A 126,219-nucleotide genomic window follows, 5' to 3' on the forward strand; every position below is an offset into this window, starting at 1 on the left:
CAGTATTTTCAACAGCAAGATGTTTGTTGTTGCTATTAAGGTTTTGTATGGTAATATCTTTGGCATTTATCTGTCCTATGCAATTATCAATCTTCAACGTGAAATCTTTCTCTCGTTGAAGTGAACCGTTCAAATTGAAGTTTACAACCTGTAATCGGCTCACCATCTCTCTGGAAATTCCCATAAGTACCTCTGCTGCATTTTCCGACTCTAAAAACCTACCCCATATAACCTCTGCACCCTCTTCCATGCACAGAGCTACTTGCTCGGTTAACCGGAGCTTCAACTTTAGATCATCTTCATTTTGTTTATGTAAAGTCAACTTCTTCTCGAGATCCAGCTCTCTTTCGAGTGATTTTTCCAACATTCTTAATATACGTCTTTGCTCAACTGTCTGTGCGTGTGGCTTCAATTCTCTTGCTGAAACATTATCAATATCTGATAAATCCAAACTCATCCTATGTCTCCCTGATAATACATGCACCAGAAAAAGATGTAATGTCTTTGATATGTTAGTAAAGAGAGGGAAAAACGTGTTCTTGAACCTAATGAGTTTCATAACTTACATTCATTTTGGTCGAAAGCTAACGAGGTCATCTGCAATTTGGCAAGCTGAATCTTCATTTCTAGAACACGTTCCTTCGATTGTCTCAATAACTCTTCAGTATCATGAAATTTATTCTCCATTATCACATGTAGCTCACTAAATTCTCTGCGCGTAGGTATCTTTTGCCTTGCTTCAATGACTAAGTCTTGAAGAGTGCCTAAGAAATTGTCCAGTTGTCTTATCTCAGAGTTTAAAATGATAGATAAGTGATCCAACAACAGTACTTTCTCAATTGATTCAGGAGAAATCTCATCATTCTCGAAAGATATTGCTTCAACTTCATTTTCGCAGGCCAAAACACGCATCAAAAGATTGTCAAGATTCGTCAACTTCTCATCAGAATACGCAAGGTCCAAATCTACTCTACTCAATTTTTCCATAGAACTCCTCATCTCTTCCATGTCCTTGGCTTCACTTGAGTGATTTTCAATCAACAAGGTTTCCATTACTTGTGGATCGACAATATCAGAAGTACGGACAGCCAATTCTTCAATTACCATTGATCAGTACTTCTGATAAGGCAGCTGCAAATAGGAAGGAAAGCATCACGAGCTGAAAATGCAGGTCCAAATTGATCAGACCAAATGAATTAAGTAGGCACTTAAAAGGCGTAAGAGAGCTTGAAGGGATATATAGCAAACACAAGGTGTTAATAAGCTTATATTCTCGATTTGCCATCTCTATATGTCTTGTACTTTAATACACGTGCCAAGGCAATTAGTCAGCTGTACATGGTTTTGTCTAAGTTAACAGAAACCACATTTCTTTTGTAATAGTATGCAATTATATACACAAGTCAATGTTTGATAGGAAGACAATAAACCCCAAAAGAGAAATGGAAACAGAACATGGTGAATGGTAATCGAGACATTAAAACCCCCGCAGAGATCATCCTCATGCTTAAACTGATGAGCAGATGCTTGAAAATTTTACACCACGATCCCCTTTTACAAACATACCATGTTCTGAACCCACAGATTTGTCTAGAGTAAAGGTATGTTGTTGTATTGTCCAACCCCATAGCATCTTTCATCCAACCAACGGAACTAATCACTCGATTATTTACAGATAATCAATCCGAAATAGCTAGATAACCATGAAGAAGATTCAAATCTCAAACTTAGGATTAGAGCAAAAAGGCACCTAATTAGCTAAAATGATAATAACGATTATTCAAAAAGTTCATCTACCTACAGTACATTAAAGTTGTATCCAAGTATTTATAGACATCAAATTGCTTATATTTGTTGAGAACTCGACCATACAACTTCTGTTCTATCTATCTACTAAACAAGAAATCACCCAAACTCTCAACACAAGCTATTTCAGTTAGTTGTACCCAGAGCGTAGGCAGGATTTTCACTGACATAATTCAAAATATGAAGTAGATACACTAAGAAACCAAGGGGATTCAACATATACTATCTACACATACAAATAATCTTGATCTTATATATACAAAGTAATCTTACGGTTAAGGGGGCCTAGCTCCGCCTATGGCTGCACTTAGTAACTTCATCTATATATGTCACACGAAACCTAATGTTTCAGAACATGGAGCTTCTAAGTACTTATAGCCTCATATAACATTGGCACCACAATTTAACTTCCTTCAAACTCAAAACACATAAATTGCTGTGTCCATCTCTTGTTTTAGTGAAAGTTGAAGGCTTTTCCACAAGAAATTAAGTACAAACACTAAACAAGAAACTTTCTTTTACAGCTCCCACCCTTTTTTTTTTTTGCTCCGACTCGAACTCACAACCTCAGGTTAGCAGTAGAGGAGTGTTTATCATCTGAGCAACCCTGCTTCTCTTTAAACAAGAAACCATTATACTAATCAAAACACTATAATTACACAAAAGTAAGTAAAATTCTCAAACACTTCTCCAAACTATGAAATAAGCCAAACATAACTTTCATAAACTATTGCAAATTCCCTTAAAGAACCAATAAAGCTTCAATCTTTACAAGAAACACTAAACAAGAAAACTTTTTTTTACAGCTCCCACCCTATTTTGCTCCTTGTGACTCGAACTCACAACCTCGGGGTTAGAAGTAGAGGAATGTTTATCATCCGAGCAACCTTACTTGTCCTTAAACAAGAAACCTTTATACCAACCAAAACACTATAATTACACAAAAGTAAGTAGAATTCTCAAACACTTCTCCAAATCATGAAATAAGCCAAACATAATCATCATCAACTATTGCAAATTGCCTTAAAGAACCAATAAAGCTTCAATTTTTCAAGAAAAACAGAACAACACTTAACTTCCTCCATACTCAAAACATGTGTCCATCTCTTGTTTTAGTGAAAGCTCAAAGCTTTTCCACAAGAAATTATGTACAAACACTAAACAAGAAACCTTTATATCAACCAAAACACTATAATTACACAATTCTCAAACACATAACTACAAATTGCCTTAAAGAACAAATAAAGCTTCAATCTTTACAAGAAGTAAATCAAACAAAACAAGATTTTTCACTACATACCTTAACATGAAGATAAAATGGTTCTTATTCTCATAATAACTTGAATAGAGTGGCAAAGAATATTTGTGATCTACAAAAGGGTCAACCTTTAAGATATTTTTTGGCTCATGGAGTTGGTGTCTAAAATGTTACTAACGTGGGTCCCACAACATTCAGACCAACCAATCACATAACCCCACGTCAGCAACAATACAAAAAGACAATATCAAATGACCTTCATTATAAAGAAACCATGAACACTAATGTTCATCTTCTGCAATTTGGGATTTCTTGATTTTGGAGAATTTTTTTTTTTTTATTTTTTTTTTTTAGGAAAGGGAAAGAAATAAAAGGAGAAATTTGAGTGGAAAATGAAATAATTGTTGGAGGAGCGCACGTTGGGTAAGTGGTGGTGGGGGTATAGGTGTTTGATACCAAAAACTTAATAATTGAGGATTAGACTATTGGGGTCCAAACAATAATAACGTATAAAATAATGCTAAAATTAAGGCTAAGATGGGTTTTTTTTGTCTCATCTCGGTGTTTGATATCTTCTTTGAGGTTTGACTCATTTAGATTCGCGATGAAAAGTAAAAAAATATTTTTCAATATTCAGAATACAGTTTCAAAATTTCTGATTAAGAAGAAAGAACATTTACTATTGTAATATTCACTAGAAACTTTGGTGGTGACTAAAATATTGTCAATTACTTCTAATTATTAGGACTCATTTGGTTTGCAATTAAGAGCATAATAATGGAATTATATAGTAACTATACTGTTTTCTTTATAGATATTTGATTCATTGCATTAAAACTTAAATAAATTTTTATTTCTATTTTAAAAAAATAAAATAAAATTGGAGTTGGACTAATTTAGAAAATTACTTTTTTTTTTAATCAAAATTTTGGGATTGTATTCATACTGAAAAGACAAGGTAATAGTTACACTCTCGTACACCTTCATGGGCGAAGCCCACCCCATCACTAGCCCAATACGAAAAAACAAACAAATAATATGAAGAGCATCAACAACAATTAACTCATGGCCCATTCTTCTCTTTATCCTGACCTATATATCCTTGTGATGTAGGGTTTTCTAATCGATCCCCTATCATTTTCTTTTCCCTTTTTTTTCCGCGCCGCTGTCTTACTCCTCACCCTTTGCTCTTTCTTCAATTTCTGCTTAGCTATGTTTCCTCCTTGGATTAATCTCTGCCTCTGTCTTTGTCTAAGCTAGCTCAAAGGGAGGAGGATTGCCCAAGCCTTATAAAGAGTCCACTTATCTCATTAACCACCGATGTGGGACTTTTGTCATTCTTTAACACCCCATCTCATGCCCAGTGCTTAGCATCTGATTCGTGGGCAATTTTTGATTTTGGGGGTCCCAACATCGGGTGAGACGGGCCCTGCTTTGATACCATGTTAAATTAGGTCTTAGGTCTAACTCACACCCCAAAAGATCTCAAGCTTTGGGTTATCAACATGATCAATTGTGTTAGCCACCTTGACCGCTGTTGATTTAGCTAACAAGAGTAAGAGATCAAAAAATTTAGTTCTCTATTCCTTCTTATTACTGACGATCTCCCATTTTTGTAGTTGTGTTCTCAGGTTCCATGGGTTTAAAGTGTTGCTACTTTTTGTCGGATCTTGGCTAATCGAGGAGAACCTTCTCATTTTGGTGTTTTTATCCTTGTTTTCTATTTGCCTCTTCTGCTTTCTGATTTGTGTTCTCATGTAGGTGGTTTGTGACAAGGTGCATAGGAAGCTCTACACCACCACCCTTCGTTAATGATGAAGTAGATTTCCTCCAGGTTCAATAGTTTCATCTTGCCACCAGATCCTCTCATTAGGTCGAGTCCTTTTTTGCTGGTTGTTATAGTATATGCTAATTTAGAAAATTACACTTCAAAGAATATAGAATTTTGCTATCAAAGAGTTAATATTGTCGAGTTGTTTTTAAGCAATCTTGTTTTCATCTATCAAGAGTAAGGATATTATAATCTCATTTTTCCTTTTAACTGTGTTGTCTGGTCATTTCTTCTCTGCAGTTGTGTTAATTCTCTGGTATAATGAATCTTGCTCGTTACTCTAGGTCTTGTCTAATGGAAGATATCTTAAACACTGGATTAGTGTTCACTTCTTAAATACATAGAAGTGGTGATCATTAACTTAGTGTTTAAGATATATTCTGTTAGACGAGACTCATACAGAGGGTAAGATCTACTATATCAGAAAACATAACTATGAAAAAGAAAGGACACACAACAGAATTAAAAGGAAAAAAAAAAGAAATAGAGATTATAGTATCTATACTCTTGATAGCTGATGACAAGACTGCCTAAAGAACAACTCAACAACATTGATTACCCTGAGCATGAGGAAGAGAAACTGCTAGTTCTTCCATGGCAGGAGCATTTTTAAGTGGAAGGAATGAATAGCTTAGTAGGAGAGGGTGAATTAGAAAATCGTAAACTATAGGAACGTGTAAATAGGGAGTAAGTTTCGAGTTTTGTTTGAAATAGGCTTCCTTTTTAATTTATTCATTTTGTGTTATTGGATTTGGGCAATAGGCCCAAATGAGTTTTGTATTTGATTTGCTAAATTATCAAATACAAAACTCATTTGGGTCTATTGTCCGAAACCAATAACACAAAATGAACAAATATAAAGGGGAGGCTCATTTTAGACAAAGTTGAAAGCTTACTCCTTATATGTACGTTCTTATAGTTTAGAGTTTCCTAATCCGTCACTCTCTCACTAAGCTCTTCATCTCTTTTATTTGACAAATACTCTCGTCGTGGAAGAACCATCAGTTTCGCTTCCTTTTGCTTTGGGTCTTCAATGTCTTGAGTTGTTCTTTAGGCGATCTTGTTCATCAGCTATCAAGAGTAAGGACACTCTAATCTCCTTTCTACGTTGTGATTTCCTTTTTACACATTTCTTAAAACATATTAATTAGAAGAAGATTATAATCATTTTAATTTTATTAGTATTTGAATAATTGTAACATCACTTCATCATTGAGGTGTTTGTAGTCTTCAAGAACAATAATAAATGAAAAATGAGGAATAAATAATTGAGCAAGAGGAAGCAAAGTTGTTGATTCTTCCACGGTGGGAACATTTTTCAAGAGAAAGGGATGAAGATCTTAGTGGGAGAGGCGTGGAATAGGAAACCCTAAACTATAGGAACCTGTATATAGGGAGTGAGCTTCGGGCTTTGTCTAAATGGGCCTTCCTTTTTAATTTGTTTATTTTGTGTTATTAGATTTGGGCCTACTGTCCAAATCCAATAACATAAAATGAACAAAATTATAAAGGGAGACTCATTTCAGACAAAGCCCAAAGCTTACTCCCTATATACACGTTTCTATTGTTTAGAGTTTCCTAATCCGCCCCTCTCCCACTAACCTCTTCATCCCTTTTTACCTGAAAAAATACTCCCGTCGTGGAAGAACCAACAGTTTCGCTTTCTCTGCTGTGAGTCTTCAATGTTGTTGAGTTGTTCTTTAGGCGATCTTGTTCATCAGCTATCAAGAGTAAGGATACTCTAATCTCCTTTTTCCATTGTGATTTTGTTTTACACATTTCTTAAAACATATTAATTAGAAGAAGATTATAATCATTTTAATTTTATTAGTATTTAAACAATTGTAACATCACTTTATTATTGAGGTGTTTATAGTCTTCAAGAACAATAACGTATGAAAAATGAGGAATAAATAATTGATTGTCTTAAACTGATAAATAATTTGAGACAACTGTATTTATAAATCACGACAAATAATTTGAAATAAAAGAGTAATACACAATGAAAATGTGTAATTATACCTTATGGTTATAAATATTAACACTATAAATACATAACATATATCTTCATGTGAATGGTTATTTTACAGTTCAAAATAAATTGTCCCAAATAGGTATTACCTTAGGAATTCAAGACTATCATTGACAATTATTTTCAAATATATTCTTAATATTAAAAAAGATTTTCTTTGAAATAGTTTAATAGTCACTCTTATTTTCTAATGGGCCTTGACATGGAATTGGTTAATGGCCCATAAATTGGATACAAGAAACAAATGGGCTGCTTATTCTATTCGAGCAACTTTCACATATAACAAATATAAAAAATATATTTGTATGTTATAACTATAGTTTGTATAATTGCGCTTCATAGCAAATTTTATGTTTGCTATGGAGCTTTTGATATGTATAATTCGCTAGATACATCCAATTTTATACAAATTGTTCAGTTTTGTATAAATTCATTTATACATTGTAATTTGTATAATAAGATTTGTATTTGTATAATCATAAGTGTATAGGACGGAAATATATGTATTTGTATTTGTATTTGTATTTGTATATACACTTTTCTCTCGCTTTATACAAACACAAACGTATTTTATATATTTTATACCGAAATGCATAAAATTGCTAATTGTATACCGAAAAGGGCTAATTGTATACCGAACCAAATTACAAAAAAATGGGATGTTTGCTATATTTTACAAATAAAATGAACTATGTCTATATGATTTAATTTGAATTAATAGTTTGCTATTTCATACAATTTTCCCTATTCTTAATTAGTGTTTGATACATGCATGGATTTGTTTATCGGGCTACGATGTATTTGAATTAAAAAACGCATATATCATGTGAATATGTGATATACCTAAGTTAATTATAAAGTTCTTCGTGACTTTCTTCTTCCGTTTCAACATGAGACTCTTTTAAGGTACACGTAGCTCTTTTTTAGAAATTTCTCGCCTAAAAATATATCAATCTTTTTCTTTGGGTGCAAGGCTCCCACATTTTTTGGGGTAAAAAAAAATTAAACTCAGAAAGTTTTGAGAAAAAAAAAGTTAAAAGATTTTTTGTTTTTTTTTATAAAAAAAACATATTTTTCATTGATTAAAAGGAGGACCCTTTTTTGAAATTAGGTTTGGCCAAAAGGGAGCTAAAAAGAGTTAGGATACAATCATATAACAATATCAATCATGATTTGTTTCATAATTTTTGCATGGAATTCATCATTAGCAACAACTAAAAAGAAAAAAAGGTGTAGGATATGGTACTTAGTCATTTCCCTCAAGATTTTTTCTAATTTATATTCCGCGTTAGATATTTATTTTGAGATTCTGATTAATTCATATTCACGTATTAAGTAAAAATCATTGATTTGAGAAGTACTTACTATTAGGATTGTTTTTATTATTCTTAATACTCAAACTCAAGATATTCTTAATTAAGACTTACTATTAGGATTGCTTTTATTATTCTTAATACTCGAACTCAAGATATTCTTAATTAAGAATGGAAGATCTTATCTAACACATCACAATCCTAAATGATCTTTCCCTTCAAGAATTATTATTGCATCTCTAGTCAGTATCAGAAAGGAGAGCGTTAACGTAATTGATAAAGTTGTTATTATGTGATCAGAAGGTTACGAGATTGAGAAATGGAAACAACCTCTTGTAGTAGACCTTTATGATTCACCTTCTTCTCAAATCTTACGTATAATGAAAGTTTAGTGCACTACGCTGCCCTATTTTAATCGGTATCACAATCTCATGGTTTTCTTTTTCTGAGGGACACCTAATTTTTTGTCAGACCAGCTAATTACAAGATCTTATTCAACTTTCCCTTACAGATTTCATACTAATTACCTATGTCTCTAATTTTTATTTTTATTTTCTCTAATTTTTAATTTAATAATAAGTTAAAAATTGATTTGCAAAGAACAATTTGTAAGGAAAAACATTGACCAATAGCTGTATAAAAGTAGGTTTGACCATTAAAAAGTGTACAATATATAATATTGTGTTCATACACAATTATATATTACTAGTACGATTGATTCATTTTTTTACAATAAGCTCAATTTTCTATACCTTTTCTTTATCTTTGCATGATTATTGGCATAATTCAAACACTCTAGACGTGCAACCTTTAATTGATTAAAGTTAAGACAAGCTTCACTTTACTAACATTGCTACAAAATTCAAAATTTCGAGTCAGCAAGTTCATAATGATATTGATATGTATGTGTCTTCTTATTATATAGGTACATATTATCGATTTAGCGTATTGAATTTTGATGAGTACGAAGACCAGACCCAAAAAGTTCGTAGTGCGACCCAAAATTAGGTAGAAGAAAATGTGAAACTTTTGTTGGTAGGGTGTGAAAGTTGAAGGTTGATATCGTAAAAAAAAAAAGTTATGTTTGTATTAGGACACAAACTTGATCGAACCTCATTAAATCCTGTATTAAAGAATTTTCAAGCTCACATTTAGGATATGTTGAATCCCTAACCCCCAATCCCATGTTTGTTTTGGAGGGATTTGTTCTTTAATTTTTCCTTTATAGTAAATTATGTTTATTATAAGATTTTTGTTTGCTTCATTATGTTAGTTTTTTCCCTAAAGAAGAGCCATACCAACCTTTACTCTTATACCATACTAACCATAGTTTAATTTTTAATATTTGTAAAATTGTTTACATTTTTTCTTACTTGTACGGCAACAACTAATTGATGTTGCATAGCATTACGTGTCGGTACATCATTGGTTGCATACCCATCTTCTAGGTTTTATAAAAATATGAGAAAAATTATTAAGGAATCTTAATATATATATATATATATATATATTGTAATGAGTTTTCATCTAACTTCCTTATTTGGACTATTCCTTGATGGGATATTATTCTTGGATTGTTGCATGTGTATATGTTATATAAGATTTATTTTTAAAATATAAAAAAATAATTTATTTAATGTGTATATAATATATTTTATTTTTTTTAGTTTTCTATCCGGTGTCTGGAGTTTATATTGGAGCCAGTGGCGAATCTACAGCCAAAAAATAGGGCACCCGCACCCATGGTCTCTTCGTAAAATTAGATATTTTATATGTATATATTTTAAGATTTTGTATAATATTACATTCTTGCACCCGTACTACAAGAAGTCTAAATGGTCCACATGGTTAAATGTTGAGCTTTTGACCTTGAGGATTAAAGATCAATTCTCACTTCAATACATTTTACTTGGTGCACTCATGTTCGAAAAATCCTAGCTCCGTCTCTGATTGGAGCCTCGACTAAATCTGAATCACATATCGCACGGCTCATTCGGGGTGGTGCTCCCAACAAAATTTTCTCTTTATCAAGGTTGAAGGCTCAGATTCAAAACCTTTTATTAAGAATGAAACAGTCTCACCACTATATCACAATCTGTATTGACGTGTATATATAATATATATATATATATATATATATATATATATATATATTTATACTTGGCTATCCACTTGATAACACCTAGTAAAACTAACCTAATCAATACAAATCATTTTCACCTCTTACACTGTCCCTTTTATTGTTTTATAATTTAATGTTGCTCTCTTAGATTATTCATAGACTAGTACTATAGCAATTTTATAAAGCAAAGTGTGAAAGAGATTCATTCTATTATTCTAATACTAATATTTTTGGTCTTTGTGATTTCAAGTCCCAAGGCCAACTATTAATAATGACATAAGAGAAAGAAATAGAGACAGTCCATCAACAGTACTGCATCCTATTTTTATTTTTATTTTATTTAAAAGGTTATTATCATTAGAATAGTGACAATTAGTATATTGTAAAAAAAAATATATAATTCAATTTTATGTATTGACCATGTAAATGTAACAACATACATGGTCTAGGCCACCACTCTTGGCAATAGCTTACCAACATAAAAATAATTAAATTTTATGTATTTATTCGATGAGGAAAAATTGACACATAACAATCACCCTCGCTTAAAAACCAACAACATATATAATTAGTCACATATTTTTATTTGATACAATTGATATTCATGTTATTCAATTAAAATTCGTCACTTGAATATATATAACTCTTTTTTATTAATAATCGATACCTAATTGATATAACTCTTCCACCTAATACAATAACTTGTTACATTTCGTACATACACAAATTATAACTACATTTTATAATTATGTTCTAAATTATAATTATTTATGAAGTTTAATTTTCTCATTTATTAATAGGGTGGAGAATTTTAAACATGAATCAACTTTCGTGAAGTAATGAGATTGAAGATCTAATCCATTAATTAGATGACCTTTACTGGAAGAAAAGCTTAAAAACAAAGTTATGATTAATTATTTCGAAATAAGTTTTATATGATAAGTTATTTCATTATGTATATAAGATAATTTTATCTCATTATCACTAAAAATATAAATATCAAAATAAAATAATAACAAAACTACCTGATTCTTTCAATCAAACACAAAATGAAATAATCTTACGTTTTATTTCTTAAATTATTATACTTTATATCTCACCTCACGACAGATTTCACTTGGAGTCAAAAACAACATAGAGAATCAAGTGGTAAAGTGAAAGATCTGCCAAGTTTGACCATTTGCTGCTATATAACTACAATTCCATTGCCTCTTGCCAGCTATATTCAATCAATCAATGTCTTTTTTATTTTTATTTTCTTCCAATTTTCAAATCTTTGCTCGAGTCTGATCAACATGTTAAATTTTAAAAAAATTTAAAAAATAAATTGATTTAGATTTTGTAAAAAAAAACCCTATTATTGTAAATTTTACGAAGAACACTCATCATGCGTGTGAAGAGGTTATTCGTATCATGTGAAGAATTATATTGAAGAATAATCAGTTACTTTTATTGTTGACTAGTGAATTATGATAAAAATAATGTATTTAAAAGATTGTAATCACGAATATTTATTTATAAGAAGAATATGGAAATTTACGATTTATCAATGTGATGCCTTAGAATGTTTCATATTTTAATATCTTATTTATGAATTGTAATTGATTCATTTAATAAGATTATATAAAAAAAAAAGAAAATTTTGATAGTTTTTACGACCAGTGAAGTTTGTTTATGAAGTTTGCTTCTAAATTCTAACATGATAAATTAATTTGCAAGTTGGAGTCTTGAATTCTAATTATAACCTTGAAAAATTAAAATAATCAAGAGGTGGCGTAGTAAAATGGGAAAATAAATATTTAAAAAATATAACTTTTAAGGTAAAAGTTAACGTAACGAATGTATTGTACTTTGTCTCATGGAATATTGAAACAAAATTAAAGTGCATCATATCTCAAGATTATCAACTCATAATTATTATTTTTTAAAACACCTCACTAGTACGTATATAGTACTTAATTCGTATTTATTTCCCTTTTTAAAAAAATAAGAATGGGGCGTATAATCAAAAAAATTATTCGTACTCAATATTTATATCACTTTGATATGAAGTATGTGTAGACATTGAAATTTTATGAGAGTCTACGAGACGTGTTTAATTACAATGGAGACTCTACAAGACGTTTTCAGATCCAATTAGGGTTTATAAAGGTTATTCAACCCTAATCCCTAGTTCATGCATATATAAATGATATTATATTTTTTTGAAAAGGTATCTCAAAATTTCCATCACAGAGAAGAATCAAGAGAGGAAAAAAAATTGTTCCACCCTACTTATATTAATATAATATTCTTGTTTCTTCAGATTTTATTTATGATTAATTTATTTTTCATATACTTAAAATTTGTTGCAAACAACATGTCTTAACCTACACCCTTATTGCTAAATTATAATTAATTAATTAATTATATACATTTTGATAGTGTACTTACAAAGAAGGGTTTTTTCTTCTTGGATTTTTTAATCTTATATTTGATCATTAAATTGTGATTTCGATTAATTCAGATATGCATGGCTAATTAAGTCACTTAAAAAGAGGAAACACTCCTAATTATTTTGTTGCAATTTACATTTACGTTAGCTTGAAGCATTGATAAGGTAGGGAAATTATCAAAATTAAAAAGATGAAATACCTAGTGTAGGTACAACTCTAGAAATAATTCAAGTGGCCATAAAAGTGTGTGAAAACAAGCTAGTATAAACATAGGTGTTTTGACCAAATTAAACAAATTTAATTAAGTAATATTATATTATAAGCTCTTCCTCCTAGCCCCTAGGTATAGAAAAGGGGAGGACAATTTTATCATATAAGTAATTAATTACTGTCAAGAGTTGGCAATGTCAGTTGCTGGTTTATTAAGTCCCAATTAAAATTCTTTAATAAATTATCTATTTTAAATTTATTATCTTGACTAATTCAAATTTGAGCCGAGCAAGTTTTCTAAATCTTATTCCTACTTCGAAAGTAGAGGATGTGTTTCTAATAGATTTTTGACTTCAGAAAAAATAGTTCAAAGCAATATGAAAAAAGAAATAACAGAATTGATCGAAGAGACTATTATATTTTATTATGAAAAACATGACAAATCATTTTGAATAGTAATTACAAGTATATGATAATTGAAGTACATGAGATGATGAATAGTAACAAAAATTGAAGGACAAAACGCTATAAAAGTAAACAACTGCTAATATAAAAAGCAAGACAAAACTTTGTTACCGACCTACTAACCCTTTATCATAATTTGTGTTCTTCACAACCTTCGATCATTAACATATCCTCGATAACCTTTTAAAGCTCTAACTCAAAACTTTTAATTATTCGTTTAGTTATCTCGCAATAAAATTGAATGTATTTTAACTATATTTAGTCATACTCGATGTTCAAAGATTCAAGATCACCACAATTATTTTTCTAAAACAGCTACATATAATATTTAGCAGTTATATGTAGGTAACATGTAACATGTATCTTTTTTCTCCTATTGTATGAACTCATCATTCTCTATGCTAAATCACACTTCAATTTGCTCATTTAAAAAATAATAATTTATGATTCTAAAAAGTACAATGAATATTCTTTTTCGTGTTCTTCTTGAATGATAACTTATAATCCAAACATTTGACATGTTACTTTTTATAAATCAGCTTCAAATCTATGATCCCACATATAAAAAAACAATTCTTAGAAAAGATCATCACCATAAATATTACTATTGCCAAAACAATAAATTTGATGTTACTTTTAAAATATATATATAATATTTATAAATTACATTAAAAGTATTAACTATCCTATAAATTAAATAATAAATTAATGTACTAGTAATATCATAGACATAAAGTAAGGTACACATCACAAGGCAAATAAATAATGCTAGGGTAGTCTATAAAGTACACAAGATAGCTAAAACAAACAAACAAAATAAACAAGTACTACAAAAAAGAAGAAAAAAACAAACAAAAGGAAAAGTTCCACTTTTTTCTTCATTATTCTCTTTATATTTTTGGAGAAATTTCACTTTCAGCTATAAAATTTTAATTATATTTTAAATAAAATGCATGTTTAAACATATTTTACAAATTTTAAAAACAACAAACTTCAACCATTTAGATTTTTAAGGTTTTAATTTTTGATTCGAAATCTATGATCAAATAAAAGCTAAGTAAAAAATATTTACCACCCTCTAAAACTTCAATAATATTTTATTTTCATTATTATTTCTCCATCTTTTACTCCATAAAATATGTTTCTTCGAATACATAAAAATTAAGATAATTTAACAGCTTTTTTAATTTTTTTTTTTTTAATAATACAAGCGTGACTATAAATGCAGGGGACCTTTTGTTACTAAGCTTTCTTCTTGATTCCCTCAAATTAACTAATTTCTTCCTCAACTTCTTTTTCGACCCTTTTGACTCTACTTTTACAATTTACTTCGACTACGTTTATCAGTTGGATCCAAAATAATTTTGTACTTAGTTATAAGTGTGGCTATAAATATATGAGTTAAAATATTGTGTTATGAGTTTAAGGATTTAGTTAATAGTGTCGTGAGTATAAGGGTTCAATTGATGAACAAAGCGAAATTCAAGGGCTTCTCAGATCATTCCACTCGTATTATATCTTTTAGCTTTGAACGTGCACAAAAATATACTTGAATTTGTTTAAAGTTAAACAAATAAATACATGCATTCTACATAGTGTCTTGCATGTATTATGCCACGTAGAACACGTATGACTTTATACAAGTTTAATTATATACTTAATACTTGTGCATGTTTAAAATTAAAAACCAAGTTAAATAGCATGTTTATGCATTATGCCAATATAAAAACTTCAGTGATCTGATGCACTAAACTCTCTATGTAAGCTAGACTCATGGAAAAATTAGATCACAAGAGTTTATTATTGGCTACATTTTTTATGTTTTTGCAGAAAACAGCTTGACAGAATAATAACTTTATCAGTTACGTCAAAGTTGTCGTGGTAACTCTTTTAGAAAAAGTAAAGAAAAGAAAAGCAGTAGCCAAAAAGTTAAAGAATTGATTTTTATCCCTTCTCTTCAGTAAAAAAAGAAAAGAAAATCTGTTCAAGAATGGTGTAATAGAGTACCAAAAGTAGTAGTACACAATCTGAAATAAGGTATCTTTTTCCTCCTCACCCCACTTTTAGTCTGTTCTTTTTTTTCTCTATTTCAGAGCTGTCTGAGCAGTTTGAGAAATTTTGAGGGGTGGTCTGTTCTTTACTGTGACTTAGGGTTTTTACTTTAAATGAGCTATTTATGGTTGCTGCAAGTTAATGACTTGTTCAATTTACTGCTTTTTTGAGCTCTTTGTTGAAATGGGGTTGTGTTTTCTTGGACATTAAGGGGGTGGGGTGGGGACTTTTTTTGTGAATTTGAAAGCAGTGCTTGCCGTTTCTTGTTCTGTATGGACTTTTTGTATTTGGGGCTTTTCTAGTTCTGAGTGAATCTTCTGGTAGACATACTTTGTTCACCTGAAAAATCTTGTTTTGTTGGATAATTTGTTCACATATTTGGTTGTATGATCTTTGTTGAGGATAGTTATATGCATAAAGATGAAAACTTTAAGTTCCCAGTATGTTGAATTTCAATGTTTTAGGTTGTTTGCTTGATACTCAAGTGGTAAAAGAGAAGTTTGGTTAAGTTTTTCTGTACTTAGAAAAATATGGATATAGAAATCAAGAATGACAGTGAACCAGAAAAGGGGAATGATCAAGAAGTGTCAATGAACTATCAGTCACCAAATATTTCTTCAGAATGGCAATTAAATGGGAGTAATTTGACTAATTCATCTATGGGAATGGTGGATTCATTTTGTCCTAGTACTTGGGATCAGCCTACCACCAATTCATCAAATTTAGGCTTTTGTGATGCTAGTGTTCAAATGGATTTAGGACCTTTTAGAGCTGGTGTTGATAGAACACTTGGTCCTAATTGGACTCCATCAAATGCTATGTTGAAAGGGGGTATGTTTCTACCTCCTGTTCCGATGATGCTTCCGCAGAGCTTAGCTCAGTTTCCGGCTGATTCGGGGTTTATTGAAAGAGCTGCAAGGTTTTCTTGCTTTAGTGGAGGGAACTTTGGTGATATGATGAACCCTTTTAGCATCCCCGAGTCATCGATGAATCCTTATTATAAGGGATTGACACCAATGCAGGGTCCTCAAGAGGTTTTGGCAAGTAATGGGTTGAAATCACCTCAGAAGCTGCAGCATTTGAGTAATGTGGCTGAAAGTTCTAAGGATGTTTCTTTAACCGTTGCTCGTAGGGACACAGAGAGAAGTCCCCTCAAGAATGAGAAAAAGAGTGAAAATTTTGCTAAGTCTCAGGATGAAGCAAAAGAAGTTGCTGGAGTCTCTAGTAGTGAGTCTGATGAAGCAGGATGTAGCGGCCGCCAAGAAGAAATGGAGGGTGCCGGTGAGGAGTCTTGTGGAAAGAATATTGGCTCAAAGAAAAGGAAAAGAGGTGGTCAGGTAGGCCATCATTAGTAGATTTCGTTTGATCGTTCACACAGATAACTATCTGTTCTTTTTGTTACTATTTGTTGTTTCTTGTACTTCCGTTATATCTTTTTCTGAATTGCTTTGGATTGTTTTTCTTGAGGCGAGCATCTATCGGGAAACAACCTCTCTACCTCTGAGGTAGGGGTAAGGTCTGCGTACACTTTAACCTCCCTAGACTCCACTGGCTATTGTTCGTTCACAAGATAGTTCCTTGTTGAATGTTCTTGTAATTTAGCAGGATACTGAACCTGATCAAATGAAGGGAGCACAGCAGCCACCACCCGAAATTCAGAAAGGGGAACAAAACTTGAATTCGATTGCCAGCAAGCCTGGTGGAAAGAATGGTAAACAGGGGTCTCAATTTTCAGATCCAACCAAAGAAGAATATATACATGTTCGTGCTCGAAGAGGCCAGGCAACAAATAGCCATAGTCTTGCAGAAAGAGTAAGACTTCTATTAGAAGCTTCCAAGTTATTAAATCTCATATTTTATTGGTTTTGGTACTAATTTGAATGGTTTTGATTACAGATAAGGAGGGAGAAAATCAGTGAACGGATGAAGTATCTTCAGGATCTTGTGCCTGGTTGTAACAAGGTTGGTATTATTGGAATCAACTAGTATGGTGTAGCAGGCGCTATGTTGCTCGGACTCTTCATAAAATGTTGATGGGTGTGTGTCGAATCCTCCGGAAGTAGTGCATTTTTTGGAGGATCCGACATGGATGCGGCAACATTTTTGGAGAGTCCGAGCAACCTACTCAGCCTATATTAGTGATTTCAGTAGGCATATGCTATATTATAGCATACATTAGAAATTTTAGTTGGCACTTTTCTGTTTTTAGTTACTTGAGAAAGAGGTGATGATTGCAGGTCACCGGCAAAGCTGTGATGCTGGATGAAATCATTAACTATGTACAGTCTTTGCAAAGGCAGGTTGAGGTATGGAATTAATAACTTATTTTCTTTCTCACGTTTCTTCGATCGTACTCTTCACATTAATAATGGTGCCTTCTTTCCTTTGGAATGCTCAATTGTCAAAATATTTAGTGATGATTTGATTGCTTCACAATATTGCTGGCTTGATTATCCTGGTGGCTGGTTAATGTGGTCTTGAGGAATTCTTAGTACATGCATTCACGTTACAAATATGTGAACTCTAGCTCTTGATTGATTTTAAGATGTTTTTGCTAACTTTGTGTTAAGCATTCTAGTATCTTAAGGATGACTAGACTCCTTTTTGTTCCAGTTCCTCTCAATGAAGCTTGCAACAGTAAACCCGCGGCTGGATTTTGATATTGATAGTCTCCTGGCAAAAGATGTAAGTAGTTCTCTTTTCTGAGTATGACGTGTAGCCGAGCATTGTTGGAATTCCACCTAATGCTTGAATAAAAATATTCCCTTTGTCGCAGATCCTCCAGTCTCGAGCAGGTCCTTCATCCTCGCTCGCTTTTCCACCTGATATGACCTTGGCATATCCTCCCTTACATCCACCGCAAGCTGGAATGCTTCAATCTGGTCTTCCTGGTTATGGATTTCCTAGTGAAGCATTTCGTAGAGCCATCAATCCTCATTTAGCCACTACTAGTTGTGGGCCTGGCGACTACAAGGATCCGTCATCTCAGGTAACATTTGTGGTTCTTGAACTATTGTAGCATAAGCAAATCTTGGTCAATGGTCTACTAATCATTTGAGCTAATGTGCATGATCTCCAGGCACCGAATGAATGGGATAATGAACTACATAATGTTGTCCAAATGGGGTTAAATTCAAGTGTACCCTCATCTAGTCAAGATATAAGTGGTATTTGATGCCCCTACGTGATGTTTCTACGATAAATTAGCATCATCGCCTCTAGTAATCCTGAAAATTCTCTGTTTGTAGGTTCTCTATCAGCAGGACAGATGAAATCAGAACCATGAACTCATCGTAGATACCAAATATGCTTTAACTTTACCTGTTATTGGGAGATTAAGGTGCACTGATTATGTTATCTGGGAAGTGCGTTGCACCGAGAGTTCTTCCTATTTCGCATTTGCATGAGACCCCCCAATCCAGGAGTTCCCAGTGAGTCTGTACAGCAAGTCCATAACGCGTATTTGTTAACACAGTGCATTCACCTCCTTTTCATAAGTGACACAGTCGGCTAGTAGCACAACAGTGAAAATTCATTCCACGAGATTGACGTTCTTCAGATCAACAACAGCAAATGAAGGTTCAAGAACTAATGTTTTGTTGATGCATTCTTGAATCTTTCGTTGCGGAGATGTTTATATTCTTCATGTTCATTCCATGTTGAAGAACTTGCAAATTGTATGGCCTGGGAAAAGTAAATGATGTTCATGCTTCTTTTCTTCCAAAGCATTATTTACATAAAAACTTTGTTCAGTTACTGCAAAATAATACACAGAATCTGATGGTGTTGTTGACTGTAAGGTTGATTCTCAGAAAACTTGTCATGCATGATATTTCTGAGACTTTAAAATGGATAGCTCGGTACACAAAACATTCCGCGTGCACACAGTCCGGGGAAGAGTTGCGCTTCAAGGGGGTGATGTAAACAACCTATCGTACTATTCTAATGCATGCATTAATGATTGCTTCTAATATTATTTAAGTTAGTGAGTGATTCTTCTTTTCGAGATCATTTTTTCCATAAAGACTTGTGCTGGTGGAGTTAGCAGGCCCCCAGATTGGTCTAGATATGCGTGAACTGATCTGAACATCATAATTATTAAAAATAAATAAATGAGGAATCTTTTGCCTTATCATATCACACATATGAGCTCAACTGAGGGTCGGTGTGAGCTCAACTGAGGATCTATCGCAAACAGTTCACTTAGGCATGTTTGCATATGTGTATACATCGCCCTCTCCAAACTCCACTTATTAAAGATAGCAATGCGTCTGTTAATAGGCTTCAACGTCACAATTATCAAAAAATCAACTTGGAATCGAAAACAATTCACTTAGGTCAAGATAGATTTTCAAAATTTATGATTTAAAATAAATCATAAATATTTGTGTGGCAATAAATTATTCCATAAAGGTAAAATGAACATTTTAAAGTTAAGTTATAATTAATACAGAAATTTGTCAATCTATGAGTTGACTGGACGAACCGTAGATTGATCAACAACTCGTAAATAGGTTGGTGAAAAATGAGGCTTCAAAACAACCTTATGAAGTTTATATGCTGTCAATTGTTCGGAAATGAAACTAATAATTCACGTTAAGTTTGGAGTATTTTCAATACATTCTCTCTTTATTTACTTAAACAATAATATTGAAACATTACAAAAAAATTTAATATTTATTAAAACTTGGTGAACAGTCAAACAACTTCACATAAATTGTGACGAGGGAGTACTATAAATGAAACCGAACTACCCGCCAATTCCCCTCTTATGAACATTATGTCTCATATTTCCAATCATTACTGTTCTCTGCTCAAACTTTGGTGTGAATCCCAAAACCAGAACCAAATCAAGAAGCTTCATTGCTTCATTCTCAAAACAATAGCAAACCCAGAAACATTTTTGCTTAACAATCTCATAAATGCTTACAGTAAACTCAATAACACTGGGTATGCACGCCAAGTGTTTGAAGAAATACCTCAACGAAACCAGTTTTCATGGAACACCATTCTTTCTGTTTATTCGAAGTCTGGAAACCTCTCGAGAATGCTAGACGTGTTCAATCGAATGCCAAAGCGAGATGGGGTGTCTTGGAATTTGATTATTTCGGGGTATGCATCTCGAGGTTTAGCTATTGATGCTTTAGAGGCGTATAAGTTGATGTTAGAAGATGGGGGAATGAGTTTGAATAGGATAACGTTTTCGACGATGCTTATATTGTCTTCGGATAATGGTTGGATTCGAATGAGTAGGCAAATTCATGGGCAGATAGTGAAATGGGGATTTGAGTCGTATGTTTTCGTGGGTAGTCCGTTGGTTGATATGTATGCAAAAGCAGGGTTTATTTATGAGGCTGAAAAAGTTTTCAATGAGTTGCCAGAAAGGAATGTGGTGATGTATAATACAATGATTATGGGGTTTTTGAGGTCTGGGATGGTTAGAGAGTCGAAAAGTTTGTTTCAAGATATGCCTGAGAGGGATTCCATTTCTTGGACAACGATGATAACGGGGTTAACACAAAATGGTCTTGACAGGGAAGCACTTGTCTTGTTTAGGAGAATGAGGTTAGAGGGGCTGCCTATTGACCAGTTCACATTTGGGAGTATTTTGACTGCTTGTGGAGGCCTCCGGGCTATCGAAGAAGGCAAACAGCTTCATGCTTATATAGTCAGAACCTATCACAGTGAGAACGTGTTTGTAGGTAGTGCCCTTGTTGATATGTATTCAAAGTGTAGAAACATCAAGTATGCCGAGACTTCTTTTTGTAGAATGCCAAACAAAAATATTGTCTCTTGGACTGCAATGGTCGTTGGATATGGACAGAATGGCTTTAGCGAAGAAGCTGTTAAGGCTTTCTGCGACATGCAAAGGAATGGAGTTGAGCCAGACGATTTTACTTTAGGAAGCGTGATAAGCTCATGTGCAAATCTGGCGAGCTTGGAAGAAGGAGCTCAGTTTCATGGTCGAGCATTGGTGTCAGGCTTGATATCTTTCATTACTGTTTCTAATGCACTTGTAACCCTATATGGTAAGTGTGGCAGCATAGAAGAATCTCACAGGCTTTTCGATGAGATGTCTGTTAAGGACGAGGTCTCTTGGACGGCATTAGTGTCAGGATATGCTCAGTTTGGAAAAGCAACTGAAACAATTCATTTATTTGAGAAAATGCTGGAACATGGTCTTCAACCAGATGGAGTAACTTTTGTCGGGGTTCTTTCGGCTTGCAGTAGGGCCGGACTTGTGGACAAAGGCAAAGTTTATTTTGAATCAATGGTGAAAGAACACGGAATTACACCTATTCTTGATCATTTTACTTGCATGATTGATCTATTTAGTCGATCTGGACGTTTAGTAGAAGCCAAAGATTTTATACAGAAAATGCCTTGCACCCCAGATTCAATTGGTTGGGCTACACTGTTGAGCTCATGTAGAACCCATGGTAACATGGAAATTGGCAAATGGGCAGCAGAGTCCCTTTTGGAACTTGATCCAGAAAATCCTGCCAGCTATCTCTTGCTCACAAGTATGTATGCTGCGAAAGAAAATTGGGCTGAAGTGGCTCAATTAAGAAGGGCCATGAGAGATAGAGGTGTGAGGAAAGAGCCAGGATGTAGTTGGATCAAATATAAAAACAGAGTGCACATTTTCTCTGCTGATGACAAGTCAAGTCCATTTTCAGATGAAATATATGCAGAACTGGAGAAATTGAATGCTAAAATGATAGACGAGGGTTATGTACCAGACGTAACTCATGTCATGCATAGAGTTGAAGAGTCTGATAAAATAAAATTGCTTAACCACCACAGCGAGAGACTTGCTATTGCCTTTGGTTTGATCTTTATCCCCCCTGGGATCCCAATAAGAGTGGTAAAAAACCTAAGGGTATGTGGTGACTGCCATAGTGCAACTAAAATCATTTCTAAGATCACCCAAAGAGAAATTCTTGTAAGAGATGCGGTTAGATTTCATTTATTTAAGGATGGAAAATGTTCTTGTGGAGATTTCTGGTGATAGTTTTCCCACAATTTCGAATCAGTTACGAGGACAGTTACATGTATCATATGAGGAAGGAATAATCACGCTGGTTCTCTTGAAAGGATACATTTGCCTCCCATGAGAGTCTTGTGTATGTATGTTCGTGGTATATCTAATGGTTCAACTTAGAAGGCTGGGGAGCCATTCTCATAAGCACTTCACTTCGGAGCTCATCAATTTCCATAAGTAGCATGCAAGCCTAAAACGAGGAGTATCTGATTTAGGAGGCTACTGATCCTCTTAACAATGTAAGTTAAACTTAAAATAGCTGATTATACTGAAGAAATACAGCTCCTTGTATGTTTTCAATATTCTATTGTAGCTTTCAATTCATAAACACATCAGTATTCAAAAGTTTCAAATTGCATGTTAAACTTTGTTGTATATGGGTGGAAATATAGACAAAAAGAAAAGTTGTCTCGAATTTGCTTGTAGACTGTATATATAAGATGTTCCTTGTAAGTTTAAGCTACTAAAAGTAACGTTAGTCTAGACTACATGAGAAAAGGTTAGCTATAAAATAAGGAATATTGCCTCAGTAAGTACTATGATTCTTAATTATGAAGAATATTATATACGTTTAACCTAAACATCGAACGAATCTAGAGCATTCTAACACATGACTGTTTTAACCCTTTTGACTTCCAACGTGCCTTTTCAAGCTCAACTCTCAAGATGATCAATTAACTTGAGTTTGCACATCAAAACAGGAAACTGAAGTCGAGTATGCCAGAAAAAAGTTATTGTGAAGGTCTTCTGCAGATATCATCTAAATAGTGTATTGGGAATAGTTCACAATCACCAAAATAGAAATTAGCGGTGATTAAATACAACAGCTTAGTAAGGTGCATCTTGCACCACACAAAGGAAGGTATGGTGTTGCAAATCTCCAGGACATCATTAGAATAGCTTAAATTAGCGGTTACAGAATAACTAAAAACTTTGTTGGAACAATGACCGGAATTTCAAGGTTTAGATGAGGGACTTGTTATCCAAACTCTTAACTCCACGAAGTAAAAGAAGTGAAGATTCTTCTAGAACATTACTGAAACTCTGATATTATGAATAAAAACAATGAGAAGTAGATTTCCCCAAGACATTTATCAGATTTTAATGTTCAAAGGATAGATTAAGTACTCAAACTCTGATAATATAAAGAAAAGGAAGAACAGAAGACTTTGTGGGGTATAGCAACAAGAAATCTAATGTTTGCAGGAGAGACTCAATACTAAACCTCCAATACCATGAATAAAAGATGAGAAAAAGTTATGGAGAATGTTTTCCTTTAGGATTGTCACCAAAAAGAAACAAGAATACTGAGCTTATGAAAATAAGAAACTTCCCGCAGGGCAGGTGGTATAAGAATCCCGGTCAGTAGACAGAAACTTCTTAGGTCTACCAAGATGGTAGAAGTTCAGAAACCATGTGAAATGTAGAAAAAGAATAAAAAAGAAATTTGTCTTAATTGTTTGTGGACAATATACAAGAGGGTTCCTTAGGAGTTTAGACTATCAGAAATAAGGTACGTCTAGACTAAAGAAAATAAAAGAAAGGGTCTTCAATAAATAAATTCTCTAAATACCTAGATTTATAACTTCGGCAGAACGAAGGAAAATATTCTATAGTATTAACCTAAATACATAGAATAAATCTTTGACATTTGTTTCTTTTGGTAAGTAACTTTCTAGCATAGAACTAATTTAATTCTTGCTTAAATGGTGCAATGGAAAAAGAGGACGGGGATGACATATTTTCCTTCTTTCTATAAATATTTTTTGGGATCGGAGTGGCAAATGATTTTTTTGTATCTCATACAAGGAAGCCAGTTTTCTGCTGTTAGGAAAGCTACCGAATTTTGAGAATTTTCTTCCTTTTGCATTTTGTATATACTTTATGAGATGAAGTTATAAACATTGCCCAATGTGTTCGTAAGTTACCAATGAATATCTGGTGTACTAGCTAGCTAAGTACAATCTACAGATTGACACTTTCTGCATTATGTGATTGAACGGACACAGATACATAACCTGTCTCAATAGACTCGACACAAATACATTCCAGTAATGTCAAGGAAATTATTCCTACAATGAAGCAACTGTGGACTGTGGTAATGAAACATAAAACTTGAAGTTTAGAAGAGACATAGCTTCTGTTTAGCTGTTCAATAGGAGGGCTTGATCCATCTCATTATCAAAAAATAGGAGGGCTTCGATCGATAGAAGCAACGACCATAGCTAATCCTCTTGTTGTATAGATGTGATAGACTCTAACTGACTTTCCTGTGGATTCTAGAATATATGCAAAAAACTCATTAGACTAAAACTTAGGTGTACAGCTGAATACTACAATGAGCTTACGAGAGAAGCCAGAAAACATTACCTGTAAGCGGCGACAGATTTCAATAACTTCAGCAAGGGGTGCCCAGTCTCCAAAGTTCCTTTCAATAAATTGATAAACAATTCCACTCTTTCCTTTGCCAACAATGAAGAGTCCTCCTTTTGTCTCACCTTCACCCCTGAAGTTTTGATCCACCCCCATAGCTTTTGCTCGCCTATAATTTGAAATAGCTCGAGGATTTAATAGAAAACCTGATATGAACTTGTCTTTTAGCAGATTCCCACCTCCCAGAGCTTTATAAAATCCCATGTTTCTGTCAAAAAGGACTACACCACCCCAGTATCGAGGCCAGAAATCCGTTACCTGGATAACAAAACCCAGCATAATATACCTGGTCCTTCCATAGAAATGTCAACAAAAAAAGGTGGAAAAAAGTTACCTCTGATTCTATTTTCTCATGAAGAACAGCAAATAACTGAACCCCCAAAGCATCAAATATTGGTTTCCTTGCATAGAGTTGGTGGGCTTCAGCTCTACACATGATGCACCTGTTTCCATAGTCTTTTTGGTATGAGATTGAGTCATGCTCATAGATAAAAATTTAATTTCATATTCTTTCTTATAAAATATAAATACCCCCTTCTTCTTTTTTGAATAACCATGGTGTCCAGGCCATAAATACTTGTTCTTTAAAGGAAAAAACATTCCTAGGTTGCATGCTTCATCAATGCATCATAGTTTAGTGGGATAACAAAGATTATTGGATTTTCTACTATGTTTGAAGTTTTGTGCAGAAATTCTCTTAGAGTTTCCTTAATCCCGTAAAATTCTTGCAAGTGGTGTCTTTTTTCCTGTTTACCATAGTATGCATAATATCCTATATTCGAGACATAGGACAACAACTGAGCTACATTTAATAACTTATAGGTTTGAATTGGAGAAATGATTTGATGCTTTACCCAGGGCGACGAATGCATACAAACACTGCTGGTTTATCACGCCAGAGCTTTGAAGCCTTCATCGTAGCAGTCTTTGTTTTCACCAGACGCTCCATTCCAATCTTGTACTCTGGTGTTAGTTTCTGAACTGAAATATTCTCTATGGAAGAATAAGGAGCAACAGTCTCAACTACTGGGGTGGGCTGCACACAGCCACATGCTCTAGGCTCGTCAGGCATTGAAGCTACAATTCCCTTAAAAACATGTCCACCTTTAATTTCCAATTCAGCCATTGATTGTTCAAGGGATATATCTGTCTTGGTTCTTCTAAGGGATCTTGTCATACTTTGCTTCCTGGAGGTGACAGGAGAAATATCCTTCCTGTAAAGACTCTCATTTCTCGAGGTGGTTCTTCTCCTCATGTGGAGGTTATAGGTTTCTGACAAAGAATCTCCCCCAGAAGCTGCAGTTCTGTCTGTAAAACGGGCAACATGGCCCCTTTTCATTCCAAACTTTGAAGTAAGATCTACCGTACTTAGGTTAAGAAGCTTAGTAAGGGAATTCCCAGACTCCTCAAACTTATCCGCGTATTGCATCAGAGCTCGATCATGCAGGTATGACCTGATTTCCAGCGCATCCTTGAGTAGGAAAGATACAATCATCAGAAGAATAGCCTATTTTGTTTCCATAACTTTTCAGATGTGCAATAAACAAGCTTAACAAGTTCCTAGTCAAAGTTTGTTTTGGCAATAATCATTCAAATGGGAATAGAGGCATTTACTGGGTTGAGAAATTCTTAGATGATCACTCAACTAATAGTTATTATCTCAGAAAGTCACTTTCTTTAGAGGCAACCATTTCTAAAGAAGGGTGACTTTCTGAGATAATAACTACTGTATTAGTTAAGTAACCATCCCATAAATCAACTCGGCATTTACTACTTCTTGCATAACACTTGTTTCTTTTGTTGCTACTTAATTATTATTTCTTAGAAATGGTTTTTTTCTAGGAAAACACAGTACTCAGTTGTCGACACAGATTTGCAGAAGAGTATGAAGATGAACCACACAATTTTCTGGATATATATTATATTCAAGAAGAATGAATTTATCAGTAAAAAGAACCTTTTGCCGTTGAGTCATGTTCAACTCGTTCATATCATCTACATTCATAATCTTCAATGTTGGTACATCATCCCATCCTTCCTCAAGCAGCATTGAAACAAGTCCCTGCAGACATCCATTTCCAACAAAGTCCTCGATCGCGAAAGAAGCCATCTTCTTCTTCTTCTCAAACACAGAAAAAACTAGAGAAAAAAATAATCCTGTGATGCAATCAATGTATGGACACCTTTAACTTATACTAGTCTCTGGGTATGCACGTTGTGCATATATCCACACAAATTTGAAACGCATTCACTTTGACAGTGTCTATGGTTCTAGTTAACTCCTGTACAAATGTAACGTACAGTCTTAATAGTGATTGATGAACTACTTCACTCATAGGTTCTTCTCATTTCTATGATAAGTTTTTCTTTTTGTTCAAAGGATTCAGCAAAGATATACTCCCTCCGTTTCAATTTGATTGTCAAGTTTTGATGTGATGCAAGTAAAAGAAGATTTTTGAATTTTGTGGTTTTAAATTGAATATATGTTGAATGTTCTTGAAATCTCTTTTTATTAGTTTAATTAGAGAGGGGCCTGATTAGATATTTAAAGCTTTGTGGGCGATTGTCTCATAACAGCCGGCCAAACATTTTTGCCAAAGATTCAACAGGTGTACCTTTGATTTGATTTATTGAAACTGATAATATTTGGTCCGGAGAAAGGTGATTAGATAAGATATGACACATTTTAAATTTATCGAGGACATGACGATCAAGATAATGGTGGAACGTTAGTAGGTAATCGAGTGGTATACTTCCGTTTTCCTTATCAATATTATTATTATTATTATTATACTCTCCTATTATATCTTGTTCTTTTGATTTTATTATTATCTGTTATTTTCTTTAACTTCGATTACTATATTATGTTGTTGCTAGTGTTTTCAACATGGTTTTTTATTATTGTATTTCCTTTTTAAACCTGCTTTGATAAGTTTTACTTGAGCCGAGGGACCTTCGGAGTAGGATCTGCGGTTTGTCTATGCAACACAACTTGTGGGATTATTCTGATTCCCGAGTATGTTGTTGTTGATAATATTTGGTTTGGTTGGTATTTAAAGAGAACTAAAGCATATAATTATTATTTTTTGAAAAAAAATAAAATATATATTTGTACTATTCGATGTTGAACTAAAGCATACCATATGATCAATATGGTTCTCTGTCAAATAACAGTGTATACTAATTTCTTTTATACCAAATTACCAATTATATCTTTTCATAATAATCAAGATTCAATATAATAAAATATTTATCCGTCTATACCCATTTATAAAATTCGCTCCTTAAAAAAGATGTACAACATACGTACCCCGGTGCAGTATTTTGTAAATATTTTTTCGTAACTATATATGGAGTGACATTTTTGCCTAATTTTTGGTACGTATATATATCATATAATATAATTTTGTTGTAATGTAATGGGCTTCATAAAAGAAAACCCCACTAGATGCAATTATATAAACATGAAATGACAGTTCATCTTTTTCATATTAATATCAGTAGCAAATTCTCAACCAAAAATGAACAAAACAAAAATATTAACAATATTTTTATTAAATGTCACTAAAAGAATTTTATGCGTTGATTCTCAAATGGTGATTCAACTAATAGTTACCATATCAGATTTTATTTTTTCTTGTTTTCAATTTTTTCAACAAGCAAAGAGATTTTATGAGATTATAAGTTGAGTGATCATCTGAGAAATCAACTTGATTTTTTGTTAGCAAAATAGGAAAAGATAACCGAAGAAGAAATGGCTATGAGTAGGGGAAATAAAAGTAATTCCCTTCGGGATACAACAAAGCACGTGTTTATACCTATAGATTTTTCTTACGTTACTTCAGGAGATCGTCCTTATATTTATAGAAACTTAAGAGATCATGACTATTCAGAATAGTCATGCTCCTTCACAAGCAATGTTCGTTGTGTCTGTTTAATTCAAGACCTCTGTACATTATTACAAGGTAAAACTAGCTGTGTTTGCAAAGTGTGGCATTTTGTTCAAATGCATCAAGATTTTTTCAGCCATTTCCCTTGTGCAAACATCACCATGTTGAAATGCACTGACTACAGTAGCAGGAAACAACCTGTCTTGTGATATATCAGAAACAGATTTGTCCCCACCTTTTGATAGAAACTTCTCAATAAGCCAAAATGATTTGTGCCACAAGACATTTCCTCTGTGTTCTTTCACCACATTCAGTACATGTTGAATGGTTTGCATCTCAATCAGTAACTTAACACTCTTGTCTATATCGACTTTATCATCTAGTAAAGTCGATATAGCTGATAATGCTGCTTCAACTACCTCCACATTGTCATGGTGCAAACAGGACAGTAGCCTTTCAACTGCCTTAGCGTCAATTAAGCAGAAGCTGTCTTCAGCAGAACAAACGCCTCGGTGGACTGAGCATAATGGTACTTTTTCGGACTTTGAACGGAGAGACATACATCTTCTTAGTAGAAGAGAGTTTATGTAATTGTTGCTCTTGATTGGTGGTGGTTTTGATAAGTTGATTGATTGATTTGATAAGTTCCCCAGACCAATCGCGGATAACTTTTGGACTTCATCGCTTGATGTTTTCACGAGTAACTCTGTGAATATGTACGTGAAGTTGAACGTTCTTACTACGTGCAGGATTTGATGATCGTAGAGTGTTGTTGTCAATCTGACAAGAGCTCCTACTAGACCATCAAAATATGCACTTGTGTACCTGTTGAAAATTTTGTGTATTAAGTTTAAAGACCTTCTATACGATTAATAAGAATATTGAGAGATATTTTTCAACCAATATTTTCACAATCTTTTAAAAAACTAGCAATACCTGCTTGTTCTTGTCCCACTGACATGGATTTTGTTGATTTGTTCTATGATTGTAGGGATTGTGTTCTTATTGACCAATGCTAGGTTGAGTGTCATGTTTTGGTGGGGAAGCTTTGCAAGAAGAGTCGCGGAGACTGCTTGCTTTTCTGTGATTCGAGGACTTTCAGATGGATTGTGAATTAGGCTCTCGGGTTGTCCTTTGGTTTTGCATAATCTGTCTGAAATTGTGTGTCCCATGAAAGGAGAGAGAGTGATAAGAAGCTTAAGTGCTGCAATGCTGAGTTCTTCGTCAGGGTTATTGATGAGCTCGATCAGATTGTAGCTAGCGTCTGTCTCTTTGATCACAGAGGTAACGGTAGACGATGCTTTGGGGTACTTCATCAGGCATATCAAGATTCTAACAAGGTGAAAGTTCATTTCTTCAGGGGTTGAGTTCTTGATCCTCTGGATGAAGTTGAATATCATGTAATCAGAAGCCAATGTGTGGCCACGCTCGTTAACTTGAAGATTCTCTAGATCTAATCCAGACTCGAGCACATTTGCAAGTATACCAGCTGCTTCTTTCTTCGAGTTCATTGGCTCACCGTGAATCATCTTTCGAGAGATAATCTCATCAATCATGATTTGGACAAGGCCAGCTTGCACTAGTGTGTTAGCATTTGGATGGTGAGAAGAAATTTGTTGTAGAGCTACAAAGGCTGCATTCCTGCTCAAAGTATCTCCACTCTCTATCATTTTGATCAAAGTCGGAGAAACTCGTTCAGCAACATAGATTATGTTGTCAGGTCCAAGAACGATTTCCCCGAGGTATCGTGCCATCTCCATTTTCATCTCTTCACTGCCTACTCAAGTTTTTTTGGTAGTAGTAACAGTCAGTTACTTGAATTTAAAATCGACACCAAAAAAGACTCAATTTGGAATCAACCTCTTTGATACTTGTCTATAGTTTACGTTTCAGTTCGTCTCTCTGGTTTTGACTTGAAACGGAAGTTTAAGAAAGTAAAACAAAGACTTTAGAATCTTGTGGTCTTAAACTAAAGATGTGTAGATTGTACCAAAATGTCCTTTAATCCTATGTCCATGCCACGTAGAAAGTTGAAAATAAATAGTTTCCAATGAAGGAAAAAGACTTTTTTTTTTAAACGGACAAAAAAGGAAAGTAAGATAAACAAATTGAAACGAGGGAGTACATGATTACCTTCGAGAAGATTATTTAAAAGTGGCTCCAGATATCCATTTTCAGCCATGTGTTTGATGTTGCTAGGATATTTCTCTAAACTTTTCAAGACTTCATCAGCTTTATCTGCAATGAATGCATCATCGGTATGTCTGTATTTGGCTGTAATGAGCATGAGGATGGCTCCAGGAACTGCCCCAATATTATAACACAGAAACTGGGATTTCGATAGCTCAAGCAGAAGACGTAGTGATGCATGCCTAATAGGTCCGTGATTACTTGACAGCATCCTTGTGACTGTAGCAACATCGATAGTTTGAACAATTACTTCCTGCATTTGTGCCACAGCTCAACTCAGTAACATGTCTAGAGGATACTCTAATTATGTTCAATGTAGAGTGGAGACAGATAAAATCTGAAATGTTATACTCCTTCCGTGTCAATTTGTTTGTCGTTCTTTTCTTTTTAGTCTGTATATTTTGAGTTTAAGACCACAAAATTCTGAAGTTTTCTTTACTTTCTTAAACTTTGTGAGAAGTCAAAACCAGACAAACAAATTGAAACGGAGGGAGTAGTAGCTGTATGCTTTTTTGAACTTAAAACACTTCAAGGATAGAAGAAAAAGACTATTACCTCATCATCATCTTCAGCCAAATATCGCAATAATTCCAACGTTGCACATCTTATAGTTCTGTTTCTGTTATCCAGTAAATTTCCAAGCAGTGGTATTACACCAATGCTACGAACTTGTACCTTATTGTACGGTTTTCTGAGGCAAACGCTGTGCAAATCTTCGATTGCTTTGAGTATTATATCCTGTGTAGTAGCTGAAGACAATGCTGCCCTTGCAGCCTTGATCCTTGCTGTTTCATTTCTTTCTTTCCATTCGTCTATCGTTGCTTTCAATGCCACATTAGTGCTCAGACTTCTACTCTTTAGCTTCTGGCCTGACTTTGGACAAAATATTTCTTCGCGGTTATTATCAGACTTGTTAATCCATTCTGATATCGCATCCCTCTCATATGTTACTCCACTTTCTATTGTGACAGGATCCTCCATAATCTTCTTTGTTAAAGGACAGAAGAATGTTTCGTATAGAGGTTCCATGTATTCAGACTCAGACATCCGTGGCAAATTTGTTAAAGAACCAGGACTCCGGTTCCCATGATTCTGTAAATGAAAGCATCCGCTGATACTGCTTCTCAAATTATCACTTATATATAGATTTGTTGAATCAGCTAATTGAAGATTCTCCATGGAAACTTCAATATCAATGGAGTAAAGATCTGTTTCTGTTTCTGTTTCTGCTGTTTCATTAGTCATTAATTCCCTTGAATGCAACATGTTAACTTCTAACTCTGTCTGCTCCGAAATCAGATTCTTTCTTGCTACAAATGCAGCTGCACCTTTCATATCTTTCAAGAGAGACTTAACCGCGGTTTCTGCACATTCTTGTTCCCCATAAAAACAAGATGGTATGAGACTCAATCCTTCCGCGATATGTCTGTTCACAACTTGAAGTTGTTCTATGACAATACTTGGTTCAATCAACTGATTTTTTTGCCTATACTTTTGGCATTTCTTGATCAGCTCATTAGCTAGATGCACATTTTCAAACATAGATTGTAATTTCTCTATGACATTTGATGTTGCATTTTTTCCTTTTTGCAACTCCATTATTACTGCAGAAACGCGGTATAAGTAGCTTCCAATCTCAATGAAATTCTCTTTTTCAACATCTATTGAAACTACTGATTTTGTGAACTCTGAAATATTTGCCAACAAGGATTCAGCAAGTATGCTAACTCTGTCCCTTTCTCCATTAACCTGTGCAGTGACAAAGTCAGGAATTTCACTAAGAATGTTCAAAAGTACTTTTTAACCTACATACACAATATCGTTTTCTATATAGATAGTATACTTTTCCAACGAAGGATGTTCAACTGACAATCCTTCAGTCTATGTAGCTACAACGCTAGACCTGACAACGAAGAAAATGTGGCATTGTTTCAGCTATCATTAAGCTAGAATCTGACCTAAAAGAGTCTAATCACACCCTGTTTAGTGCATATCAGATTCTCCAGAAGTAGTGTACTTTTTGAGACTCCGAGCAATATAGAATGCAAGAACAAATAAGTTGTTATTAGTATAATGGATTCAACTATTATCATGTACTTATTTAGAACCTCTTACTACTATGTAATCAATCAAATATAAGCAAAAACAACTAAAACTCTAAAAGGGCTTGTTTGGATGTGGGAAATTAGCAATAAAAGAAGAGAACTAATTACTTACCAGTATGATATCAGAATCTATACTGCCAGACATGTCCATATCCACAGTGGCTAAACTATAATGAAAGAGTGCGTAATAGTTCACTGATCGAAAGTTCTGCTCTTAGGCTGGGGCTAAGCGATCTGTCGAAGCTGTGGGATGTAAAAATACATCGATAGGGAAGTGTTATATGGTAGTTCTCCAAAATCTTGAAGAAAGACATTTTAAGGGATGATCTGAATCAGTCATTTCTACACAAAATAAAATTTCTTTTTCATGTTAACAACTATTATCTACTAAAATTTCTGATGTCAATTTGATTTATTTATTTTCTTGCTTAGGTAAGGTATTTTGAAAGAAACAATTAATAGTCATGATTTAAGACTCAGTCAGATGTACTAAGACAAGATGTTTAGTAAATGTTTCTTTTGTTTTGTTTTATTTTATTTTACTTTGATAATTGACTTTAGTATTTGAGCAAGTAGGATCATCAATTTGTTTTTTTTTTTTTAAAAAACAATTTGTATAGTCCAAAAAAAGGGGGAAATAAAGAAAAGAAATGTAAAAGAGAAGAAGAACTTTTCAATTGGACTTCAATTTCTATGGAGTTGTCATGTAGATATTGAGTAGGTAGAGAGTTACATCAACTTTGATCAATTCAACTCATAATATATAATTTAGGTGCTATCAATCTTATGCCTCTTGTTATCTTATCATGGTTGCCACTTTTATTTAGCAAGTATAAAAATTGTTGAGAATGAAATTGTGTCTTATTATCACAAATTTGATGGCACGGATTTGAGTCGTGAAATCAGTCAGGTGTGGTCCTTCTTCGAATCCTACATGAATGTAAAATACTTAGTGTACAGAACTGTCCTTTTTAATATCATAAAATATCTTCTTTTATGTCTACGAGTTAAGGGGGGATATTAAATGTGAAGTTATAGTTGATTTAGAAGTTTTGATGAAGTTGTTCATCCAACAAGAGTTTACTTCTTCTGACCTAAACCATTAAACAGTCTAGTCAATGACTTGCCTCATTTTATCTTAGGTTTATATATTTTATATACACTGACAATATAAGTTCATGTATCTTAACCGATAGTTAGGGAGTTCATCGAAACCCCTTTCATTGAAAATTACATTATATATATGTTGAATTTCTTTTGCTTTCTTTGTGTACTTTTTTATGTTTTGAATCTCAGTAAAATCCAACTGCAGCAAGTTATTTTAATGTTATTAATTTAACATAACTATAGTCAATACTTATGTTACAATGCTGATATTTTTGCATAAAATACGAGGACTGCACAAGAGCATAAAAAGCTATGTATTCATCTTAATTCATGTGATAACTTATCCCAAGATTAGTTATCCTGGAATTGTAGTGTTGTTTTTGGCCCACACCGAGGGTTGGAACTAATCCCGAAATAACTTGTTCATCATCCAAACGAGCTCCTTAGTGATCTTGTAAAAATACTATTTCACCGTCGGTATCGGGGAAAGGAGGAAGGAATAGTAGGTCCTTGCTTGGCATATCATGTACTAATTGCATGAACAATAACAACAATATAACTTCTTTCTATTATAAAAAAAAAATCTGTGAACTGTATTCTTATTACAACAAAGCTTAGGATAAAGATATAAGAGGTATAAAAAATGAGGTGACATTTCACCATAAAAGATATATATACAACCTGCTATGTAAATGGTACAAAAGCAAGTAATTATAAGATTTTATTGAGGTAAAAAAGGGGGAAGAAGCTATTGTCTTACTGTTCTACTCAGCACTATGTAGAGTCATCATATAAGGTTAGTCTTCATTAGTTTGTCTTTCCAGTGCTGGAAGGCGTTTTCGCTTTTGCTTACTCCTGCCTTCGCATGCTTGTACACGAATAATATTTCATCGAAACCATTAGCCTGACTGCTTTCACTCAGTATAACTTTCTGTAGAGTAGCTTATGGGCGTAGCAACCTGACGCATCCTGGAAATCCTAAGCTTGTCCAACATGTATGGTCAATGCCACTTTCTGCAGTAGCATGTGACAGGGTCATCCAGGTGGAGCAGCCAATGTGTCAGTATACACTCGTTTTTCTTGACTTCCAGCGCAGCAGTTGGCCTAGCGCCATCGATCCAAGAGTTTGAAGATCCCATTGAGTTTTGTCATTGTAGGGAGAAAGCAAACACCAGACCACATAAAATCGAAAAAATAAGACTGCTCGACTAGTTGAAAAAATAGGGAGATTCCAGAACTTCTCTTAGATCAAAATCACCCCGCTCCGGTAACGGGGGGAACTGCAAGTCAGGGAATGACTGCTGAAAACTCTCCAGTAACTGTTAACAATTAAAAGTGTGTTAATAATTTGTGACACGCTATACTTTAGCCTTTAGCAGTCTTATCTTGAAGAAAACACAAGCAAAATCCAATGCAAATTTGATGAGGATAAGAAGGGCTACAACAGTTTACAGTAGATTGAAGTTTGTTTAATGCGAGAATCATTAATGTCTTGAAGGGCAACTTCCAAAAAAAACTTACATTTTCCAGTATGGGTGCGTCGTAGAGTTCAACAAATTTTTCTCTCAAAATCTTGTTCATTTGGTCAACGTCAGATGCATGTGTCCAGTATGAGTCATGCACTCCTGCCATCAATATTGGAATGAAAACATTAGCATGTATCAATTGACACTTATTCACACGGGCACTTGACATTTCATGTGACCGGAAAGAAAATAGGCAGCAATACAAACCTGCAAAACTTAAGCCAGCTTCTTTGCAGGTAATGGCAGTCATCATCATGTGGGAACCATCAAGAGAGTGAACAAAATTTGGAGGGAATGCTGTTCTCTGTCGCTTAACCATTACCTATAATTTATGATAAGAGCATGAATAACAGAAAACACCACCTAACTTCCAACTTATAGTCAATGATATGCAATTCACAGTCATTGATCCAACATCTCCAATTAGTTTCACGTTTTCGAACAGTGTAATTGCATGTTATTCCATTCATTTTTTTTTTGTTGTATAAGCATTATGAGTGAAGGAGAAAGACAAGTTAAATGCAAGCAAACCTTATCTGTTTCACGCTGTAACGTCAAAATCTGAAGAGAAGTTTTAATCTGCATAGAGTTTAAAGTCACAAATAGTTAGTGATCTTCGAATATGAAATATGTCAAAGACATAAGATAGTTTGAAATTCCATGCAATTTAAGCTTTGAATGCATCAGAACATTACAAGATGCCTTCCTAATTTGCGGTAAGGTTGCACAACAGGAAGTCCAAGTGGAGTGGTCCATCGTACAGGCTGGTTTTCCATGGCAATAATCTGGATAATAAAGTGTTAACCATTAGTAAAAAAAAAACGAGACCATAAAAACTTCAAAATCCATTGAAATGAAAAAAAAACAGGAGCAACATAATCAGGTGATACTGGTGTTTGACATTATTTTGTTTTCATTCCTTTACCTTCAAAACATTTCCCATCTGAAAGGGTTTTCCTCCCTAAGATTACAATTACAAACAAAGCACTTTCAAATTCATTGACTAACACCACATTGAGTCCAATTAGAGGGTAACACAACATGATTTGTCATCCCAGAGTTTTAGTATTATTCGTTTCTTCCCCCTTTTATTTTTAGATTTCTATCACTACCTATTATTTCAATATCTTATCATCTTGCTGTTGTTTGTATTTGTTGCTATTGCCACTTCTTCACTGTTTGCTCAGCCGAAGAGTCTTTCGGATTCAGTCTCTACCTTCTCAAAGGTAGGGGTAAGGTCTACATACGCTCTACCATCACCAAACCCCACTTGTGGGAACCTGGGTTTGTTGTTGTTGTTGCAATTTTAGCTTATGCTACTGCTTTTCACATCCAGCATAGACCAGAACATGTGGAAGCATCAAAAAAATTTAAAGTTCCAGCTTATATAATCCTAAAGATCAGCTTCTGTACTAATATCAGAACAAGGAAGTCACTGAACTAGGATCAAGGGATAGACTGCAGCGCACATTTAAACAACTACCGAGACAAAAATTATGCATCATACATCAAACTTGAGATTCTTAACAGGTTTAACCACTAAAATTTTAATTTAATAACTCAAAATTCAATACATGAACTAATTAATTAATGTGATAATTGGAATAAAAAGCAAACCTTTGCACAATCTCCAAGCCAACTCATGATACTTCTGGCTGCTTCAAACATCTCTCCTAAGGCAGTCAACGTGGTCTGACCATGTGTGAAAGATAATAAGATCAAGTACATAAGCAGATACAGAACAGCATTTGAAGGAACATTGACGCTAAATAGACAACATAAAGTATAGACATGTAATTCAACAGCAACCTCAAGGACCTCTAAATGTAGTTACATAATGTTTCAAACCACTCACTCCATCCCAAAACATCCAATTTGACTCCCAAAGGTCAGAGTTGGTGTTGGCCAAAGCCACATTCAAGACTAAATGTAGAAATATGTTTCACCATGAAATGGCAAAATGATTTAAATTACACGCAAGTACAATCATGTACTATGTAGAAGATCTAGAATTTTGTAAGACTGCATAAATTTATCTGAAAATATGTTTGACCAAAGTTAAATTTGATTGTTGGAGTCGATATGAACGCAAGTCTTAGGATTGGAGTAATACTACATTTTGCATGGGTACTAGGACCTCATTCCCATCATTTTTTTTTTTGGTTTGTTTAAACAACACTATGATTTGAAAGAAGATAAAAATATGACTTCTAACATTTGCTGGGAGAATGTTGGACCCCTACATTGACTTTTGTGTTTTGTGGAATAGAACAGAAGATAGTTTGTATAGAGAACAGTGAAAAGACGAACCACATTTACTTCTTTTTAATATGAATAAGTGATGACCCATATTACTATTAGACAACACTTCAGGACTAACCTCAAGGAAAGGATTACCTATTTGAGATAGACAGATTTATTTTGATATGCCATGACTTTACTATAAATCCATTTATATGATTATATTGAAAAGCCCAAGCAGATTTGAATAATCTAAGTTCATACTTTTGCCGCATAACAAGCTGCTGAAAACAACTCATTATCATCTTCAATGGCACCACGCTCCTTCAATCTTCTCTTGATTTGGTCACGAGCACCAATATATGTGACACCGTACACTGATGTCATCACTGTTTGCTTGACCAACTTCCTGTCCACCTGAGTTAGCAATTAAAAGCAACGCGTTACAGAAAGAAATATTATTTAGCACATTATAATGATGCTCTGACGAGTGAAGAGTAGTGCAAATCAGTTCAGAGGATTAAGTTTAATTATCTTTTGCTATTTCATTCTTGATGTAAGCTGGAGTATGCTAATGAGGCAGAAACATTGTTAGAATTCATAGAATCCATCAGTTGAAGAGGAACATACTTTTGGTTTTCTTTTCTTCTTTTGTTCACTTGTACAGAAAATCTATCACTCTCTGTGTTATTTATTAATATAAATACCTCTCCAAAAAAACTATAGAGTGTCTATCATTCAGCAGACATAGAAATATAGATGTATGCCCCTCATATATTACTCCATAAAACTCTGAAAAAAAATCCATCATTGCAGTACATAAGCCCAAAGAATTTAGACACATCAAAGACAAACCTGGTTAATTAACAGCCTGGCACGCATCACATTTGGATCAGTTGCAGGATCTTTATCTGCATCTCTCTTCATAATATCAAGAACTCTGGTTGAAGGAAGAAACTTACAATCATCATATAGAAAAATTGTAGTCTCCTGTCAAAGATTGTCTAGGAACTAAGATTAATCACAAAAGCATTCCTATCACAGAAGGAAAGGATAATTGTTGATCCAGCCTAGCAATTTTGGCATCATTATATAGGTTACTACTAGAATACTATTACACTATTACACAAATGATCCTCTCTAATCTCTATATATGAAATTTACATCTAATCCTGAGTCCATCAATCACAATTACAACAGCTTAAGTTTAAGCATCTCTCTATCACAAGAAAAAATTGGTAGATATATTATCAATCTATAATCTCTTCTCACCAAAGACAAGACACAGTGAATTTGATCAAACGTCCTGCAGCATTTTCTACAGCTGGTCTCAGACTTAAGTCTTCTAGGATTGAAAGCCACATTGAAGGAGTGAAAGCAAAAGAAGGAAGTAGGGGAAGTGCAGTTTAGTGGCTAAATAGTAACTCACCGAGCAGCAATTCCAGAGTAAACATCAGCAGGCTTGTCTCCAGCAACAAGATTGACTGCAGCTGCTCCTAACTGTAAAGTAATCCAAACTCGGTCAAAACATGCCAACTCAAAACATTTTAGCACCATTTAGGATTAATTCTGTAGTACACAACACAAAAATATGCCATAATTTGTCAAGTACATTTGAATGCTGAATTAGCTAATGCTGCAACTCAAGCCCAGAGCAGGCATACTTGATATCAAACAAAGACAGCTTATGCAATGAATCAATCTTTTTTTTGAGTAAATATTCAATGAATCAATCTTACAGTCTTAAAGAAGGCAACAAAAAAGGACATGCATTACCTTATCCCTGCCAAGGGCGGCATAATGTTGTAACCCATTGCACGACCCATCCTTCATTAAAAGTCATAAGCAGACAATCAGATTCACACTGTAGGTAAAACTTCAAAACATGACGTATACATGCAACAACATTTTAAGTAAAGTCTAAAGCTACCACATATTAGAATGTTTAGTTCATCCTTTTGTGATTAACAGATGGCTCTTCAACAATAGATTTTCTTAGAAATAGGGATTTATTATTCATGAGTTCAATTTTCCTAAAGATTTCACGAAAAATATTACTTAATTATTAAGGATGTAATATTTATTACATGAGAAAGATTAACTAAAAGTAATAGTTATAAAGTACAACAACATACCCAGTAATCTGGATTATAACGTGCAATACTAACATTGTAGGTGAAATACAAAATTGCACTAAATTAATGAAAAAATTATAGGATTCCCACTAGAACAACGAAATGAGAGGAGTGTTTACAACCTCAATTATACAACCATTGAAAGTAAGCTAAAACAAATATCACACAACATTCAAGAAAACATGGCCTATCATTGTGAAGTCTCATATGCAGTACTGCAATTTTTTTCAGACTACTTGGATGTTCAAGGGCATAAATTGCACCACTGTCAGATTGATTCCTGAAGTACAGAATTTTTCTTCTATCAGAGAACTTCCACCAATCTCTTGTTGTATAAGTTGATCTCTGAAGTACTCACAAAAGAGAATGCAGAATGTTATGAACTGTCTGGTGGATTCTAGTCAAGCAGAATTTGTTCAAGGAAGGGTAATCACTGACAATATTCTACTCTATGAATTAGTAAAGGGGTATCACCTAGATGCATGCTCAATGTTGACATGCAAAAAAAGGATATGATTCTGTTGAGTGGCCTATCTAGAGCAGATACTGATCAGCCTATATTTCCCTAGTATCATTATTGAATGGCTAATGGCATGTGTGCAGATAGTGTCCTATTCCATCATCATTAATGGGAAACCATCTAAGCCTTTTGAAGCTAAGAAAGTCTTGAGACAAGGAGATTCATTGTCCCCATTCTTGTTTGTTTTAGCAATGGAACATCTAAGTAGACAATTGAAGCAATGGGGGAAAATTCGAAACTTTAACGTCCATCCTAAATATGCCAAATTGAACCTAATCCAACTTGGTTTGCAGGTGATTTACTCCTGTTTTGTAGAGGAGATGCTATGTCAGTCAATACGTATTTGATCAGTTTCAATGTTTCTCACAAGCCTCTGGTCTTATTTGCTAATCCATCAAAAGGTTCTGTTTATTGTGGAGGAGTGTCAAGAGAAGTACAACAGGAAATCCTGGGAATCTACGGCTTCAATAAAGGTGAACTCATTATAAGATACTTAGGGGTGCCTTTGAGTACAAAGAAGGTGTCAACTGTCCGCCCTTGATAGATAAGATCTTGAGTAGGACAAAGTCTTGGACCACAAAATTCTTATCCTATGTAGGTAGAGCCAAGTTGATTAAGTCAGTCAGTCAGTGTTCTGAGACATTTATCCTTCCAAAGAAAGTGGTAAAGATAATTGAAGCTACATGTGGAAGTTTTTTGTGGATTGGAGTTGATTTATCAAAGAAGCACATCTAGCCTGGGATAGAATTTGCCAACCTGAGACAGTAGGAGGTTTTGAAACAAAGCTGTCATGATCAAACTACTATGGAACTTGAGCCAGAAGAAAGACAAGCTCTGAGTAAGATGGATTCACAGTTCACTGATATTATGGGAAGAACAGGAACTTCTTTGTCGGACATTGCCAAGCATGCATCATGGATTGTTCAAAGGATTCTGAAAGCTAGTAAATGTGTGGATGATGCAGTATGCCTGAGCTGCAGAGTTTGGCATCATTTTCAACTAAGCTGTCAAAGGCTCTCTTGAGTAATGAGGCATGATTAATCCCTGAAACTACATGAAAAATAGGTTTGTGCTATGCCTCCTTTAAGCAGCACTAATATATAGGAGCTAAGGCATGCACCTCATTGCCCGTGGCTTCTGCCTTGAAGACAGCAACACTTGAAAAAATATTTTACTTGATTGTATGTTTTGAATTCTTTTGTCTGTGTAATTTGGTCTGCTATTACTCTTGAACACATATTTTTATTTTCTTCATAGCACTTTCATTCATTAAAGCCCAAGGTTAACTGCTACACCCCATGACTTTGGGACCTCAACTATCTAAATGGCACCATTAGTTTGAGGGCATTCACACAAACCGAAATCTCTGGTAGAAAATCCCCCTCCCCCCGGTTCATCACTATGCTAGCAAGGTTCAACTATCAGGATGACCATCGAAACCCTAAGCCTAAGCAACTTTCATCAACCTTTCAAATTGATTAAGGAAATACTAAAACCATGAGAATAACTTCACAGCATAATATTACACAGTCACAAGCAATATACCCTCAGTAACCATCTAGACTAGTTGTGGGCATCATCTAGAATTAGTGGAAGTACACAAATGCGCAACATAAATATAGCTTTTCGTTCCTGCAGGCCTCTCATCTACAGAGCCTTCAAGAGGTTCAAGCTAAGCACACACATTACGAACTCCACCACAAACATTCTCGGATTATCTATTACCTGGTGAATGGGCATATGAGATATAGAGGTCTCTGGAGAAGGGCTTCTCAATGCTTCAGATATGTTAATACATGTTGCTAAGCATTGAAAAGGATCTTCCGCCCCCAACCACCAACGCCTTCCTTCCAGTGGCCTGTCTGCAGAGTCAAAAATATCCTCCACATGGTTTTCACTGAATGCTGCACGACCTTCATATGATAACTTATCAACACCACCACCATATACATTTGCTAGATGTATCTTCAGCCAGCGTAAACCGGACTTTCCAAGTGGGCGCCCCTCAGAGAATTCAAGGATGCCACGGCATAAATCAGAACCAAGATGGTTCAAATACGGGTGCATGGGGTATGCACGACCACGAAAATCAAGATTATGTGGATAATAAAAACCCTCTTCATCCTTCATTTTCCGCGCAACCTGCTCTTCAAAACAAAAGGTCAAATACTATACATCAATACAGGAAAAAGTGGAATAACATAAGACGAGGATATAACTTACAGCTAATTTGAGTTCAATATCACACCGCTGAGAATGCCTCTCGCAGTTCTCTTTTTTTGCAGCTTTAACTTTCCACTTCCATTTCTTGATTTCTTCTTCATCTTCGGTGTCTGGCTCTTCGGGTAAAGGTACCTGAAATCAACTCACCTCTAAGAACGCATGCATGTGGTTAAACAAACCTCAAAAAGCAAAAGGGAAACAAAATCTCAACATCATGTAGCGTAGTCACCCACATCTTCCCTGTCGACTAAATCAGCAAGACGGCCTCCACTAGCCCATATTCTGTCTAATATGCCAAGCACCCTTTTATTCACCCTCCATTTGGTATTACCAAGAGTGTCAAGTGCCTGAAAGGTCAAAATATAGAACAGTGAAAAACGAGTACTGATTTTCTTTCTCCATCTTTTTTTTTGGGGATGGGGGTGGGGGGGCTCGAATTTTGAATATTACATATAGAAAGGTGAAAAACGAGTCCTGATTTTCTTTCTCCATCTTTTTTTTTTGGGGGATGGGGGGTGGAGGGCTCGAATTTTGAATGCTACAGATAAGGAAACATCTGCCTGCAAACCTGGAATACAGGTTCCAATTGCTTCTTTGGAACTCTTTTAACTGCTTCACGCTGCTGTTTTGCTCCATGCGTCCGCATAATGTATGATGGTAAAAATAAGTATGCACCTCTGTCATACCTGCCAGAAAATGTGGAAATTTAACCCAATCCATACATGGTTCTGAGATCTAATGGCTGGAATTACCAAACCAAGCAGCCGATGCAAATATGTGGTCCTATCGCCAACACAGGAAGTCAATAAGAGCCTTATTCATATATCAGTTTAGCTTTCTCTGAAGAGACATCTAATTACCACTGACCAAAATTTTAACTGTGACTTTGAAGATCAATCAAGTTCTTCAGGAAGAAGCAAATACCAATAACAGGTCACACAGTAATGGTTACTCGGAAGAACTTCGGTCAATAAATCTAGCAATACAAACAAGTGGGAGAAACCTCAGTCCACAGATACTATCTTGAGAATGGATTTTGACACACCTCAAAGGTACTAAGTTCCGGCCAACGGGAAACAAAAGCTTTTATTCACTACGGAAAAAAAAAGGAAGAAAATAGAATAGAGTAATTATCTAAACTCAAGTATCTAGCATACAGAATGGAAATAAGAAGAGAAGATCTGCATACTAACCCTGACCAATTCTGTGGAGGAACCAGCATCGGCATATATGGAATCACCATATGTCTAGCCTGTTCGCGAGAAAAGATTTACTGTCATTATATGTAATTCCTCTATGGAAATTGATTATGTAAGCAGGAGAATCACAGTATCACCCAACGGGCAATGAGTATCTGTGAAATACTGTACTCACAGTTTTATCTAAGCCTTTACGAACAAGTGGATCACATTGAATCACACCATATCTTCTGCTACCTTTCCTGTAATCACGGAAGCCACAAAAGAAATCAACAATGAATGGTTCGGAAATGTTATCTACATCGAACCCCATGATGAAAAGAGTGGATTTCTTTTCTTGTTTACCTCTATTTCTATTGAGGCAACTGAGGGAAAGGAATTCATCGAGTTAAGTTTGTACTCACACTGTTTCTACAGTTTTGAGGGTGTGCATAAATGCTGGCCGAATATCTGGAGGACAATCATCTAACTGGTCATTTGGAGGCTGTATATAGGCGGTTTCTATTAATATCTGAATCAATTTGCAGCCAACCTATAGAAAGGCATTACTTTCAGCAAAAAAAACAATCACAAACTACTATAAATACAAGGGCATGCCCAGGAAAGGAAGCTCCAATACTGATCATACAAAGGTGACGAAGGGAAGACACTGTTGAAGACAAACCTTGACAAGGTTGTCCTGGCCCCAAGGCTTTTCATCATCTTGCTGCTTCACAATCTTTCGAACCTGCTGCAGCTTCTGTTTCTTCATCAAGATTTTTACTTTTTTCCTCAGCCTCTCTCTTTCTTTCATTATATCACCAGCTGTTTCTTCCAAGGACCCATCCAATGCATTTTTCTTTGTCTTCTCCAAAAATCTATGTATTCTGGCCTGAGAAGGAATTGAAATAGGACCAATGAACTACACAAGCATGGCTGAACAGCTCTCTTTTTGTTATATACTTTTTGATTAGTCATGAGAGATGCTTCTGAACTTAGGCTAGCAAATGGAGACAACATAAAAAGGAACCATGAAGTTCCCAATAGCCTAAAATAGCCATTGATTCAACGCCACCATATACAGAGAGGTCATTAATGTAACAGAAGAACATACAATACAAGAACTCATAAGAACAGGTTGTACTTCGAGTGCCTGTAGTTTGAGTGGCAAGTGTCTTCTGTCTAATAGGAACACTTCATCATTTGTTTAGATGTTCAATCAAAACAAGTTGTAGTTCAAGTGTCTAAACAAAATTATGGGCAGTCGATGTATTCAGCATTCTGATTTTAGTTAATTTTTGGACACGCACGAGATTCCATTGAGTATTGATGATAGGGTGCTCATTGTGGAGAACCATGTTTTATTGTAGGTTCTACCACTTTTTGTACACCACTTGTATACAGTATACCAGGGTTTTCTCCCAAACAAACAAAAAGAGAGATTTTGGCAGCCTTATTTCACCCATATTGATACTGCATCATAATACATTTGAAACAAGGAAATGGAAACTTATTGCAGCCTCTCCAAGTTCCATTGACATTTTTATTTTTTTTATAATGGTAACTAAGTTCCATTGACATTTTCAGTGAAAAGATTGCAATAAAATTAAACAAGTTATCGCAGAGAAGGAAAATACAAGTTTGCATAAATCAATACAAGACAAGCACACAAAAGGATATAAAATCAACTGGAATATCACCCTAACTAAGCAACTTTTCCCCTCACCATCGGGGATGTAAAATTTTAATCTATTTCAATTCATGTGTTTGTGCTATCGCTTTCTCCAGCCTATTCTTTCCAGATGGGGGGCACATGGTCACTAGAAACCCCATAGGACAAAATTTTAGTTTCCTAAGAGATAATGAAACACCAATATTTCGCTCCAATAGAGAATCTGCTGGCATATGTCGCTATGAGGTTATGTTGATTACTCTAAGGAACATACAACAAATGTACCAGAGAATAGAGTCATTGACTACAATGCAAGTATAAAAAAAATCCCCAATGGACAGAGACGAACCTCGTGCTCAATTGCTTCACCAATGTGGGAAGCAGCTTGCACCACTCTAGCACTACCACTTCCTCCACCAGTCATTAGCAACCCCATCAACTTGTGCATTGTAATCACAGCCATCATTTCAGCAGGCAACTGATCAAAGAAGGGAGCATAAGCCCCGCGGTTCTTACCTTCATCACACAACTTCTGTTCAGCAGCTATGGCATCCCTCAATGGCTCAAACCAACCCAAGAACAAAGATTTAATATAGGGCAAGTTTGGCGCCAGCTTTTGCTCACACATATCCATCAGCAGCTCCTGATACTCCTTAGCCGCGTCTTCCCATGCTTCAGTTTCTACCTTTATCTGCCTTCTCCTAAGCAAATTATACTTCCCAATCCCCATCCCACCTACTGTTTTCGGCTGCTTTGGCTGCAAATTGGTCTTCAAAGCCTCATTTTCTTTGTTCATTTCCTCAATTAATTCTTGAATTTCATCAATATCTTCTTCAGATGTAGAAGCAATAGCCTCTGCAGCACTACCATAACTCCTCAAAATTCCTAAAGATCCACAAACTCGAAAATCTCCTTTAACTCTAGAAAAGATTGAACTTTCAGAGAAACCCAAGTAGTGATTCCTACAACTATCTTCACACATCCCATCTAAACATCTACTTTTTCCATTAACTCTAGTAAAGATTGAACTTTGAGACACACCCAAGTTGGGATTCCTATAAATTTCTTCACACAACCCTTGTAAAGGTCTAGTCTTTCCTAAAGACTGAGCAAAACCAAGAAAATCTGAATCATGGGTATTCCTCAATTTTCTTGAATAAGCTTGTTTAGATATGTATCTCCACATATTCAGTGGATCTTTTGTTGGAAAACTGAAGAAAAAAGATTACCCCAAATGACTAATAACCTGAAAAAAAGGTAAGGGAAACTGTGGAATGCTTGCTAGCATTGAAAGGGAAAATCTTGAGAAGAAAAAATGGTGAAAAGAGAAGCACAGGAGAAGGAGTTTGGCGATGGAGGCTGCCTTAAACCCTTCCAAAAACCTATTCTTTCGTTACTAAGAATTAACAAATACTATCCGGGTTTTAATTTTACCTTATTGGCTGACCGACCCGACCCGTTTACAGTAACTTTCGAGGGATGTATGGCACTGAAATTCAGAATTTCTTTTTATATTTTTAGTTTTTTATCCAAGAAATTTAGAATTTCCTCCAAACTCCAAAAAGAAAAAGATTATAATTTATTAAAATGATACCTATTTTATGGTATTCCACAAAACTTAATTTAATGATAATAATATGAAGCTTTTGCAATATTCTCTCATTTGGATATTGGACTTAAATGTTTCGAGGTGAAATTATAGTTTGACTTTCTCTGTAAATTTATTTTTTTGTTATATTATCGTATTTATCATTAAATAAATAAAATGAGAAAGAAATTGGTTTGAAAATTGGCAAAACACTTGATAGATAGAAAGAAAAACGAAGGATTTAGCTTATAGAACAAAAACAATAAAAACTCAAATTGGAAAAAGTTAAAAAGAGAACAAGAAAATAACTTTCATTAATAAACTTCAATTTTAATAAAACAAATAATATTAAAAATCACCAAATCTAACAAATAAGTTGTGCAAAAGTGTTGTTCAATCATGGGCCACAACATCTTCATAGGAGGAATTAAGACCACTAAAAAGTCAACAAAAATTGTCAATAAATATTTCTTTCTATCAAGAGTCCAATGCATACACATATAACCTACAAATTGTGATTTTGTAGAATTTGCCTACATCTGACCATGCTTAAACCTCAGTCGTAAAATTACATTGTATATTGTGAAAGCTTCAAAATTTAAATTTACTTATTTACAAACTCATTTTTGTTTTTTGTTTTGCTTATGATGGTTCATTTACGATAATAGAAGTCATTCACACAATTCAATCACATAAAAAAAATCAACTGAAGTAATTTTCTTCATCAAATAAGAGGGTATAATTTTGAAGGAAAAAAAATGTTTAAGGGACATGTTTACAATATTTGTTAGACTAGTTACGTGTGAATTTAACGAAAATGCAACACATGACGTGTAAGTTAGAAGCACGTTTGGATCCTGCCATAGACAAACGCCTAGTATTTAAGTAAAGAAAGATAAAACGAGTAAGCTTTTATCCACCGAGTTTTGAACCATACATCAATGGTGTACTGCAAGAGGGGGGACAGTGAAAACCAACCAAATCTTACTATTCTATAACTAAATTATTCATTCCAAAATTTCTTCAATACAATTTCTAGTCCACACACCCCCCCCCCCCCCCACCCAAATAACATTCTTGTTCCCCTCCCCTCAACCAAAATTCTTTTTCTCTTATGACATGCCAGAAAGAAAGCCTAAACAAGATAGAGAAACACTTTATGAATCACTCCCAATAATCGTTACTCTCGGTCCTTACTTCAGATGGCTCGACGACTTGTGGCTCTACCACTTCAGCAGAGCTTGCATCTGACTCGGTTGATGCTTCTTCTGATGCCTCTGTCTCTTCTTCCTCGAATCGTCCCCATCTTCCTCCAAGAGCCATGGCCATCATCTCGTAGATCTTGCCACCCAACTCAGCTGGACTATCAGGCTGTTTCCAATGTGCCTCAGTGTTAAATTCATGTATTAGGAAGAAACAACTTATGCAATACAAGGAAAGACAAGGTGTGTTCCACAGTACTTACAGTAAATCCACTGGAGATCAATGCGGTGTCAAACAGCAGTTCCACAGCCCGCTTGGCGTCAGAACTATCGGGTGAATTTTTGCATGCAGCCTGCAAGTAACTCCACAGAACCATTGTTGATAAGTACATATGATTCTTAGTCAAACTTGACCATATTTTTCTTCTATGGACAAAAACAGTTCTTGTGAAGTCACTAAAATTTACTACTAGTTGTATAAGAAAAAAACTATTAAACTGTTGGTATGCTTTATGATACAAAACGACAAAAGGTACAACAACTAGGCCTCAGTCGTGTTATCTCACAAGTGGGGTGTACGCAGACCTTAGATGTTATGTTTTTATTTTTCTAAAAGAAAATGAGCAACAGCAAAATCGATTGCTACACCCCAGGCAACTTGTGTGAAACTTAACTGCTAGTCTTCACCCGGCACCCACTATCTGGTCATTGACGATAATCCCAAGTGTAAACATAGCAGTGATACTTGGTCAAGGAGTGTTTTGGACCACAAATTTCAAAAGTCTCCCTTTTTTTCTTAAACTGTGTGTCAAGTCAAACAGTGCACCATAAAATGGGACAGATGGAGTATATGATTTCGCAACACTTGATACTTACAACTTCGATAGAATCCAAATCAAGGAACTAGCTAGTAGCTATGCAGATCGAGCAGGGAAAACTTACATTTAGGTCTTTGATGATTGGATGGTCGGGATTAACCTCCAATATTCTTCTGCCTCTCATAAATTCCAGGGTTGAAGTGTCTCCCAAGGTTTGTGCTCTCATCAATCTATTTCATACACACAAAAATGAAGATTTTCAACCGAGAGTCTTACAATTTCCAAAACTAGATAAACAGAAAAAGACTCTAGAAATAATAACCCACAGACCTTTCCATGTTGGCAGACCAACCAAACTTTCCAGATACAAGCACACATGGTGATGTGCTTAAACGCTTTGAAACTTGTACTTTTGCCACCTTATCACCCAACTGTTGTTTTATCCAATCACATAGAAGATTGTACTCTTGCTTGGCTTCCCTGTCTTTCACCTCATCATCATCATCTGAAATCAATGGCAGAGAGCAAAATATGTTAAACATTCTGGAAACAGGTCAAACTTGAATGGCCGTTTCATTTATATTTCCCCAATACCCTTTCTGCTGTTTATTTGAGTGTTCACATAGTGGGAAATAAAATTTCAAAGGGAAGACATGAAATATTGAAGGAAAGCACTTCTATACTATGTTCCCAGTCAATGCAAGAAAATATGAGCTTACCAAGCTCCAGGTCCTCTTTGCTTATGTCAACGAACTTCTTTTCCTTGTATGTTTGTAGATTCTGGATAGCCACCTCATCTATTGGCTCAACGAGGTACAACACCTATATCACAGCAACACAGGCAAATGTTAGGAGTGTGTACAAACAGAACTTAAGCCAGATAACATGATCTCTGACACAGCCTTCCCTAAAGCTACGTGTTTTTGTCTTCCAGTGGACATCCAAGAATGACATGACATGTGTTTTGTTTAGTGCCGAATGAGGAGTATGTACTGGCAGCAAATTCGCTTTTCCTCTATATAGAAATAATTTAGCAAGTTCAAAAGTAGGACTCATAACTTATTGAGATAAACACTATATTGGGACCATTATGGAAAATGGAACATCATTCTGCAACAACCAAAAAAGAAAAGGCGGATGTTCAAACTGACATAGGTAGGAGCAAGAAAAGGTGGTACAGAATGAAACTATTCATCCAAACAACAGTCTGGATGTCAAGGATAAAGAATCATAAATTAAAAAAAAATCATTCTTTGGACATCCTACCAGAAAACTTTCAATGACACTTTTCACTATCCTGCTAACTATAAAGACTGGTGACACATACAGTATTCAATTTGTGTTACATTTATCGGGGGATGTTTCTCTTGTTATCTGTTATTTCCTTTAGGAGAAGGAAGGGGGAAGGGGGAGGGGAATACGCCTGCAAAACTCTACATTCAAACTATAAAGTAAACCAACAGAGACTTGTTATTCATGCCTATTAGGTATCTGGAAGACTTAGTAAATAAATCCAGTAAAAAATTAGGATGAAGTACATACCTCAATACCCTTCTGAACCAACTTCTCCAAGAAAGGAGCAGTCCTGGCACTCTGTAAGCTATCAGTAGCCAAATAGTAAATGGCTTTCTGATTTTCGCCCATGTTCTCAACATAGTCATCTAAGCTTATCAATTCTTCTTCACTCTTGGAAGAAAAGAATCTCAGTAATGGGGTTATTCGCTTGTGATTACCAGTGTCTTCAATACATCCCAACTTCACAAATTTTCCAAAGTTCTCCCAGAATTTTTTGTAATCCTGTAATAAAATAGCAGAGCTCTTACAGAATTCAAGAGACTCTGTTGAAAAGGCACCAAAGGTAACGAAAGTTTTGATGATATTTTACCTCCTTGTTCTCACTTTCAGAGAGATCCTGAATCATGTCGAATGTTTTTCTCACTAGTCTCTTTCTCATTATCCGAACCTAGGATGAAAGAAATAAATACATTACAGTCCAAGAACAGGTTCTTCTTTTTCAATCGAACCAAATAATAGCTAGAGAGATTGACCATAGCAACCACCACGTCAGTGCAGATTGCTAAACAAGATACAGTTTTGACATATAAAATGTAATTCATTCAAGCACAAAAGCTTTTCCTTACAATTCGGCTCTCCTGTAGAATTTCTCGTGAAACATTAAGAGGAAGGTCATTTGAGTCCACCACTCCTTTAACAAAGCTCAGGTACCTCGGAAACTGAAATGCATAGAAACTAGCATCAGCTGATTTAGAAAAAAAAACAAAGGCACTGCACTATAACTGGCCCCCAAAAGCACTTAGGCATCAATTTAAATTTGGATTGCTTAAAGCTGGGATGTAAAACTACACGTTCTCTTTGTCTACCACTTAACACAAATCTCATTATTTTATTCTGCAGTAGACATTTTAAACATGATTCAAGAACATCACTTCTCTTCATGTGTATTAACGTCATATATACAGCTCAAAGAATGAGAGACTATGAATTTGTGAATGAGAAACTTCACAATGACACAAGGAAAGAATTATCAATTCTCTTCAGATCTCTTCTACAAGTTGCAAATCGAGCTAACATATAGAACTTACCAACTCCCCATCAAAATCATCAGAAATAAAGACACGCTTCACATACAAGCGTATGTTCTTCGTCTTGGGATTTACAACATCTTCATTGTTAAGAGGAGCCATTCCAGGTATATACAAGACACTTCTAAACTCCACCTCACCCTGCACAAATTGTTCTATCAGAGTTAAAACATCAATAAATAAAAAACAACAAATGACTAGTCATCAATCCAATATGAAAAGTGAATACCTCTGTAGTGAAGTGAGTGTGAGCAAGGGGATCCAAGAACTCATTAAAAGTTTTCTTGTAGAATTCCTGGTACTGTTCTTTCTCAACTTCTTTTGGATTCCGCATCTACAATTTATTACGGGGAAAAGAGGATTATCCTAACTAGAATGACCATGAAAAAACTATCACATACAACAAAAAGAGTACAATTTAAAGAACTCTCACTGTAGTCAATAACTCACCCATATGGGTTTTGTCTCATTCGTCAACTCCCAATCCCAGTACTTCTCAGTTTTGGTCTTCTTTGTCATTTTCTTTTCTTCCTGTCATCATAAAGAAAAAGAGAACACAAATTCCAATACCGTCAATAAACTCGAGAAGTATAGACACGTATTGAAAAGAATACACTGTAAGCACATAAGTATGAAGCCATCACCTCTGGTTTTTCTTCTCCTTCCTTTGGTTCTTCCTCTTCCTCTACCTGTCAAAATTTACCAATGAGAATTAGGCATAGATGAATAATAGATGACAAACTAGCACAGTGAAACAAGTTGAAACCCCCTTGTCCCTACCAATCCACAAAATAATAATAATCAACAAAGTTTTCACATGAGAATGCAAGTTGTCACACACTTATCAGCAGCAGCAACAACAACCCCCCCCCCCCCCCCCCCCCGCAAAATCATCCCCTTGCAATGGTATGTTGAATAATAATAATAACAACAATAATGATAATAACAGTAAAAATAATAAACAAAGTTATTACGTGATAATGGAAATTAGACGCACTTATCCTAATCAAAACACAAGCAGTACAAACAACCTCTAATTGGTAAAGATTTATAGTATGATGTAATAATGATGCAACTGTTTCAGTTTTTTAAGCATCAACTGGCCCCCTATATCTGCCTCTGGAACCGGTATTTTGAATCTGAAAATTTTGCAGGTAATCAAAACTATAAATTTATCCAATCACCTACCCCATTGCGAAAAAAAAGTGTTTTGCCATAAGCTGAAACCACAAAAGATTTCTCCTAAAACACCACATCTAAAAGAGGAGGTGAAGGTTAAAACCACCTTAGATTATACAAGGAACCTTACCTCAATTGTTCTTGATTTCTCCTGCCACGTGTAAATTGGAAAAGATACAAACTGTGAATAATTCTTCACCAAATCTTGGATCTTCTTGGGCTCAGAATACTCGTATTTATCATCGTCCTACAAAAAAGATGATAGCCTATCAAATTGCATCTACCATAGGGAACAAAACCATTCACAATGCTCTCTACTGATCCATCTTAAGTCTTAACACACCGAAGAAGATAAATTACAGGGTTATGACCATCCAAGTTAAATGTCCTACAATTCTAAACTTATTATCATCCAGAGAAGTCATCAGTTGACATGGTCAACGATGGATTTTAGGAACTTATCTTTAATTTATTGTAATAACCTGTAGTTCAGCAAAATTAGGAGATGAAACAAAATGGAGATTGACCATAACATGCCCAACCCAGGGGATATAGGCACAAAGCTACCAAGAGAAAGGAGCAAAATTATTGCAGTACCCTCAAATAAAGTGTAATTTGTGTTCCTCGAGGTAGAAGATTTTCAGGATTAGTTTCCTCTCTGATGACATATGAGCTACTGTCAGCCTCCGCCTCCCAAACATACTGTTTATCTGACCTTGGGCTCTTCGTGGAAACTACAACCTGATTGTACGGAAAAACAAAAAATAACAAAATCAGAGGAATGACAATGCCTTCTTTTTTTAATAAATCCATATCCATATGCAATGAGCGGCTACCTTTTGTGCAACAAGAAATGCAGAATAGAAACCAACACCAAATTGACCAATCAATCCATTGTCAGCTCCAAGGTCTTTATTTTCCTATAGATAGAAAAGCAGCATAGTTCTTAGAGACAATAACTTCAAACCACAATCAAAGTCTGCATTAGAGTAGTTACTCCACAACAGAAGATACCCTTTAGTACCTTAAGTGCCTTCAAGAATTTTGAGGTACCACTTTGAGCAATAGTCCCAAGACAGTCTATGAGCTCCTCTTTGGTCATTCCAATACCAGTATCCCTGCATTATCAATAAATTAGTCCCTTTACTAGGAAAGCATTAATGCAGCAGCTAGACCTTAAGCCACGTACGTTATAGTAATAGTCCCATTGTCTGGATCAGATTTGATGCGAATCTCTAGCTCACTAGAATCTCCAAGTAAAGAGGGCTCCGTCAAACTCAGAAATCTCAACTTATCAAGGGCATCACTAGCATTACTGTCCAAAGAAGAATCTGAAGTTAGCAATAACACATAAAGGAAAAGAGGAAATTCTAAAAGACAATTACCAAGCATCATGAAGACTTCAACAAGTGCATTCGGAAAAAAAAAAAATGAACCCTATGGAAACCCAAAAGAGGCAATCTTTTGGTAGTGACCAGTGCCAGATATCAACAACATCATACCTAGTGTAATCCCACAAGTTGGGCTTGGGGACGGGTAGGATGTACTCAAACCTTACCCCTACGTTTGTGGGGTAGAGAAGCTATTCCTGATAGACCCTCGGCGCAGCAGAAAAGAAAAGAATTTGAAGTATGGTAGCAAGTGCCAGATATCAGCACAAAGAATTAAATGTAAACTCTATGACGAATGGTTTCTAACACAAACATTTATCATATCATCTACAAGCAGTAACTATTAATCCATAACTCTACGAGATCAATGATTACTAACGTTATCAAGAAAACAATTACTCCCTCTGTCCCAAGGACAATTGATGTGACACTCTTTTCATTTTAGTCAATCCCAAAAAAATGACATATTTCTATATTTACAAACAATTCAACTTCTAAACTTCTCATTTTACCCCTAGTAAGATGACTTACGGCCACACAAATATCTATGGTAGCAGTAAGTAGTGTACAGATGTTCTGCCACTCAGAAAAGCAAACAAAGGGGAGAAATGTCCTCACCTCACAAGCTCTCGCAAGAAAACCTCCTTGTGACTGTATAGACTGTGAACAATCAAGTCCAATAGGCGACTGACCTGCATCCGAGAAATAAAAGTTAGCAACAATAAAGTGGACAAAGGACTATCAGCTAAATAAAACTAAGTATTCAAGAGCTCCTACAATTGCCTAAAGATTGGATCTTTCCTATGTTAAAAGCCATACCAATGACTATTTCATAGATTGCCTAAAAGAAAACATCTGAATTCAAACTACCAACTCCTCTTCAATCAATTATACCTCAACAACAAACTAGTTACAATTGACAATATAGCTACAACAGCATAATCAGTGTAGTTCCACAAAGAAACGTTACCCCAGAGGCTATTTCCAATAGACCCCCTGCTCAAGAAAATCAACCCAATACAGCTAAAAACTGAAAATTACAAACCAAAATTCTAAACTATACAAAAGGAAATGAAATTCCCACCTCAGCCTGATACTCATGGGTCTCCCCAGAAGTCTCAGAAGCTTCTTTGTCAGCTACAGCAGAAGCCTCACACCTAACCACTACTCCAACATCTCTTTTATCCTGTTTCCACCTCAACCCAGATTGTAAAAATCCATTCTTGATATTATTCCTAGGCAAGAAAGTACTTTTAAGACAGACCCTATTGGTACTACCACTCCCCAATACAAAAGAAGGACTGTAAGGCACTGAAGCCATAGGTGAAGAAGTCAAACTCCTGCTTACTACAGGGGCCATTATCTAAACTATTTGAGAAAAAAACCACAAATGATTCTTGAAGTTTCTGTGAGTTTTTTTCACTGTGTGTTTTGTGTGTTTGTGTGTGTGTATGGATAAAGGAGTTGGGCTAAGAATTCTTGAGGGTTTGTGTAAAAACCCTGAAATGTGGAGAAAGGGTTTAAGGGTGAGGGTAGAGGATTCTAGAAGTGTACATACAATTGGAGAGTGTATTTTCTTGGAAGTTTGTGTTTGAGAATTATAAGGTGAGGATGCTGCCATGTCAGCAATCACAGTTATCTTGATATATTTTTTAAAAAATTTTAAAATTATATATTTTTTCTCAATTTACAATACGGAGAAAATTTTGTTGGAAGCATCACTTAAATGAACCATATAGTGCGCGATCGGGATTTAATTGGAGCTCTAATATAATTTTCGAACACCAAGTGAGAAATCAGGAAAAAAAATTCTAAGTTTAAGCAATTTTCATGTGTGGAAATTCTTATATGTTAAAACTTGTCAATCTTGCGATCTAGAAAGGATGAGCCCAGGTAATGGTCCACTAATTAATAAAATATGAAGTTGTGGTCCTTAATGAGTTTCTTCAACAAAATAAGGGGTTAAAGTGTAAAAAAATGGAAGATTATGTGGTTTTCACGCCATGTTTTATATTATGAATTGATTAACCATACAATTTCTATTGAGAAGATCTATTTCAATGATAAAGTATTTTCTATCAAAGTCAATATTGTATTCAGAATTGAACTCGAAATCTATAATTTTAATTAATGAAAGAATAATTATTATTCCATTACGATCTTAAATCATTATTGGTGGTTTATATTGAAATTATTGGTCATCCAATTTGATAAATAATTAGTGATTTGAGAGTTGAGAGCAACTAATGATGCAGACGTTTGAATCTATTTGTACACAAAGATAGTCCAATTCCTTTTTGTTTCCTTTTCTCTATGAGTCTATGACAAATTTTGTTCAAGGCATGAACTAACTTGATTGGGTTAGTCTTGAGTAAATGGGCTTGGGAGATACAAAAAGAGGCCCAAAAAGTTAAAAGGATCAAGATTGGAGCTACAAGTATCCAGTCACACAAGTGCAAAAAAGAGATATTATAATAATGGGAAACTTTTAGAAATAGCAAAGATAATAGATCTAACAAGGGTCTATAGCTATAGTTTTGATAATTGTACTTCATAGCTATAGTTTTGTTTGCTATGGAGGTTGTGGTTTATATATTTCGCTTGTTTGTATATTTCGCTTGCGAATATACAAATATCATAATAATATACAAAGGGATGTTGTGGTTTGTATATTTCGCTTACCCGTTTGTATACTTTGCTTGCGAATATGCAAACATCGAAAGTATATACAATTCTATATTTGTACATTTGGGATTTTTTTTCATAATTCTGTTTGTATATTTCGTTTGCCAATATACAAACAAGGCAATTTGTTATGAATTTTTCATAAATAGTAGTATACAAATAGTTAAGGTAAGCATATACAAATTCTAGATGTATACAATCAGGAACCTAATTATACAAATTCTGAATTTATACCTTCAAGGATCAAATTATACAAATTCTGAATTTATACAATTAGAAAACCAAAAAGCAAAAATTCGCAAAAGTGTAGCTACGGATTAAAAATAATTGAAACTATAGTTATATTATATAATATACTCTAGATATTTGCCCTTTCGCGTAATTTTCCCCATAATATAGTACTAAATTTCAATCTTTCACTAAAAGCTTAAAATATCATGTAAAATTCTGTAAAAGAGTTTTTAAAGTTTATAACATGCTAAAATGGATATATGAGGAAAATGATAACAATCAAGAAGGTCATCAAAGGACTTTAAAATAACCTTACAACTTTAATGAACATTCTTAATCAGGGGCTAATCTATGTAAATGTTACATACTTCAAAGTAATGTATCATCTGGAGTTTACAAATTCTATATCCGCCTCTATTTTTAATCAAATTCTTATTATCTTATTTTGCTTGTTTTATTGTGCTTCAACAACAATAAACAAAGATAACAAATTTTTTATTAACAAATAGAAATGAAAAGGAATGAAATTTAGAAGAAAGAGAAGGAATAATTTATCAATTTATATACACTAATCATTAAATTCAATTTAAGAAGAAAGAAAGGTTCATCGATATAAGGAACTTAATTTCTCTAAAAATATAATTCAAAATCTATAGTCAAATGCTAACTTAGGAAAATACTCTTCCAATTATGTATACAAAAGGAGTGAAACATTGATTAGACCCCACTATTACAAATCAAGATTAGGTCAGGACAGTTGAAAAGTGAAACATATTGCTTGTTTTTTGTGTATCATGTGATTTTGTATGTTGTCTAATATAACACTTTACTTTTTACTGACGTTTCTTTCATAATTGTGGTGTTTAGGTCAATTTACGTGTATCGTGTTTAGATTTGTTAGCATGCATGTCAATAAATTCTATGAGGTACATGCTACCTCTTACCAGTATAAGTTTCGGTAACTCCAACCATCAAAGCTTGAAAGAAATAGCCTGATATTTTTTGTCTCCACTGAATTATGAACATGAAACTTCATGGTTCATAACTCATTTCATTGACCATTAGTAACAACAACAATAACATACCTAGTGTAGTCCCATACATGGAATAGGATATACGAAAATCTTACCCTAACCTTTATTGAATAAAAAGACTGTTTTCGATAGACCTTCAACTCCGTTATGAGCATCATGTTACTAACTTCTTACTCATAAGTACTAACAATTATGCAGGTGGTTACATCTTTATCCTAGGAAATACTAATCAAGCTATCAAATCAAAACCATAATCCAAAATGTTTGTTATAAAACAAGATGTTGGAATATTGCTTTTTCTTTTGACAATATAGACATTAAAGGTGTCACACCACATATGAAATCATGATGATCTTTGTGGCCCCTTTTAAAAGAGCAAATTCTAGAGTATATAAAAGCAATATTCTTCTTCTATGTATAATTAAAAACTTCATTTACTGGCTCTCTAATCACTTTATATTCCTTTTGTTTATTACTTTTTAGATCTTCTAATCTTCAAAAACAAAAGTTTAGAACAAAAATCATGTAATGGGGGTCCATAAATCATTTGCATGATAAAGAATGTTTCAAAAAGAACTAGCAATCTTGAAGAATGGACTGCATATGTAGGGACCAATACTAAAAAATTTGAATAAAGAAAGAATATTAAAAAGGGTAGCCTGGTGCACAAAGCATCCCGTATTAGCAGGGTCCAAAATAGAGCCGCACCTCAAGGGTGTGATGTAGACAACCTACCCTAATATATGGGTTAGTGACCGCTTCCACAACTCGTACCCCTGACTTATATAGGTCACACGGAGACAACTTTATCGTTGCTTTGGGGCTGTCCAAAGAACATATTCAAATCATAAACATGTAGGTAGTGATATAATATATCAATGTGGTCCATACATGACTAAAAAAAATTGCTTTTGCAGACATGACTAATAACAATTTTTAAAGACTTTAGTTGTATTAGTCCTCCTCTGCTAGTGTCTGTTTTAAACAGTCAATATTGCACATTGCTACTGATCTCATCATGTCTCCAAATCTGCAATCATTCAAAATCAATAGTCAAACTACAGCATGATGACATTATTAATCATATTGTAAGACCATAAGTTAAAGTATCAACAACACAAACGACTTTTACACTATCAGATCATCTAAAAGGTACGTAACTAGGTAATCTCATTCATAACGTGCAAAATAAGGAAGGTAAATTGTTATAACATGTTAAAATACCATCTATAGGTCATCGTTGACGTGGCAAATAAGGTAGGTAAATTGCTACAGACATGTTAGAACACACAGATAGAGGTTGGATAACTATACGTGATCGTTCATAATAAGTGGAATGAGCTAGTTATAACATGAAACGAGATGTTAAAGAACAGACTGATAGTGTAAAAATTCTTTACCGGTCAATGCTGTTCCGCCCTCTCTCAGATTGATCAGTGCTACTTCTTGATTTCCCAAAGTAATCCATGCTTTTTCTTGGTTTTTCCCTCTTGTCAAAACTAATTCTTGGCTTCAATTTCCTGTCTGTGCTAGGCCTTATTGGAATGATCTCTTTTTGTTCAGTACTGATTCTCGACGACTTCTCAATCTCTTCAATACTTGGTCTGCACTTAATTTCGTTCGTAATATCAAGAGTATAATCTAAGTCAATTATACTCTCTTCAAGCTCAACATTTTTCGAATAATCTGATTGTCTTTCCACTGAAATTATGAACTTCTTGAGATGAGTAAAAAATTGAGGAAAAACTTGTAAGTCACAATGATTTCCTCCTTTTACCCATAAAGGTTCATACTTCATTTTACTCAGCTCCCAAAGCTTTTTACCATGTGAAATATCAACTATGTCATCTTCTGTACCCTGTAGACCAACACCGTCACATGAATCGTAAATCTATGAATATGATGTATCAAGAAATCAGTGGTTCCTAATGGACTAGACATTCAAGATTACGCAGGATTATACACAAAAGATCCCTTTTTCGGCTCTCAACAATAATGATCATATTGAATACTCCTCCGATCCATATTATCTGTCTTTTAAGGTTTCTGTATGCTCTTTAAGAAAGACATTTAATAACCTCAACCATAATAGCATTCGTGTAAATTACCCTATATATCTCCCCCTAACGTCTAATCGGAACAGGAAAGGTACAGTTGGAAAACAAAAGTACTAAACTACTACTACTTGTTTTTCTAAAACATCAAATATTTGAAAAGTTCAGTAAGCCAAAACGAGTAATACTTGAGATCGAAGAACTTACATGAATCACAAGAACGGGACAGCTAACATATGGGATTTTATCAATGTTCTGCAGAAAACAGAAAACAGAAAAACCAAAAGAAAACTTGTTACTGTTGAGCATATAAATGAAGAAACTTGATCAACTATTGAACTGAAACTTCTGCTAACCTTGTAAATATCAAGCCAGAGAGAATACTTTATACGATACATAACTCGAAGCCCGGAAAGTATTGCACTTTGCAGAATTACACCTCTAATTTGAGGTAATTTTGTTGCTAATTCAAGAGTTGGACCACTTCCAATTGATTGTCCATATAATATAATGTCTTCTTCTTTCACTTCATAAATCTCTTTTAGACATTTGTAAACAGCTTCTATATCAGCATATGTGTTCTGCTCACTTGGCTAGTTTACACAAAAGCAATACAGGAAAAAACTTAGATCACTGATTAACTTCTATACACGGACAACGTAAAAGAGAATTTGTTACACTATATTGTCACCTAAAAGATAACTACAAGTAACTATCGGTAATCAGTGGAACAAGTTGCCTGAAAAATAAGGCAGACGTCGTTCTACAACAGATAAAAAATTACACTATCAGTGTATATAAGTTACATCCGTCTCGAAACTGAATCCATGAACACTGGCAAAACCAGGATTTTCACTAAGAGGATTCAAAACATGAAGAAGTAAATGTACAAAGAAGTTGAGGGGATTTAATATCTACTATATGTACATAAAAAATTAATTTTGACTGTATATATATAGTGTAATTTTTTGGCAAAGGGACCCCCTATCCACGACAACAACAACAACATTGGGATCAACTATATGAACCCTCAATTATCCGAACCCCCTTCTAGTAGCTCTGCCTCCTGTCCACGACAACAACAACAATAACTACGAATCAATCTCAAACAAGTCGGGATCAACTATATGGACCCTCACTTATCCGAACCCCCTTCCAGTATCCTAGCTCCACCTCCATCCACAACAACAACAACAATAACTACGACTTGATCTCAAACAAGTCAGGATCAACTATAAGAACCCTCACTTATCCGAACCCCCTTTTGGTATCCTAGCTCCACCCCCTCCACGACAACAACAACAATAACTATGACTCGATCTCAAAACAAGTCCGGATCAACTATATGAATCCTCACTCAAAATTGGTTAATGAAAAGTGGAAATAATGGAGTGATTAGATCACATGTCTTTATGACATAAACATGATTACCACTAAACAAACTTTATACTAACAAATAACATTGTCCAATAAAAGAAGAAAATTAATCTAAACTATAGTTCATCAAAGCATATTTAATACACAGTATTAGCAAAGTCTTGTTGTAAAGCTCAAGACATGACATGTACACTAAAATTAAATTTTTTTAAAAAAAGGCAAAATTGCTTACTTCTCCATTAGACCTTCCATATCCAGCATAATCATATCTACAAAAATCAATCAAAATTCATCTTTAAATCAAGAAAATACCAAAAAATTACCAAAAAAAATCATATGAACATTCTAGACAATTAATTTACCCCATGACATTTACGCGTAATCGATCACTAAGTTCAATGAAAAATCGAAACATTTGGCCTATATCAGCAGCATTTCCATGTGAATAAAGAAGTGTCATTGTTGCACCTTTGTTCCTAACAAAAACTGAAAAAATATAATGACCTCTCTTTGTTTGTAGAATTGAAACTTCACCTTTTTCACTTTGAGACACACCTAAAAGTTTCAATTTTTGTGTTTGTTCATCTAAATCAACTTGATAGGATGGTTCTGGTGGAAAAAATGCTAATTTTGATGCAATTGTTGATGATACACCACCCATTTTTTTTATACAAATTTTTGTCTAAGTGAATTTTTTTTTCAAGAACATAACTTTTTGATGATTTTGGGAATTTGCTATTTTTGTTGAAGGAATGGAGAAATGGACTATGGAGGAGAGTTGTTGTCTTTAAAAAGAGAATGGTTTTAAAAAAGTGTGCTAATTAAAAAAAAAGTTTAAGACTAATTAAATGGGATTAAAGGTACTTTAATGATAAAATCAAATTAATTTAAGTAAGTGGATTAGTTTGAGGTAAATTTAGATTTTGAGAATCTTTTATGTATATTTATTTTTTGGTGTGTAGATCTTTTTTTGGTTATTAACACTTAATTCTTTTAATAAAAAATCTAGGAGTAGGTGCACATCTTTGAATATTTCATTAGGTACTAGAAATATTGATAAGGATGTTTATAATTGATGTACATCTATAGAAAGTAATGTTTGATATATATAAATATACATTATTTTATATATATATAATATAATTTTTCAACGAAAAAATTTCAACTTATCGCTATTTTGTATATGTAGTTACTCTACTGTTTGAAAGAACTCCATTGTTTTGTTCCAAACTTAATATTTGAGTTACAATTTAATTAATAAATCATAACTCATAAATTCAGAAGCTTGACTCCGCCAATGATATCAGCTACCTCCAAAACCACGATCTTTCATCTCAAGTAATGTTGAATTCCTCTGTTCACTTTTACTTGTCATGCTTTGTTTTACGAGAGTCAACTTGAATTGTCTTTAAAGCTAAATTGAATTAGATTAATTCAACATTTTAATTTTAAATTTAGATGTTCAAAAATTATACAAAAAAAAATACTATAAGTTGCAATCCTTCTTATATTAATACGATAGAAAAAATACATTTTAAAATATTAATCAAAATTCATGTTGTTTGACTCTCGAGAAGCAAAACGTAACAAGCAAAAATGAACAAGTGAGAGTAATTGTGATGTCTAAGACTATGAATTAGCCACTTTGTTGTCTAATTTTATGTAAATGATATTAAGTGATATCCAAGTAAGAATCATGAGGTTTAAACATGGTTATCCAAAAGTAAAATGTGTTTAGAGCAGTAATTAAATGTTCTCTCAGGAAATGTTAAAAGTCAAAAGAAGTAGAAGGATCTTTCATAAGATATTATGAAAAACAAATCCCACTTAGCACAAAAATTAAGGAAGTTGTTGATTAAATATTTTTAAATTAATTACAAGAATTTACAAGTCAATAAAAAAGAACCTAAAACGACCCCATTTTAAAGCAAGTATTCATAACATTGTGGACCTAAGTTTGTTAATATATTGGGGAACAAATTTATAATCATGCCTTATGACTTTTTTTTTCTTTTCCTTTTGACCTAGGTGTTAGTGCGCTCGTGAATGTTTTTTTTTAAAATAATAATAATAATGATAATAATAATAATAATATATAATTCTTCATGTAAATTTTGATATTTTTAAGTTTTTTCTTTCTATTGTTATTAGTGTCATGTGAATAGTGAAATTCATGAACTAACTTCTGTATGGATTTAGTAATTAGTAATAAGAAGGTTAAATAGTTTGTTACTCCTTCCGTCCCCTTTTAGTTATCGTTTTAACTCGCTTTATGTCTATTAAGAAAATAATAAATACAAGATATAATTTATTAAGTTAAACTTATTTATTACTATATGTCTTTTTAGATTTAATGGTATATTTGAAAATAATTATAAACTTTAGTGTTGAATTTCTATAGTGACAAATATTCTAGGATAGTTTTTAGTCTTCCACATGTTGTGGCCTTTAATTTTATTCTCTTACTTTTTTTCTTGCTTGAAATGTTGTCTAAAATATAAATTACTATCTTGCTTTAAGAAGTTATTTACCTTTATTCTTTCACTTTTTGAACTTTCACTCATAATCTATTTATAGCATATGTTGAATTTTATTCCGTAAGTGTTGATGAAAAAAATTTCATTACATCCTCTGCAATCTGATAGTTACACTATCTTGTAAAGATACAAAAATTGTTTTCGATAGACCTTCAACTCAAGTAGTATGAATGTGACAAGTCAAAATTGCAATCCACAAATTGAACTCATCTTAACACAACTAATGCATTAAAAGAAATGACATTTATTTTTGTAACAAAAATAATGAGACATCTTGAGAATTAATAGCACATAAATGGACAAGGCCAACTTGTCTCATATTTCTCCCACACATCATCATATACAATACATTTATATTAAAGTTGAAGAGTACATTATCAAATGTTCATCTAAACCCAACCAAATTCATTAAAAGTTGGCCCAACATAAAATTATTTAGCCCATTTGCATGAATTTTCAACTTCTTAGTTGGCCCAACTCTTTTACAATGGAATCCAAATCATTTTTAGAGCCCCCTCCAATTTTAACAGCTTCAAGTGCTTCATCTCTCATTTTTTTGGCCCTCTCCTTAAACAAATCATTACTCATTGCCTCATTAATTTTCCGACCCAACTCTATCGGGTCAGGCACCGAGTCTGAGCCCTCACAAACTCGAACCGATGCCTTCATATTATCCACCAACAACCACGTGTTTATGAATTGGTCGGCCTCCATGGGCCATCCTAAAATTAGTACTCCCGCCACTATCGCTTCCAACACAGAATTCCATCCACAGTGACTCAAAAACCCATTAACGGCTCGATGGCCCAATATCTCCACTTGTGGGGCCCAACCTTTTATTACTAGGCCTTTCCCTAAGACTCTCTCCTCAAACCCTTTTGGCACTGATCCAAAACCTTGTTCCTCTTGCTGGGCTGTCAATTGTTTAGCTACTAAAATGAACCTCACTTCACTTTTCTCAAGCCCAATAGTTAAGGCCTCCATTTGGGCCTTTGTTAATAACTTTTGACTTCCAAAAGCTACATAAAGAACAGACTCATTAGGACACTCATTAAGCCAAGAGAAAAATTTCTCATTTGCACCATCATCAAACTTCCCAGTTCTACCCGGCCCACCAACTAAATTTATCGGCCCAATCGAATACACACGCTCATGGCCCATTTCCTTCTTCAAAAAGCCCAAATACTCACTATCCAAAGCCTCAAAAGTATTGAAAATTGACCCAAAACTCCTACCATTTGCAATAAACCCATTTCTAACAATCTCCCAAGTTGGATCATCCTCTTTAAACTTGAGAAACACTGAAGGAAGATGTTCCCTCACAAACCTTGGGCTTTTTGGAAGCCCATTAAACTCAACAAAGCCCAAACCTTTATAAGCCCACATATTCTTCCAAAGATCAACAAGTATAGAAACCAATAAAGCCCCGACACCGTAAAATACAATTCCGGGCACACCAACTTGTTGGGCCAAATCTAAAGTCCAGCCCAAAAAGAAATCATAAACAATCGCTACAGGAGGATTTGATTGGGCCTTAAACCATTCTAATATTGGGCCACTAAGCTTACTAAGCCCAGCAATAATTGGGGCATTGCCGGAATTTCCCACATCCTTAACGTTTTCAACACCGGCGGGAAGAGATGGGTGACCGGGAAATGGGAAAACAAGAGTTTCAACAGATGGATGTGTAGAAATAAGAGGATCAAGAATCGGGACATTTTTAGGTGTCACTAAAATAGTGATTTTAAAGCCATGGAGAAGAAGTTGATGAGTTAAATCAAGAAGGGGAAGTATGTGACCTTGTGCTGGAAATGGAAAAATTAAGATATGTACACCATTTTTAGAGCTTGACATTTTGTTTTTTCTCACAGCAAGTAAGCAAAAAGTTGAGTGAGTTTCAATTTGAATGAACTTAGAGATATGTAAGTTTGATATTTTAGTAATGTTTTAGATGTGGAATATTTTAAAGAATTTTCTTGGTAGTAGCATATCTACTTTTTGTTATTTTATTCTATTCTTTTTGCTTTTTATATTCCAATAATGGAATATGTTTGAATTATTAAAGCATATATAACATTCATTCACCGTTACCAACGCCATCTATCATTATCAATTTTTTTATTATTATTATTATCGAACGTTAGTATTAACTACGTACCACCATTCATCAACAATAATCATAATCCTCATGAGTTGATTTCTGATCACTCAAGTAATAATTATTATTTTAGAAAAGATCATTTTTTTTATTGTAGAAAATCAAAATCTAGATTAAAGTAACTTTATGAAATAATAACAATTAACTGCTACTATCAAAATCAACTACAACCATCAATACTATCTACTACGTACACCCAACTATTAGCCAACATCATCCTCAATCGACATCTACAACCATCATTGCTAGATAACCATTACCACCACCAATTCATATATTTTAAAAAAAAATATGTTGTACATATATAATATCCGATTAGTTTTGTATTAATTATTTTTTTAAATTAAACAAATTAAATTTTGTATATTAGATGTTTAAAAAAAGCAGTCTTCATTAAAATATGCAGATCTTAATACAAATCTTAACAATTCACATGTAATATTCAAATTTAGATATCTAAATCTTAATATCCAAATGTCTTAAATTCAATAAAAATAAATGAAACCTAAACCTTACTTTACTAATCTTTATTATTATTATTATTATTAAAATATAACCTTCTCTAGAAAAAGTGCAAACAAACCCCCCCTTTTTTTTTGGCAAAAATCAAATAAGCTATGAGAGCATTATTATAAAATTTGTAACACATTATGCGATGATATTAAAGTTGAAGAGTACGTTGTCAAATGTTCATCTAAACCCAACCAAATTCATTAAAAGTTGGCCCAACTTAAAAATGTTTAGCCCATTTGCATGAATTTTCAACTCTTAGTTGGCCCAACTCTTTTACAATAGAATCCAAATCCTTTTTAGAGCCCCCTCCAATTTTAACAGCTTCAAGTGCTTCATCTCTCATTTTTTTGGCCCTCTCCTTAAACAAATCATTACTCATTGCCTCATTAATTTTCCGACCCAACTCTATCGGGTCAGGCACCGAGTCTGAGCCCTCACAAACTCGAACTGATGTCTTCATATTATCCACCAACAACCACGTGTTTATGAATTGGTCGGCCTCCATGGGCCATCCTAAAATTAGTACTCCCGCCACTATCGCTTCCAACACAGAATTCCATCCACAGTGACTCAAAAACCCACTAACGGCTCGATGGCCCAATATCTCCACTTGTGGAGCCCAACCCTTTATTACTAGGCCTCTTCCTGAGACTCTCTCCTCAAACCCTTTTGGCACTGATCCAAAACCTTGTTCCTCTTGTTGGGCTGTCAATTGTTTAGCTACTAAAATGAACCTCACTTCACTTTTCTCAAGCCCAATAGTTAAGGCCTCCATTTGGGCCTTTGTTAGTAACTTTTGACTTCCAAAAGCTACATAAAGAACAGATTCATTAGGACACTCATCAAGCCAAGTAAAAACTCTCTCATTTGCATCAACATTAGACTTCCCAAATCTACCAGGCCCACCAACCAAGTTTATAGGCCCAATTGAATACACACGCTCATGGCCCATTTCCTTCTTCAAAAAGCCCAAATAATCACTATCCAAAGCCTCAAAAGTATTGAAAATTGACCCAAAACTCCTTCCATTTGCAATAAGCCCATTTCTAACAATCTCCCAATCCGGATCACCCTCTTTAAACTTCTGAAACACTGAAGGAAGATGTTCCCTCACAAATCTTGGGCTTTTAGGAAGCCCATTAAACTCAACAAAGCCCAAATCTTTATAAGCTTCAAAATTCTTCCAAATATCAAAAACAATAGAAATCGACAAAGGCCCGGAACTATAAAATACAATTCCGGGTACACCAACTTGTTGGGCCAAATCTAAAGTCCAGCCCAAGAAGAAATCATAAATAATCGCCACAGGAGGATTTGATTGGGCCTTAAACCACTCTAAGATTGGACCACGAAGCTTACTAAGCCCAGCAATAATTGGGGTATTGCCGGAGTTTCCAACATCCTTAATGTTTTCAACACCGGCAGGAAGAGATGGGTGGCCGGGGAACGGGAAAACAAGAATTTCAACAGATGGATGTGTAGAAATAAGAGGATCAAGAATCGGGACATTTTTAGGTGTCACTAAAATGGTGATTTTAAAGCCACGGAGAAGAAGTTGATGAGTAAAATCAAGAAGGGGAAGTATGTGGCCTTGTGCTGGAAACGGAAAAAATTAGAATATGAACACCTTTTGTAGAGCTAGACATTCTCGTGGAGTTGATTTGGCCAAAAAAAATAAAAATTGAAGAAGGAGAAGATAGGTGTGTAAGAATTTTGAGATGTGAGTATAGGATATTTTATTGGTAATAATAGCATACACTGCCAAAAGTAGATTTTAGCTTTTATTATTGTGGAGCGTGACGATTGACATGAGTGGATGCTGATCTTTTTATATGACACCCCACATCATTTTTCTTTTTCTTTTTTGATAAGAAATATGTACAAATGTCAATTTTTAATAAGTTAAACTTAATTATTATTATTATTATAACTTGAAAGTTAATATTTTTTATTTTTTATTTTATTTTTTGCTTTCTTCTTAATTGAGAATCCAGCCATGGGAGGAGTAGTCCTAACAACATCAAAGCAGTGGCGGATGTAGAGTGTGTCCAGGACCCCTTCGGAAAAAAAATTACACTATATATATAAAATTAATTTTTTTTGTGTATGTGTATATATTTAAAATTAAACCCACTGAGCATATGTCAAAGGAGTAGCTCAATAGTTTATAGGGCTTAGGATTTCGCCTATGCGAGCTTTGGGTCACAGTTTCGATTCCAGGCAACAACATTTTTTTTATTTGGACCCCCTTGATAGAATTTCTGCCTCTGCCACTGCATCAAAGGATCAATCGCAAGAATTACCAACGGTACAATGATACCACATGCTTTCCTCAGCCCAACAACTACTATTACCACCGAAATTGCAAGCTACGCCACCACCAAATTTTGTTGGTGAAAATTCAAATCATCATTATTCAATAGAAAATTCCTCCATCACTATCAGGATGACAAAAAAGACCACAAATTTTCAGATCTGTAAGTAAGATTATAAAAGTTCATTGCCGATTTTTTTTTTATTACTCGATAAAGGAAGACCCATTTCTTCTTCGAGGAACTATCAACTTTTGAAGATTTTGAACAAAAACTACAATAATGGTAAAGATAAGATTTTTTAAGAAAAATATTGTGAAGGAACTCAAGAAAAAAAGAAAGCTCATTTGAATTGGTAAGAATAGAAAAAGATAAAGAAAAAATTTCTTGGGAAGAAGACAAGTACGGTTATTTTAAAAATTCAAGAAAAGTAAAAATATTGAATAGAAAAAAGACAAAAGAAGAAAGATTAAAATAAAAAAATAATTCTAAAATATGAAATATACATGTGGCGACGCGAGTATATCACTCCTTCAACACATATGTGATTATGACATATTAAAGAGGTATATAATCTCTTTTAAATTAGTTTAGATGTATCAAATGACCCCTACAAAGTTAGAGTGTGTAACAACAATTTTGATCATAATTAAGATGTGTTTTAAACCCTTCCCTATAAATTAAGACAGAGCGAGTATATAAGTTTGACTAGTATTTAGTATCTGCTTCAGATTCTTGTTTTTTTTAAAAAAAAAATTATATCCATTTTTCAAGGACACGACCATAAAAAATTTATAATACCCCAATTTCACTATGAAAACACATACATACTTTCATTAATGTACTCTCTTTTAAATCCTTTTTTAATTTCTTAAATAAATTTTATGTGTTATTCAAATCTTTTTAAAGAGTCATAAAAAATATGTGAAAATTATGAATGATAATATAGTAAAAGATTAGATTCATAATTCAATTAAATAAGAGTATAGCTTCTTCATATACGGAATAAACTTGTCATAAGTTTGTAACATAAAATTATAAGTTTATTACTCAAAATTAGAAAAGATGGAGGTTAATATATGAATATGATTCTAAAAGGTTGAATATTATATATATTAACATAAATATAACATAAGTTAGTTTTGTCACCAAAAATAATCATGTATTATAAGAGACTGAGCAAAGATGCAAAATGCAAATATTCTATTAATCTTAATAAAATGACTTACATATGCCACCTGTTAAAAAGGGGTAAGGCCTAATAAAGTAATGAAGGGTTCAAATAATGCCACATTGAGGAAAAAGACAGTGGAATTGAAAAAGTTTCGTTACATCTCCTTTATATTTGAGCTGATATGTTTTATTTAAATCGAGAATCTATTGAAAATAATTTTCTATCTTCACAAGGTAGGAAAAATATGAGTACACATCACCATTTCGAGACTCCACTTATGAATTACAATCAGTGAGTTGATGTTATTGCATTGCCATTAAAAAGACTATGAGTATTTCACCATGGTATTTTCTACTTCTTTTGATATATCATATCATGTTTTAATAAAAAAGAAGAAAAACACAGGTCACATATTTAGTGTAGTTATATAAATGACAAATGAGGAGGGTAGTGTATATTTTTTTTTCCTCAAGTGCTATAAATTTTAATGTATCAACATTGCAATCTACAAATTGAATTCCAAACACAACTAATACATTATAAGAAATGACATTTATTTGTAACAAATAATGAGACATCTTGAGAATAAATAGAACACAAGATGGACAAGGTCAACTTGTCTCATTTCCCTTCCAAACATATTATCACATAAAATACATTTATATTTAAGTTTAACAATACATATCAAGAGTTCATCTAGGTCCAACCAAATTCATTAAATGTTGAAATAATTTGGCCCATTTGCATGAATTTTCAACTTTTTTGTTGGGCCAACTCTCTTACAATGGAATCTAAATCCCTTTTAGAGCTCCCTCCAATTTTAACAGCTTCAAGTGCTTCATCTCTCATTTTTTTGGCCCTCTTCTTAAACAAATCATTACTCATTGCCTGATTAATTTTTCGACCCAACTCTATCGGGTCAGGCACAAAGTTTGGGCCCTCACAAACTCGGATCGATGTCTTCATAATGTCGACCAATAACCACGTGTTTATGAACTGGTCGGCCTCCATGGGCCATCCTAAAATTACTACTCCCGCCACTATCGCTTCCAACACTGAATTCCATCCACAGTGACTCAAAAACCCACTAACGGCTCGATGGCCCAATATCTCCACTTGTGGGGCCCAACCCTTTATTACTAGGCCTTTCCCTAAGACTCTTTCCTCAAACCCTTTTGGTACTGATCCAAAACCTTGTTCCTCTTGTTGGGCTGTCAATTGTTTAGCTACTAAAATGAACCTCACTCCACTTTTCTCAAGCCCAATAGTTAAGGCCTCCATTTGGGCCTTTGTTAGTAACTTTTGGCTTCCAAAAGCTACATAAAGAACAGACTCATTAGGACACTCATTAAGCCAAGAGAAAATTTTCTCATTTGCTTCAACATTAGACTTCCCAATTCTACCAGGCCCACCAACTAAATTTATCGGCCCAATTGAATACACACGCTCATGGCCCATTTCCTTCTTCAAAAAGCCCAAATAATCACTCTCCAAAGCCTCAAAAGTATTGAAAATTGACCCAAAACTCCTACCATTTGCAATAAACCCATTTCTAACAATCTCCCAAGTTGGATCATCCTCTTTAAACTTGAGAAACACTGAAGGAAGATGTTCCCTCACAAACCTTGGGCTTTTAGGAAGCCCATTAAACTCAACAAAGTCCAAACCTTTATATGCCCACAAATTCTTCCAAAGATCAACAAGTATAGAAACAAATAAAGGCCCGGAACTATAAAATACAATTCCGGGCACACCAACTTGTTGGGCCAAATCTAAAGTCCAGCCCAAGAAGAAATCATAAATAATCGCCACAGGAGGATTTGATTGGGCCTTAAACCAGTCTAATATTGGGCCACGAAGCTTACTAAGCCCAGCAATAATTGGGGCATTGCCGGAATTTCCCACATCCTTAACGTTTTCAACACCGGCGGGAAGAGATGGGTGACCGGGAAATGGGAAAACAAGAGTTTCAATAGATGGATGTGTAGGAATAAGAGGATCAAGAATCGGGACATTTTTAGGTGTCACTAAAATAGTGATTTTAAAGCCATGGAGAAGAAGTTGATGAGTTAAATCAAGAAGGGGAAGTATGTGACCTTGTGCTGGAAATGGAAAAATTAAGATATGTACACCATTTTTAGAACTTGACATTTTTTTTTATTCTCAAGTTGAGTGAGTTAGAATTCGAATGAACTTAGAGATATGCAAGTTTAATATTATAGTGATGTTTATTTGTATGGTGGAAAATGAAGGAAATTTGTTGGTAGGTAGAATTATTAAAGTAGGGGCAAACAAGTGATGCTATGTATTGCTTGTTTCATTTTGTTTGATCTACTTTTATTTTGAAATGTGTATGATATTTTTAGTGTTGTTTTTAGTGGTGCACAATTTAATGAAATTTTCTTGATAATAGCAAATATTCTTTAAAAAGTGGATTGTAGTAATTTGTTACTCCCTCCGTCCCTTTTTAGTTGTCCACTTTAGAAATGACACACAGATTAAAGCAACAATGATTAGCACAGTGAAGTTACAATTTTACCCTTATGACAACTTTTCACTTCAAAATTACCACCACTTATTTGAATTCAAGTGAAATAAATTGGAGGGAAACAACATACACTTTTACAATTTTCAAGAAGTGTAAATAAGGGTATAATAGGAAAAAATTTGTTGTCCTTTCTTGATTTGTCAAAATGGACAACTAAATAGGGACAACTAAAAAAGGAAATATGGACAAGTAAATAGGGACGGAGGGAGTATTATGGAACTTTTTGGGGTTTGGGCTATTAGTACATGTGTTATGAGTGGATGCTGATCTGTTATTTTTAATTTTTATTTGCTAAAAAGCTAGTATGTCATGTGAAGTATTTTGAAAGCAACCTTAAATTTGTTATGAATTAAATATAGCTTAGAGTTTTAAAAATATCTCTTTTTTTGTAGAAATACATTTCTAAATTTTTAATTAACTTAAAGATATTTTGAATATTTCTCTCGACTTTTTATTAAAAGTCAAATTCTTCTACAATAACTTGATACCACATGTTATGTCATGTCATGTGTCAGATCAGGTGTATATCTAAGTTTAGTTAGTCAAATATTTTTTTAAAAATTATCAATAATTTAAGAACAAAACTAATAATTTATGCGAAAAAACTTCTAATCCAAACAGGAAAGAGTGAGAATTTAGAGATGTGTATGTTTGAAATCCAAGAAACCAACTTTCTACTAATTTGATTTATGGTCTTAATTAACCGACATAATTGATTTAGTTATTTTTTTTATTTTTACCATGTATTGTCTTTTAAATAGACAAAAATAGTGGTGTACTATTGCTTTTTAAAGCAGCAATAATGTCAACAACCTCTGCAAGGGAATGCATATTTTATCCAGAGTAATTAGTTTATTTATTTATTTTATTAAGAAAAAAATCAATGTATCATATAAATGTTCAGTATATTATTTAAAATTTAATAAAGAAATTTTCTTTAAATGTACTTTTTATAAGAATAAAAACAAATTAGCATAATGAAATATTTTTAAAACCGAACCAAATCGCAAATCGAGTCAAACCGGAAAAAAAATCCGACTAGTGGTTTGGTTTGACTTGATTTGGTATTCGGAAAAAACCCCCCCGACTATATTTGGGTTGGTTTGGTTTTAACTAAAAAAAAACAACCCGAGACCAAACCAACTCGACATTATATATGCAATTTTAAAATTTTATTTTATACATAAAAATATTTACTTTGATATAATTTTAAAATATTTCTTATACTATTTCATAGTTTTTATCTTTTAATATATTATTTCAAGTTTAAAATTTAGAATTCGGAATGGTCCAATAAAGATTATAGTTCATAGATGTTGATAATTATAATAAAACTTAAATCAAAATCAAATTAATACTAATGCAAAAAGTAATTCAATTCAACACTAAGAATGACAATAATATTGAATATTTGTTCTTTAGTTTTACATTGGTTTAGACATTTCAAATACATAATCTAATTTTAATTTTTCTTAAATATTTAGTAACGTAACTAATACTTATTAAACTTATAATTGTAGCATGATTTAGTACTTTTAAATTATGATCATTTTCATTATGACTTTGCAATATTTATTTTATATGATGATTTCATTATTATTTTTTATTGAATATTTTTGTGTCATCAGTACTCTCTCATATTTTGTGTTATTTTTTGATGAAACATCTTAGATAATTGTATTTTGGTTGGACTAAAGAAATATTTTGGAGCACAAGTTAATTATATGTTTTTATGCAAACTTTACCGAAAAAATCCAAAAATCTGAAAAAAATCCGAGGTTTATTATTTTGGTTTGATTTATAAATTTAAAAATTCGACACAATGGTTTGGTTTGGTATTTGAAAAATCCAAACCAACCCGAGGTTGAAAAACCCAAATTTTATTAGTTTGGTTTGGTTTATAAATTTAAAATTTTTGCACAAATACTTTGGTTTGATTTTTGAAAAACCCGAACTAATCCGGTCATGTATACCCCTAGTTATAAGAAGAATCAAGAAATAAAAAAAACCAATTAAAACCAAAACAGAAATAACCACTTTGTATTGATTTGATTAATAAATTTAATAAATTGATGTAATTGATTAAGTTATTTTTATTTTGACCACTAGATAATGTTGCCCGTGCTATGCACGGGCCCAATAATATAAATGGTATGTTTTGGGGCTAATAATCGAGTTTTTGAAGCGATTGTTTGCGTGAATAAATGAATAAGTTTTTTTTATCACAAACCTGTACTTTCTTTGACGCTATTTAAGGCATAATAAGACTACTCACATACAACATTTTTGAAATATTTTATGTTGTCAATTACCATGATTTATAGTATTTTTACGATAGATTCACTTCAAGAATCAGTGGAATTTTTTGTATTTTTTTCAAAACATATTTTATGTTGTCAATTATCATGATTTATAGTATTTTTAAGCAATTTTTAAATATAAAAAAAAACAAAAAAAATAAATAAGACAAATAAATTAAAATGGACCCAAAATATGTTATTTTTATTGTCTCAATTTATGTGACACAAATGAAATTTAGAGAGTCATCCAAATTTTCATATGTTTTTTTAAAAAGTTTAAGTTATTAATTATTGTGATATATAATATTTTTATGTAACTTTGAAATAACGTACATTACTGGTCACATTGTCCTAATTTATGTGATATGGATAAAATTATAAAATTAATCCTTTTAAAATATCTATATTTGTAACTTTGAAATAACGTACATTACTGGTCACATTGTCCTAATTTATGTGATATGGATAAAATTATAAAATTAATCCTTTTAAAATATCTATATTTTAAGTTGTTGATTATTATTATTTATAATACTTTTTTGGTAATTTTAAAATGATATGTGTTATTTTTTTTGTCCCAATATATGTGAGCCTGATACAATTCTGAAAGTCAATCTATTTTATTATATAGCTTTTAAATATTTTAAATTGATAATTATTGTAATTTTTAATGCTTTTTATGTCATTTGTAAATGATATATGTTGCTTCCTTGATTGGGACTTTTCCATATATATATATATATATATATATATTTCTACTATATTATAAAAGGGAGTTTAGGCCCAATTATATATATATATATATATATATAGTTCTACTATATAATAAATATAATATATAATATTCAAGAAAGTCCCAATCTTGAATATATTATATTATACTTGGGCATAGTTGAAATTTTAAAAGTCCCACAAATATAATATATAATATTTAAGATTAGGAAAAGTTCCAATCTTAAATATTATATATTATAATTGGGTCTAAACTCCCTTTTATAATATAGTAGAATAGTAGAATGTATTATCTTTTAATTAGACAGAAATAGTCAGATGCTATTTAATTTCTATGTACACTTACTATTGCTTTTTTAATGCAGCAACAATGTCAACAACCTCTATAGGGGAAACAGGGGGTTTATACATTTATGTTAAGTAAGTACACTATTTTAATACTCTCTTCGTCTATTTTTACTTATACATTATATTAAAATTAATTGTCCAACAATATTTATCAAATTTAAAAAATCAAAAGATAAGTTATTCTTTTGGTATTTTATCTACACCTCGAACTAAGCCTTGTTTTCTATCCACAAGTGGGCAATGAAGGTTCTAACCAATATTTCAATTGATGGAACTTTCGATCAAGAGCGTCCGTTGTTGAGATTTAAATCAAAGAGAAAACGTCAAACATTTTCCTTTGACTTAAAATTAGCAGCAGACCGTTGGCCATTGAGTGTTATATACTCCCTTATATCTTGTATATTCGTGAGTACTTTAACATCTTCAATAATCAACAACTTGTTGGGCCTCAACACATTTCTTGTCTGCTCATACTTAAGGGACCACTTGGCTAAGAGACAAACTATATATGAAATAACATGGTAAATATTATAGTTCTCCATTCTCCACCATACAAACATCACTATGATATCAAACTTATATATCTCTTTAGTTCATTCAAACTCACTCAACTTTTGCTTACTTATTGTGAGAAAATACACAATGTCACAAAATGGTGTACACATCTTAATTTTTCCATTACCAGCACAAGGTCATATACTTCCCCTTCTTGATTTTACTCATCTACTTCTTCTTCATGGTTTTAAAATTACTATTTTAGGGACACCTAAAAATGTCCCGATTCTTGATCCTCTTATTTCCACACATCCATCTGTTAAAACTCTTGTTTTTCCATTTCCGGGTCACCTATCTCTTCCCGCCGGCACCGAAAACATTAAGGATGTGGGGAATGCCGGCGGTCCAGCAATTGTTGTTGGGCTTAGTAAGCTTCGTGGCCCAATAGTAGAATGGTTTAAGGCCCAATCAAATCCTCCTGTGGCGATTGTTTATGATTTCATCTTGGGCTGGACTCAAGATTTGGCCCAAGAAGTTGGTGTACCCGGGTTTGTTTTTTACACTTCTGGGGCTTTATTGATTTCTATTATTATTGATATTTGGAAGAACTTTGAGGCTTATAAAGATTTGGACCTTGTTGAGCTTAATGGGCTTCCTAAAAGTCCAAGATTTGTGAGGGAACATCTTCCTCCAGTGTGTCTGAAGTTTAAAGAGGATGATCCAACTTGGGAGATTATTAGGAATGGGTTTATTGCAAATACAAGGAGTTTTGGTTCAATTTTCAATACTTTTGAGGCTTTGGAGAGTGATTATTTGGGCTTTTTGAAGAAGGAATTGGGCCATGAGCGTGTGTATTCAATTGGGCCGATAAATTTAGTTGGTGGGCCGGGTAGAATTGGGAAGTCCTATGAGGCAAATGAGAAAGTTTTCACTTGGCTTGATGAGTGTCCTAAAGAGTCTGTTCTTTATGTAGCTTTTGGAAGCCAAAAGTTACTAACAAAGGCCCAAATGGAGGCCTTAACTATTGGGCTTGAGAAAAGTGGAGTGAGGTTCATTTTAGTAGTTAAACAACTGACAGCCCAACAAGATGAACAAGGTTTTGGATCAGTGCCACAAGGGTTTGAGGAGAGAGTTTCAGGGAGAGGCCTAGTAATAAAAGGTTGGGCCCCACAAGTGGAGATATTGGGCCATGGAGCTGTTGGTGGGTTTTTGAGTCACTGTGGATGGAATTCAGTGTTTGAAGCGATAGTGGCGGGAGTAGTAATTTTGGGATGGCCCATGGAGACCGACCAGTTCACCAACATGTGGTTGTTGGTGGACAATATGAAGATGTCGATCAGAGTTTGTGAAGGCGCAGACTCAGTGCCCGACCCGATAGAGTTAGGTCGGAGAATTAATGAGGCAATGAATAATGATTTGCTCAAGGAGAGGGCCCAAAAAATGAGATATGAAGCTTATGAAGCTGTTAAAATTGGAGGGAGCTCTAAAAGGGATTTAGATTTCATTGTAAGAGAGTTGGCCCAACTAAAAAGTTGAAAATTCATGAATATGGGCCAAACAACTTCATGTTGGGCTAAGTTTTGATGAATTTGGCTGGGCCTAAAATAAACGCTTAATATGTATTTTTCAACTTCAATATAATTGTATTGTATGCCTCATTATTTTCTTATAAATAAATGCTACTCCCTCTGTCCCAATTTATGTGACACATTTCGCTTTTCGAGAGTCAAACAGTTTAAGTTTGACCGAGAATTTGCTCATGAAATTTTCAAATTTTTTAAAATGAAATTTATATATTTGTAAACTACACAAAAAGTATTATGAGTCTCAATAATTGATAATACAAACTATTTAAAAAATTTAGGAAAAATTTACGGTCAAAGATATACATGTTTGAATCTCGATATCCGAAATGCCTCTCACATAAATTGGGACAGAGGGAGTATTTCTTTTAATATATTGTTTGTTCTAAAAGTTTAATTTGTTGATTGCAATTTCGACCAGTTGTTGAAAAATCATGGCAGTCAAATTTGACCCATAAATATGTAATTTATCGGGCCTATGAACTTTGTGTTGATCAAGAGAGTTATGTATCGATTTAACGAATCTAAATAGATACAACTCAAAAAACCATTCGAGTGTTAGATGAACTTGATCAAGCCATTCAACACCTATTTATTGTATGTTCATGCAAATCGACTCTTAATATACTTTTATCACAAAAGAAAAAGAAAACAAAAGGACAAGATATAATAGTGAAATATTCACAATGAAAATAACAAAGACAACAATAAAGCTATCGATCCGATTTTTATTTTTAATGTATTCCAACTTACTTGTTTACAATCTAGCTACAATTTCATTGTTTAGTGCAGCCAAAACATCTGAAAACACAAGCCTCCTGTTATGTGCGTAAACTTTCCCATTCCATTTCCTCGCCATTAACACCTCCCCAAGCTTTATAGCCTCCTTCATCATCTCCGCTGCACCGTGGTGCGCGGAGTCGACAATACCCTGCTCGATTGCCATGTCAGCAGTCAATTTTGTACCTCTCATAACCACATCACGCCAAGCTACCGGCGAGTTCACTTTGTTCTTCACTAAAGTCACAAACCAATTCAGAATTTTTAGTCCGATGTCAATTTCACTCATGTAGAGAAATCCACGATCCTTTTGCATTAGGACGTAATCATGACTCATCGCCAGTACGAATCCGGCAGCTGAAGCGTGCCCGGTGACAACTGCGATCGTCGGCATCGGAAGGTTGAAAAGGTAAAAAATGAGTGATTTGAGCTTGGAGTCCATTAACTTTAAGCTGGATGGATTGGACGAGGCCAAATCGAGATCGTAGCCATTAGAGAAGAATTTGCCTTGACCGGTAGTGATTAAAACAGAGCTACCAGTTGCTTCCGCCGTTATCCGTTCGAGAGCGGCTCTGATTGAGTCAATAAGAGAGGGATTTAGCCTGTGCTCATCGTCGCCGATAAGTGTTAGAATGAACAAATTCCCCTGTTTCTCTAACGTGCACATTTTTCCTATGATTTAGCCCAATTAGTATATACTTTTTTATATGCAAATTTCCCCAATGACAGCTTCCTAAATGTTGACTAGGTTTTTTTTTTTTTCGAGTTTACACCTGACAAGCAAAGGTTCTCGGGACAGCTTTTACGGCTACCAAACAATCAATCCTCCGCATTCCCACTAAAGCACTTAAGGGGGCATTTTCGCACTAAGATATAGAATGTTAAAAGCACGCATAGACGCATACCTGCATTAGAGCTTGACTATTTTGGATTTGCACAGCATAAGGCTCCATTCGAGCCTGACTATTCTAGATTCACGCCACATAAAATTCCATTCAAGAAAAACGTTCCCAATCAAGGATTTTTCTATATCCAGGCTCGAACCCGATACTTCTCTAATTAATGAAAGAGTAGCCTCGTGTAGTAGGGTGGTTGAATGTTGACTAAGTATCAAAGACTGATTCTCCTCTAAGTAGTGGATTAGTTATTAATAGTTGTATAAATTGAAATAAATGTATGATGTATACATTAATTTGATCGATATAAATACTTGATGCAGGTAAATGTTTATCGATCTGCACATAGTTAAGTACTCAATTCTATTGCTAAGCTAATAGAAGGGTTATTGCAACAAGTCATGCTAGAAACAAAAAATATAATTTTCTCATAGTGCCAATTTTTTGAATCAAACATTATGATCTTCGTGTTTTACTATCCCTCGAGAAATCTTACACACTCTTGATGGTGGCGTTAATTGGAGTAGTTTCCTAGCTAAATCCAATGCGTTTTCTGCTTCGAGTTGTGGGTGCTCCATGATGCTCATTGTCACAAGTGATGGCGAGTTAAAGAAAAGCAACCTGATAAATTCATACTCAGGAACAAAACCTGCAATCTTCCCATTAAGACGAAGTATTTTGACTTTAGGCAAGGTTCCCACAAACATATCCAAATTAAAGACGAAATTGTCTTTTAAGATAAATATTCCAACTTAAATCTTTTGTTTTTTAATTTAAATAATGTAAAAATAGAATGTAAGTAGGTGAGAGAACACATATATAAACAAGTGGATCAAGATAATGGATCGTAAATTCACTATGCATGAATTTTTTTTCTCTTATTTGCCCATAATTCATAAATGATTAATCGACTATAAAAGAGATTCTTTTTAGTGAACGTATCACAAACTTATTCCTATTTTATTTATTTTTTTGTACCAAATTAAGTCCCCAAATTACAATTTAGATACCGTTTCATTAGTTAGCGCAACCAAAACATCAGAAAACACAAGCCTCCTGTTGTGAGCGTAAACTTTCCCATCCCATTTCCTCTCCATCAACTCCTCCCCAAGCTTTATAGCCTCCTTCATCGTCTCCGCTGCACCGTGGTGCGCGGAGTCGATAATACCCTGCTCGATTGCCATGTCAGCAGTCAATTTAGCACCTCTCATAACCACATCACGCCAAGCTGCAGGCGACTTCACTTTGTTCTTCACCAAAGTCACAAACCAATTCGGAATTTTTAGTCCGATATCAATTTCACTCATGTAGAGAAATCCACGATCCTTTCGCATTACTACGTAATCATGGCTCATCGCGAGGACGAATTCGGCTGCCGAAGCGTGGCCGGTGGCGGCCGCGATGGTCGGCATTGGAAGGTTGAAAAAGTGAAAAATGAGCGATTTGAGCTTTGAGTCTATCAACGGATAGTGCGATGGATCGGACAATGTCCAAGTGAGATCAATGCCATTAGAGAAGAATTTACCCTGAGCGGTAGTAATTAGAGCGGAGCTGCCCGTTGCTTCTGCCGTTACGCGATCGAGAGCGGATTTAATTGAGTCAATAAGAGAGGGATTGAACCTGTGTTCATCGTCGCCGGTGATTGTTAGAATGAATAGATTTCCCAATTTCTCTAACGTGCATATTTTTTCTTATGATTTTTGTCAAATTAAAGTATTGCTACATTTTAATTTAGGTGAATGAGTATCAACTTTTACATCGAGGGATGATTGAGTGTACACAATTAAAAAGATGTACTATAAATTTCTAGACCACTCTAAAAATTTGATTTTTCAAAAGTCAATAATTAGCTTTTTAGACCACATGGGACATATTTCTAGATTCTAATTAAGTTTGCAAAAAGTAGCAAGAGCTTTATGCTTACAAAATATATACAAATTAGATCCAAACATATTTTATATTGTGTAGAATTCGATTAAAACATACAACTTCTATACATAATTTTTGTTGTATAGAAATTGGGGCAAGACATACAACTTATTTATGTTTTCCTGTCCAATTTAATTTCAATATGGAATATCCGCTTTTTGTTTATATCCCACCAAGATTGACAAGGCTTTTATTTCCCCTGTTGTGATGTTATACAAATAACTTTGAGTATCTTTATGGTTATAGTGACAAACAAGGCCATTGCAATGATTTGATTGAATAAAAATCTCGATTTCATGAAAAAATTATAAGGACCCACTAATCGTTGTAAAGGGAATTGTTCAAGATGTGTTAGAGTCCTTCCATATGGTGACCGTTTTTTTATACCTACTTCAAATAAGAGGTGGCGGGTGTGTCTAGAACGAGCATTGTACAACTTGACAAAGTTAAGATCATGTCGTATCAAGCTATTCCAAGCTTTAGAAACACAGTTGAATCTCATGAGACACTTAGCTGGAAGCCATATTAAATTGCCATATCATCTACAAATCCATACGTGCCTCCTCATTCCTCTGGCATCATCGTTGCGGCCACTTTTCACCTTCCATGTTAACGTAGCTATGGCTATGGAGAAGAAAAGAGAAAGAAAAAGAAGAGGAAAATATTAAATTAACCTAGCTAACGAATGAAAATATTCTATATATATATATATATATATATCATTATTTACATATATCCAAGATATAACAAAGAAAAAAAATAAAAAAATAATAATAAAAAAATATATAGAAACATTATTGAGGAAATAAAGGTGCACCGACATTAAAATCATTTATAACTAACGGAATAATTTTCGAAAAATATAAATTGATGTAAATAAAAACACACTATTCCTCTTTTAATCCCTTTAGAACTAAGTTTTATGATTTTGCCATATTTGTTAGCTAGGTTAATATATTTAATATTTGCCTCCTCTTGTTTTCTCTTCTCCATAGCCATAGCAGCTACATTAACATGGAAGGTAAAAAGCGGCAGCCCTCACCCTTTCAAGATACACAAACTAATCAAAAACGATGTCGAAGGATTACTACGGAGGAGATGCATATGGCACATGATGACATAGTATTTGAGATATTAACGTTGCTACCAGCTAAGTCTCTCGTTAGATTCATCTGTGTTTCTAAAGCTTGGAATATTTTGATACAACATGATCTCAACTTTGCGAATGCTCGTTCTAGAGCCCGTCCCCGTCTCTTATTTGAAGTACGTATAAAAACACCTTCTAATCCTGAACACTATCGTAAGTATGAACGATTCCCTTTACAACTCGTGGGTCCTCGTAATTATTTCAATCACAAGGAGATATCTATTTGCTCAAATTATTGCAATGGTCTTATTTGTCTCTATTATCATAAAGAAAGTCAGGGTTACTTGTATAACATCACAACAGGGGAAATAAAAGCCTTTCCATTTCCAATATTCTCACTGGGATATAGAAAAAGTGCTTTTGCACGTTTGTATCTGGGATATGATCCTGCCACAGAAAAATACAAATTATTTTTTTGTATTTACAACAAGAAAAGAAGGCCATGTATAAAGATTCTAACCCTCGGAACTAACTCATGGAGAAGAATTTGTGAAAACAGCACTTATAAACTTTACAACTATACTTGTACCTTCCTCAATGGGGTACTTTATTGGATTCATCATTACCTAAGTACTATGACCTATTTCAACTTTACTGATGACAAGTTTGGAACTCTTTCACTTCCACAAAAGAGTGAAATAAGCAAAATTCAAACTGTATTGTGGGAAAAGTTGATTCTGCACCCACCTAACCAACCTAAAAACTGTAATTTTGTGTACGACGAGGTCAATAAGGTTTTCAATAAATTTGAGTCTAATCCGGAATTGGTGAAGAAGAAAGTTGCCTTTCTTGAAGTAGAAAACATTGACAAGAGAACAAAGGATTCGAAAATGATTTTTGCAACATCAAGTCTTATTAGCAGCTCAACCTATCTGGTGTTCCCCTATCATTTTGCGGAAAGACATGTTAGCAGGTTTGTTGAAAACATTATCCCATTGAAATTTATTATTGACGTTTAGTTTTAAGAGTATTAGAGAATTTGTTTTAGATTCTAGTTTTGATAGTAGACCAATTTATCACATTATAGTTTTTATTCTACTTTGTATTAGTAAAGAGAGTTGTGTTTTCATAGTACTATTGGTTATATTGTTTAATTCCTTAACTGAAATGTTCAAACATGCAATTTTATAATATTTGTTTGGTTACAACATTTTCAGAACTTGTGATGTCAAACATGTCACAACACTAATTACTGTCACGTTTAGCCCTAAAGAATTGACAAAGTTAACACGAACATGACCAAGTCCACCAAGACCTACTACATCGATGTGAAGTTCCGGTTTATCTAGTCCAAAGTACCTCAACGGGCTGTAAGTTGTAATTCCAGCACAAAACAGAGGTGCTGCAGAAGCTAGGGGGATGTTTTCTGGGACACGAACAACGATTATGTCTCAGTAGCCTCCGTACGTTGGTGTTCCATCGTGGTTGGAACAATAATTCTCGATATCTTTGTTGCAATTTTCTCAAGATCGACATGATTCAACTAGGCACCCCATACCAACTTTATCCCCAACTTTGAATTTCTCCACCTTACTACCAACCTCAGTTACTTCACCCACAATGTCATGTCTATATAAGAACTTATACACTATGATAACTAACGATCGGTCACCGACCATAAAAAGAGGGATTAGTGACAAATAAGACAGATTACCAGCTACAAGAGGTGATGATATAATGACTATAAAATACTTTTTTCACAAGTAAACATAAATGACAATTTGCATCTAGAAATGCAAGATGCAAATTCTAGATGATTTTAGTTGCAATTGTTATTATTGCTAAATAAATGCCACTAAAATTAAACCTTTTAGTGGCAATGGTTAGAATCTTTACCCGTACTTTTTATTTTAATTTTATAATTATCTCTAAAGTCTTTAGCAACATTAAATTAAGTGACAATTAGCTAATTATCCGTAAAAGTTGTAGCAACAACTTATATGGCTGCTAAAGGGCATATGTATTGCCGTTAAAGTCTTTATTGTTGTATTGTGTTCAAATGAAAAAAAATCTCAAAGAAAGCACATAAATGTCACGTTATAATTCTAACAACTTTGTGTTTAGATGTTTCTTTCTCTTCTGTTAGCATTTTAAATGTCATGTTATATAGAAATATGCAATTCTTTTTATTTTTTATTTTTTTTATATAAACTTTGCCTGCATTGATCTTGGAGTGCAAAAAGTTACAGGTTGAGTTTGGCATCCCCAACTATATATAAGATCATTGAGAAGAGGCTATTATATTTGTACTACTCCTTAACCAAAAAAGGCCCTAATGGCCAAGAAATCTAAGGAGGTTCATAGATAACATTGCTATCCTTTACCTCTTTGATTCTAAGGGATGGAAAACCCCATTTGTCCTTATTAGTGAGCCCTTTAATAGCTGCTGGCAGATCAGAGAAGGAGTTGAATATTTGAATTCCATTACTTCCATGGCTTAGGCAGGCTAACTTATCGGCAGTTTTGTTAGGTTCCCTGTAGGAATGAGTGATTGTAAATTTATGGGATAAGGATCTGAAAAATATCCCAACTTTAGTCGGATTTGTTATTGCGATACTAAACTTTCATAAGGACCTATTACCTCCCTAGACTATTTAATACCATATTTTTTACCCCCTGAACTATTTAATAGTGTATTTTAAAGATATATATATGCCTACGTGGACACATTACTATTTATAATTTTGCATTAATTTTTATGTCCACGTGGGCAAATATATATGTTTAAAATACGATATTAAATAGTCTAGGGAGGTAATAGGTCCTCATGAAAGTTTAGTATCGCAACAGCAAATTCGACCAAAGTTGGGATATTTTTCAGACTCTTATCCTTAAATTCATTCACTTCAACTAGTTTTTGAATGTCTTCTATGAGTCTTGAAATCATACTTTGTTTATGCAATTTGTAACTATGATTTGCTCATTTGTTATAATTATATAAAAGTAGGGGAGATTTTAATAATTTTCACAAATTGTGAGCTTTTATTTTTTTTAAAAAGAAATACGAATTAGAAAATTAAAATTGGATGTCCAAATAAAAAATGAAATGATAATAGGCAATATGAGTTTGACAAATACCGTTGAAACTATATCCGGGCTATCTCTTTCCATGGGATCGATCCGGGCTATCTCTTTCCATGGGGATCGATGAGTGTGTTCGGATGACGTATGAAGATTTCAAAGAATTTATCGATGAGACTATGCTTGATGTTGATGAGGTAAGGTTAATATTTTTATATTTTGATATGTATACCGTGTTACTTTTATTTAACTAATGTTTTTGATTGTAGGAATAGAACGAGTCACCATAGTATAACAACAAAACATTTTATGACACCTTATATCTTGCTATGTATGAAGTATTATATTTGGAGTACTCTGAAATATATTCCTATGATGAGGTACGTGTGTCGATGATAAATTTGCGAATATGTTTCATTGTTTTTTCTATAGTGCAAATCGCCAATTAGTTTTTCATGAGGTTATTATTTCTTTATTAATAATTTTTTCTATTTTTTTTTTCAGATGTGAAATTGGAGATAGAGATGAAGATTCGTATTGAAAGTGGTTCTGTAGTCCCCAATTTTCTCAGCTATTTGAACTGTAATTTTGAAATGTCGTTCTTCAGGCAATATGAGTTTGGCAGAAAAAGTATTTTCTAGAAATATCGTTGAAACTATATTTGGGCTATATCTTTCCATGGGGATCGATCCGGGCAATCTCTTTCCATGGGAATCAATAAGTGTGTTCGGATGACGTATGAGGATTTCAAAGAATTTATCGATGATACTATGCTTGATGTTGATGAGGTAAGGGTAATATTTTAATATTTTGATACGTATACCGTGTTACTTTTATTTAATTAATGTTTTTGATTGTAGGAATAGAAGGAGTCACCAAACTATAACAACAAAACATTTTATGACACCTAACATCTTGCTATTGATTTCCAATCTCACAACGAATCCTTCTAATTGATTTCCTTTGTATTTGTTTTTAGAATTTTAGCATGAGTTCCATACTCTTTTATTAATTTCAGGCATTGAATGACTTAGTTCATGGGGTACTCTGTTTGGTGAAGGCTGAATTAATTACGTTTGATTGTATGTTTTTTATGAATATATTTATTTGTTTACAGATTTTACAGAAAGACATAAGAAGATTTTCTTACTTTTTTTTTCTTTTCAATTCAGTCTCAAAGGCAGAAGATGAAGATGAGGAGCAAGTGGATCTCAGAGACGCATTCTCCTCCGAGACTGATGCAGATAAAATCGAACAAATACTAAGCAACATGACCTTGACAGAGAAGTCTTTTCTGCAAATATTATTGAACCTTTATCCAAGATATTTCTTTCTATGAGAGAAAGATAAATGTTTTCTGATGACTTATGACAATTTCAAACGATTTGTCCATGAGGCTTGAATATGTAGGTGAATATATTTATATTTTGGCAGGTATAGTATTACTTTTTTTTTAATTAATGTCTTTGATATCAGAGGTGGAAAGAATCAGACTACTATAACAACAAATCGTTTGATCAGAACTTGCGAGTTGCTATGGATGAAGTGTTACACTTGGAAGATTGTAAAATATATTGCTATGAGGAGGATATTTCATTTGTGGATGACAAATGTGAAAATATGTATCACTGGTTTTTCTTCAGTCCAAATCGTCAATTAGTAGTGTGTTTTAGATTGGGAGAATATAAGTAAGTAGTGATATATTTGCTAATTTTCATATTTTGTTATTTCTTTGTTAATAATAACTTCTACTTCTTTTTCAGATGTGAAATTGGAGATGGAGAAGACTATGGACAAAATTTTATAGTCACAGAAATGTTATGACATATTTGACATCACAAGTTTTGAAAGTCTTATAACCAAACAAATATTATAAAATCGCATGTTAGAACTCCATCTGTATGCTTGCGTGCAGTCACTAAGTCTTTTCCATGACAGACATTTTAGTTGTATACAAGTAAATGAATTAAACATCATAGCCAATAGTTCAATAGTAATTATTTGCTTTAGACACCTAAAATATTGAGGCTCGAAACATTTTAATGGTAATTTTATGATTTTATTTTCATTTAAGTTTAAAATTTATTTTTTTTAAAAAAAGAAAAACTATTTATATTTTACCAAAAATACTTTAGAACTTCGAATTATATAACTCAAATCTTCATAATAATAAATAAAGTTTTACAATACTATCCAAGATAATATATTGTAAACACATCACTAAGAACTAGCATTATCTGATTAACTAGAATTACAGGTGATAATATATATTCACTTTGATTTTCATAATTTTGTTATTTCTTTATTAATAGTAACTTCTTTATTAAGTGATGGAATAGTCACACACATTTACTCATAAAATAAATATAGAAATATGCAATTTATTAATGAGGCGTCTTAGACTATTTTTATATCTTATTTATTAACTATGATTTGCTCATTTGTTATAATTGTATAAAAGTAGGGGAAGTTTTAATAATTTTCACAAATTGTGAGCTTTTATTTTTAAAAGAAGAAATACGAATTAGAAAATTAAAATTGGATGTCCAAATAAAAAATGAAATGATAATAGGCAATATGAGTTTGGCAGAAAGAGTATTTTCTAGAAATACCGTTGAAATTATATCCGGGCTTTATCAGGGGTGGAAAGAATCAGACTACTATAACAACAAATTGTTTGATCAGAACTTGCGAGTTGCTATGGATGAAGTATTACACTTGGAAGATTGTGAAATATATTCCTATGAGGAGGATATTTCATTTGTGGATGACAAATGTGAAAATATGCATCATTGGTTTTTCTTCGATCCAAATCGTCAATTAGTAGTGTGTTTTAGATTGGGAGAATATAAGTAAGTAGTGATGTATTTGCTAATTTTTCATATTTTGTTGTTTTTTTTGTTAGGCGAAATGGTCTGATGAACCCTTATACTTGTATCAGTTTGTATTTTGAACCCTTCTACTTATCCCTTTGTCATTTGGACCCTTAAACTCAATAAAAATAAGACTTTTAAATCCTTGAACCATGTGTGTAGCTCACTCTCCCTTACATAGATGACATGTCATATCCATGTCATATATATTAATGCTAAGTCATAATTTTCTTCATAACTACTTTTTAATTATTAATAAAAATGTTAAAGAAAAGACAAAATCAATAAATTTTCTATTTTACCAAATAAAATAAAATTATTGTTTCTATCACCTTTCCTCCACCTCTCCTAACCCACAATCACTGTCAAAACTCAAAACCATCCCCATATCTCCTGTTTTTTTCTTCATTTTTTTTCACAAAAAAAGGAGGCATCACTTTATCTAATGAAATTAACAGAAATATAACATCTTTATGAAAATAGATTGGGAGCATTTTTGGGATCTTCGTAGAAGAAAAAAGAAAAAAGAAAAAAGAAAAAAGAAAAAGAAAAGGCCATCGCCGGAGAAAGCCATCGCCGCCGTCGCCGGAGAAAGTCATCACCGCCGTCGCCATTTTTGCCAGCGAAATCACATATACTTCCTCCCTCACCTATCTTCATCTCCGCCGCACACCATCACTATTTTTCTTTTCTCCTCCAACCTCCACAAAAACAACAACCTAAGCCACCGCACCATCAGATCTGGCCAAAAAACCTCTTCACTGCCATGACCGTACCCTCACCCACCTCGTTTTCCTCTCCACTAGCCAGTGTTGCCTCTCTCTCACACTCTACTGCGAAACAGTGGTGGTGCTTCATCTCCATTTTGTTAACTTCTTACTTGGAAAGATGACACCACCAGCGCCGTTTGTCTCTCTCACCACTGCGATTCAGTGGTCTCCGGTGTTAGTAAATTGTGGAGAAGAAAAAAAAAGTTTTGGTCAGCCGTGAAAATGGCCAAAAAGGAAGGGGTAGTGGGGAAGAAGAAAAGACTTTTTTAATTAATTGTTTTTTTAAAAAAATATTTCTTTTTTAGTTTTAATATTTTTTTAACCTAAAAAAGTTATTCACTAGCCTTAAGGTGCGTGAAGTCACATAAGCTTGGTCAATGGTCAGAGGAATTTATTAAATTGTGTTTTATTGAGTTTAAGGGTCCAGATGATAAAGGGGTAAGTAGAAGGGTTCAAAATACAAACTGATACAAGTATAAGGGTCTATCAGACCATTTCGCCAACTACACTCATAGTAGGAGGGGTTTAAAAATCTTCTTTTGATTGAGTTTAAGAGTTCAATTGGCAACGATTTAAGTAGAAGAGTCCATAATATAAACTCGTACAAGTATAAGGGTCTATTAGATCATTTCACCTTTTTGTTAATATTAACTTCTAATTCTTTTTCAGATGTGAAATTGGAGATGGAGAAGAGTATGAAGATGACTTTGGAGATGATGATGGAGAGGACATTGGAGATGATGATGGAGAGAACTTTGGAGACTTTGGAGGTGATTTTGGAGATGAAGATGGAGACACCGATGAAGATGAAGACGAAGATTAACATACTCTTTAGTATCCGGCCAGACTCATGCATCTGCCTTATTTTATAGAAGCATTTCATTATCACTGTTTAAGTAACATGAGCTGGTTTTATGCCCCTTGCTTTAATTTCCTCTAGCAACTCAAAAACGACTTGCATTTTCTCTTTCTTCCCTACTTCCTTGCATCATCTAACTTTCTGGCTTTGTAGCTATGCTTGGGGTAATTCTTTTCCCTCTATAAGTTTGTATGCTCGAACAACCTCACCAAGTTGTAGAAAATAGTTCCTCAGCATCCTTTAGCTCTCTATCTGTACATAAACCATTAAGGAGAATGGTATACGTGATACGAGTCTCTATGTGTACAGAAACCATTAAGGAGAATGGTATACGTGATACGAGTTGGGCTGAAGTTTGTGCACCACTATCTCTTGATATAATTCGAAAGCGCCTTTCATATCTCGATTCTCGAACTTCACATAAACTTTTAATAGTACTGTTGTAAGAAACTTCATCAGGCTATGTTAAGATATGACACCTAGGCCTAACTCAACCCCAAAAACTAGCTCATGAGGGGAGGATTGTCTAAGTCCATATAAGGAGATCACCAGTCCATCCCCCAATCAATGTAGGGACTTTTACCCACTCTAACACCCCCCTTCATGCCTAGGCCCTATTGGCGCGCGGACTGTGAGCCCAAACGGGGATGGTCCTGGCTCTGATACCATGTAAAGATATGACACATTTGCCTAACTCAACCCCAAAAGCTAGCTAATGAGGGGAGGATTGCCCAAGTCCATATAAGGAGTGCACTAGTCCATTTCCCAACCAATGTGAGACTTTTACCCACTCTAACACCCCCCCTTCACGCCCAGGGCCAACTGGCGCGTGGACTGGGAGCCCAAACGGGGATGAACATGGCTCTTATACCATGTAAAGATATGACACTTGGGTCTAACTCAACCCCAAAAGCTAGCTCATGAGGGGAGGATTGCCCAAGTCCATATAAGGAGATTACCAGTCCATTCCCCAACCAATGTGGGACTTTTACCCACTCTAACATGGTGAAAAATATTCTTTAGTATCTGGACAGACTCATGCATCTGTCTTCTTTTATAGAGGCATATCATTATCGATCATTGTGTAAGTAACATGAGTTGGTCCTATGCCCCTTTCTTTGTAGAGGGAAAAATGTTGTTTGTACACAGTAAACGACTTTGAGCTATGATCTCTGTTTCTCCTCAATTCAGATAAGTACTTCAGCGTCCAGCGCCGCTCATGGATTTCCTATTCAAAGGAGCTAGCATTTCCTTATTAATAACAAAGAGAAAACGAAAACAACTTGTAGAAGAAATAATAGGCGACGAGTGTGTGTATTTCTGAGATACATTAAAAGGACGCGTGTTGTAGCTTTTTAATTATTATGATTTATAGTATTTTTACGTAATTTTTAAATAATATATTTTACTTTTCTTTGTCTCAATATACGTAATATTGATAGAATATTAAGAGTTGAACAATATTCATGTAATTTAATTAGAAAACTATTTTTAATATAATGATAATTTGAAACAATTTATGTCAGTTTAGATGAGTACATATGTCCGGAAACTTCTCTCTCTATATATAAAAGAAATAATTAGTACTAAAAAGTGAGAAAGAAGGAAGTAAACATAAAATTTGTATAAAATAACAAAGTTGCACAGGTTTGAATACGCAACATTGTCTAAAAAATTTGAAAGGCTTACCAATTGAGCTACGCATAGATTATCTATTAGGAGTGTCACTCGCACTATATATCTCTTTTATATGCTTTTCCCATTTAATCGTACATACATTTTTAGTAAATTTTTCCGGTAGTGTTACGTGACACCCCATAAACCTTCTTAAATCCTCCTCTGACGGTATGGTAAATCAGTAACGATAATTTGTTTAACTTCGACTAATATATACTCGTATAATAGAGTATTATGACTTTGACAATTAAAAAAGGTCTCAATGGTATCATACTAAAACATTATACATCTAGAAATATATATGCAAAATAAAGTACAAACAACTTATTTTGTTAATCAATTACAATATAAATACATTTCAATCGAAATAGAGTAGTCGAAGTTTCAACTTCTAAACATTTAGTTTATATTAATACTAGGTTGCATATTTGTTAGTATTTTAATAATAATAATATATATGTTATTTATGTAACTATATATATTTCAGTATGGTATTCGGTGTTTCGGTATGCTATTACTAAATGCCAAATATGCTATCAAATACCAAAAAAATTTAAAAGATATAACATATACCATACCAAATACCATAATACCCCACAGTATTAAATTTTTTGGTATGGTATGGTATGGTATAATTCGGTATATATCGTACCATGCCCACCCCTAGCTGGGATAAATTTTTTCAAGTCCATTTAAAACTAGGGCTTATAAGCCCAACCCATATAAGTCATTGGCCCTTGAGGCTTGATCGGGGCCGACCGAGGTCGGTCCATGGGCCAAAACTATTTATTTAAGGGTAATTTACAACAATCTCACTGTTATATGAGCTAATTACTTAAATGCACGCTATGTTGTAATATTACGAATCTTACCAGATTTTGGTACGCCTAGATACATGTATCTTGGGATACATGGACTCAAAATTAGGTTAATTTGTTCTGAATACACTCTATCCATATGGATTGATCACATGTATATAGGTTACATAAACAAAGTTCGTGCCCTCGCCTCCCTCCCATCTCGCTCACTACTTTCTTATCTCGCTCGTGTATCTGGGATGCATATACCATATACATGTATCACGTGTGCCTAGTATCCTAGATACATGCTATCATACTGGATTTTTTGGTAGTGTTATTGAAACAACACCATTGTTTGTCATATTTGATTTGAAAATCTTTTCATTTTCTTGATGTTATAGAATTTTAAGTTTGAAAAGAGAAAAAAAAGGGCTAGCTCACCCCTGCCCTTGGCCCTTCTAAGGTAGGGTTGGGTTGAACATTTTCAGGCCCTTCCATATGAAGGGACGGCCCGCCCTAGCCCATCAAATTTCTTGGCCCGCGAAGCTTGAGCCGGGTGGGGCTGGGCTGAGTTAGTTCCTAGAGTTAGAATCTTTAAACATGGCCTTTTCTTGTAGTAAATACGATCGCGAAGTAATTTGTATCTTTTTGTGGCGGGATCATATCCCAGATACAAACGTGGAAAATTCCAATCTCTTTTATATCCAAGCGAGAATGGAAAGGCTTTTATTTCTCTACGAGCAATGTGCAAATTGACAAAGTTGAGATCATATCGTATCAAGCTGTTCCAAGATTTAGAAACACAGTTAAATCTCATAAGAGACTTAGCTGGTAGCCACGTTAGTATCTCGAATACCATGTCATCTACGAAACCATGTGCCTCCTTAGTACTCTTCGACATCGTCTTTGTGTATGCTTTTCACCTTCCATTTTAACGTAGCTATCTGTATGGAAAAGAGAAAACAAGAGGAGTAAAATATTAAATTAACCTATTACCTAACAAATTAAGGTCACTTCGTACCGTAATCATATTTGTATGTGTATTTACTTATTCTTTAAGGATACGTTACTACTTCTCCATCCTTAGCTAACAAAGGAAAATATTCTAAAAAATATATACTCTTCGACATCGTCAATAAAAGTGCACCGACATTAATTAAAATCATTTATAACTAACTGAATAATCTTCAATTGGTGTAAATAAAATACACTATTCCTCTTTTAATCCCTTTAGTAGTAAGTTTATGTGGTTAGTTAGTAAACATTTGGGAGGCTAACGATCAAATGTTTCCTTGATTAGGAGGGCAAATTGCAAAGAGCTCAGTTGAAAACAAGTTAATACTCTTCTTTACCAAGGGAATACTTTGCGCAACTTTTTTTTTTCTTTTTAATTTACTGTATGAGCATGCAATTTTTTAGTTTGGTATCCATTTTAAGGCTTACTTTAATTAACAAACATATTATATTATTGTTTTCCTTTTTAGGAAGTTCGCCGATATAATTTGCTAGAAAAATGAAATGTGATAGTTCATGTTAGATGATAGGAGTAATAAATATGGACATAGTGACACTGCCAGTCTGCCACTCAAAAAGTTTTATTGATTCACCTTCAGCAACAAATTAAAGCTACTGTTAAGCATAGATGATTCTATCAAGCAAGCATAACAGGCATCAGATAGGCTGATTGACACCTAAGTTGCTCCAAAAATGTTAGCCGCACCCGTGATGGATCCTTCAAATCCGACACGCACCTATCGAAGAGTCTGAGCAACATAGATGTCTCTTCTTTTCTATAGCTTATATCAGTTGCAAAGAAAATATGCAAGTTTGCTTAAAAGAAGGTAACATGGAGCAGTCTTTAAGCAAGAGCTACAAATCATGCCATGAATGATCTCCAAGAACTCAAGCCGTAACAGCTCCAGCAGTCGTACAACTCGCGTGCCCCTATTGGCTAGGATCCGAAAGGACAGCTGCCTATATGTTTCTGAGCATCTGCAAAAAATCATCAAATAGACTTAATGGAGGAACAGATGCAAAATTCACTAGTTTGAAATGAACTTCGGACAAATACGAGCAATTTTAGTAAGTCAAAACTGGAACAAAGAGCTGATAGTACTAAAGTTGAAGGTAACAGAACAATATAAGGGATATGATACCATAACCGAAAACCAGAAAAACACAGAAGAACATTCGGTACCTGTTAACTTTTCTTACAGATGCCGAAGTCCTCTGTCTTTTCTCCACACAAAATGTGTTTCGTCGGAGGACATAATTTCCCTGTGACCTCATCTATCAAGTCCATATAACTGCATAGTCAGTGCAATTACAAACCTTTCAATCCAAAAAAATTGAAGTCAGGAATGAGTTATTAAATAGGTTCACATACCTTATAAAATCAAGTTACAACTTCTACGAACTTCTCTCGTAACATCACATGAACCAAGAAGCTCACATATTGCAGCAGAGCACAATAATCATCCTGAATTGGTTTCTCGTACACTTAACCACACATGAACCAAGAAGTTCATATATTGCAGCAGAGCACAATAATCATCCTGAATTGGTGTCTTGTACACTTAGCCACAATTAGAGTCAGTATCTAACCCACACTTAATCATCAAAGAGGCCAACTGGAACACAGAATTATGATCACGGAAACTGTTAAGCATAACAAAACAAATCTGTGAATCAACAGATATGCCATGAAACAACATCATACGCAGAAAAATATCTACGCCAGCTAGTAAGTTTCTTTTGCACAACCTATTAATCACAGCACTATAATCTCTAATAGAGATTTCAAAGCCCTTCTCAATCATCTTTTGGAACAGAACCACTGCCTTATGCACTGATCCTTTTGCACAATGTGCTTTTATTAGAATGGTGTAATCACATTTCATCAGGCAAACATCTTGGAGTTTAGAAAATAGTTCCTCCGCATCCTTTAGCTCTCCATGTGTACAATAACCATTAAGGAGAATGTTGTACGTGACACGACTTGGCTGAAGTTCGTGCACCGCCATCTCTTTATATAATTTGCAAGCGCCTTCCATATCGCGAGCTTCACATAAACTTTTAATAATGGTGTTGTAAAAAACTTCATCACGCTGAAAATCATCCGGTAACATAGTCTTTAGTATCTGGACAGACTCATGAATCTGCCTTCTTTTACAGAGGCATTTCATTATCACTGTGTAAGTAACATGAGTTGGTTCTATGCACCTTGCTTTCATTTCGTCTAGCAATTCAAAAACGGTTTGCATTTTCCCTTCTTCACCATAGGCATTCATAAGAGTTGTGTACGTCCTCGCTGATGGTATCAACCCATGTGCACATATAGTGTCAACCCACTTTCTTGCATCATCTAACTTTCTGGCTTTGCAGAACCCATATATTAAGGAATTGAATGTAGCTATGCTTGGGGTTATTCCTTTCCCTGTTATTAGTTCGTATACCTGAACAGCCTCACCGATGTCACCAAGTTTTGCATATCCGTCAATCATAATATTAACCAAAAAAATATCATCTATTAAGTCGGAATATATTAAAGCGTCAAACAGAACTCTTGCCTCATATATGTACCCTTTCTCACAGAAGCTTTTGAGAATAGATCTATGAGCAACAATATTTGGAATAATTCTCTTACAACACATATCTTTGTACAATTGAAAAGCCATATCAACCACTCCTTGCTTACAAAGGCCTTGAATGAGAATCGAGTACATGATATGATCCAGTTTACGACCGCTGCTCTCTATCTCATGGAACAAATTCAAAGCTTCATCTAAATGTCCGCTTTTACACAAACTGCTTAGTAACATGTTGTTTGAGATAGCACTAGCATGGACCCCCTCCTTTGAAAACATCTCCTCTCTCAACTTAATACTGTTCTCATCAATATTACCTTCTTTGCAATATCCACAATTCAACATTGTATATGTGAAAATATCAGGATTCATGCCTTTACGAAGCATTTCATTAATGAACTTCCGGACACCATTCATCATACCAAGCAAATGAAATCCTTTGGCAAGGACGTTATAAGTTTCCAAATCAGGCTCTAAACCATGTTTCTTCATATCATCTATGAACTCCAATGCTTCTTCCATTGCACCCGCCACACTTAATCCGTGAATGAGAATATTGTAACTATATACATTGGGATAAAATCCACACTTAAACATCATACAAAAGAATGACTTAGCAACATCTACAGAACCCATTTTACATGAACTCAACATAAGAGCATTGAAAGACACAACACAAGGCTCAGACTCTCTACATTCAGTCCCTCGGACAAAATTAACTGCTTTTTGAATCAAGAATTGTTTGCACAGACCATCTATAAGAATGGAGTTAGTATACTCGCTCGGGTTTATCCCACTGGCTTTCATGTCATAGTAAACATCCCAGATGTAATCAGTGTGCCTCAAATTATACAACAAATTATTGTATGTAAATACCGAAGCCTGGATATCGAAATCTTTCATCTTTGCAAAAACAAAGAGAGCATCATCAACCATCTGACAATGGGAATAAGCAGAAGCCAGCACATCCCAGACAACATGATTAGAGTCCCATTTCTGAAAGCGAATCAAAAGCAGCTCGCATATCGAATGAGCTGAACCAAAGCCTGATTGGAAATCACAACAAATCTATATAAACAACAAAATGAGCAATGTAAGAAGTACTCCATAGTTACACTATACTATTACTCCCTCCATCCCATATTACTTGCACTAGAATTAGTAAAACTATCATTCTCATTTACGATATCTTAAGGGGCGTGTAAAGGGAAAGTGGACAAGTAATACGAGTCGGAGGGAGTGACAAAATAGAATTTTTAATGCCATAGCAGAGAACACAATACCTTCTTGTTGAACCAAATGTTGTAAATGAATCTTCAAAGCTCTAAACCTCTGTTTTTTAGCCAAAACATGAGCAACAGCAATGTGTGAAGCTCTGGAATGATTAAACCCATAATCATTTCTCAATAAGAAGAAGAACTCAAGGGCAGATTCGGAATTTTCAAAACTCAGTTTCTCGACAATGTCTTCTATTTCCGATGAATTCAGCTCAAAGATTACAATTTTAAAACACGGGTCACCTCGTAAAATCTTTGCGGAGCCTTTAGTGCAATGATTTTGGAGAAAAAAGTTGAAGATTCTTGAAACTGCAGCTCTGGTGGTTGTGGTAGTTGGTGGTGGTGGTTCAGGGTGGTCGACGGCGAGGTTAGCGGTGGAGAAAGAGGGTTTAGGGTGGCGGAGAGAGGAGAGTAATCGAGATTTTAGGGGTGATTTAAGGGTTAATCGAAGCATTAGGAGGAGGAGAAGAAAAAAATGGGAGATTTTTACAGAGGTTTAGGGTTTAAGAGAGAAAAAGAGGAATTATTGATTTGTGGAAGAGACAAATGAAACGAAGTCGTTAACCCCATTTCTTTTTTCCGTCTCGTTTGGTACGAGGGATAAGATATAACTAATTTCGAAATTAATTTTAAAGTTTATTTTATATTTGATTACGATAAAATTGTCAGATAACTTATAATGTTATTTTTATTCCACGTTAAGAATGAAATAACAATCATGCATAATTATACATAAATATGTTTTTAAACTTGGTTTCAACTGGCATTACATCTTCCAATTTTGAGTGTGCACAAGTAGACACTTAACTTGTATAAATCAGAAAAAATAGCTAGCCACATTCATTCTACGTGAAGTCCTACATGACAATTTCATGTCATATGTGACGTTCTACATGTATTATGTTACGTAGGATGTATGTGTCTATTTATTCAACTTTATAAAAGTTTATATCGTGTAAGACTTGTTTAATAGGATAGTGTTCTCATTTAGTTTGTCAAGGTCGAGGATACTTTTTTTTTTACTACATAGGGGTTGTAAGGAAGGGAGAAAGGAGGAGGGGATTATGAGTTGTGGAATCGAACCATCACCAACGACTAACAAGTTGAAATTTTAGATAACTAATCAATCAATCGAACTACTAAGATTTCTGAGAAGAACGCTTTGGTTTTACTAATCTTTGTGTTAAAAAAATCTACTTGCAAGTTGGAAGGGGAAAATCATTTTCCAAAGATAGCACATATAATTACAAAATTACAAAAAGAAAGGATGAGATGTATATATAGAGTGAGTACTAAGTCTTAGCAAATAAAGGCAACCCATTACACTTACATTGAAGTAACATTTGAACTAAAAGAATGGTTAAACTATTAATGTTTTCAAGCTTTATAACTCACTCTTTAACTCTAATTAAGTTTCTAAAAAGTATTTTTGGGTGTTTAATATTACATTTACAATATGGATCATATATTATTTGTAGAAGCAAAAAAAAACACTTCATAGAGGAGGATGGAGACTTAATTTTCATGAAATATTTTAAGATGGATAAGAAAAAAAAAAAAAGTTGAGATCATAAGTTAATAATCTGTATTATTACCATTATGGATTGCGATAGGACGGATAAGATTCTTTACCCTTAACTCTAGGTTTCGAGTTTGAATACTGAGAATTAAAAAAAATCCTGATAGAAAACACTTTCAAAACGGATATCATACACTAAGCGGGAAAAAAAAACTCTCTATTAGTGTAATACGATCCTTTTGTGCCTTGATAGTTTGATATAGAATACTCATAACTTTTTACTTCAACATCGAATTGACAAACAATTTAATTCGTTGGAAACTAGACTTAAAAGACCGTTAATATAACAATGTAATGCAAAACCTTCTCAAATGTGAACATTTTTCACTAAAAATCTTGAGCTTCTGGAAAGTCTACACTTCTTCAACACTTCAATGCTCAAACTTTCTATTGTCAACAAGTAATATTTTACAATCCACAAACCATTTTCATATCAAATTTGCTTCAATTATAAGTCTAAAAAGTTGCCTCATTATGAGATTCACATTCTACCAACTTCACCTTTTATTAACATTCTTAATTAAATTTTCCATCACTTCAAAATCCAATCTTTATATATTCCAATCATCTTCTCACATATTTACAATCCATAGCCACTTTTAATTTATTTAGTTTTTCCAAAAAAATGTCTAAGCAAAGTGTGAGGAAACATCATGCATTAGAGAAACATAGGGAAAAAGAAAAAACAAGAAGCAATAATATTAGTAGTAATTTCTTATTATCCAAACATTGGAAAAAAATTTACCCTATAGGGTTACATAAAACAAGTTCTTCTCTTTCACTTTCTTCACTTTCTTTATCTTTATCACAAACTTCAAATGATTCTTCTATTACTGATTCTTCTTCAATCACTCCATTGGATCAAAAAATCTCTCTAGCACTACGATTAATCGCGTCATCAAGGGAGAAAAAAGAGGGCTCGAGCATGTCCAATAAGAACGTGGCTCGAACGGTTATAAGTCCAACTTGTAACCCTAATCCAAACCCTAGTAGTGAAGAAGAACTCATGAGAAGGTGCAATTGGATTACTAGTACTAGTGGTAAGTTTCATAAGTAGCATTTATCTATATTTTATTTACTTTTCTTGAAATATTCCTAATATTTAAAAATGTCTTATAGTAGTTTCAGATTTTCATTTTATATTATGGCGTTTGATTTATTTTTTTCTTGATGTTTGATTGTGGATAGAACTTAAAGAGATGTTATTTTGACTTTATTATATATTAGGAGCATAATATAAGATTATTATGCTATTAAGTTAAATTGACCTATTGATAACATAATCATTATTCATTAATAAAGTTAGGAATTTTGATAGTCAAATTTGAGATTTAATATATTTGTATAACGAGTGATGTTTGACCTATACATATACACAATATAGTTTTGCGACCACGAGGGTGATCAGGGCACACATAATTCTGTCACTGCATGTAACTCTTTATAGCAAGTCTGATATGATAATCTGAAAAATAAAGTAATAACTTCCTAAACTTTCTAGTATTGTGTTGTTTATAGTATTTGGAAGTAGAATTATTTGAATTATTGATAAATTGACACTTAATTTGTACCAAATTATCCTAACATTAATGCCAATTGTAAGATTAATTTTTTTGAATTTGCTATATGCAGATAAGGTTTATGTGCAATTCCATGATGAATGTTGGGGAGTTCCTGTTTATGATGACCAGTAAGTAATAATTTATGATTAATTTTGGAGGCCATTTAATAATACATAAAAGTTTATTAACAAATTAATTAATTAATTAAACAGTCAATTATTCGAGCTTCTTGCATTATGTGGAATGCTTATGGATTTCAATTGGACTGAAATTTTAAAGAGAAGGGAACAAATAAGGTACAAAAATTCTCCCCCTTTCAATTTATATAATTGATAGTCTAATGGATTCAGAATTTAAATTTTATGCGCTCGAAAATGTAGCATTTTGAGTTATTGGATCTAAACTAATACTAATATATACATTGTTAGTGAATTTCGTAAGACAACACTACATGTAGTTTAAAATTACTAGATATCACGAATTTGTAGTCGAAATTGTACATCCATCCTAGATTATCAGTATGATTTAACTTGTTTTAGCAAGTTATCTATCTTATTTTTTTATTATTGATTCCACTCATTACTAACAATTATCCGTAGTTTATTTTTGAATGATCTGATAGTATAAAAAATATTTTTTAATGTGTGAATATGTAGAGAAGCATTTGGTGGATTTAATGCAAACCATGTGGCCAAAATGGGGGAGAGTGAGATTGAAGAATTAATCTCAAATACATCACTCAATTTAGCAGAAAGCAGAGTTAGATGCATATTTGACAATGCCAAATGCATAGTCAAGGCAAGTTCCAACTCCTTTATTATATATATTCAAAAATTCACAATATAGTCATTGTCATGGAGTTTCAGATTCAACATGTGAAAAAGTCTATGACATGAAAGTGACTATTTTTTCAATTACAAGACCGAAAAGTACTAGTTCATGCTATTACTATGATATCAATTAGTTGTTAACTGAATTAATTATCATTTTTTTCTCTCATTAATCAATTAACATATGCAGATTGTGAGAGAATATGGATCATTTAGCAGCTACATGTGGAATTATGTGAATTATAAACCTATAATTAACAGATTTAGACATCCAAGAAATGTTCCATTAAGAACACCAAAAGCAGAAACAATTAGCAAAGATTTATTGAAGAAAGGATTTAGATTTGTTGGGCCAGTAATTGTTTATTCATTCATGCAAGCTGCTGGAATGACAATTGATCATTTGGTTGATTGTATTAGGCATAAAGATTGTGTTAATCTTGCTGAAAGACCATGGAGGCATGTATGAGTTTAATTTATTTTAATTATGTATGTTTTTTTTTCCTTTGGTTTATTTAAGTTGTTTTTGGCAATTGGTTTTGCTTATAACAACAAATTCAATGTAATCTCACCAGTTGAATAATCTAGAAAGAGTGGTGTGTGCGCAGTCTTATTTCTACCTTGTGAATGTAGAAATGTTGTTTTTAGCACTGGTTTTGTTTATAACAATATATTCTGTGTAATCTTACAAGTGGAGTATGAAGAGAGTGGTGTGTACGCAGTCTTGTTTTTGCCACTGGTTTTGCTTAAAACAATATAATCAGTTACGAGTGGAGTTTAGAGAGTGGTGTGTACGCAGTCTTGTTTCTGTCTTGTGAATGTAGAGAGGTTGTTTCTGCCACTGGCTTTGCTTGTATGTATCAATTATGAGTTGAATGGTGTATTTATTTCCATGTTTATTTTTAATTAATTATAATTGTACAATGTTTTTTCTTATTACTTGTGAAGATTTATGGTATGTGCTTATAAAGTATATGCATGTTGTGTGTGTTGTATTTTTATATATATACACTAGGAAATACCAATTTGGTAAAGCTAATACTTATACCTTGTTTGATCAAGCTTAGTTTTTGTATTTTTAAAAAAAATAAATTTAAAAAGTTATTTTAGAGAGTTAATAGTCCATTAAAATGATGGGGTTGATATTGTGCATATAGCTGTGGTCCACTGGGCTTAGCCACTTTAATGGGCTTTTATATGGGCCTTACAAAACAAGAGGAAATTGGTACAATTGTATACATACATTATACATATTTTGCTTCTTTTTTTTTTCCAATTTATTTTGCTAATTGAGGAATAAGATAATGAGATTGAAAATAATAATTTTGGAAAGGAAACTGGTCAATATTCCACTATCCACAATACTTTTTCAGTTTACCTCTACCTCTCTTCGTACCCGTCATAGTCAATCTTTCACACCTTCTCACTGGTCAGAATATTTGTGCATCTTTTCTTCACATGCCTGAACTATTCAATTTCTCCTCCCTCATCTTATCCACCACGAAGGTCACTCTCATTTTGTCATGAATATCTTCGTTTTTAATCATATCCCTTCTGATATACCCACACTTCCATCTTAACCTCATTTCCACTATTTTTATCTTTTGAGTATGTGTGAGTCTTGACCGACCAATACTCAATTTATATAATCTGATAATTATTTTACAAAACTAACGTCTTAAGTCTGAATGACACATTCTTTTTAACACTATTCAAATGGAGTATCCATAAAAAAAATGTTTTTTTTGACCGACAAGAATTTGTACTTGACCCCAAAACAAAAATAAGCAACATTTTAAATTGTGTGTGATGATAGAGTAAATACAATAGAAGAAAATAAAAGTTTTTTGGAATTTTTAATAGGTCCAAAGGTCCTATTAGTAGTTCAGTCGATGCTATCAATGTCCTAATTAATTACATTAATTAAGAAGAATTTTATAGTTCAAGACATGACACAAATGATATAATTTTCAAGATAAGCAAGCTTTAGCAAGAATAATATCACCCTAATTTAGTCATGTTCTTGAGAACAACCTTTATTTAATGAAGCAAGTAGACAACCTGGACCCCCCACCCTACCCCCATGCCACCCCACCCTACCCCCACACACCATGTTCTTGTGTTTTCAACTATACGCACCCATATATACAATAATAATTATTACGTCTTAATCTCAAACATGTATATCTATGGACGTAAGTGGTTCGAGCCAATTGTGGCCGGCGCCATACGTATGGAGTAGTTGGAAGTTTTATATAAGTACGTAATTACTATGTTTGCATACATTACTCTAAATTATTGAGTTACAACAAATTTTCACATTTGTGTTTAAAAGTCTTATTATACTAGTTAATTTTCACATTTGTGCATAAAACATTCGTTATACTAGTTAATTTTCATTTGGAATCAATTATATTCATATTATGTTATATTAGATTTGCCTCTGTAATATTATTTTCCGATATCAGTTAAAAAGATATTCTGACAAATAATATTCATATAGAAAGATTTAACTATCGTTTTCCAAATTAAGTAAATATATATTCTCTCCGTCTCATTTTAATTGTCCACATTACATAATAATTAGTTATCCTGAATTACTTGTCATCGAAAGTAGGAATAATGACATCGAAAGTATATACAAATGTCAACATGTAACACCCACAAAGCTTCTCCCCCCTCCCCCAACCCTACCAACCCCAAACAACAGGTTATATAGTAGTACAAATCAAGCCCAATCAGAGATGAGGCTACCACGTTTGCTCTCATCCAATTTCATTTTATTTTATTTTAAAATAATTTCCTGGTCAACATTGAGCTGCCAACCAACGTGGTGCAGCGATATAAGGTTTCGGGTTCGAGCCTGGGTATGATGAAAATCGTGTTAGGAGTGTTACCCTAGATTGAACCTTGCGATGCGCGATTAAAATTTAGTTAAAACTCCAATGTAGGTTCCAAACACCGATTGGACGAGCCAAAATAAATCTTGTATGTTTATGTATACATTTTATTTTCCAATAATTATACACTTCACGCATAAAAACCGTTTCTTGATTGCTAAAAAAGAATGACCATTTTGACGCAGACATCCACCAAACTTTCAACCTTATCACTTTTTCTTCATCTTGCTTTGTTTTAAACGTTCCAATTCTTCTCATTCTGTTAACAACAACAAAGATTGACATATCACCAAACTAGCAACTTTACACGACTAATTCCATGAGATACATGTTACCTCCGACCAACACAACTTTGTCGACCACACGGTTTGGACTAATCGAGACCATACTTTGGGACCTCCACCCTAGTGATGTGCAATTGACAAGCAAATATCATTAGGGTCCACTTTGATGTTTATGTACTGGAAATTGGATCAAACAAACATGAATTTTCTTGACCACAAACATATTCTACAACTGTGATGTTCTAGTGTGTGAACTCCTCAGTACACTGAAGGGTCAACTGGTCCACAAAAGGGACCTACTACACTGCACTTTTACTCGATTCTTCCCACTTTTAGGGCTATTCGAGGAAAGACACAATAACAACTCATGTCTTGCACAATGAACACTAAATAACAATGTATACAATAACTGGTAAAAAGGACAATCAATATCTTTTAACTTGCACAAAACATATGAGAAGAAACAAGAACACACATCGAACATTTACACAAACTTTTTTGTTTTATTTTTTCGGATTACATTCTACATATTATTTATCTAACAGTCGCCGTGACAAAGTGAAAAGGAAAAAAAATGAAGACATCAAACAGAAAAAAAGACACCAATTCTACTCGGCACTTCCACTCAGGTGCCTCAAAAATATTTACAGCATCTCCTATTAAAGCTACTGCCGCCCTATAACTTCTTCTTCAAGGGAGCACATAACCACTTAACCAACCTAAGCTAGATATCCTTCACTTCCACCACCAGACTGCGCGGAGTTATTTAGGCATTAACTCATACTAGTAGTGAGATGTCATGGTAGTACCACACCTTGTGATATCTCAAAACTGGCAAGAAGTACCAAGCCTTTGTATCTGCCTCTGACCAAGGGCGACTGACTTGCGCTTGGCAAAAGCTGGGTATAGCAGTTCCTGGAACTTCTCTAGAAACAGACGCCATTCCTCTTCACCCATATCTGCTAGCTTCACAAAGCTGGAACTCACAGGAAGCTGTTCATTCGCACTCCTGTGGCCAGATGAAGAGTTGGCGAGATAGGCATTTTCTGGTTTAGTTCCAGAAAAATAAGGATGCTTCTGATTCTTGTCACCTAAACTAATATTCTTGAGGGACATTGATAGTTTTGACTCTGCTACATTCTTTGCGGGGGCTGGAACATAGTTAAAGTTTGTATCTTCTTCCTCTTCACTTTCTTCTTCCTCGATGCTTACATCTAGCTTAAAGAGTTGAGTGCGGCCATTTCCTCCTCCAAATGGAAACTGAAACGGGTTCCTGCTCACAAAGTCCTCAGAGGCCATTTTTGGACTAAAACCATATCCTGCGTCCTCATAATCTATGTCAAATTGGAACTCCTCCTCATCAACTTCAGCCTTAGGAGACAAAATCCCTCTCTCAGCAATCAACTGTCTGGCCTCCAAACAAACTACTTCAAGCTCACTCGGTTCTTCTTCCCCACGACGAAATTCCCTGCTCATCATCTCACCAATCTCTGCAAGGCAAAGCCCATAAGCAGCAGCTTCCTTGAGGAAAATGGTGGACAGGACCAAGACACGAAGGCAGGCTTCGCGAATCATAGGGAGCTCACTTTTCAGCATATCAGAGTCACGAACAGGATCAAGCTTCTCTATGTACTTGAGTTCATCATCTGAAAACGGAATGGATGCCTGAGGCCAATGAATCCACTCAAAATACGGATCTTCCAACGTTTCTGGTAGACAGAGGCCATGATCAATGGGAATTAACTCTACTTGACCAAACATCCCAACACCATCAAGCTTCCTAACTAAAAGATTTCCTGCATGTCTGTCTGTGTTAAATATCCTGATGTCTAATATCCCAATCCGGTGAACAGCAGCAACAGGGAAGCTTGATGTTCCATGGTCACTGGCATCAAAATCATGCGGGATGAACTGCTGCAAAGATGCAATCTTGCTGACAAGTTTCTTCTTGCTAAAAGGCTTATCTCCATTAACACCATCATTGATATTAAAAATAGAATGAGTGATTTTCACCAATGCAGTGGCTGGCACATTGGCAAAATGATCATAATCGAGAAGATATGCAGCAACCTCCCGAAACCCTGTTTCTCCAACCCTAACTGAACGTTTTAAGCCTGGCTGTCCAAGAGCTTTGCCAACAAAACCTTTAGGATTATTTGGTGCAAACGGCTCTTCGTCTGTTGGCTTGACAATAGCAACACTCTCACCTCTGCTGTTTCTAAAATAGTATGCGCCCCCAAGTCCACTATGGACTGGAAGTGGATCAACTCCAATCTTGACAGCCTTCACAATCTCCTTGACAAGTTGTTTTGTCTTGGCAAAGTGACTAGAGTTCCCCAGTATTTCTATAGGGCCACTCTGATCTCTCTGTTGGACATCCCTCCCAGTAGGTGAAAGACATGGAGTCGATGAACTTCTATGCATGAAATTCCTCGTCAGCAGTAGAGGGGAATCATTCCGAATGGCACTAAGGTCATTCTTCAACACCACATCTCCAAATGTTAAAGAACTCTCCTCAGTTGGAACATTGAGAGCGATCTGTAACCTCCTCTTCACAGTATGAGCATTGTCACTACGGTCCAACTCCATCCCCAGCACACAACCATTGTCAGTTTGCACAAAAACCCGTCTCCTCCCAGTAGATTTCCCTTCCATCCTACTGCTTCCATGGTACTCTCCACCAAGCGGACTCTTAAATACTGCTACAGCCATCTGAGTTTGAACAGGACTGTCCAAGTTAGGAGACATACAAGGACAAGAAACACCGTCCTAAGTCACAATCACAAAAAGAGATGGTGGCAGGAGGGAGCTTCCCGACACACTCAACTCAGAAGCCGATTGTGCATAAACCACCAAAAGAATCAATCCAGAAACGATCATCAATCAGGAAAGGAGGAATCAAAAATCAACCCCCACAGATATCACCACTGGACACAAGAATACAAGAACACTATCACTCGCACGTCAAGTTGTTTTGAACAGCGAATGATGAAGATCCCAAATGTTACATCGAAAGAGCCATCTGCTGATGCGGATAATAGCACTGACAGCAATCTGTAAACACACACAAACAACTAAATTAATCTACACACTTGATCAACAAATAACCAAAACCCAAAGATCAGCCAAATACAATATTTTACATTAAACTGACCACTTATTCAGAACAACACCAATAACAAACCTCACAAGATCTTCAAGAATCCAAATAAACAATCCTCTTAACACTAAAAACCTACGTTTAACAATCCTTAATACTCGAGAAATATAGCTAAAAAACTCATAACATCCTGAATCAATTAGCACTAATTTCTGAAACTCTTTTCAATACACAATAAGATTAACACACTATAACTACGTTCATCTAAGATATTGCCAGCATTTAACACTCTAAACTCGAAACTCTGCTTTGTTATCCAATAACATAGAAATACAAACAAACAAATCTTCGCATATCGATTACTCACATTTACTACTCAAAAATCTCATTTCCATTCAATTACTTAACAACAAAAACTCAAAACAGGGAAAAACATCACTAATACCGCTGCAAATCACTACTCTACCACGAACATCCACAATAAACAGTAAATTAACAGATCAAACGAAATCCAAATGAATACTTCAGTTCAAAAAAACAACAAAAAAACTTACCAGATGACCAGATCTGAGAGAGATCGTGCCTCTATATCTCACTTTTTTCCGGCACGACTACACCGTCTTTCTCTTCACCGCCGATTGAATACTTCAGTTCAGCGATGTAGACGGTCTGATTCCGGCAATCGCAACAACCCTCTTCTCTTTCTCCGGCTTTTTTCTCTCTCTCTCTCTATATCTATATTTCTCTGTCTTACAATATTCTGTATCTATATATCCAACAATGGATTTAATTTTTAATTTTTAATTTATTTATTTATTTATTGTTAACTAACCATGGTTTATTACATGGAAAAGTCTAGAATATTGAAGATAAGCCGTTGGATTAAAATGAACGGTGAGATTTGAATGGCCAATGAGAGGAAGGTGACGTGGAGATAAGTGATTGGAATATGTTGTGGCGGGTTGGGTATTGACAAGTGACGAAACGAATCGGGTGGGGATTTTACCATTTTCAGAGACGGTGGTGGCTGAATGACAGAAATAACCTTGATTGGACAGATATTTTTTCCTTTTTCTTTTCACCTGAAAAATATGGGTTTGACGAACGCGGTATATTCTACGAGTGATGTATGAGGAGAGTAGAGTGTATATATCTCATATGTATCATAGTGATGTAGTTTTCGGCAGATCGTCGACTTAAGTAAAATATATTCAAAAATCAAGCATGTAAAGCAATTATAGAGGGTGAAGAATATGGAGAAGAAATATAGTAGCAACAACAAATAAAATACGATAATCAAAATCGAGGAGATACTAAAACCGACACCATAGGACGAGATAGTAGGAGGGTAATAAAACCAATATTGATTGATAAGGAGACGATACAATGTATTACTATCTACTAACTTTCTATCATAATTATTTCGACGTCCAAATATTTTCTATCTAGAATCATGTTTTCAGTAAGTCTTACATAGACGTGTCACATACCTTGTCTAATCACTTTTCACCATGATCCCATGAATAGTTACTTGACCTATCTCTCATGCTTCTTTGTTGCATGAGGTGTTTATTTATCTCTTCTTTATATGCACATCTTTCGTATCTATCATGTTTTTCATCGTAAAGGTCACTCTCATTTTGTTATATATATTTATTTATAATTATGTCTCATCTAATATGTCTCGTATATCCATATCAATATTTTTATTTTTGTTACTTTTATCTTCTAAACATCTCAAGTAATTAATTAAGTTCTATAAAATGTTTGTTAGATGGGATGGATGAGATTTTCAAGAAACAAAGGGGAATTTTATAGGCAATGGATTGAAATTGCAGACTTAAATGTATGTGAGGTCATTGTAGTCACGTTCGTTTGATTGAAAAAAGAAGGAAAAGTGTGTTGATATAATTGGGGTCATCATCATGAAGGAAAAATTAGTGTGTTGATATCATATCATTTCAATCCTCATCACTTTGGTTTAAAAAAAATAATAAAAGAAAAAAGATAAATATTTTTTAAATAGTAGTAAATTTTGAAAAATATATATTTCAAATGTTTCAAGAAAATAAATTTGTTGTCAACAATTATTATTCAGATATATATTGATAAAAATAGATTGCAAATTAATCAGGTAAACACGAATTTCTATTTTTCAAATGTACTTTTTCGAAAAACACTTTTGGAGGCTTTAGAAATTGCACAAATAAGTATTAAGTTATATGCTATCCATTTTATTCTGATGTAGTCTCAAACATGATATAAGATTTATGGATCGAACAATATTTTTTAATTTTTCTATGTGATTAGTTAAATCGAATAAACTTTTTTTTATGTCTACCACATATATTAAGCTCTAATTAATGTTGTAAAATCATTAAACCTAGTCAAAATAACAAGTGACGGTTGAATTTTGGCATTTCCCAAAATACAGGGTGTTTTCTTTTTATCACGGTTCTAATTAAGTATTGGTAAGTGGAATTATTTGGCATTTGTTGTTAGTAGAAATTATTCGATACCTTACGTTATGGTTAAAAAGGGGAAAAACGTCTAACTTATAAGATTTAGAACAGATTAGCACAATTTAAATCTTAATTAGTGGAAAAATTAACTTTTGAAAGTCTCATATTTATTTGTCTCACTTAAATTATTAATATCTAGTTCGAAAATCAAAAGTACAAGGATATTTCTATTTTCTAGTCACTCATGTCCAATTACACAAAATACATAGATGAGCCTTTTTTTTTTAAAAATAAAAATAAAATGGAACATGGTTGTCATAATTATAAGATTAATCATATAGATTTGAACTCTATTAAGGGCTTCTAATTAATCGACAACATTATAGTTTGTTAAGACCATACATTTGGAAGCTCTTTCGCAAGACTTTCGATTGTTGATCGATTAAATGGAACCATCGATCTACATAAAAACATTATTCACTCCTTATTAATTTTAAGAGGTTACTTGTGACGATAAATAATAGTACTATTAGATACTAGATGTGCCCTCTCAAGGTAATAACTTAAAGGCATAACTAGTCAAAAGCACTAAAGTTAACAAAATATGAGAATTAATTGAAGTTATTAGGATTGATGTGATATATATGACTAAAATAACCAAAGATAATTACAATAACTAGTTTTTTAAGTTATCAAATACATTGTTCTCATCAATTGACTTGTTCGTGTTCCATCCCTATCTAAGATGAATATATATATAAGCATTATATATAAATATATATTTAAATTTGGTTTTGTCATGACAAGTGAGTACTTTAACTTTGAGAGTGTATAATCCAAACACTTCAATTTAATCTCAACTGACAACTAAACACTCCAAACGCATTCTCATTGTGTCTCGTAGACATCTAATGCTGACGTGACATATAATTTTGGGGTTATCTAGATGATAATTTTGAAGCTGGAATATTCAATTGACATAGTAGAGGTGAGTTAAAGCATCTAGATGTGCACTCTTAAAATTAAAATGCTTATTTGCGAGGCCAAATTTAAGTGTCTTTTTTATGTGTTATATGCATAATTAATAATCAAGAAAGCACCAAGGGGACATGCACTCATCACGGCATGTTAAATACCTTTAAAAGAAGCAATTTGACTATATACAAATGTATAATCGATCATGAGATTAGGTTTCATTTAACTAAGATTATATAAGGAGTTTGGTATATGTTTAATCAAGTTAATTAATCCAATATATCGCCTTGCATTCTACACTATACCAAGTGAAGTTGATCCCTTATATTATAGATTTGTAAGTAGAAACCGCTCTTTGATGTTAGCAAAAAATGTTAGAAATCCTACACACTAAAGGTCGTGGTTCTTACTTCGATCCCTTGAGCAAGGAGGTTTTCCACGATAAATCTTATATTCCTCATTTTATCATTTTAGTTATCTTTAAGGAACTTGGTCTTTTAAGATGAGTAGTACTTAGTACTAATTTCTTTCAATAATAGGTTTAAGTTTAAATTAGGAGAAAGATTATCCATAAATATGAATGGAAGTTGAACTAATTTATTAGAAGTTTAGACTTGTAGTTCAAAAAAGGCACTACAAACGTGCAAGGTGGTAATTATGTTTGTGAGAGAAACTTCTTCACATAAACAAGGACGTGCAAAACTGTAGTTGACTCATATATACAAGTGATTTTAAATATTTATTGTCACTCGATGTTCAGTATTCACATTGAATTTCAATTAATTTAGATAAACGGAGCCTATTTTCGATGGCAATGCTCTGGAAATAAATTCATACTTAAGACTCGAACAGTCAAACCCAAAACCGCTTATTAAAAATAATAAATTACTAATTATTTTATCACGATTCAAATTAAGTTGACTAATCCAAGTGAATCCACCTTTTGAGAACATAAGGAAATGGGAAAGCTTTCGTCATAGCTTTTAACTCATGCATTTCTTTTTAACTTGTTTTGCAAATATTTTTCTTGATTTGATCGAGAGTTTGTCAAGAATAATTTCTTTATCGCATAAAAATAGACGTAAAATATGTGCATATAGTTATAAAAATATATATACTAGTATGTTATTATTATCAACAAATTAAAAATGGAAACTATTAGATTAAACAATAGTAACATATAGCTCAAGATGCCACTTAATTAATGTATAAAAATTATTTATACGTGGGAAACTATCATCTGAAAATCTTATCTTTCTGTCTCACGTAGAATATACTTAACAAACTTGTTATAAAAACTTAGTACAAAATTTTATAATTGCATAAAACTCTTGTAAGACATTACTTTTTATTTAATTATTTTTTTGGACATGATCTGAATACAACATTATAGTTCATCCACTTGTCATAATTACAAGGAAAATGTATTAATTAAGCTCTAATCTTAATTAGCAAGGTCTTTGAATCTAGTCAAAGATATAATAAGTAGTTATTAAATTGTTTTTTTTTTACTTCCTTTTGTGCTTACTACAATTGGACAAAGTGATTATAGAGCTACTAATTAAGTAGACAGCATTATAATTTACCTAAGAGCTAAAAAATTTCTAGTCAAAGTACAAAGAAATGGTACAATTATTTAAAGTAGTAAATTTTGTTAATTAGAGGATATATCCTAATGTAATATTATCTGCATTAGGTGAAATTTGCATGATTTTTTGATAATAGTGCAAATCAGTAAGAATATTACTACACCTTATATATATATTATAACTTTTTTTTTTGTCTATCAATATATGAACGAATTAATGTCAATCGAGTATTTATAGTCAACAAACAACACTAACTTTTTTTATTTTTATTTTGCATATCTCTCCAAATTTACAACATACTGGTAAATGTAACAAATCGACTCATAGACGGGCAAAAACACTAAATTGTGCCCCCATGTCATCAATGCTCTACGATATCCATATTTACTCATTTCATTGAATCATTAATTAAAATAATTTAAAATTATTTTTATTATAATGTGATATTATTTATTTTAATCAAATTCCGATGATTTTCTTCAATATAAATCTCACATTATTAAGAGTATCACTAACATGACCTTACACATACCTTTTTTTCTTTTTTCTTTCCAACTACCATTACATCATTTTAATCAATTCTAATCGTGGTGAATTAAAGAATCTGTATTTTTCATTTTCTGAGCTCATTAATATTGGCAAGAAAAGTCTTATTTTTGATGTATTAGGTGAACAAAAACACTAAATTTTTTTAAAAAGAAAAATTAAAACCAGCTGTGATTAGGCAAGATGTGATGTATGACTAAAATAAATCCAAGGTAAGAGTAATAATTTAGAGTCGGTTGATCCGTGATCTAAGTTACGTCATCTCAAAATTTTACAACATTAAATATAATCATGAGATATTTCAATTTGGAAAATCTTAGTAACTCACTGGTTGATCGATTATCTGAATAGTTTGATTCTTGATGCGAATATTATATATATTGACTAATTCTTCTTGCTTTTTTTTTTCTTTTCTTTTTTCACATATTGCCATTGTCAGACACATATATATATAATAATATAATTAATTAACCAAGTCAGCACCAAGGAAACATGCAATCATCACAGCAAGTTGCATAATAATGAGATTAAATTACTTTTAATTAATTATGAGAACTTAAAGGAGTTTGGTATAGTCTTTGGTATATGTTTAATCAAGTTAATTAATCACTTTTCATATCACATTAGCTGATCTTTAAAGTGCTTTAGTCAAACCAAGAAGGCATCTTTTCTGTTCAAAAACCTTGACTTCAATTTAGGGTGAAAATGATGTTCTACATTAATTTTGGGAGAAAAAAGTTAGTGTGTTCTCGACAACATTTATTATATAATCACATAAAATATGTTATATTCTTTAATATATATATATATATATATATAAACATTAATTGAAATATACCTGAGATTTTACGGCTTAATGAAGTTAATACATTTAATTAAAGTATATGATATATTTTAAGTTGTTAACTTATCTACGTAATGCTCGCTTGAGCAAAACGCGCATAAATCCAGATAAATCTATTGATAAGTTTAAGAAGTTAACTATATAGTCGACCTAAAAATAAATTTACGTACAAACATAAATTATACTGTAAATCCGTCCATGCTTGTAGTCGTAGGTAAAGGGACTAAAAACGTTGGAAACGGCAAATGTATGGGAGGAACTTGTCAACAAAAAATAGAACGTGCAAACCGGTCGTGCATAATTGTATTATGTATACCCAATTTTTATTTTATTCTTTTAATTATAATGTAATCAAAAATCAAATTTATTGTAACTCATGCTATATCGATCTCAAATCAATTGTCATATTTTAAATTTTGAAAATCAATTTGATTCATTTTTAAAAATATTAATAAAAATTTATATAATTTGACTATCGAGAAATGAAATATGATAGCATGTTGTTGCACGTGATGCTGACTCGTCGGGAACGATGAGGTCCCTCTAATCTTTTTCTTCTTTCAAATTAATTAAAATAATTAATACTCTATTATTCATTTATATGTTTATTTATTGTATTCGATATTATCCTGCCACATCTGAGGTAGGACCTATTCTATTTGTTTTTTGCATCTTCTATCACTATTTATTCTTCGTATTATAATTTTCGTATATAATGTAATTCACTTGATTATAACCCATAGTTTTTATTTATTGTCTTACCATACTAATGGCTATGTGCCGCTTGTTTTTAATAAGGATAATTAATATGCAATTATATCTTGAATATGCAAGTTGCAACTTATTGGAAGATTCTATATGTAACAATTAGAAGTAAATAATAAATAAAACGAGGATTATTCGGTAGAAAATCATTAATTTGTGACTTGTAGATAATTGTTATAGTTTAAATTCACGACACATATTCTTTTGGTGCAACATACCATGTGTATTTGTCTTTTGATTGTTGGATTATATCATCATTGTGTATAAGCGAGATGTACGTAATATGTGAACTTAGTATATAATGCCTTATACAATTATCTGTTTTCTTCTCTCATTCCAATCATGAGATTCGTTTAAGATGTAATATGCTTACACATACTTTGAAAACTTATCAACCATGTTTGTCATCGTCCTTCTCTTTAACATGTCTTCCGTCATGATCGTGATATTAACGTTTGAATTTTGGTTTAGTTGATTTTGAAAGCCAAATTTCAAGTAAAAGAGTGATTGCTCAGATGATAAAAATCATCCACCTCCAACTCTGAGGTTGCTCATACGAACATTAGACAATAAAACTTCTCATTTGACATCGAAACTCAACTACAGATTTCACCAAACATATAATAACTTTACTCATAAAATTAAAATTCTGACTCCATAACGTCAACAACTCACATATTTTTGGGAAGGATAAAGTGAAGGTAAGTGACTTGATTAATCATTCTCTGAATTTCATAAAAAAAGATGTCAGCTACACTACATGCAACAAACTTGGGAGTTGGGACATAGTATAATTCATTCCAGTGGGCGGTATTGGCCTATTGCTCTTTTTGTATAAATAATAAAATACTATTATTATTTTACATTAATTAAATTGCAATGAAATAATAAATATATCTTTATTTCTGATGAAAAATCTTGAATTAATCTTAGTACTATTAAGTATAAAACCACTTTTATTACAAGTATTTTATTCGTACTTTGAATTTTTTCGATGTAAATTTGAATTTAACTTGTGTTTGAATATACGATATAAAATTATGATTCCTATGTGCGACTGAGGCAATGACTATTTTTTGTATAAATAATATTTTACATCAATAAAATGGTGGTGAAATAATAAATATACTTCCATTCCTGATGAATTTTTTTAAATTTTAGTACGGTTAGATATACAATTACTTTTATTAAATGTTTTACATAGTTTTTTCAACATTAATCCAAACTTAATCGGTCAATATGAATACTGAATTAAAAATTAAAAATATATATTTTACTATTATTTTAAGTTAGCATCTTAGATTTGGACACTTGTATGTGCACGTACCATCCCATTTTTGGATTTTTTTTTTTTCTCTAAATCAGAGCTTCGTATCTAGGAAATAATTATATACTGCACCGATACAATGTACTCCATGTATTATAATTATTTTGTATTTCGTAAGTTTTCATTATTTTATACGGGAATTTTTTGGAAAGAAATGAATTAATTTGTCAGAGAATCGTAAACTTTAGTCTAATGAATTAAACTTAGTGGATATGCAACGTGAAAGCCACTTAGAATATTGGGGATATTAACTTGTGAAATTAAAGATACTTGAAATATATATATTTTTAGGATCAAGTTATGTTATGTATTATATTTGGATTTTGGATCCTATAATTTTAATACATATATATTTGTTACCTCGTTAGGATTGACAAGGTAAGGCCTAGCCCTCCCTTGCTTAGACTTATTTTTATTGAGGATTTTTACTTTAATAAAAAGCCGCTAAACACTCTATCTAGTGATATAAATTCGCAAAAAAAAAAACAAAAAAAAACTAAAGTTATTAATAAGTTCGGTCTATAAAATTTGTATGTTCAAACCTACGTTGTGATAATGTTCACGTGGTGAAGCTATGAGGGGATTCAAAATATGAAAAAAGATAAACACTTTAAGACTATGTTTGGATGATTGTTATGTATTGTTTCATAAATCATAAACACTTTAATACAGTTTTTAAAAAGTAAACAATAATAAGAAATTGAACAATTTTGAATTGGCTTATGAAACGACGTTAGCCTCAAACAATACAACAAGTGTCACTATGTACTCTAAACTTTGAAGATATTTTCAGACAAACTTATTAAGTTATTCACCTAATTAAGATATGGTTTTAATTAAACTACTACTATATATTATTGTACAATATTCTTTATTAATTGTATTGAGTACTAGGACGGCTAAAGATATTAAGATAGGCATGTGCTAAGCAACATATGAATTGCACATGTTGAGACTACAATACATTTGCTTTATTAACGAGTTATCGTGGGATAATTAAGATCCTCCTTTTTAATCAGAAGTCTGGTATTTCGAGTCCTTGAGAATGAGAAGCATCATCCTTAGAAATAAATTTTGCAATGCTTGAACTGAAGTTTAATCAAACTCGAGTTTTAATATCAATATTTGATTTCAGATAAGAAAAAAAATGATTTTTTAAGGTAAACTGTTACTTTTATTAGCAGGCATGTTTGATTGTTACTCTATATGAATACCTTTCCTTAATGACAATTACATCTTAATCACAAGAAAATTAGAGTTGATTAAATAAAATTTTAAGGTATATGTGAAGATAAAAGGAATAAGATTGCGATAAATTCATTGTTAACATAACATTAATCAATTTATTGATGAATCCTCACGATATAATTTAAATCAAGAAAATTTATAAAATTTAATTTGGTTGTTGTCTTAGCTTTTATTATCAGTACATGATCAATTCATCATATTAATAACAAAAATATAAGTATTACCAAAGGTGTATGAAAAAGGATGAGATTCCTCTATCAATAATCATATATTACAGATTAATGTCCAAAAATTACTAATAGATTTTCTAAGAAAAACTTTTCCTCCTAAGTATATTATATATGACACAAATTTTAATTGATTGTATCAATAAATTTCAGATATCATATTAATTACATTAGCACACATTTTCATTTCATGAAATAAGAAAAAGAGATAATGAAAAGGACTTGCGGAATTTGATGGTGGAAACTGCCTAATAAGTCAAATAGACAATCATAAAATTGCATAGTCGACTCTTTAAATGAGTTAATTTTTAATTGTTGCTACTTATCAATTGAACTTATGTCTAGCGGGATATTAGCTTTTTAGAAACTAATGTTCTACTCAAACATAACTTGTGAAATGATATGATCATCCAAAAATATAAACTTATATCTGCCAAAAAATATATATAGTTATTATAAATGCAAATTACCCATGGGCAATCTAAGGTGTTGTTGGATCCAATGCTGGTTTTTGCCCAATCTTCTATGAGTTGGGGTTTGTACACAAATAGTACTTAATCAATTAAGATCTCTATTTTAAAAATAGTCAAAGTTTAATAAATTTCCTAAATTTTGATGGTCTCCGAATTAATTTAAACTCGTAAAATTCAATTGTAAGTCGTAATTCGTAAATTAGAAGTTTCAAACTTCAAACATATGGATACGTGCCTAAAGTTGAGACTATGATATGATTATCATTGCTGTCAAATCAATCCTTTCTTACACACTTTTTAACCGTACGAAAAGAAATAACATGAAATCTTAGTAGATCTGTTAATTGACTATCATAAGTTTCACTTTATTAGTGAAGATTTGATTCACACTTGTAATCCCCTTCCCCTACCCCCAAAAAATAATATATCTTTTTCTTATTGATAACCTTATCGAGAGAAAAAAAAACAGAGAGGACACACAAAGTTTAGTGATAGGGATTAGGGGGTCCATTTTTTTTTTGTTATTATTACTAGTAAGAATAAATTTCTTAGTTTACACATCATAACAAGTCAATTACTTCAACCTAAAAGAAATAAACAAATTTGACCCTTGAGTTCATAAATGGCCATCTTTGTCCACTAATTACAAAATATCTAAACTACAGATTGTGTTATAAATTAAATTTATGTAGTTTATTTGTATGATAAGTCGTTATTGGCAAGCAAACTGTTCGTTTTGTTCATCAAATCGACGTCCTGGTTAATAGTTCTAGTTCCTTGAATATGTCCCTTTTTTTGTAATCTTTGGAGGGCATCCCTTTAGTTCAGATGCTTTTGAAAGTCGGTTCCTAGCGGTTACTTTAAGCCGCAATTCTTATTAATACATAGTATATCTTTTTAACCAAAAAAAGAAAAAGAAAGAAGGACTTAATGGGCTCAAATTCAATTGATTGTCTGAGCCCAACTCATAGATTTTCAAATGGGCTCCATACACCATGACATACATTGAATCATTACATTAAAAATAATCTGCAGCGGCAAATAATTAACAACAATAACTTAATTACAATTAAACATATTATTTCAGAGGCAATTACGTACTAGTGACAAGTACATTTCAGCATTCTTTATAAATGTGGCTAAAACATATAGCGACATTGAATCTATTGACAGTTAACTAATGCAAGTAAAGACTTCAGCACTCTTTGTTAATATGCATACTTATTGCTGCTAAAAGTTGTTTTTGTTATAGCGAATATAGCAGTTGTCGAAGAACCAATTGTGATGTCTCAACAATTGCCAATGCAACAAATTCATGTTCAAAGTTCAAAGCATCCATAGTAGCAAGTTTGAATAGATAACAAAACACATTTACATGGATTACTAAACACATATTTTGTGTTTGTAGTCTGCCCAACTTAGCTCTGCTTGTGTTGCGAGAGAATCAGCCGCGTCTTTCTTTGATGCAGGAAATTCAGCTCTCAATTCTTTTAATTTAGCTTCCAAGTGAGAAATTTCTGTTGTTAAATTCATTTCTAGTGCTTCGATCTCCTTCAAATTTGGGATGGAAGCATTGATTCCAACGACAAGCTCTTTGAGTTCATTGTGAAACTCCTGCTTTTTAATAATATCATCGACCAACATTACCTTCTTGACACTCTCTTTGTAATACTCGTCCTTCTGCTTCTTTGCCTCCTGAAAATTTGCGAGTAGAGATAGAAGATTTCTTCTGAGTTCCTCCAGATTACGTGATTTCTCAATCTAGAGATCAGGTGATTCAACATATATGGGAAGAGCAGCCTCTAAAGATGAATAGTTTTCCGGGAGAAGCACTTGTTGCAAAGGCATCATTAGTAGCTTCTGAATTTCAGCTTTAGCTTTCTCAAGTACTTCTACTGAGTATTGTGCTAACATCGGATGATAAAAGTGCAACATTCTAGCAAAAAATTTAAAACATAACCATGAATTGGAATTGATTGACCATTTCCAACTATTATACCACGTTTATTGCTCATATCACGTAAGGTTACCTTGTGCGGATGTCATATGAGAAGTGGCCCCAGTATCCATGTACCAATTCGCATCCGGAGGACTGATTCCAAGAGTATGCATTGCAGCTTCAATGTCGGTTGAAGATGGAGCTGCCGTGTAGGCCTGCTGCAGTCTGGGCCCAAGTATACCAGGTTGCTGTCCATAATTGGGCCTTGTCCATGAGTTTGATGGATATGGACAATGAGGTATAGCCTAGGGAGCCCACGGTGCCATCCAAGGCCATAACTGACCTCCAGCCCATGGAGAATTGGGTGGCAGATGCTGATCTGCTGGCTGCTGTCCGCCACCGCGGCTGTTGCCACCCCCCATCTGACCACCACCTCCAGCCTTACCCCCACCGCTGCTACCACCCTTGCTGCCTTCACGACCACCATTGTTGCTGCGATTATTGTTGCGGTATTGGTTCCTCTTCCCACCATTAGTATTGTGATGTGAAGAGGAATGATCAACAATATCATGCGAGCCAGTCGACTCACGAGCAACCATAGCTGATGAAGAGCTATATGCCGCTTTCTTAGCAAAGCCGGCCTCTTCAAGAGTGAGCATCGAATGGGCCTGATAAAAAATTTGGGGTAAAGGATCACGTTGGCGAATGAGAGTGGCCACACCTTTGTAGGGTTCGGTGAGGCCAGAGACCAGAGACCAGTTGAAGAACTAGTCTATTGTTGTCAACGGGAGAGCCGACATTCTTGAGTTGGTCCGACAAAGATTTGAGGTGCTGACAATAGGAAGAGACACTTGGAAAATCTTTCATGTTCACATGAGTGAAATCGTACTTAAGGGTGACGACACGAGAGTGTTTGTTATCTTGGAATATGTCACGCAATCCATTCCAAGCCTCCATTGTCGTGGTGTCGGGCTCAAGATCGTATGTAAAAGATCATGAGATATAGTGGCATAGATCCACTGTAGAACAGTAGCATCAAGAGTCGACCAAAGTTCTTTCTCCTCTTCTGTTTTCGGCGTTTTCTCCTTGCCCTTTCCCGGAGGAATAATATGGTCAAGAACTCGATGGGATAGTGCGTGAATCTTAAATAGTTCCGCCCATGTGGAATACTGGACATTCTCCATCTCAAGAACGATGGGAACATGGTTCTTGATGTTGGATACAACAAGAGCAGGGTGAAAAAAAGATTTTGATTTCGACATGATGATAGAGAAGAGACGAAGAAGAGAGGGGGGGCGGGGCGGACGGTGTTGAAGAGGAAGCGGAAGGTTTTCCCTTAGAGCTCTGATAGCATGAAAGAGTTTAATCCCTTGATTATTTCATTGATATCAATGGTTTATATACAATATACAAGCTATAATTAAGGAAACTAACTAGCTATAAGAGGAACTAAATATACACTTAACTAATGTGATATATACAAAGAATCAGAATATCTTTATCATATATTCTAACATATAATATAAGCTAACTGTTAGAAAATTCAAGTTGCACCGCTCTTTGGCCAATGATTCTATTTATTCAGTTCCTCAATTTTTTGACAATTTTTTCAATTAATGTATTATTTTTATTTCAATATTCTAAAAATTTGTCATGGTTGAAAGGTATATTATCTATAGTACATTTCTCATAGGTATTAGATATTGTTGTGCTTAAAAATCTATATATAATATAAGCTAGATTTTAGAAAAGTGAAGTTGCACCTCTCTTTGGCCAAGGTCCAAGGATTCTATTTATCTTTTTCCTCAATTTTTTTTTTTGACAATTTTTCATATTTTTCTACTTACTTATTATTGTACAAAAAATAAATATATCAATTACTACTCCTCTATTTATTGTTATACTTAAAAGTCTCAAAAATTATTTACACTCATTATTATTCTTTATTACAAATAATTAAAAGTCTCAATATTTACTACTTCAATCTTTCAAGATATTTGTATCTTTCAAGATATTTATCGCTTTTTTTATTCTATTTTTTTTTCCTCTTCCAATTTTGTTAAACACAATGGAGTAATACAAAAATGAAGAAGTTGATTTGCTTTCTTTTCTAATAAAACTTAGACACCCAACAAATGTTGGATAGTTCATGAGTTTTTTTTTTTTTTGTCTTCATTATTTTATTTTTCCTTCTTTTATTTATATTAAATTTTTTATCTCCATAACTTATACCTATTGAACTTTTACTTTAATTAATATTATTAACATTTTCTTTAAATTTTATATTCATAGCCCCCATTAATTATTTAATTTCAAAATTTAAGATACCTTATGATATTACTTTAATTTTGTCAATATAAATTCATATTTTTGTTTCATAAGATTCCTACTCAAGATTATTATTTTATTTCATATTTGAAATAGTGATATTTTATATTATTATTGTCATATCATATTTATACTTTAGTTTGACTCCATAAAAAGTCTCTTGAATGTGGATAGAAGGGGAGCCGGATAAAAACTCAAAAATATGTGCATTGATTATGTAACTTTTTTTCATCTTTGTTTTGTGATTACGAACTTTACAAAAATGTGTTAATTATCTCTATAATTTTTTTAAAATTTAGGTTCTTATAAAATTTTTAATTGTAGTAAATTACATTTTCACTTAGGCTCAAATTAGTTATTTGTAACTTTGTCAGAAATAGCTAACTACGCTAACCGACGTTCAAATTTTACTACTCATGGCTCAAAAGAAATGTATATTAAATATTGAAATACACAGTTCTTAGGTGTTTCTTATGATGATGGACCATTTACATTTTCTCTAAAGTTGTTCATTTCTTCTACTTTAAAAGAATTACCAAAAGAATAATATAAGATATACATGAAAATTAGCAATAGAGGTTTATTTAGATAATGAATACGGAAAATACGAGAAAAATATTTATTTAGACGATGGTGAAAATAAGAGAGAAACCATGGAAAATGAAAGGATTAAGTATCAAAGAAGAAATTAAATTGAGATACTTATCTCTTTTTCCTCCTATTTTTAGTTTCATCATTTTCTTTTTCAAAAATAACAAGAAGATTCATCAAATAGTAAATTTAACATTTAATAAAAACAAGAAGAAAAAAAATCAAGTCCTTAAATATGTTTATTCGAATTATATGTATTAATATCATAATATATGATTTTTTTCTTAATAAATTAGCCTTTTTAATTATGAAAAATATTTAATAATAAAAATGTAATTCACTTAAGCTCTAATTCTACAAAAATATTTATATTGTGATTTTATCATTTTGTTATTTCTATAGTTGGTTTTCGGCCAAATTCCCTTGTTTAAGTATAAAACAACTAATCACAATACTATAAATAACAAGACCAAACAAATAAATAAAAAAACTTAAACAGTTAGTACCAAAATTTTTTAAAAAAAAAACATGAATTCAACTTCAAGCTTGGCAAACATGTATATATATAATACTAGTCACAAAAGCCAAAAAAAATATTTTTTACAAGAGAAAGGCGAAAGGCCATTTATTATTTAGTTCTTGGTAAGCTTAGTATCTAGTTCTTTTTCCTATAATGTATTTTTTTTTCTTGTTTCTTTTTTCCATTAAGTTCGATTGGAGCCGGTATTTTTTCTAAGGGGTTCAATATATGAATAAGTAAATACACGAATTAGCTTGAGGGATTCAACATCTACTATATATACATAATAAATAATTTTAACATGTATAAGTAGCGTAATTTTTCGTCAAAGGGGTTCGGATGAACGTCTAGGCTCCGCCCTTGCCAATAGACCCTTAGCTCGACAAAAAAGACTAATTTCTGAATTAAATCAATCTATATCACATAGATTAATATCTATGTGCTATAAACTAAACTAATGTAGTTTATTTGTATGGTTAGTCATTACTGGCACCTAACCTGTTCGTTTTGTTCATCAAATCGGCGATAACTTTTAATATTTCAAGGCAATTACTAGTGACAAGTACATTTTAACACTCTTTATAAAATGCCGCTAAAGCTTATAGCGACATTGAATCTAATGACAGTTAACTAATGCAAGTAAAGACTTTAGCATTCTTTGTTAAAGTGCATACTTGTTGCCACTAAAAGTTGCTTTTGTTATAGTGAATATAACAGTTGCAGATGTCAAAGAACCAATTGTGATGTCTCAACAGTTGCCAATGCAACAAATTCATGTTCAAAGATCAAACCATCCATAAAAGCAAGTTTGAGTAGATAACAATACACATTTGCATATGGATTACTAAACACATATTTTGCGTTTATAGTCTGCCCACCTTGTTTCTGCTTGTGTCGCGAGAGAATCAGCCACGTCTTTCTTTGATGCAGGAAATTCAATTCTCAGTTCTTCCAATTTAGCTTCCAAGTGAGAAATCTCCGTTGTTAAATTCATTTCTAGTGCTTCGATCTCCTTCAAATTTGGGATGGAAGCATCGATTCCAACGACAAGGTCTTTGAGCTCAGTGTGAAGCTCCTGTTTTCTAATAATATCATCGACCAACATTACCTTCCTGGCACTCTCTTTGTAATACTCGTCCTTCTGCTTCTTTGCCTCCTGAAAACTTGCGAGTAGAGATGGAAGATTTCTTCTGAGTTCCTCCAAATTACGTGCTTTCTCAACCAAGAGATCAGGTGATTCAGCATATACAGGAAGAGCAGCCTCTAAAGATGAGTAGTTTTCCGGGAGAAGCACTTGTTGCAAAGGCATCATTAGTAGCTTCTGAACTTCAGCTTTAGCTTTGTCAAGTACTTCTGCTGAGTATTGTGCTGCAGGTGACTTGACATCGGACGATACATGTGCAACATTCTAGCAAAAGATTTAAAACATAACATCATGTCTACGAATAAATAAACATATCCTCTGTAAGAATGTATTTTCATAAGAATGTGTACTTACTTCATCATCGACAGACTTCTCATGACGATTAACAGACGAGTGACTTGAGCCAGGAACACCATGAGAATGTTCGATATTCTGAAACAAGAAAGGGAGGAGATTATTATTAACAGACAAAAATTGCATTTCTAAACGAACAATTTGGCTTCAAGGATTTAACTTACAGGAAGGACAAGTTCCCTCTTTGCATTTTTCGAAGGCCTTTTATCTTTTTCTTGCCCTTCAAAAAAAGAAACAAAAGTATATTGATTGATGAGTAAGTGTTATGTTACATAGCAAATATTATGCACTATAACCAGCTTTGACTGTATTATTCATGAAGGGAAAAGTTTCATTTACAATACCTTTGTTCCTTCGTTTCTTGA

General features: G+C 33.6%; 17 protein-coding genes across 24 annotated transcripts in view; 4 read left to right on the forward strand and 13 right to left on the reverse strand.

Annotated features, from left to right (window-relative positions):
• LOC125829759 (WPP domain-interacting tail-anchored protein 2) overlaps window positions 1–1,215 on the reverse strand; it is a 3,065-nt gene extending 1,850 nt beyond the window's left edge. Inside the window, exons 1-2 of the mRNA XM_049508958.1 lie at window positions 567–1,215; window positions 1–468 (exon numbers count right to left, since the gene is read on the reverse strand). The exon at window positions 1–468 is cut by the window's left edge and continues 665 nt beyond it. Coding sequence (XP_049364915.1) covers window positions 1–468; window positions 567–1,107 — 1,009 coding nt within the window. The 5' untranslated portion in view covers window positions 1,108–1,215. The remainder of the gene's footprint in view (window positions 469–566) is intronic.
• A 14,239-nt stretch (window positions 1,216–15,454) lies between these two features.
• LOC125829766 (transcription factor bHLH49-like) lies at window positions 15,455–19,249 on the forward strand. The gene is made up of 8 exons (XM_049508965.1): window positions 15,455–16,861; window positions 17,130–17,336; window positions 17,421–17,486; window positions 17,762–17,830; window positions 18,138–18,209; window positions 18,301–18,513; window positions 18,604–18,691; window positions 18,773–19,249. Exons 1-8 carry the CDS (start codon window positions 16,055–16,057, stop codon window positions 18,808–18,810), a joined length of 1,560 nt encoding a protein of 519 aa, XP_049364922.1. The 5' UTR covers window positions 15,455–16,054; the 3' UTR covers window positions 18,811–19,249.
• Window positions 19,250–20,284: 1,035 nt separating this feature from the next.
• Window positions 20,285–26,106, forward strand: LOC125829758 (putative pentatricopeptide repeat-containing protein At1g68930). 4 transcript variants are annotated; one of them, XM_049508954.1, is made up of 2 exons: window positions 20,285–22,808; window positions 25,861–26,106. In XM_049508954.1, exon 1 carries the CDS (start codon window positions 20,296–20,298, stop codon window positions 22,534–22,536), a length of 2,241 nt encoding a protein of 746 aa, XP_049364911.1. In that variant the 5' UTR covers window positions 20,285–20,295; the 3' UTR covers window positions 22,537–22,808; window positions 25,861–26,106. The 4 variants fall into 4 exon arrangements, with proteins under 4 accessions (XP_049364911.1, XP_049364910.1, XP_049364912.1 ...); XM_049508953.1 differs by having other exon boundaries at window positions 25,825–26,053; XM_049508955.1 differs by having other exon boundaries at window positions 25,838–25,969.
• Window positions 24,539–27,117, reverse strand: LOC125829774 (uncharacterized). The gene is made up of 5 exons (XM_049508973.1): window positions 26,960–27,117; window positions 25,857–26,473; window positions 25,337–25,445; window positions 24,940–25,260; window positions 24,539–24,848 (listed from the first exon to the last, which is right to left on the reverse strand). The coding sequence occupies exons 1-5, from the start codon at window positions 27,110–27,112 to the stop codon at window positions 24,795–24,797; spliced, it is 1,254 nt and encodes a 417-aa protein (XP_049364930.1). The 5' UTR covers window positions 27,113–27,117; the 3' UTR covers window positions 24,539–24,794.
• Window positions 27,118–28,926: 1,809 nt separating this feature from the next.
• LOC125829752 (putative U-box domain-containing protein 42) lies at window positions 28,927–33,395 on the reverse strand. Of its 3 annotated transcripts, none has more exons than XM_049508945.1 (5): window positions 33,300–33,395; window positions 31,638–32,568; window positions 31,026–31,335; window positions 29,829–30,672; window positions 28,927–29,717 (listed from the first exon to the last, which is right to left on the reverse strand). In XM_049508945.1, the coding sequence occupies exons 2-5, from the start codon at window positions 32,415–32,417 to the stop codon at window positions 28,961–28,963; spliced, it is 2,691 nt and encodes an 896-aa protein (XP_049364902.1). In that variant the 5' UTR covers window positions 32,418–32,568; window positions 33,300–33,395; the 3' UTR covers window positions 28,927–28,960. The 3 variants fall into 3 exon arrangements, with proteins under 3 accessions (XP_049364902.1, XP_049364901.1, XP_049364900.1); XM_049508944.1 differs by having other exon boundaries at window positions 29,829–30,669; window positions 31,638–32,831; window positions 33,300–33,377; XM_049508943.1 differs by having other exon boundaries at window positions 31,638–32,831; window positions 33,300–33,377.
• Window positions 33,396–35,013: 1,618 nt separating this feature from the next.
• On the reverse strand, window positions 35,014–47,150 carry LOC125829754 (DNA-directed RNA polymerase 1, mitochondrial). 3 transcript variants are annotated; one of them, XM_049508948.1, is made up of 19 exons: window positions 46,139–47,150; window positions 44,767–45,009; window positions 44,543–44,670; window positions 44,314–44,380; window positions 44,133–44,191; window positions 43,508–43,625; window positions 43,173–43,286; window positions 42,940–43,071; window positions 42,442–42,858; window positions 39,838–39,888; window positions 39,491–39,561; window positions 38,917–39,001; window positions 38,326–38,478; window positions 37,438–37,512; window positions 36,516–36,605; window positions 36,352–36,399; window positions 36,028–36,142; window positions 35,816–35,919; window positions 35,014–35,613 (listed from the first exon to the last, which is right to left on the reverse strand). In XM_049508948.1, exons 1-19 carry the CDS (start codon window positions 46,973–46,975, stop codon window positions 35,503–35,505), a joined length of 3,018 nt encoding a protein of 1,005 aa, XP_049364905.1. In that variant the 5' UTR covers window positions 46,976–47,150; the 3' UTR covers window positions 35,014–35,502. The 3 variants fall into 3 exon arrangements, with proteins under 3 accessions (XP_049364905.1, XP_049364907.1, XP_049364906.1); XM_049508950.1 differs by having other exon boundaries at window positions 35,165–35,613; window positions 44,866–45,009; XM_049508949.1 differs by having other exon boundaries at window positions 35,165–35,613; window positions 44,803–45,009.
• A 1,251-nt stretch (window positions 47,151–48,401) lies between these two features.
• Window positions 48,402–56,136, reverse strand: LOC125829756 (heat shock protein 90-5, chloroplastic). The gene is made up of 19 exons (XM_049508952.1): window positions 55,655–56,136; window positions 55,189–55,262; window positions 54,369–54,494; window positions 54,204–54,297; window positions 54,016–54,099; window positions 53,777–53,920; window positions 53,310–53,426; window positions 52,645–52,689; window positions 52,451–52,531; window positions 52,230–52,334; window positions 52,001–52,141; window positions 51,539–51,631; window positions 51,283–51,360; window positions 50,940–51,194; window positions 50,117–50,219; window positions 49,728–49,902; window positions 49,522–49,627; window positions 48,843–48,932; window positions 48,402–48,748 (listed from the first exon to the last, which is right to left on the reverse strand). The coding sequence occupies exons 1-19, from the start codon at window positions 55,928–55,930 to the stop codon at window positions 48,542–48,544; spliced, it is 2,394 nt and encodes a 797-aa protein (XP_049364909.1). The 5' UTR covers window positions 55,931–56,136; the 3' UTR covers window positions 48,402–48,541.
• A 3,268-nt stretch (window positions 56,137–59,404) lies between these two features.
• LOC125829782 (uncharacterized) lies at window positions 59,405–62,613 on the reverse strand. Its single transcript, XM_049508980.1, has 6 exons — window positions 62,314–62,613; window positions 62,184–62,220; window positions 60,931–61,167; window positions 60,782–60,829; window positions 59,921–60,378; window positions 59,405–59,550 (listed from the first exon to the last, which is right to left on the reverse strand). Exons 1-6 carry the CDS (start codon window positions 62,610–62,612, stop codon window positions 59,475–59,477), a joined length of 1,155 nt encoding a protein of 384 aa, XP_049364937.1. The 5' UTR covers window position 62,613; the 3' UTR covers window positions 59,405–59,474.
• Window positions 62,614–64,712: 2,099 nt separating this feature from the next.
• On the reverse strand, window positions 64,713–66,366 carry LOC125829769 (UDP-glycosyltransferase 89A2-like). Its single transcript, XM_049508969.1, has one exon. It carries the CDS (start codon window positions 66,340–66,342, stop codon window positions 64,945–64,947), a length of 1,398 nt encoding a protein of 465 aa, XP_049364926.1. The 5' UTR covers window positions 66,343–66,366; the 3' UTR covers window positions 64,713–64,944.
• A 1,010-nt stretch (window positions 66,367–67,376) lies between these two features.
• LOC125829656 (UDP-glycosyltransferase 89A2-like) lies at window positions 67,377–68,805 on the reverse strand. The gene is given in 2 exon segments (XM_049508846.1): window positions 67,377–68,768; window positions 68,770–68,805. Coding segments are annotated over 2 exon segments (1,428 nt in total).
• Window positions 68,806–71,373: 2,568 nt separating this feature from the next.
• LOC125829768 (UDP-glycosyltransferase 89A2-like) lies at window positions 71,374–72,798 on the reverse strand. The gene has a single exon (XM_049508967.1). The coding sequence runs from the start codon at window positions 72,794–72,796 to the stop codon at window positions 71,399–71,401; it is 1,398 nt and encodes a 465-aa protein (XP_049364924.1). The 5' UTR covers window positions 72,797–72,798; the 3' UTR covers window positions 71,374–71,398.
• A 4,417-nt stretch (window positions 72,799–77,215) lies between these two features.
• On the forward strand, window positions 77,216–78,604 carry LOC125829657 (UDP-glycosyltransferase 89A2-like). The gene has a single exon (XM_049508847.1). It carries the CDS (start codon window positions 77,216–77,218, stop codon window positions 78,602–78,604), a length of 1,389 nt encoding a protein of 462 aa, XP_049364804.1.
• Window positions 78,605–79,408: 804 nt separating this feature from the next.
• LOC125829800 (enoyl-CoA delta isomerase 1, peroxisomal-like) lies at window positions 79,409–80,098 on the reverse strand. The gene has a single exon (XM_049508996.1). It carries the CDS (start codon window positions 80,096–80,098, stop codon window positions 79,409–79,411), a length of 690 nt encoding a protein of 229 aa, XP_049364953.1.
• Window positions 80,099–81,283: 1,185 nt separating this feature from the next.
• On the reverse strand, window positions 81,284–82,864 carry LOC125829658 (enoyl-CoA delta isomerase 1, peroxisomal-like). The gene is made up of 2 exons (XM_049508848.1): window positions 82,858–82,864; window positions 81,284–82,017 (listed from the first exon to the last, which is right to left on the reverse strand). The coding sequence occupies exons 1-2, from the start codon at window positions 82,862–82,864 to the stop codon at window positions 81,323–81,325; spliced, it is 702 nt and encodes a 233-aa protein (XP_049364805.1). The 3' UTR covers window positions 81,284–81,322.
• Window positions 82,865–95,229: 12,365 nt separating this feature from the next.
• On the reverse strand, window positions 95,230–98,793 carry LOC125829755 (putative pentatricopeptide repeat-containing protein At1g13630). Its single transcript, XM_049508951.1, has 4 exons — window positions 98,274–98,793; window positions 95,790–98,036; window positions 95,601–95,709; window positions 95,230–95,395 (listed from the first exon to the last, which is right to left on the reverse strand). The coding sequence occupies exons 1-2, from the start codon at window positions 98,719–98,721 to the stop codon at window positions 95,980–95,982; spliced, it is 2,505 nt and encodes an 834-aa protein (XP_049364908.1). The 5' UTR covers window positions 98,722–98,793; the 3' UTR covers window positions 95,230–95,395; window positions 95,601–95,709; window positions 95,790–95,979.
• Window positions 98,794–100,464: 1,671 nt separating this feature from the next.
• On the forward strand, window positions 100,465–102,735 carry LOC125829812 (uncharacterized). The gene is made up of 5 exons (XM_049509007.1): window positions 100,465–100,886; window positions 101,479–101,536; window positions 101,621–101,704; window positions 102,065–102,206; window positions 102,429–102,735. The coding sequence occupies exons 1-5, from the start codon at window positions 100,472–100,474 to the stop codon at window positions 102,705–102,707; spliced, it is 978 nt and encodes a 325-aa protein (XP_049364964.1). The 5' UTR covers window positions 100,465–100,471; the 3' UTR covers window positions 102,708–102,735.
• Window positions 102,736–105,965: 3,230 nt separating this feature from the next.
• On the reverse strand, window positions 105,966–109,274 carry LOC125829762 (phosphatidylinositol 4-kinase gamma 7-like). The gene is made up of 2 exons (XM_049508962.1): window positions 109,065–109,274; window positions 105,966–108,465 (listed from the first exon to the last, which is right to left on the reverse strand). The coding sequence occupies exon 2, from the start codon at window positions 108,168–108,170 to the stop codon at window positions 106,248–106,250; it is 1,923 nt and encodes a 640-aa protein (XP_049364919.1). The 5' UTR covers window positions 108,171–108,465; window positions 109,065–109,274; the 3' UTR covers window positions 105,966–106,247.
• Window positions 109,275–126,219: the final 16,945 nt, after the last annotated feature.

Source organism: Solanum verrucosum, unplaced genomic scaffold, assembly GCF_900185275.1.
Source record: "Solanum verrucosum unplaced genomic scaffold, falcon-dt-bn FXZP01000008.1, whole genome shotgun sequence".
Lineage (NCBI taxonomy): Eukaryota > Viridiplantae > Streptophyta > Magnoliopsida > Solanales > Solanaceae > Solanum > Solanum verrucosum.

Excerpts from the sequence above, each read along its gene's own strand:
- LOC125829768 (XM_049508967.1), bottom strand. The coding sequence starts at position 72,796 with ATGTCAAGTTCTAAAAATGGTGTACATATCTTAATTTTTCCATTTCCA.
- LOC125829800 (XM_049508996.1), bottom strand. The coding sequence starts at position 80,098 with ATGTGCACGTTAGAGAAACAGGGGAATTTGTTCATTCTAACACTTATC.
- LOC125829756 (XM_049508952.1), bottom strand. The coding sequence starts at position 55,930 with ATGGCCCCTGTAGTAAGCAGGAGTTTGACTTCTTCACCTATGGCTTCA. Across the intron at positions 54,298-54,368 it reads AATGGGACTATTACTATAAC|GGATACTGGTATTGGAATGA; the intron begins GTACGTGGCTTA and ends TTGATAATGCAG. Across the intron at positions 52,532-52,644 it reads AAGGAGAAGAAAAACCAGAG|GAAGAAAAGAAAATGACAAA; the intron begins GTGATGGCTTCA and ends TTATGATGACAG.
- LOC125829774 (XM_049508973.1), bottom strand. The coding sequence starts at position 27,112 with ATGGCTTCTTTCGCGATCGAGGACTTTGTTGGAAATGGATGTCTGCAG. Across the intron at positions 25,261-25,336 it reads ATGAGAAAATAGAATCAGAG|GTAACGGATTTCTGGCCTCG; the intron begins GTAACTTTTTTC and ends TTTGTTATCCAG. Across the intron at positions 24,849-24,939 it reads AAATCTGTCGCCGCTTACAG|AATCCACAGGAAAGTCAGTT; the intron begins GTAATGTTTTCT and ends CATATATTCTAG.
- LOC125829755 (XM_049508951.1), bottom strand. The coding sequence starts at position 98,721 with ATGCTTCGATTAACCCTTAAATCACCCCTAAAATCTCGATTACTCTCC. Across the intron at positions 98,037-98,273 it reads ACATTTGGTTCAACAAGAAG|GCTTTGGTTCAGCTCATTCG; the intron begins GTATTGTGTTCT and ends ATTTCCAATCAG.
- LOC125829657 (XM_049508847.1), top strand. The coding sequence starts at position 77,216 with ATGTCACAAAATGGTGTACACATCTTAATTTTTCCATTACCAGCACAA.
- LOC125829758 (XM_049508954.1), top strand. The coding sequence starts at position 20,296 with ATGAACATTATGTCTCATATTTCCAATCATTACTGTTCTCTGCTCAAA.
- LOC125829769 (XM_049508969.1), bottom strand. The coding sequence starts at position 66,342 with ATGTCAAGCTCTAAAAATGGTGTACATATCTTAATTTTTCCATTTCCA.
- LOC125829766 (XM_049508965.1), top strand. The coding sequence starts at position 16,055 with ATGGATATAGAAATCAAGAATGACAGTGAACCAGAAAAGGGGAATGAT. Across the intron at positions 16,862-17,129 it reads AAAGGAAAAGAGGTGGTCAG|GATACTGAACCTGATCAAAT; the intron begins GTAGGCCATCAT and ends GTAATTTAGCAG. Across the intron at positions 18,514-18,603 it reads ACAAGGATCCGTCATCTCAG|GCACCGAATGAATGGGATAA; the intron begins GTAACATTTGTG and ends CATGATCTCCAG.
- LOC125829762 (XM_049508962.1), bottom strand. The coding sequence starts at position 108,170 with ATGTCTCCTAACTTGGACAGTCCTGTTCAAACTCAGATGGCTGTAGCA.
- LOC125829754 (XM_049508948.1), bottom strand. The coding sequence starts at position 46,975 with ATGTGGAGATACATATCTAAACAAGCTTATTCAAGAAAATTGAGGAAT. Across the intron at positions 44,381-44,542 it reads CTCAAAACTGTAGAAACAGT|GAAAGGTAGCAGAAGATATG; the intron begins GTGAGTACAAAC and ends CCGTGATTACAG. Across the intron at positions 39,002-39,490 it reads TACTCTGGAATTGCTGCTCG|AGTTCTTGATATTATGAAGA; the intron begins GTGAGTTACTAT and ends TCCTTCAACCAG.
- LOC125829812 (XM_049509007.1), top strand. The coding sequence starts at position 100,472 with ATGTCTAAGCAAAGTGTGAGGAAACATCATGCATTAGAGAAACATAGG. Across the intron at positions 100,887-101,478 it reads TTGGATTACTAGTACTAGTG|ATAAGGTTTATGTGCAATTC; the intron begins GTAAGTTTCATA and ends TGCTATATGCAG. Across the intron at positions 102,207-102,428 it reads ATGCCAAATGCATAGTCAAG|ATTGTGAGAGAATATGGATC; the intron begins GCAAGTTCCAAC and ends TAACATATGCAG.
- LOC125829752 (XM_049508943.1), bottom strand. The coding sequence starts at position 33,338 with ATGGACATGTCTGGCAGTATAGATTCTGATATCATACTG. Across the intron at positions 31,336-31,637 it reads TGGCTGAAGATGATGATGAG|GAAGTAATTGTTCAAACTAT; the intron begins GTAATAGTCTTT and ends GCACAAATGCAG. Across the intron at positions 30,673-31,025 it reads TTTAAATAATCTTCTCGAAG|TAGGCAGTGAAGAGATGAAA; the intron begins GTAATCATGTAC and ends AAAAAACTTGAG.
- LOC125829782 (XM_049508980.1), bottom strand. The coding sequence starts at position 62,612 with ATGGGTGGTGTATCATCAACAATTGCATCAAAATTAGCATTTTTTCCA. Across the intron at positions 61,168-62,183 it reads ATGGAAGGTCTAATGGAGAA|CCAAGTGAGCAGAACACATA; the intron begins GTAAGCAATTTT and ends TGTGTAAACTAG. Across the intron at positions 59,551-59,920 it reads GGGCGGAACAGCATTGACCG|ATTTGGAGACATGATGAGAT; the intron begins GTAAAGAATTTT and ends GAATGATTGCAG.